This window comes from Mauremys mutica, chromosome 3 (genome assembly GCF_020497125.1).
Source record: "Mauremys mutica isolate MM-2020 ecotype Southern chromosome 3, ASM2049712v1, whole genome shotgun sequence".
NCBI classification, from domain to species: domain Eukaryota; kingdom Metazoa; phylum Chordata; order Testudines; family Geoemydidae; genus Mauremys; species Mauremys mutica.
Window position 1 is genome coordinate 111,383,687 of NC_059074.1, and position 144,179 is coordinate 111,527,865.

At 41.0% G+C, this 144,179-nt stretch overlaps 1 protein-coding gene across 3 annotated transcripts; it reads left to right on the forward strand.

Annotated features, from left to right (window-relative positions):
• The first annotated feature begins 6,258 nt into the window (after positions 1–6,258).
• On the forward strand, positions 6,259–91,494 carry SAMD5 (sterile alpha motif domain containing 5). Of its 3 annotated transcripts, none has more exons than XM_045009694.1 (3): positions 6,259–6,345; positions 9,451–9,947; positions 91,056–91,494. In XM_045009694.1, exons 1-3 carry the CDS (start codon positions 6,297–6,299, stop codon positions 91,065–91,067), a joined length of 558 nt encoding a protein of 185 aa, XP_044865629.1. In that variant the 5' UTR covers positions 6,259–6,296; the 3' UTR covers positions 91,068–91,494. The 3 variants fall into 3 exon arrangements, with proteins under 3 accessions (XP_044865629.1, XP_044865630.1, XP_044865628.1); XM_045009695.1 differs by lacking the exon at positions 91,056–91,494 and adding an exon at positions 58,508–58,676; XM_045009693.1 differs by lacking the exon at positions 91,056–91,494 and adding an exon at positions 13,290–13,390.
• Positions 91,495–144,179: the final 52,685 nt, after the last annotated feature.

Genomic DNA, 144,179 nt, shown 5'->3' on the forward strand with positions numbered 1-144,179 from the left:
GGGAGCTTGAAATATGGATTTGAATCCAAACATTCAGAAAGCTCAAGGTGTTCAGATTCAGATCATTATCAAAACAGGTTCTCATTGCCATGTCTAACCCAAACCTTGATCCAGACTTGGATTAATGAGTTTGGTTCTGGAGCATCTCATTTATATACAGTAACTTTGCAAATGTAAAACAGCTAACTCCTTCCCCCTACTCTGAGCCTCAGTGACTGGAAAAAGATCACATGAAAGGCAAGAGCTGACATGAAGCACTGTCTTTTGGGAGATCTAGCTGGAAGGCTGACAAACTATTGTAGAGCTGGAAAAGGGTAGAGCATGACAGTAAGGTCATGGATGATTTATTTCTCATTCCTTCTCTGAAATGGGAACTTCTGGGGATTTTGGGAAATATTTGATTCTTTAAAATGTTGATTATTTGGAGAGGAGCTTTCAGAAAAACACAACATGCTTTAAAATACCTTTGTTTTGACCTGGTCTGGTGATAGTTCAAGGTCAGAAGCCAGTTCCTAATCTGGTATAAATGGGCCAAACTCCACTGATATGGCACCCTTTCACAGCAGCTGCCCAATATCTTTTGCTTCCAAGGCTAACAGATGCATTGTGCTCAGTCCTGTGGGCAACTGATTAGTAGGACTGACTGCTCTGAAGGAAGTTTTATCTCCTTTGGAGAATCACCTTGACTCATTCTTGCAAAGAGGATGCCTAAACTTTTGACAGACATAAAGACACAGAATGTACATTCTCGACCTTCTTCCTGTTGGTTGCTACTATATGTGGTTCATGCTAGCATTTCCTCTCTCTCTGTTGGGGGGACAAGAAACATTAGATATAGTGTATAGCAGGTGAGCTATGGAAGATAGAAAGATGGTGCTCATCCCATTCACTACTGAATGCTTTTGTGTATGGGAATTCAGAAATGGGGGTTAGAGGAAAATCAGTGACAGCAGAGAGGGAATAAAGTGGAGGTGGTGTCATGGAACAGCAAGGGGAGGATGATCAGCAGGGAGGTGAAGCTGTAGGGCTAGAGAGGGGAAAAAAGCAAAAGGGAAAGGGATGAAGGGACAGACAGGAGGTGATGAACAGGGTAAGTAATGAGGCACAGCAGTTAAGGTAAAGATGGGTGGGAGACAGAGCAATGGAGACAGAGCAGACTGCGGGTGGAGTGGAGCAAGGAGAGTTAGGGGAGATAGATGAGGGGAGTACAGTGTATGTTCAGGGGGAACTGAGAAGGGCCTCTCTTTGGCAGTAGCTGCAGTTGTATCTAGTACCCAAGTGTAGGAGGGGCAGAAGTTAAGGGCCAAATTTTTAAAGGTATTTAGGTGCCTAAAGATGCAAACAGGCACCTCGTGAGATATTCAAAAGCCCCTAGGTGCCTAACTCCTAATTGAAATCAATGAAGAGTTTTCCATTGACTTCATTGGACCAGGATTTCACCCTTTGATTTTACAGAGGTTCTGTCATATTCCAATAAGCTAATTTCTGTAGGTCTGAAGAGCCAGAAAGGGACATCTCGCTAGAAGAGGCAGCTTCTCTACTATCCCCACCCTCCATTAAGGGAGTTGGGATTTAGCACCACAATTGTTAGATCAGGCAGCATAACCTAATGAAGGAAACCATACCTCCAGTTTTACCAGGACAGCCTTTTTTCCCCCATATAATGTCTTAAACTTGTTTTATGTTTACAATAAACTAACTCAGTGCTCTGCTTGAATGGAATTTACTCCAATTAAGTTAAGAAATTTACTCCAGGGGGAATTCTGCACCATTGCACAATGCAGAAATTAATGGTTTTTGTGCATAATTTCCTTTCTCTGATTGAAATGAGCTGCAGTGCTGCTGGCTACCACTAGGGGTCACTGGAGCTGGCAGAGCCCAGCTCACACACAGAAGACACTGGAGGCTGGGGTGGGTGGGTGAGTGGGGAGGAAGAGGGGAGTAGAGAGTTCATGGCAGCTGCAGTTCCCAGCACACCCTGAGGGAAGGAAATGGCAGGATGTAGGAAACTCCATGCAAGCCTGGCTGGGACCTAGCAACAGGCTGTTTCTCCTTCTGGATCCTGGGCAGGAAAGGGGGCTGGTGTCTGGGCTGAGGGACCATGGGAGAGGAGGCTGGCCTGGTGGGAGGCACGGCTGGGCCTGGGGTGGGGAAGGGGGTGGGTGTCTGGCCTGGTGGGACCACGGCTGCGAGGGGGAGGGAGGCAGGTGTCTGGCCTGAGGGGACCAGGGCTGGGCTCTGGTGGGAGGAGGAGGGCAGTGTCTGAACTCAGAGGGTGGGTGTCTGGGCTGGGGGGGCACAGCTGGGCTTTGGGGGTGGGGGGCTGGTGTCTGGGCTGAGGGGTCCCTGCGGCTAGACTCAGGGGGAGGGACTGTGGGTGTCTGGCCCCCTGGCTGGGCTCTGGGAGGAGCTGGGTTGTCATAGGGGTTTCTTTAACACTCTGCTCTTGGAGGAATTTTTGTGTATGTGTCTAGATTGTTACAGACACATACTGTGTGCAGAATTTTTATTTCTTTGGCACAGAATTTTTAATTATTTGGCACAGAATTCCCCCAGGAGTAGAAATTGTAATGTGTTTTTGTCTCTTTAAAGGAGCAAACAAACCTCATTATACTTCTCTGAGCGTTCCAGGAGAGGGCTGGACCCTTCAGGGCAGATAGTTTTGAGGAAATTCAAGACTGGGAGTGTGTTGAGGTCACTTGGCTAATGATAACCAAGGCTGGTGGAGACCAGAGCAGGGCTGCAGTGTAACAAGCAAGCTGCTGGAGTCAGAGCTGCTGAAATCAGTGAATGGTTGTATGCTAGCTGGGAGCATCCAGATAAGGAGCTGCAGCAGCAGAGCATTTTAAGGCATTCAGAGTTACAGGCTGAGTTGAACCCCAGAACATGACAACCCCATCCTGCATCACGGAAAAGGACATTTCCAGTCACGTAATATGTTCCCTGCACCATCCATACTGAATGAGAGCCAACAGACATTACATGCCTCTCTCACGGCAATAAGGATTGTATCCGCACTCTTATAAGGAGCAACAGCAGGCATAACATTATGTCGAGATTGAGGTAAATATGTGACAATACAGAAAAATCCTTGAGATTAAAAATATCTTTTAAAATGTGTTAAGTCATGTCTCTCAAACAGCACCATAAACAAACTCCCTTATGCCTTATAAAACAATCTGAAATAATGTACTTTAACAGAAATAAATTGACTGATATGCTGTTTGGAAATTTCCCCCAGGGTCCAGCCAGGATGAATCCTTGGCCACTTATTGGTATACCGAGACAGTGAACTTCTGTTTAAAGTATATATAAATAAATGCTTTACATCCTTTACATTTTCTGAGCCAACCTGTCATTGCTGTGAAACATCCTTTCTGACAACATCAATCATAGTAGATTGCATTATATCAATAACAGAGCCTGACATGGTGAGACCGGCCAACTCCACTCTGGCAGTTTTCAAAAAAAGCACAGCTTACAGAAAAAAATAGTAAGAAAATAATTTAAGAAGTTGCATTTTCTTTTCCGTCTACTCCTAATTTTGGGGCCTGATTCTCCTGGCACAGAATATTAATAACTTCCATTGACTCCTCTATGCTTCACATATCTTGCAGTGGAGAATCTGGACCCTACTGTTTGGTACCAACTTGTTTATAGGTTAAAAACTCAGTTATTGCTTTAACGGTGAATATTAAGTACTTGCTATGTACAACAGGCCTAAACAGACGTGTGCAGGCTTTGGAACTTAGTACATCACCTAAAAGATTACTAGAATTTCCAGCACAAATTCCAATTAATTTTCCCACTTTTGTGACCTAATGAAGATTTGGAGAATAAAGTTGAAATTTTCCTACAAACTTAAAAAATAAATGTAATAAGCTATCAACCAACCTACAAACATTCAGTAGAATAATCTCTCTTTTTATTCAATTATAGATAAAATGTAAGCTTTATGGTCCTGATAGTGTTAACACTTACACACATACTTAAGTACTGTGAGTAGCTCTATTGATTTTAGGCTATTCACAGTATAAACACATGTATTAATGTTTGCAGAATCAGTTCCTATGTAAGTATTAAAGTATGTATACAATTCTGGATTGTGAGCTCTCTGTCCTCGGGCTGGATTCTAGTTTTATGCCCTCAAACATGAAAACGCCTGTCAAAATCACTGAGCTGTCTGTAATATAGGAGTGAAAGTTTGTTCCCACAATCTGCACACATGAAGGACCCACTAGAAGACTTCAAATATGCAATTTTCCTCTGTCTACCTGGTTCTGGTGGGGTTCATATCAAACTGCAGCTTCAGTCACCCTCTGAACAAAGAGAAATGGTCTCAATTCCCTTTCTGAAATTCCTGTTGAGCACCATAAGGGGAGAGGCCCCTTTGTTCTCTTTTATTTATAAAAACTAGGTATTATTGTTTTCTTTCTATCTCCCTTCCAGGATAAGCCATCTCTAGCACTCTCATAGATGTTCAGCTTCTGGTTCCTGCCTCCATTGGCAATGTCAGAAACAAAGGCACCCATTCCACATGTTGTACACTGGCACAATCCTTTTTACTGGACTACGTTATCTGCAGGCCATGCATAGTTTTTATATTGGGTTGAGGGAGCCAGGATGGAAAGAGTGTAGCTTGAACCTATCAGCCTTTTGACTCATTGTGCCTTCTTTCTGTTGTGCATCCTGGGAATTGTATAAAACATGCAGATGTGCCTGCTCTTAAATTTCAACTCATTTCTAATTTGTTATTTGGAAAGGCCCTAGATGTGAGGCCAAAATCTGCGCTTGTGGTATATGCAGAGCTGAAGTAATATAGATACCGGTAGGTGAAAATACTTAAAAGTAAAATTTGACCCATAGTGCATAGCAGTGATAGATATTGAAATTAATGTGAAAAATTTGTATTTAATTCCTAAAAATTGCATCTAGCCTATGGCTATATTAGTCCTGTGAGTACTACACTAAAGCCCTGATCCTGAAAACACTTATACATTTGCTTAATTTTACTACTATGCAAGTAGTGAAGTTAAGCATGTGCTCAAGAGTTTGCAGGATCAAGATCTCAGGCTACATCAGAATCTGCTCTGATCTCAGGAAGTGAGATGTCTTTGGGATGTGAGGTTATATAGCACACAACAGCAGGGGCGTACAAGTGCCATTTCTATCATATTTGCTAAACATCCATATAGCCTCAAATGGCTCAAAGTAAATTTAAGGTTTGGACTTAAACTGGCAAAAGCAATTAGGGGGTAGGATTTTCAGATGTGCTTATTGACCTAACTCTGCTCCCAAATGACTTCAATGGGAGCCTTTAAGCCAAGCTGCGTGCATTTGAAAAATCCCATCTGTATAGCATATACTGCATTGCACAGGTGGAAACATGTACCATCTTTTTCTCCACAGACAGTTCTCCAAAATGCCATCTTGTCTGGGAGGTTCCTTTGAAACTGAGGGGTTTTTTTTTTAAATGAGCACCCTAATGAATATGTATTGTTAATGTGACAATCTTAACTATTATGGCTTCTGAAGGTTGGAGATTCAGATAAGCAGGCAGAATTTTAAATCTATGGAAGCCCCTGGGCCTGCCTTCCCCAGTCTCCTGCATTCTACTGACGGCACCCTCAAAAGATTCGCACTACCTGTAGTTGTCTTTGTTTGAAGGAAGCTAACAGACTTGTTTTCTTTTCCTTCCTTCTTCTCTCACACTCTAGAATCTTCAGTGGTTATTTGTTTTCTCAGAGAATGGGGACAGCACAAGCCTATGGAATATCTACTTCATTCTCTTTCTAGGGGAATGGTGGGCAGGGGGAAGTAAGGGAGATCTTTTTCTTCTCATGTGGCTTGAGCATACCTGCTGGGAGCGGAAAATTGAACAGTCTGTGACTTTTACATTCTGGCTACTCCCTACACTCTTGTCCGTACTGCCATATAACAAAAACAAAACCAAAAACGCTCTTGAGGAAGGGCAGACAAACAGAAATGCTGAACATACCATTAGACAACCTGGTCCCTTTGCACATGGAAGAGTTGGTGTTCTGCTCCTTCCTGCTCCAGGGCTGGAGTGCTACAGCTAGCTGAGAAGAACCCTGCTGGTTCTGCAACTGCTCTGGCTCTTCCAGTTCACCCCACCCCACCCCCCTTGTCTGGGAAGAGAAGATCATGCTGCTGCAACCCCTTTCCCTGGCCTGGGCAGGAGCTTTAAAATCTTCTGTGTGCTTCCCTTTCCCCTGCTTCTGAAAGGTAAGGGAAACCTAACATGCTAGGAGACGGCACAGGGAGCTAAATCAGAAATGCTGTGGGAAGGAATGAATGCTGGCCTCTCTCCAGTCATCTTTTGCTGTAAGTAAATTTGTGATATGCTGCTTTGTGCCGTCTGTACCTTGGTAGGTTTGCAATTGTTTGTACAACATAGCTCTGTAAAGTTTTCTGACATGTAATACCTCTCATAAAAAATAGGCTACCTTGAATTACCTTGCACTGGAAATGTTGTGTGCTGCCATCAGCTCAGCCTTGGAATAAAGGCATTGCAGAAAACTTGTGTTACACTTTCTAGAATGAAACATGTCTCTTTTGAAGAACAAGCATCATTAAACTCAGTTGTGACTTAAAAAAAAACAGGCTGAGTTTTCTGTACTCTAGCTCCAGGCTACACCCCTACTCTTTTACACAGGGCTCAGTGTGACAGAGGGCCCTGACCCTTTGTTAAAGGGACAGCTCCCATTTCTATGCTTACATAACCAAACAGCTGTTCCCAAAAGCTCAGCAGAAACAGAACTATTCGGACACCATTCAGAATTACTACTAGACACCTACTATAAATAATCTATTGCTTGATTCATGCTGGGGTCCTCCCACGTGTGAGTTCTACCTGAGCCCCTCAAGTACAGAAGATTTTCTCAAGACTTAGTACATTTTTGCCACTAGGGAAAGCCTTCACTGCCGATCCGCAGCTGCACGTCCTTTCTCTGCAAGGGGAGTAGCCAAGTGCAAATAGCCGGTGCCTGGCTGCGCCCTAGACAAATCTGGAAACCACTATGCGCGGGTCCTCCCAGCTCTAAACCGCTCCCCCCACGAAGAGCCCTTAAACGCACTGCTGGCTTGGTCTATCTAAGGGCAGAATCTAGCCCTAGGCAGGGGAGACTTGCTGAAAGCCCCAGCAGGGGGCTGCGAGAGTGACTGGCTAGAGGGGTACTAGGTGTCAGCACGGGGGGAGGTGGTGGAAGGGAGGTAGCTTGAGTGGTTTGCGGACAGCTCTGGGCTGCATTTACACCAGAGGGCTTGAGAGGGCGCTGCCGGTCCAGAGTTGGAGAGAGCTGGGGAAGATCCTGAGAGAAACAGACTGAAGCAGCAGCTCGGCTTCCCGGCGCCCATAGCCGCTGACACAGACACACCCGCCGGCCGGGGAGAGCGCGAGAGGCGGCTGAAGCCTGGGGACTTTGCTCTCCCCTACCCCCAAATTCCTAGAGGAAAGTTTAGAGACTCCTCCAAACCCCCCCCCCGCGAGCATCCCCCCCCGCAGCTGCTTCCCGGGTGCAAAGAGAACCAACCCCACCAGCAGACAGTGATAGTGTCACGGTCACGGCTGCACCTCGGCTTCTAATTCGTAGCCGCTGCTCTCCGGAGAAGGGGGGAACAGGAAAGAGAGGGGAGCAGCAGCAAGACCACCCGGGGCCCCTAGCGCTGCCGCTTCTCTGCCTCGTGTTTCTTCTTCCAAGCCTGGGGTCAAGTTTGGGGCTCCCCTGGGGGCTGCAACAGACGCCCAAACTCCTGCGAGCCAGAGAGACAGACCAGGGGAGACATTTTCCCAGCTGCAGCCTGTTAACCCCTTAGCGCTCTGCTCCCTTCCCCGCCCGCAGCAGCACCCAGAGCCCACGCAGGGCGCTGCACGTGTCCCGCTGGGGCTGTTGCTGCTACCATGCAAACGCGTGGATGACCTACCCCGAAGTCCCTCTCCGGCCCCGCCTCTGCTCCGGCAGTCCCGGGCCCTTGGCTCCCGTCGCCGGAGGAGCCCGGCGGCGCAGCTGACTGGGTCACTGCCTCAGGCGGGTTTGCTCCAGGGCGTGGAAGTTGGGGCTGGTTTGGAGCGAGGGGGGCTGCGAGTGAGCGCAGGAGGCAGGTGTGGGCAGTGGGCACAGACAGACGGAGAAGGGGGGCGGGAACAGCCAGAGGTAGGAGGGGGAGAAAACCCCTGTGAGTGCCCGGGGTAGAGGGGAAAGCTGCTCCCGTTGCTTCAGAGAGCTCCGGGCTGGGGAGGGAGACGAGCCCGAAGGGCGGGATCCGAGGAGCCCAGCGGGTGTCTCTCACACGCAGGAAACACACAACCCGTTAGAAACAAGAAGACAGCGGGGTGAGGCGAGTAACCTGCTGCAGCTCAGCTCAGCTCATCCACCGCGAAGCCAAATTGTAGCGGCCGCCGCTTGTGAATGCACCGGGCTGGCGGGCCGCCTTCGCCACCCAAACAAACCCTCAGCAGCCCCGCGTGCGGCTCCCGCGCCGACTCCTGCCTGCCTGGCGCCCGGCAACCTCGCCTCCTCGGCGGCTCCCCAGGCCACCCGGCGTCACGGTGCCACCCCGGGCACGAGAAAGTTGGGAGCGGGGTGGGGGCTGGAGGCTGAAGAAGAGACTCCCCCTATCCTACCCCTTCCCCTCCCCTCCCCTCCCCTCCCCAGGACTGCGCGGGGAAGGTGGGATTAAAGGCGGAAAAGGAGGAGAGGGAGGGTGGAAAACTGTTGAATTTCTGAGCTTGCGCTAGCGACGCGTCTTGGCCATCCTCGCAGAGGTGAAGGAGAAGAGGGAAAGTAACTCGGGGAAGTGACCGGGATTATTTTTTCAATCCGAGAGGAGTCTTTTGAAAAAGAAAAGCAACGATTTGCACGCCCTGAAGAGCGAGCTAGTAGGAAGCCTTGCACAGACACATGCTGCTGGGCGAGCGTGCAGGATCGTACTCTTCCTCAAGTCAACAGGGTACTACGTTAAAAAAAAAGCACATAGTAAACAGAGACGCGTCATGCAACAGAAAAAAAAGATGGGAATGAAGGAAAAAAGAAACTAAAATCAGGCGGAGGCGGAGAAAACACAGTGACAGCAAATACACTCTGTTTTGGAGGTAATGTCTGCCGTGACCTGGGATTTTAGGGGGTGCCCCCTTAAGAATCACCCCTTTCTCCAACCCAAGTCTCTCTTCTCCTCTGACACAGACTCCTCTGCTTGGTTGTAGGAGAGAAGAAGGAATAAGAGGATTCGTTCAGCAACGCCTGCGATCTGCGTCTGCTGCTTCTTTGGAGATTTGTTTTGTTCCTGGGGGATGTTGGTTTCCAGAACTCGACTTGTGCATGTTGCTCTTTTAATTTGATCGCAGATTTTGGTCTGCTGGTTGCTTGTTTTGCAAGAGAAGGAAAGGGGAGCCTGGCTTCGGTGTTAAAAGTTGCAATTATTATTTTGCAGCTAACATGTGCACCAACATAGTCTATGAGTGGCTGAAGACCCTGCAGCTTTCCCAGTATGCGGAGTCCTTCGTAGATAATGGCTATGATGACCTGGAGGTTTGCAAGCAAATAGGGGACCCGGACCTGGATGCCATTGGGGTGTTGGTGCCCCACCACAGGCGCCGAATCCTTGAAGCAGTGATGAGGTTGAAAGAGGAGGACGAGACCGCTGCTGGTCTCTATTTCACCTTGGAGCCTCAGCAGCAGCAGCAGGGCTCGCCCTCTCCGTCCCCGGAGATCTACACTAGCCACCTGGTGGAGCAGTATGAGACTAAGGGATGGCGAGGGCTAGGCTCCCTCCAAGGTCAAGGGAACCCGGGGACCCCCAGGAGCCAGAAACTTGGGCCCCGCAGCAGGGAGCTGGTGATTTACCCAAAACTGAAACTGAAAATCATGATTAGGGATAAACTTATCCGGGATGGGATCAACCTGAGCAAGCCCCCTTACTCCAACAAGGTAAGGGAATCATGTATCTTTCCCTTCTCCCTACCCCTTGCACCAGTAATTCGTCTCAGCTTGGATGCATCGGGGTCAGGAGTCTTAAACTGTTGTAGGAGCTAAACGTATTCCCGTATTTAGGCAGTGGAATTGGACAGTTAGGTGCCAATATTGATTGACTCTGTTTGGATCCAGGTACCAAATCTGCTTGAGTTACCTTCGTTTGTGGTTGGGATTTCTGGGTACAATAGGAGTGGATAAACCTGATCACTGCTTAAATACGGGAACTTAAAGGGAGTGGGACCAAAAATTGGCTGGTTCTAACAGGATCCAAATGCTTAGTTTAGGTTTCTGTGGTGCTGTTGTGGTGGGATGTGTTGAGATCTTGGTTTGGTTTATTTATTTATTCTCTGTGGTAAAAGTGGCTAGACTAGTTCTCTAGTAAAGACTGGGGCTTGAGTTCAAAATAGGCATAATCCAGTTTTATCCTCTTCTTTTTTTTTCATTATATATGGGAATTATAGGGATCATCCATATTGGTGAAGGTAACTTTTTGGTGTCCGTTTCTGTTGGTTAATATTTTATGAAATGCCATGTAAGGATGCTAGAAAATAATTCCTTCTGTTAACTTTCTTGCTAACTAGAGAGTGGTATGATTATTCATCAACCATTCCAGGAGTAATTTAGTCTGTGCACAGGGAGCGAACTCCTATTTGAAAGGATAGAAAAGTACGGGTCTTGGAAAAGTACGTTCCAATTTGGTGAAATTGCATTCCGTGAAAACTGTGGCTGTAACCCACTGAAGTTCCTTGAAAAAGTTAAAATATTAAAGGAAGGTGAGTTGGCAGATATAAATTACTTGGATTGCATAAAGGCTTTGATAGTCTGTACTGAAAATATGATAAGAAAAATAAATACTCATGTAGTTAAGTGAAAAGGTCATTCCATTGTTTTCTTTCACTGAACCAGTTTTTTAATCTAAGTGTTGTAGTGTATGTTTACTTCACAGTTAAGAGAAAGGTCAGTGGTGAATGCCTCAGGGAATGTATTAGGACCAGTGCTAGTAAATATCTTATTTAGTGATTTTGGTTCTGATTTTCAGAAATACTGAGCACTTGCAATTCACATTTACTTCTGTTAGAGTTGTGGGTGCTCAGTGTTCTGAAAAGCCTTTATTGGGGGGAAAAACTGGCAGCTAGTTGTTGAAGCTTGTTGAAGAGGCTAAATCGGTTTGGGTCACCTCATACTAAAATTTAGTTGAAATTGAAAGGCTCCAACTCGCCTCCCATTAATATTTTAACTTTTTCAAGGAACTTGAGCAGGTTCACGCTGATCAGAGATGTGTCACAATTGACAGATTAATGGAGATTGCTAAAACTAGACTGGAAAGAAGAGTTACTAGAAAGGAAACTGTTTTCTGAAGTGTAAAAGGATGACTTTATGACCATTAAGTTGCAGTTATACATGCAAAGACTGAAAGGACTTAAATCGATCACTTGCTGGGGTCTGGAAGGAAGGCCTCTCCTTGTTTTTCCCATGTATAATATTGAATAGTTGGCTAGCTCTATTGCGGTGTTGGCTTATTTTTATTCACCTTCTTCTGAAACATCAGGTATTGTCTGCTCCTTGAGGCAGCATACCAAATTTGATGGACCAATGGTATGATCTGATATGGCAAAGCCTATATGAATTCTTGTATCATGTGTAAATACATCATCTTCTGAAAACTTATTAACTGTGATTTTTCTCTCATAAATTATGATTTGCCTGACTCTTCTTGTTTTCTAAACTGCCATCAAAGGTCGGTGTCTCTCTCTCTCTCTCTCTCTCTCTCTCTCTCTCTCTCTCTCTCTCAATCCTTCACTTGAATCTGGAACTTTTAAATAGTTGTCACAGAAAGTGTCACTGGAGCTGCATGCTGTCCATTTCCGCGATTATATTTGATTTGTTCTTTACAAGCAGACAACTTTTTTCCCAATGTTCTAGCTTCATATTCATGTGGCTCATTTCTTATCAAACAGAGCTTTTACTATATATCTGTGTTGTTGGAACATTAAAACACTAAGATACAAACACACACACACAGCATCAAGGAAGTTCAAATCAATGGTTGCTGTTTCTTCTTTCACTCTCCTTATTTATGTGTGATGGCTTGCAGGTTAACTACTTGAGACCAAACCCTGCTCACCTTGTGCAAGTAGCATCATTGCCTTTAATGGGAATACTTGTATAGTTGTATGATTAAGTTGGTAGGGTTTTAGCCTCAAATGCAACACACTGAAGTATAAAGGGGTAGGTGATGAACGGAGTGACAGCTTTAAGTTTAAATTTCCTAGGTTTATGTCAGGTTGTCTCCCAGCTTATTTACTCTTGAATGATATTTTTAGACTAGAAACCTCTTGGTTTTATAAATCCTCTTAATGAACCAGTTCATATCATATAATGTTAAAAGAAAGTCTAGAGTTGGCATGATTTCAGTGTATATTATTCAACATGTTCCGAGTGTCACCCTTTGCTACAATCAGTCTTCAGTATTCCCTTTGAGCCATTTGAAAAAAATCGCGTGGTGGTGTATTACTGTGAACAACACCCATTGAATGTCAGAAAATAACATGCTGCATCATACGTAATGTGGAAAATGGATTTATTATGACAGCAGTAATTTTTTTGGAAGTTTATTACTTTAGAAGAAGAAAATCTGATATGCCTTTAGCAAAATTTGTGCTATTTTTTGTAGATGATGTATACAGTCTGCATTTCAGAAGAAATTGCAAGTATCATCTTCTAAGCTAAGCATGCAATTTGCTGAATGAGTAATAAAACACAACTTTTCAAGGTTTACTGCTTATTTATTGCATATATTCATCAAAAGGTGTGTCAATCTGAGAGTAAATATGACCTGGTGGGTAGGGCACTGGCCATCAGGCAATTTGAGGTCTGTTCACAGCTCTGCCATGTGACGCTGTGTGAGTCACTTCCTCTTGGTTTACCCAATTGTAAATGGAGGATAAAATATACTTACCTTTCCTAAGTGTTTTGTCATCTGTGGATGAAAAATGCTATCTAAGAATATATTTATTTTTGGATTTCTATTTGTTTCCTGAGAGTACCTACTGCTTCCATTAAAATGTTTTAGGAAGACCTCAGACATCAAATTTTATGCAGGCTGTTTTATAGGATTTTATTTTTAAATGTCTCTGGGAACTGGAAACACTACCACCACTTCTAGTTTGTGTCCTTTAGCTTTTTTTGTGAACTGTGGACTTGGAAGACCCAAATTGAATATATATCTTGTATGGCAATGTAGGGATGCGGGACTGTAGAGCTGTCACTTGTGATATTTTTGTTTTTGTGTTTCAGGTGAAGTATGTATCTGCACATCAATAGAGATAAAGAATCTGGATGGTATTTCTTTTGAATCTGAACAAACAAAATTAGCCTCAAATTAAAAGTAGCAGTCATGACTACTTGACATAATTTAATATGACTTGCTTTAAGAAGAATGAATTTTGAATTCAAGCCATCTGCCTAGGGTGATTTCAGACATGCAGGTCTATCACTAACCATATTGTGGATTTACGTGGGAGTTAGAGCAAGGAAGCACTTTTTCTAATTATTTCTTTATTTTTCAGAGATTAACTAACTAAGGAAAACTTCATAGAAGTAAAATTTTTGCTCTTGAATTTTGAAGGCTACCTATTTTATTTTCAAGTCCCCTGTATCTGACTGACCACATTCAGAAGTCACAATTAAAAGTGAGATTCTTAAAAAGGTGGTGGATTTCTAGTTTACAGTTGGGGCCCAATCCTGCAGCTGTTTTATACATGGAGCACACATTGATCTCAGTGAGGCTTCCATGTATGGAGTAGCTGTCAAGTAGGGTAGTTGATTCGTATGAAAACATGTTATTGGTTTAAAAAAAAATTCTGAGAAATCTTTCTGTTCACAGAATTCACATCTGCAGTTTTTAAATTTTTTTTTCTGATTGATGAGGGAATTACATGTGATGCAAAGCAACTATTGGGAGATGGCTCTAATAATGAAAAGGAGCCATAATGAATTGAAGCCCTGGAATCCATTACAGATTCATGGAATGAAGCTTGTTCCTGACTTAACTTGCCTACCTTACAGGACTCAAAGAACCAGAAGCAGACTCTGAAAGGAATCTGCCTTATGAAAGACAGGAAGGAAAATTACAAAGTCATTTTTTGAGGAATAAGTGAGATGAAGGGGAGACAAATATCTTCTCTGGGGAGAGGGAAGAGTGCTAGCAACAACCAAATCAGATTAAATAAAGAAGATAGCACCTTTGCTTCATTAAAACCTTTTGGTGATGTCAGTGCAAAGTGGACTATTTCAACACTGTGTTTGAGGAGTAGTGCTAGAGCAGATTTGTTAGTCTATATCTAATCTCCTAAAGTTTGTGAACAATTCTGCTTAATTGCTACTAAAATGTTACTTTGGTATGGGACAGAGGACTCACCACTTTTGTCAATATAAAGACAAGTGGGGACATATAACTGTGGAACATGTCAAGAGCAATTAAGTAGTCTATTTATCTTTTATATAGCCTAAGTGACATCTAATAGTATAGTGAAATTTCATTATTGCTTCTAATTGAAATGAATGACCTGACTTGTTCTTGAGGAACTTTATTCAATTTTTCTTCCACTGAGAATTGCAAATACATAAAAAATAAATTCATTAAAACATACATACATTATTAAAAAATAACCCAAGCAATTAAGATGATTTGCTTAGCAGCAATAAACTTGTACTGATGTAGATTTCAATATTTATTAGAGTTCTCATAAAACCATGTACTGTGACATAGGCCTATGTGACCTCATCTTGATTCACAATATTATTCCTGAATGGTGATTATCAGCATGCTTGGAAAGTGTATACTAAAAATAATAAAACATTTGAGGTCATAACATTTTGGAGTGCATACAAATGTTCAAAATCAATAAACTAGATTCAAATGATCATCTATGCAGACATCTACCCACATTTCCCACCGAAGTTTAAGATCTATGCTAGTAAGACTCAACTTTTCAATTATGCTATCCTATAATTAGAATTGTGAGCTAACCACTGTGATATTGGTTTCAGTATGTTTAAGTCCTTGGTATTATAGAATATTTTTAGATATATAATATCTAAAATGTAAGGTTACTAACTATGCACCTTTAAATTAAACTGTACTGTACTGGGTTCCGAAACTGAAAATTTGGTCAGGGCTTTATAAAGAAGCAAATGCAATATTGTGCTTTGCAGAAGTGGGAACACTCACCCATGCTAGATTTAAACATGAATCTTCCTCTAAAGATCTGGTTGCTTTGGAATAGCTGTATCAACTATGAGTAGTGGAATGTTCTGAAATATACCTTAGGGAAAGCTGACCATTGACAAATGTAGTAGTGCATTAAGTAGTAACAGTGTTTTCATGGCAATAAATTAACAAAGCTGTAGGCAATGTTTATGAAATGAAAAGAAACCTCTGACTTCCCTTTGACTTCTTGTTCACTCCGAGTGTGTATGTGTAAGAATGTCAAATATATCACCTCATATGTATGGTATTAGATTCAGAACCATAATTCATAAAATTACAGCAAACATACTGGAAAAATGTTGACTTCCGCATCTTCCTAAAGCATAAAGATAACAAGTTACAGTATATGAGTATGTAGTACTATGCTGTACTTGAATTTAGCCTGTTTCTCAATATTGATCAGCATAATCAGGCCTTTAGTATCCTTTGAAGATGTTTAACATACCGTAAAACTTAATGGCTCTGATTATTCTGTCTGCTTCAGGGGCAGGGACCAGGATAGGGTACATCAAGGTTAGGTGAGGCATGAAAGAGAGGAAGTACTAATTCTGCAATGCTGCCTCCTTTACTTCAATCCTGTTGTAGTCCCAGTCCCCGTAGTACATCCATAGTGGGTTCTCTGAAGCCGGAGAGGAAGAGAGAAGACATATGGGTAGTTCTATACTATATAGCATCATCCCCACTTCCCTGTGTCCCAGGGGTTTACCAAATTAAAAAAAAAACGCTAATCCCATCAGTGGGAAAGAATGGAGGGCATGGAAGTAGTGTGGAGACACTGAGGGTGAAATACTGGCTCTATTGAAGTCAATGGGAGTTTTGCCATTGATTTCAGTGGAGCCAGGAATTTACCCTCAAACTCCATATGTGTTCACAGATCTGTGTGAATCCCAGGACATGTACATATTTAGGGGATACAAATCTCCTGCCTGTTCTGTAAGAGGAGGTATGGTGCAAATCTCTGTATCTGATAAAATAATTCAGAGGAGTAGACTTCACAACTATCATACTAGTCAAGCCCTAATGAATTCAACAAAAATTCATTCTTTGGGTATCCATCAACATCCAGTTCTTAGGAACACTGACAGTCTCAAGGCATAGTAATCATGTCTCCTTTATGGAGAACTGTTAGACAGCCCCATCGCCATCAATACATAAGTTCACCAAATTTTGCCTATTGGTCATCCAATCTTAGCTAATGCCATTTCCTTTCTTTTGGCAGAAATTTCTCCAGATCTTAGTGCCCAGGGGAAGATAGAGAAGCTATTTATGTAAAATTTATCTCATTTTGGATTTCCCCATTTAAAGGGTGAACCTGCTTCCCACCCTGGAGCCACAATGCTATGAAAATCCTATTGTAATGGATCTGAGGAGCTTAGTACAAAAGAATAGGAAAAAATTTCTATATTTACTTGAAATTTTCCTTTTTTTTTTTTGAGTAATAAGGTCCACAGATCCAGCCCATTGTGGAGAAAAGTGGATCATCCAGAGTAAAGATGGAAATTACCATTCAAGGGTTTGGATTTGTTGTCGGTAGCTGGAATTTACTAAGACATGGTTGTGCTTTTTTCTCAAAATATATTTAACATGTTATTTAGAAGAGTAGATTTGAATTATTTTGGCAGTGCAAGTTATCTCATTTAGAGGGAACTTCAAGAGGCAAAGAATTTCCCTGCTGCCAGTGACTGACAATTCTGGTCCTGCCCCCAAGCTGCAAGCTGGCAAGTACCCATTATAATGGATCTGTGGACCTTATTACTTGAAGAAGGAAAATTTTCAGATAGGCACAGATCCCTTTTCCTATTTCTCTTTCCTGTGAGTTTTTTCTCCCACATATAGGAGAATTTAGGACATTACTATTACTACTATCATATATAGTCTGAAAAAATTAAAGAGGAAAGCTTCCATTAAACAATTTGTGATTTAACAATTATAAAGCTTTAACTTTTAGAATCTCAGCTTATACTGTTATTAAATAATTGCCCACACCCCCATTGTCTGACATCAACTCTATAATTTCATGCAACTGTGACAAATGCTTAAAAACAAACCATCTTATCCATCAAAACTATAAAAAAAAATAGTTCTGCCAAGCCTATGTATGTGGGAACTGAAGGAGATTACAGGCTCAGTTCTAATCTGAGGCGCATCCACATGCATCACTGCACTACTTGAAATGTGCAGTGGGAGATTGTTCAGTAGACAGGAATATCATTTATCACACATTAGAAATGAATATGTAATATCCCTTACATAAGATTTACTTACTGTTTTGAGAGCCCTACTATACATATGGAGAATGGAGTGAGCTAAGAATAGATTGGTAGCTTTAACTTTTGAAATTCCTTGTGTTGTCAGTTTAAATTAGACCCTTTACTCTGTTTTTAACATTGCTATCTGGGTCAATTTCTTTGTCTAGGATAATATGACATTTTACACTGATACACTTATCTTGACAAATGTGGTGTACTATATACTCTGCAGGGATCTCCATTTATTAAAATAGTGTGGCTGCTTGATGTTTAGCATTGCCATGTTATTTTAAAAACTGCTTTGCAATGGGAAGTGGTGCATGGGTGAGTCATCCCCAACACTGCCACTCTGCTGGTGTGCAATCTGAACTAACCTGAAATAATGCTGACGGTGAAGGTTTTTAATATAGTATATTAACATGTTACCTGCAGTCACTAAAATGTTTGTATTATTATTCAAATAAATTGCAGATTTCTCTCTGGTATCTCGTCTGCAAATCCTCCACTTTTGACAGTTTCAGTGGGAATTGGGGGCAGCAGAAACTCAGTCATTTGGGTGCTGAGTAATTATGATTGTTCCTCTTATGCTCATTCTGAAAATAGTCAAAATTCCAGATGATTGGTGTTTGTTGTGTGTTTTAATCAAATGCCAATAAATGTGTTTTCTTCCTTACCATGTTGGACACTAGACTCTGGCTCTGACAGGCTATCAATGTTCCAAGGATGGGGGCCTCTCAACTGAGTCCTGCTGTCAGATTTGGAGGGCCAAATTCGATGAGTTTGAGACCAGAAGTCCATGGGAGTTTTTCCAATGATTTCAGTGGGAACCAAGGTTTGGTCTGGAGAGTTCAAACTCAAATCTAACAACAAGCGTATCCCAACCAACTGTAGCTGCTGTGGTGGGGCACAGGGAGAGAAGTGAGATGATGGTGATGAGGCCTATGATGAAGAGATGCTTTTTATATAGCTGTGACTGTTTGGATGTCCAGAAGCAATGACGAGTCCAGGTGAACATCAGGGCTGCAAACTGTTTTGATGATCTCAGGGCAAATACCCTCTGTGAAGGGTATAGAGGAGTCAAAGTGCTTCCTTCTCCCTTTCAGCATCACCTTTGTCTGTCCAGGATTCAACTTCTGTTAGCTGCTCTTCATCCAGTTGTTTATCTCAGCCAAGATGGGAGATTATGCTGTTGTGTCTAATGTGAAGGCAGCATTGGGTGTCATCTGCATTTTGCTGGCATGTAGCCTTTCCTTCACTAATGCTATGGAAGATGGGGAAGAGATAGTGCTGGAGGATTCGGAATAGGATATTCCAGCAGTTAGAGACATCAGTTGTGACAAGTAATTATTTAAAATCTGGTTGGGTTATGCCATGTTCTGTGTGTTTGTGTGCATGGGGGTGGGGCATTAAATTTCCCTCTTCAAAAGAGATGTGACCTCAGCTAATGATAAATGTCTATCAGGGATGGTCTAGACAGTATTTGGTCCTGCCATGAGGGCAGGGGACTGGACTCGATGACCTCTCGAGGTCCCTTCTAGTCCTAGAATCTCTGAATCTATGATAATCGCAGCAACAAAAAACACTGCCAACCAACTCAGAAACGTCTGAAACCCATAAACAACACCTCAAGTTGAACCAAGAAGAAAACTGTTGAATCGAAACTGGTTAAATAAACTGAAATAAAGAAAATATTGTCTCTGTACCTGCAGAAGAGGCTACTGCTGTCAAAAGTTGGTTTAGCCACTCGACAAACTCTGGTTCCAGGTGCTTATAGGTGACTTCCCCCCAGTTGAGTGGTTTGAACTTTCTTTAAAACTTGGCAGCAAATGTCTATTACTCAAAATTATTTAAATTAAATACAAAAAAAATTAAATAGTTTATAACAAGTTTAGGTTTTAACATATGTTGTCGATTTCAAATTCTATTTTAAATAGATTTGTTTTTAAGAAAACATGCATTTAATTTAAATAAAAAACTGATTTAAATAAATCTGATTTTTTTTTATCCACCTTGGATCCACTTTAATAAACACATGAATAAGTTTCTGCAAAGTTTGCATTAGAGAGTTATGATTGCAGTCTCCTAACTAGCTGTTGACAGTGGATGTGCGCTAATGATATCTGAAAATCTAGAAGCAGTGAGACATTTGATAGAATCCAGTACCTGTGAGCCAGTTTAAATTGCACAGTCCTTCAAATGCTTCCCTTTAGTGACAAGGATTGTTTTTGGTTTATTCGTTGTTGAGTCACAGGCTGAAGTAAGGAGGTTGGATTACCACTGTATGTGGCATTAGGGAGATCATTACTGGAATACAGTGTCCTCTTCTGGTGACCGTGTTTTAAAAAGGTTGTTGTTAAATTGGAAAAAATGTTCAGAAAACAGCTACAAGTATAAATCAAGATCTGAAAAGAAATTTTCATGAAAATTTGTTAGGTTTTTTAAATTGGAATTCAAAGAAATTTCACAGAAGTTGTAGAGTTGCAAAAGTTAGGAAATTTTCAACCATCTCCAGTGAAAAATGCTTGCTTTGTACCAGGAAATCCTAGTAGCAATGGATCTCCCTTCTGACTCTATGGAGATGCTACAGGGCATGGATAAGTCTCCCTGGGGTCCCTTCCAGTTCTATGAGATAGGTATATTTCCATGTATTTATTTATTTAATTTAGTCCAGCTAAGTCTCTTCCATACTGACCAGAAAATGTCAGAACACAGTGCCGTAGGACAGGCAATACCTGTCCTTGAGAAGATCTATTAAAGAGGCCCATGTATCTGTTCTAGTAACTGTTCTAAAATAAATTTGAGAGGCATTAGGGGAGTCAGTGCCCTTAATGTAATGCAATGGTTGCTCTTTAATTCCAGCCTCTGTGGTTCAAATTCCATCTCTTGCCTCAGGCCAAACTTCACCAAGCAGCTCATTTTAAAACTCTTCCTCTTGGAGGAACCATAGGTTTAATAAAAAGAAAACCCAGAAGTGGCTATGGTTCCTCAAAAACGAGTCAAGAAAGATCAGAAAAGCATCATATTTAGGTATTAACATTCTGCAAAAGGGAAAACAGTAAAGAAGCTTAGGAAATATGACTGAAATGATTTATATTGAAGAATCAAGAAAATAGAGACAATTCTTTCCATTGTTTGTCCTGTTCAATGGAAATTGTCAGACTCTCCCTAGGAAGATCGGGGGGAGATGGGGAGAGGCTGTTTTGAAATGGAGGATTTTTTTATTTCTTTTTGTACAATGGTAAAAAGAATGATTTATACCTCAGGGATTAAAGTGGAACAGGAAGAAGTTGAAAAGGATACAGTTAAATATTTTCCATCCAGTTCTAACATATAAACCTGCTTCATGCAGCCAGTGACAAGAAATTATGAAAAGTGAATGGGATGTTTCCAGGAACAAGAGGCCTTTACATAGACCAAAAGGACAAGACAGATGTAGCCTCTCTCTAAAATGAAAGTGGCTCTAGTGTTTCCAGTATGGTGAAATCCTTAAAAGGATTATTTTTCCCCTGTTTGTGATTTAAAAACAAACAAAAACCAGAGAATCAAAGTAATATTCCATAGCATATTTTAACTTCACAGATACCTTGTGTGCTAGTCTGATCACTCTCTTGGAACAGTTATCAATACCTTTCCCCCCTCCCCCGCCCTATAAAAAACCTAATCCCTCCTGTCCCCCCTCACCCTCCAAAACTTGTATCTTAATTGGCTGCACAGTTAAAGGAAATTGACCAATTTCACTGCTGATGTGAAAGGTTGCAACTCAGAAGAAATTAGTGGAATTTCATCCATTTATACCTGTGATGAATTGGGGTCCAAGGATTTATCTCTCTCTCTCGTGCATCAGGGGCACTCAATAAATCATGATGGGTTTAGAAGGTTTTCCATTTGAATTTATTTAATTTGTGATACCATGATAATATGCTGTTTTATTGCCTTTGGAAAAGCTCATGCTGGGTTGAGTGGAAAAAAGATGATCATAATAATAGGTTGTCCAGCTCCCTCACTGAAAGTTTGGCCCTTAACATTGCTAGAAGTCCTCAAATAGTATATGATAGCAGGTGTATTACACTGGTGTAACTTGTAATAAAATCAGGTTCTTTGTGCCACAGTTTCAAACTGTGGGGCTTATGTATCACCATGGGAATTTTTCAGGTACCAGAATTTAGCCCTAAGTAACTATAGTGTCTGAACTATGCAAAGTGTCAGAAGTATGTACAAAAGAGAATTTACATTACAAGGTTATTCATACGGTATGTTCCTTTAATTTGTTATCCTATGTAACGGGTAATAGGCCACCACAGTATTCTCTCCCTGTGTGTGTGGAGGGGTGGGGTGGGGTGGGGCAGGGGGCTTTATGTTGGCTTAAGGAAGAAGCAGCAGACCTTCACTAGAGAACAAATTAATTTGATTGAACTTGCTTTATAAATCTTTAAAGTGACTACAGATGATGCAGCTATTAATAGTATTGACTAGTGTTTTGAAAACCATGAAAAGGATATAGTGCTATGACCCTTCTTACTGCTTTGATAAGAAAAAAAAGCGGTCTTTTAATACATAATGCTGGTGTATTAATGGAACCTTAAGTTTAATATAGTATTGAAATACAAGGCAAAACTAGGTTTCAGAGTAGCAGCCGTAATATTCTGTATCCACAAAAAGAACAGGAGTACTTGTGGCACCTTAGAGACTAACAAATTTATTTGAGCATAAGCTTTTGTGGGCTGCAGCCTACTTCATCAGATGCATAGAATGAAACATATAGTAAGAAGATGTATATACATACAGAGAACATGAAAAAGTGGAAGTAGCCACACCAACTGTAAGAGGCTAATTCATTAAGATGAGCTAGTGAAGGAATTTCAAGAGCCTTTTTCCACCAAGTTTTAATTTAATCATGGAAGAATTTTTCTCACTAATGTGACATATGCCATAAAATTTCTAAAATGTCACAAAGTTGGATTGAAACAACCAAATCTTTTAAATTAGCATTGCTTGCTACAGCAATCATATACTGTTTGTGACCCAGGCACCCCCTTCTGCCAGCTGGCAGAATGTATAGGGTTTTACTGGGATCCTTTGGTCAGAGAGATGCGTATCATATCATTGAATGGTGTCATGTAAGGTCTCTTCTACCGAGAGCCAGTAGCCCACTGGTCATCAGTGTAATTGCAAAATATATCCATGGATAATTTTTAGAGTTATGTTTCTTTTCTATACTAAAATTTATATTTTTAAGGTCCTGAAATTAAGGCTGGTCACCAGGAGGTGACGTACCTTGGAAATGTTCCTTTCAGGAGGAGGTAGCAGACACCTATCTCCCTGTCTAGCCGTTTGTGTATTGACTGCCTCACACAGTGTGACTATTTGCATACTGAGCCATAGGCAAAAGAAAAGTTGCTTCAAATCTACAAGAAAGGAAATCTACAAGATGAAACAAACAGCAGGGGATGTCCTGTTTATGAATAAAGACAAAGGATGGGAGTGTTTTACCTGCGGGGAGGGAAAGAAACACGCAATACCATTCACCTAGGGGGCAAGCAGATCACATGGCTGTGATCCTCTTTTCATGAGACAGACAACATATCTGTAAACCAATGCAAGGATTTTGTGTGAGCATTATTCTACAAGAGACTCATATCTTGTTAATTAAATTTAGGCTCTAGAATGTGTTATGATTTTATTTCATATGTGACCATTTGTTTCCAATACTTGCTGCTACTTGAATCTCTATGCTTTAAGTAAATAACTATTTGATTTCATTATGTACATGTGTCTGAAGCAGAGCAGTGATCTGAGGTGGATTTAGCAGGCTGGGGTGTACTGTTTTTTTGGAAGCAGTGAATTTGGGATAGCTTAGTGGGTTGAGCATTGGCCTGCTAAATCCAGGGTTGTGAGTTCAATCCTTGATGGGGCCACTTAGGGATCTGGGGCAAAATCAGTACTTGGTCACTGCTAGTGAAGGCAAGGGGCTGGACTCAATGACCTTTCAGGTCCCTTCCAGTTCTATGAGATAGGTGTATCTCCATATTCAATTTGTGACTATTGCAAGTGCCCAGTGGAACAGGGGCTGGAACACTCCAGGGAGAGGCTTTGAGGGTTGTAGTGTGCCTATTGCTAACTGAGAGAATGGGGCTTGTGGGGCATAAAAGCGGGGAGGGCTTGTGATGCTGGTGGAGTCAAGGAGCTGACCCCCAACAGGTAGGCAGGTGACACATGAAAGGCCGGTGGTAGCAAGGTGTCTCACAGTACTGGATACTCCTGGGAAGTGTGTCACTCTTCTAAATTTTTAATTGTTTTAATTTTAAATGTTTTCAGTTGTATCTATATTTCCTATCCATGATTAAATTACAATACACATAAAATAAAATAAAAATTCTTCACTTTAGTGTTGGATTTTTTCCCCTTTAATTACTTTGTAGTGCTGTTGGTAAATGCCATACCAATATTCAGAGACTGAGGTAATCTATTCATATACAGGCATGGTACAGATACTAACAGTGCAAGTCTCTCTACTCCATCCCACCTAGACACCAGAAAAGATGACCAAATGCCTAGGTGATATATAAGATTTAAATAGACAGCTAACCTGCAGGCAAACCTCTATGTACTTGAGAGGATAGTTCATACCTCGTTGTGCCCTTTTAACCCTTGGCATTTCTGCTTAGACTACCAGAAAAGATACTGATAAATGTATGTATGTGGAAAGAGCTGCATGTAGCATGCCCTTTGTGATTGCTGCAATTGTATAGAAGTATAGATGATATATAATAATGTTATCCATACTGAGACATAATCATTTTGTGAACACTGTGACCAGGTCAGTGAGGGGAAAATGCTAGGGAATTCTTCACCAAAATGTATATTGAGTTAGTCTTGATCTAACTTGTATTTGGGGGCTGTGGGAAGAACAAACAGGGAAGAAACACAATGGTTTCCCCAGATAAGAACATCCCAGCACACACTTGAAAGACAGTGGGCAAAACTGTCAGATTCAAGGACCTTACCTCCTGTCTCCAAGGAAGGTGCAAGCTTGTTTTGCCAGTCTGTGAACTTAGAGATCAAAAGGATGCTAAACAATTAACATGCCTCTGAGCAGTGAAAGGAGGTCACTGGTCAGAAGCTGTCTAAGGGGATAGGCTTAGGCAGAGAGAGAGACTGTGGAGGGAATCTAAAGAAATTGGTTCTTCCCAGATCCAGGGAATGGTAAGATTTAGGGAAAAGGTAGGTATGAGTACAGCCTGGTTTAATGTTTTTAAAATATATTTTCCTTGAAATGCTTTTTGTTCTAATAAATGATCCTTCACTTTAAGGAGGCTGTTTGATTGGTGGTTCCCACTGTCATTTGCCCCAGAGTGAACAGAACTACAGGGTCAGAGCCTAAGTCAGTCCTGCTCAGGCAATCCCTGTTAGTACAAGGGGACTGCAATCAGGGGCCTGATCTGAGAGCGGGAGGATTATGTACTTCCCCCCAGAGCCAGTTGACAGCCTGAGACCTGGAAAGGGGGTGCACTGAATGAGACCAGAGGGGGTCAGAGGTGCAGTTCACCCAGTAACTGCGATAACTTAGCAACTGGAAATCAAAAAGTTTAAACCTGAAAAAATACTTTATTTTTTTCATTTATTTCCTCTGCTTGTAAGACATTCATTTACTATTAGAGTAATAAAAATCACACTGTGAAATAGTCCTTTTTTGGATTTTAATGAGTCTATTTCTTGTGAGTGGACTTCGAAGCATTTCTCTTTTAGTACTTTTCTATCTATCTATCTATCTATATATTCCTATCTATCTATATATTCCACCTGAGACTAACCAAATTGGTGATAGATGGAGCTTGCCTTCCCTCTACTAGTTTAGAGTAATATGTTTGTGTTTTAAGGATTGTCCTGCACTCAGCTATAACTGTCTTGGATGATTCAGTTATAACCCAGCTGTCAGCTAGCACAACTAAAAAGTTCTTTTGTAGTGTAGACAGGACTTTAAACTGGGACTGTCCAAAATTTTAGCATAGTTTGGAGGAAACTGGTAAGATCCTGCCTTTACAACAAACTAAAACTGTACTTTACCTGTGTCTGAGAATAGCAATTTTGCCCTTAGCAATTGTTACAGTGTAAGTGTTGCATATTTCGAGACACAACACTTTTGTTTTCAGTATATTGCAACTGACTTTCAGTTTTGTTTTGTTTTTTATTTTACAAGAATAGATAACTCAAACGAAAACTTGCATGCTTTCACCTGTAGCGTTACTGGTTCAACTCTATTTTAGATTGGAAGGAACTGAAAGTCATTGCCATCAGACATAAATTTTGGGGAAATGGAAGGAGCATGTGTCTCCTGGTTCCTAACGTAAGTGCCCACATTACAAAACCCAATAGCACAGCTGGCACCTTTGTTGATAATTTCAGCACAGAAGCTAGGAATGGAAATAAACTCAATTATTTGATTTCTTCTAATTAGGTCCTTTCATGTCAAGGTTACAGTGCTTTTTCAGGTCAATGAGAGGAAGTTTACAGTGCAATTTCTTCTGTTTCTGTCCTATAGGTAAAGCTTTCAGACTCCAGGGCTATTAATTAGTATTAAATTCACCTAATACTGCAGTGTAGAACAGTGGTTCTCAACCAGGGGTTTGGGGCCTTTTGGGGGGCTGTGAGCATGTTTCAGGGGGTCTGCAAAGCATGGCTGTCATTTAGACTCACTAGGGATCAGGGCAGAAAGCCAAAGTCCTGCCATGTGGGACTGAGCCCAGGGCTCTGAGTCCCACCACCTGGGGATGAAGCTGAAGCCTGAGCAACTTAGTTTCATGGTGTCTCTCTCCTATACCATGGGGCCCTGAGCAATTGCCTTCCTTGCTACCTAACACGGGCCCTGGATTTTATATACAGAAAAACAGTTGTTATGGCACAGCTGGCCGTGGTGTTTTTGTAGCACATTGGGGGGTGGGAGGGGGAGTGCCCAGAAAGAAAAAGATTGAAAACTCCTGGTGTAGAAAATGCAACCTCTGACTTACTGGGGAAAAATAAAGGCAGGTTGCTTCCACAGGCCTGATTGGGAATGATGTAAATTTATGTGTGTCCAAAATGTGAATTTGGAAGCCATTATCTTGATTTCTGTACATGCATAAATGTCAATATCTAAATAGTGCTTTTATGTCTATGTTGAAATTTCTATGCATTACTGTTTGTGCCTTTTATTGTTTTATCTATTATGATAGCTTTGTATTTAAATGCATCAACAGTTGTGTGTTTATCTTCAAATACAGACAATAATTTGATTCTGTTTTCACATTGTTAGGGATAATATTATGGGGGTGCCTGTCGGAAGATTTGCATAAAGAAGCACATAAACTGAAAAAATTCTAAATTTGCTGAATAAATCCCATTAATTTTCTTGGACCTTTTGTAATATGAAACTGACAGATGTTTAGAGTACCAAACTTAGCTTATTAAAAAACTTACTGTTCTGTTTACATTGAAAGATTGTGAGGGGAGAAGGGAATGCCTTCCTGGAAGAATGTATTGCTATTGTCTAAACGAGGAGTCTCAAACTCAAATGACCACGAGGGCCACGTGAGGACTAGTGCATTGACCTGAGGGCTGCATCACTGACACACACCCCTTGCTGCCTCTGGCCCTGCCCCCCACTCCACCCCTTCCATGAGGCCCCGCCACTTCGCACCCTTTCCCTTCCCTGAAGTCCTCACCCCAACGCTGCCCCAGGGGGTGCAGGGTGCGGCGGGGGCTCAGGGCAGGGAGTTGAGGGACAGGAGGGGTGCAGGATGCGGCAGGGGGCTCAGGGCAGGGAGTTCGTGTGTGGGGTGCAAGAGGGTGAGGGGTGCGGCACAGGGTCGGGGTGCAGGGTGCAGCAGGTGGCTCAGGGCAGGGAGTGCAGGAGGGGTGCGGGATGCGGCAGGGGGCTCAGGGCAGGGAGTTGGGTGCAGGAGGGGTGTGGGGTGTGGCAGGGAGTTGGGGTGCAGGAGGGGTTCAGGATGTGAGCTCCAGCCCGGTGCCGCTTACCTAGAGTGGCTCTGGGGGTGGGGGGAGCGGTGCACACCGGGGACAGGGCATGCTCCCTGCCTGCCCCGCAGGGGCGGCTCTAGACATTTCGCCGCCCCAAGCATGGCGTCATGCCGCGGGGGGCGCTCTGCTGGTCGCCGGTCCCATGGCTCCGGTGGACTGTCCGCAGGCACGCCTGCGGGAGGTCCACGGGACCAGCGGACCCTCCGCAGGCATGCCGCCGAAGGCAACCTGCCTGCCGCCCTCCTGGCGACCGGCAGAGCACCCCCCGCGGCATGCCACCTGAAGCACGCACTTGGCGTGCTGGGGCCTGGAGCTGCCCCCGGCCCCGCCCCCAGCCCTGCCCTGCTCCGTTCCAAGAAGCAGCAGGAACCGTGTCCCTGCAGCCCCTGGGGGAGGGGCTCAGGGTTCCATGTGTCTGCTGCTCTTGCTGCTTCTCCAGGTACCTCCCACGAAGCTTCCATTGGCTGCGGTTTCCTGTTCCTGGCCAATGGGAGCTGCGGGGGGCGGTGCCTGGAAGGAGGCAATGCAGGAGCCCTCTGCCTCCTTCCCCCTCCCCTCCGGAACGAAGGGGCATGCTGCCAGCTGCTTCAGAGAGGGGCACGGGGAGCTTGGCGGGCCACACGCCATGCGGCCTGTGGGCCGCGTGTTTGAGACCCCTTGGCTAAACTGTTTAATTTATTGCAGGGATGTCTTATTAATTAGAAAATCACTTTTCTGAAACTTTTTTTCTTTTAAATGATTATTTGAATTATAAATAGCATGTTTACGGTGAGCAGTACACTGTAAGACCAGTGTCACAGGTTCACATGTTGTACATTACCAGGTTTTAGGGATGCAGTGCTAGTGGCAGAGAATTTTGAATACTGTGGTTTATTTGTCTGTATTTCTGTAGCAATATAAAATGTATCTTAACACTGATCTTGTTAACATGTGACTTCTGCATTACACATACATAGTCAGAGTTGATGAAATAAAGAACACTGTGCAAACCACAGATGTGCCTCAGATGGTTCCCCACCCTCTGTCATCAACTAAATTTCCATTTATAAGATGATGTCCATATGCTTAATCGTTGATAGACCTTGGTGTTTCATTAATTACCATGGTTAGAAAATATGATAGTGTTGTATTACAGAAATGTGTACTGATGCTTGCAACAGGAGAAATTCATGTTTTCTTTGTTTTTTATCCTTTTTTAATGTATTTCATAAGCATATTATAGAATTTTTTATTTTTTTTAAATCTATTTCCAAGAAGTTTGAAAATGATACTGTCAGAATATACGGTATGATTGATTGAAATGCTTCTCTGTCAGAGTGGGCTGCTCCTGAAACACCTGGTTGATGAATCAGCAAAGACTACTGTGACTTCAGAGTTAAGTGCTACCTGTTTAGCTTGCCTCCCTCCTGTGGTAGGATTTTTAAAACCAGGAGAGAAACTGCTCTAATCTATTTTGGGTATTTGGAACCTGACCCTGTATCACTGAAGTCAATACAGGTTTTGCCATTGATTTCAGTGGGAACAGACGAGGAAACTGACTGGTGCTGTGCAGTCTATCTAATGCCACTGAGCTAAATGCAATAATTTAGGATTGCATAATGCTGTCCAAAGACGACATTGTTGTGGATGCTGCTCTTTGCCTCCCCCTGGTTCTAAGAGGCTTTGCTTAGTATTTTAAAAATGTATGAATGCGAAGTATTAGTCCCTGGTTATATGAGTTTATATCTGGAAGAGGGCTTGAGTCTTCTCACATTTCTTTGAAAAATGAGTTCTCTTCAGGGTGCCAGAACAAAGGATGTTCTGCAGACTGAGGAGCTGTAGCTCCTCTTGCATTACAAGATTAGCAAGGCCCTCTCCTCTCCCCACTTTTTTTTTTTTTTTTTCAAAAAGATCACTTCACAGAATTGTTGAGCAGCATGCTGACAAACAACGTGCCATGGCTGTGGCTGCTTTTGTATTTTCGTTTGTGAGGTAAGGGAGACAGAGTGAAAACATTACATGCGAGAAATCTTTAAGGGAATAAAGTTTGAGTGTCTCAAAAGACTATATGTAACAAGGCTGGCAGCTGTACCCTGGTTATTTACTGTCACTGGGCAATTTTTCCTCATGGCAAGTCTAAAATAGCATAAAACATAGCAGAACTCCCATGTCCTAGCAGCTGCTTTCTAATTGTCAGGCCTCTGTTTAGGATGTTGTTCATACAGAATATAGTATGTACTGTGGTCAGCCAGATTGCTCCCAGGTGAAGACCTTTTAAATCAGACAGACAAGCAAGCTAGGATGAGACACTTCAACCTGTCTTTTGAAAATAAACATCACAGATCACTAGACCAAAAATAGCTGATGATGCAAAAAGCTCTACAGGTGATTTTGACAGTGATGGACTGTTCAAAGAACAGTCACTGGTAGGTTCATTTAATTGTCCTCTTATGACAATGTCTCATCATTTAAAAATAAATTGTAATAAATCAGATTTAAAAAAAAAATGATTTGATTTTTTTAAAATATTTTTTTCTAATATGCACAGCTTTTAAAAACTAAACACAGCATCTTTTTCTGTTTGCACCAATTTATTTCCCATATGCAAGCCAGTATTTGAGGACTGGAAGCGGAGGTGCAGGAAGGAGGGGTTGATTTTGTTTTCCATTATGAGCTGCAGAAGTGTGCTGTCACACTAATCTAATGTTTCGGTAACAGGGTGTAAGGATTTTCCTGTTGCCCCATCCTGTTAAGAGGTGTTGGAACCCTACGGGTTAATTACTGCTATCTTACTGGGGCAGGCATGAGTCATTGGACCTCCCTCTAAATTGCCCTCTGGTAGAGGGAGCCAGAGCCTGAGGGATGCAATAGTAGTAGATGCCAAGCTTGAAGAAAAGGCATAGGTTAAGATAAAGGAACTATCAGAGCAGCCAGGCTTGAGGAGAAGGTTTAGGCTGGGAGTTAACGCTGTATTATTTTGGAGTTATATACTTCCAGAAGAGGTGACTTTTTGACTCTAAAATGTGATGGTAGATTTTGTTTGGAGATGTGCGATAGTTCAGGCTCATTGACTTGTCCTTTCAGTGCCAAATGGGAAATTCGTCAGACATTAGAGCTAAAACATTCACATTTCCTCTTTATTAGTAGTATGATGACAGGAGTTAAATGGTCTCCTGCCAAAGAATCCGTTTTCTCTCCAGAGTTTCTGGTTTATTGCAAGAACGGCAGATGTAATTGTAACTTTGAGACCCTATGAGCTTAATTCTTATTTACACTAATGCCACCTTACATCACGCTAGAAGTGTAAAAGCATCTTAGTGGAGCAGCAAGTAACATTTACATTTACTTGAAGGCCCCTTTTTTGCTTCCAGAGCAGTGTAAAGTAGTATTAATGTAAATGAGAATTGGACCCCTAGTTTCCCAGGTATTGTCAGTGGTTTTCAAATGCTGGAAAAATTTGAACAGACTTGTGTTTCCTTATATTAGCTTTGCATTTAAATCATAGAGCTGGATGTTGTTGGCAGGTAGCATCTGAAGGAGATGTCGGGGGCGGGGGGTTGGAGGGGGAGACTTGTACAGTTTTATGGAGCCTCCTTGTCCATGGTATGGTACTATATGAAATGATATTGTTTACCCTAGCATTGGCAGTGCAAGTTTCCCACACTTCCCCCTCAGTATGCCTAAACTGTGACCAAGAGGGTATCACCTCAAGGCATTTGAGAGCATGTTTCTATGACACTAAATTATTGGCCTCTCTGCTGAGACAATCAACAAACGTATCAACTGTTTCAATAGCTTTTTGTGCCAGGGACGCTACTCCAAGGAATGTGACCACCAAGTTGTTTCACGTAGGCCACCAAACACAGGACCGGCTCTAGGCACCAGCGCTCTAAGCTAGGCACTTCGCCGCACCCCTTCCCCTTGTACTCTCCCTTCACCCGCTCCTCTCCCCTTGCACTCTCCCCCAGCCCTCTCCTCCCACACCTCCCCTTCCCCTGCACCTCTTCTCCTGCAACCCTCCTGATACCCCCTCTCCTCCTCCCGCCCTTTTTTTTCGCTTGGGGCAGCAAAAAGCCGGGAGCCGGCCCTGGCCAGAGCCCTGCTGCTGGAGAGCCACAGCATTGTCCCCTGGAGCTGAGCCTGGGCTGCGGCAGTGAGACGGGCTCCCGGAGTGTGAGAGGAGCCGGGGAAGGAGGGAAGCAGGGCCCGGGATGTAGGGAGGGAGGGAGGAGGGGTCCTGCTGCCGCCACCGCTACTGCTCTGAGTCTCCCCAGGGTGGCGCGGTGTTTCCCCGCTCGAGTGGGCTGTGCAGGGCGCTGCTGGGCTGGGCAGGGGGCGTGGATCCCGGCTCGTGTGCTGATGGGGCGAGTGGCTGGGCAGCCCGAGCTGCCAGGGAGCTGCCTCCATCCCCTCCTGCCCCCGGACCCAGCCTGCCGCACACCTCCCCTGCCTCTGCCCTGCGCTGCCTGCCCTGGGCCCCCACAGTGCTAGGGGCGGGGAGAGGCAGAACCTGGCTCCAAGCGGGGCAGCGGGGGATACTGCCCCGCCGGGGAACCCCTGCAGCTTGGGCACCTGGGGGTCAGTGTCCGTCCTCTCGGTTCTGCCTGCACGGGGCTGGGGAAGCAGCTGTCAGCGCCTGCCCCTCTCAGCCCTTGCACCCCCCATCCCGCTCGCAGCATCTTCACTTGTACCTCCCCCCATCGCTCCTTCGCCGCAACCCTTCCCCTTGTACTCTCCCTTCACCCGCTCCTCTCCCCTTGCACCCTCCCCCAGCCCTCTCCTCCCGCACCTCCCCTTCCCCTGCACCTCTTCTCCTGCAACCCTCCTGATACCCCCTCTCCTCCTCCTCCACCCTCCTCTGCCAGTACATCACACCCCGCTGCTCTGCCAGTGTAGAGCCCCCAAGCACCCCCTGCACCTGCTCCTCTGCCTGAACCCTCTTTATTAGATCCCCATCCCTTTCCGGGTACAAGGTTTGAGGGTTAGTCCCTATGCCTTTCCTGTGCATTTGGAGCATTAAGGATGGGGTTGCGGGAGACGTGGGGTGTGTGTGTGAGATTTATGCTAAAGTGAAATAAAAATAGGAGAAACGGTTTGATCCCCACTGCAAGTGTAAACGGGGAGGAGGTCACGTTTGGCGAGGGGAGCCCAGGGCTCGGGCAGCAGGGGGTGTGGGTGGGGGAGGGCACTGGTGGGGAGGGGAGAGCCCAGGGCTGGGGTGGGGGCAGCCAAAAATTTTTTTTTGCTTGGGGCGGCAAAAAACCTAATGCCGGCCCTGACCAAACAGCTCCAAGATGGTAACGATTTTCAGTCACTTTCACCTCAAATCTGAGCTGGATTTTGAATGTCTCACTTGATAGGTTGGGCTCTTGCTTATTGTAATGATTCATGCAATGAGTTGTGCAAGAGGAAGGGGTAGATTCCTTCCAACATTTTCATTCTGACAACTTTAGGTATTGAGAAACTCTGTTGCCAGTTTTGTGCCTCTGATGATCTGATTTGAATGGTGCTGGTAAAGTGCTGATCTTTACCATTATGATAAAAACACCAGTGCCAAATGAGAGTACAGTGCACAGTGGGCCGCTTCCTCAGAAGCAGTGTGACTGCTCTGTGATCACCAATATAATATGGCCATAAACCTATTTTCAGCTGTCCAGGTAGGTTTACCTCTGTGTAAGGCTGATCCTGCACTGATGTAGAGCAGACAAAGTAGCTTGCGCCTCACACACCCTTCTGGCTGCTAATTTTGTAGTGAAAAAAGAGCAGGGGTAGGGAAAAGAGGATCATGCTATGCTGCACTTTCAGCACCCTAAACTTGTTAAAAGCTAGTGTAAGATAGCACTGGAAGACGGCATGCACAGAAAACCACCAAAAGGAGGGCAATGTAAAGGAGGGCTTTAAGCAACTCATACGAACTATCTCCTGATTTGTGCTATAGGCATTTTGACATTCCCGAGGATCTGACCTAACATGTATTGAATATAGTAGACTGCACCACATCAGCTCCAACTGTGCCAGCAATGCTAGAACGGAAGAAAACAGAAATTCTCCTGGGTCACAGACAAATCACAATTAAGTCTCTTAACATTCAGACATACCCTCATTTGATATTAGTCAGACACAAACGTGTAAACCTTTGAAAATTTTTCCCCTACTAGGCATGTCCCTATAAAAACAAATATCTGTGTTGCATCTCCCTTTAGATACATTGACCTAATACGGGGTCATTGGGAATAAGACTATCACATATTTTAATCATAGCTTTGTGGGTTTTTTTCTGTGCATGTATGAATTCTGTGTTTTTTGTTCTCTTCGCTCACTGGATGTATAACTTGATGGGACAACTGCTTCCAGGCAATTGAAATACTTTACTAAATAATAATAGTTTGCACTTCTATGGCCTTCTTTATCCCAGGATTGCAAGATGTTAAGACCTGGTTCACACTAGAAAATTAGGTTGGTTTAACTGTGTCAGTCAAGAGTATGAAAATTCCACCTCCCCGCAAGCTGTAGTTAAGCTCACCGAAACAGGTGATCAGTCAGACCTTCGCACTTTTTCTTTAAACACTATTCAGTGGTGTTCAAGTCCAGTGAGTCTTTCTAACCTTTCACAAGTTTTGAGCTGAGAATAATCATGAACAATATCTGCCCTAAAAGTAATGTAGGAAGTTAGTAAGCCAGTGAAAATGGAGACTGTGACCGTGGTCGCTGGTGTAGCTGTACTGAGATTGCTCAATCAGTGCAAACTGCAAAGAATAGGGCAGACGATCCCCAAAATTGGTGGTCTAATCTAATACATTTACCAAGCTAATAACAAAACCACTTCTATAATACCTTACAGGTTACCAAGAAGCTAAAATACAGTTCCCTTCAAGCAAGCCAGCCTTGGCTCCCACTCAGACAGCCAAGTCTATATACTAGTCGGCAACCTTTTGGAAGTGGTGTGCCAAGTCTTCATTTATTCACTCTAATTTAAGGTTTTGCATACCAGTAATACATTTAAACATTTTTAGAAGGTCTCTTTCTATAAGTCTATAATATATAACTAAACTATTGTTGTATGTAAAGTAAATAAGGTTTTAAAAATGTTTAAGAAGATTCATTTAAAACTAAATTAAAATACAAAGCCCCCCCGGACTGGTGGCCTGGCCAGGATCCGGGCAATGTGAGTGCTACTGAAAATCAGCTCGCGTGCCGCCTTCAGCACCCGTGCCATAGGTTGCCTACCCCTGCTATATAGTGAGGGTTATTTAAAACCTTATTCACCATATGTAAAGTTCTACTGATCCCAAGACATCGCACACATTACCTATCAGCTCAGTTAATATATCACCCCACTCAAATACACACTTGCAGCCAATTCTTATTAACTAAATCTAAAATTTATTTTAAAAGAAAAGAATGAATCACCGTGGTTAAAAGATCATTAGACATACAGATATGAATAAAATTCTCAAGTCAGCTTCATAGCATGGCGAGGATGTTAAATCCTTCCTGAATCATTTGAATAGATCATAATCCAGTAAGCAGTCCATGTGTAGTTTGTTCAGTTCTTCCATGAGAATTTGCAGGGATAATCCAGTATACACCTGGAGCCTCAGTCTTGCGACTTGAACTTCCCCTAATAAAGTTTAACCAGATTTGAGATAAAACAGGATCAAGCCTGAAGTTTCCATTACAGCAGAAGCTCAGCTGATAAACCCCATGGCCCTGAGTGATCACAGGAGGCATTCCTTGGACGAAGAATAGGTAATACATATTGTTGCTTTGAAGTAAATCTCTATTTCCTAGGCATACACAGATAACTAGTTGCATTGATTAGCATAAGGCAATTAACCATTCAAACATTCACAGGTAGTTTACTACAAACATCAAACAGAAATAGAGACAATGGTATTACAAGTTTCATCTAAAAGTTAATATCCTCTTCTGATGTCTAAATAGAATATAGTAATTAAACATTACAGATAGGAACCAAAGTTTAGCATCTACAAGCTAATTAGATCACATTGTTGAACTTCTAATAAGATATAGGTAAACACAGACAAATACAATTAGTATCTACTTCTCATTCTCTGATAAAATACAGGCTTACAGTTTCAAGAACTCTAGACTATATATCATGGCTTTCCTAACTGTCTCCAAGGAATGGACCTGTTTACCATTTCAGTACTTTTCTAACACATCCTTAAAGGTTGATTTTGGGTCACTTAGCCTGCTGATTGCTTAACCCTCGCTGGCTCAGGATCATAGAGGCTTAGCATAAAAAATTCTTCTCAACTTTAACTAAGGTATCACTAACATGTCATTTGTAATCTCTAACCTGTCTGTGATAATCATTCATGTGGAATTTCTATTTCATACTATAAAATAATAGACAAGGCATAATTTTAACTGACATTGTTCATATTCTATTTCCAAAGGCCTTTAGAGTAAACCTGCAAATCACAATTTACTTATCAGACAGTCTCTCTTGGAAGTTATGCTCCATAAAAAACATACATGGAATGAAAAATAGATTTCTTACAGACGTTAAAATAAACTTAAGGAGACAATGGAAACAAAGAATGACATCTAATTAATTTACATGTACATGTATCTAGAGAGCTGGAAATGGTTATCTAATAGGTCTTTTTTTCTTCTCGAACATGTTTCCTCTTCCAGTAATTTGTACAAAACAGTAATTAATAAATGTGTATCTTACCAATATTTATGGCCCTCTTAATATCAACTGTCCAACACTCTCATATATGATAAAACTCTTGTTTATTACCAGTGGAACACAGTAGGTCAGCCAAAAATAAGTTGTGTTTTTTAAATATATTTTGTCATTTGGCCAGAGGATTTTGCTAGATCCATTTGTCTAAAAAATTTACATTTTCCCTATCAAATAGGCTGTCCTACTAATATTCAAAATCTCCTTTTGAAGATATTTTGAGTGGTAATTACTAGCAGGTATTAGTCCTTACACATGGGTCCAAGTTGCATGTATATTGTTGTTGGCTTTTTGAAATTGTCAGTTGTTGTAGATTTTTTAATTGTAATTTGGAAACCCAGATGCATTAAATAAACAAGCAAGAATGCCAAGGCTACTCCTGAACCTGGCTTTTCTAAACCACAAGGCAAAGTGCGGCTGCTGCCACAACCACTCTGGCAGATAAAGTAAATGTTTTTAAAGTCATTTTGCTGGGCTGCAATTCTTGGCAACAAAGTAGTTTTGAATACTAGTAAGAAAATTTATGGATTTCAATTATAGCTCGTAGTGTGTCATAATTTCAATTTTATACCCTGTGCAGTTCAGTGTTTTGGATTTTTAATGGATCTAGAGCTGTAATCATAAAAGTGATTCAAAATGCACCCAGTAATTACAGAGATTTGCTTTTGCTGTTGCTTTTGCATTAAAAATGATGATGATTTACAATCAACAAAATTGCAGTCTGTGGATGTAGTTAGGATACTCTTGCCATTACACTGCTTATTAGTTATGGTCAGTGATTTAAGGCTTAAGAGCTGCACATTAGAAAGCTGTAAAATTATTTATTCTTTAATAGATAACAGTAAATTTGAAACAGACGTTATATTAATTATAATCTTGTACATTAAAGAATACATATGTATCCTTTTGTCTCCTCTTTCAGTGTTTTAAATTTAATTTCAAGTTAAAATGAAGTGATTGCATTATAACAAGCAATGCAATATAAATTTCATTGTCTTTTGATTTCTACTACTTTCTACAAATTTTAAGATTAGCCACAAGTCACAGCAGTCTCAGAAAATAGAGTAGTAAGTCAAGTCCTTGCTCCTTTTCTCTTCCCCAAAATATATATTTCTAGTCTTTATATTAGTTAGTTAATATGCTTTAAGCACGTGCATTTAAAAGTCATACACAATTAACTTAAAGGTAGCATGTTAGATTTGTAAGCATAAGTTGGTGTGATACTTTTTGGACCTCTTCTGGAGATCTTTACACTTAGTCAGGGAGAAACAGAAATATTTAAACATCAAATTTTCTTTCAGTGGGTTTGGAATAAGTCACAGAATATATAGGTTTTCTTCACCCTTCTCCTGCCTTGCTTTCTAAATATTCCTCTGCTCTGTTTTGTTCTCATTTCCCTCTGATATAACAAACTAAGGCCACCTTTTAAGAACTGTTATTTCTATACTGGTACATTTTTGAATCCTAAATTGTTAAGTGAATCAATGTTGTTCTAACAAATTATTTTCCCAGACATTTTAAAATTTCAGCAAATGCACCTTTCTCTTCTTGTTGAACTTGGTAAGATTAGGTAGTGACCTGATCGCTAACAGTCAAGTCACAAAATAAATCACACTGGTATAGTCATTGTTTAGACAACTATTCAGTAGAGACATTGACCAAAAAAATACCATAACAGGAAAAATTCACAATTGTTGAATGACAGCAGCTTGTTTCTACAAAATTCTCTTATTAGGAATGTCCTTTTTACTTTGGCCAATAAAATCAAATACAACAAAATTTACGGCACTTTCTTTTAGCCTATATTTTATTTGTGTAAAATCCAGAATATATGAATAGTTTAAAAATTTATGATTGTCCTAGTGGGACATTTCTGTACTTATATCTTACTGTGAAAGCTTCCAAAATAAAGTCTGTTTTCCTTCTAAAGTTCCGAACACAGGGATTCTCCATCCAAGATGACAGAAAGGACACTTTAGAAACACACTTAGATCAGTCATATCTTCATTTAAATCTCTTTGGGAGTTTTGCACGAACACAAAGGGCCTGATTTTCCAGTGTTTGCACCTTATCTAGTAAGTTACACCAATGCAAAGTGTAGCAAAACATTACTAAATTAGAATACAGCATTTTACACCCATTTTGCATGGGGGGGAAGTGACTTGACAAGGTGCAAGGCGGGAGAGAATCGGGCCTCAACCCCTCACTTAGCCTCTCCCAACTATGTTTTCTGTATGGTAAGAAAGGTGTGTTGGCTACACAGTGTTCAGGAGTATAATATCTGTCCAAAACATGCAAATGTGCACTGTGTATCTGAACATGAATTTCAATACAGACACAAGGATTTCTTCCTTTTTGACCATGAATTAGAATTGTGTAAGGAAGTGAAGTTCTGGAACAGCCTTCCAAGGGGAGTAGTGGGGGAAAAGACATATTTGACTTTAAGACTAAGCTTGATAAGTTTATGGTATGATGGGATAGCCTAATTTTGACAATTCATTTGGCAATTGATATTTGATTATCAGCAGGTAAGTATGCCCAGTGGTCTGTGATGGGATGTTAGATGGGATGGGATCTGAGTTACTACAGAGAATTCGTTCCTGGGTGTCTGGCTGGTGAGTCTTGCCAACATGCTCAGGGTTTAACTGATCGCCATATTTGGGGTCGGGAAGGAATTTTCTTCCAGGGAAGATTGACAGAGGCCCTGGAGGTTTTTCGCCTTCCTCTGCCGCATGGGGCACGGGTCACTTGCTGGAGGATTCTCTGCAGCTTGAGGTCTTCAAACAACAATTTGAGGTCTTCAATAACTCAGACATAGGCTAAGGGTTTGCTACAGGAGTGGATGGGTGAGATTGTGTGGCCTGCATTGTGCAGGAGGTCAGACTAGATGATCATAATGGTCCCTTCTGACCTTAAAGTCTATGAGTCTATGAGAGGAACTCCTATAACAGCAAAGATTAAATAAAGATTCAGGATATAGCTAACCACTTGTTGCCTGGATTTAGGATGAAATTTTCATCATAGGCTTGGTATTGCATCATTGTTAGTGTCCATTATGGCTGTTTAAATACTTTGGAAACGTTTGGCCACTGAGTGTACAAAATGGCAACTGTTGGAGACAGAATACTAGATTAGACAGACAGGTCACTAGTCTGAGTTATTGTAAGTCTTCAGTTACTTAAATCTATGGAACTTCTATTGAAGAAAGATACATAAGCAAAATTAGTGAAGAAGAGTTCATTTCTAAAATAAACACTGTTTTATAGGTCTGGTTTTTGCTTGACCACCTGAGGATGGGTTGTTTTGTTTAGTTGTTGAATTAGTGCTACTTATTTTTTGAGGCTCCATCCTCCTCATACCAAACAAAGATGATTGAACACCAATTCTTCAGCAAGTGTGATGTCAGAACATAACTCTCTCATATTTTTTACTCTGATATTTTTTAACACTTTATTTTCTGGTCCCAGTAACAGTACGTGCTGTCTGATTATAGAGATGGCTTACTTGTTACTGTCACAGGGCAACTACACTTGTAATTCCCCCTTATGGCGCACTAAGGGCATCCACTCTTAGGCTTTCGGCTCCTCAGTTATCACCTCTCTTGGGTGGAGACACATCCCTCTCCCTTCTGACCAGGGATTTTCCAGGCTGCACAGTTCCTTGCCTACAGTGAGTTCCCCAGCAAGTCAGACCACCTAAGTAGGCCTGCTTTGCTTTCTCCTCAGAGGCTTGAAACAGTGTATAAGGTATCACACAGCTCTTCCTAAGCAAGCACGTTTATTCTTAAGATAAAAGCATTATAGAGAAAACATATTGAAAACCAATAAAAAAAAATTACACACATGCTATTAAGCTTACCAGAGATCACTCCTAACTCGAACAAGGCCTCTGGCAGGTGATCAGTCCTTCAAACCTCACACAGACATTTTTCTATGATTACAAGTTCATAACACCTTTTGCTCAGAACAAGCACTCCATGAATCTGTGAGTCCCTCCTTTTTACAGTTTGGGTGTCCTGTCTTTTCCTCATATAACAGGTGATTTGTAGACAAAGGTCCCCTCCTCAGGGCGAAGCTTCAAAAGGCTGAGTTCTTGTATAAGCGGAGGGGGTACATTTGCATACACCTCCCTTCCCATAGTTATTTTCCTGACAAGTTAATTCTTGTCTGGAATGTTGTTTCAGATAGTCCTTTGAAGCTCATACCATTTCCCAGAATCATATCTCCAATCCTAGGGATGCTGCATACAATTCCACAATAATACATAAACTTGCACCTTGAATACAGTGAACTCCCAAGATATATAAGGTTTAACTTAATTCAATAAGGTTAGTCCAGGATGTTGCAGGAAATTCTGTCACCTTAAGCTTACAGTATAATAAACTTGAATCAGAAAGGATTAATAATGATGCTAGAACTGTAGGCAGACTTATGAATCTAATTAGTTTCTGACATGTGTCAAACAAGTACTGTCAGGACAAATTTCAGGTCCATGAACATAGTGCTTCTGTCTTGTGCTTTATGTTTTATGCATGGCCTTTGAATATTGCCATTCTGTTGACTTGGGTTTCATTATATCATATTGTTACCCTGTTTCTGGCTGGATATTAGTAGCTGATAGATGGAAAAGATGCACTACATCATAAAGCTCATTCCTGTGTAAGTGAAAAATATACATACCTGTATGATGGGGTGTTTAAACCAGACACTGGAACTGATGGGGTTAAGGAGCAATTCTGGGCCCAGATGACTCTGCCCCTCTGAACCTGCACAGCCGGACAGTTTAGAAGGGGGTAGACAAAGTAGGAGGACAGACCTATCCTGAGAGCTCTGACTGCAGAGCTCTTTGCTGCTTGGAAGGGGCTGCCAGTTAAGCTGAAGGTGCAGGTATTGTCTTTTTACTACCTTATGTTAGGCTTTGAGACTTTGGAGAGAGGTGAATGATAGGAAGTAGCCCATGGAGGCAGCCTTGATGCACTCCAGGTTGCTTGATATTATTGCCTCTCATGGAGCCCTGGGTCAGAGCACAGTGGAGTGGAAGGGCCTGGGCTGCCCTACCAACCACTCTTGTGGCAGACAGGGCATAAACCTGCCTTCCACGCAACGCTCTCAGAAGTAAGGGGAGAGTAGAGCTGCTGAAAGTCCTGAGCCGAGGGTGAGCCACCTAGAGAAGTCAGGAAATGAATTAAGGCCACAGGCGCTGGCTTTCTCCTTGCCCCAGAGGTGCTCAACCCATGCCCCGTCCCAGGCACAAAGGCCCCAACTCCATCCCTGGTGTCACTAAGGATGAATTTGACCAAATCTGTTTTTAATTATCACAGACAGTCCTTTGAATTTGAATTGGTGTATCAAACGCACAGGATGTCATTCATAAATAGTATACTTTGAGATACTGAAAGACAACTAAATTATTGATCGTTATACAGTATTAAGATAATTTGTCAGCAGGATAATTTCAGCTCTGGAAAGGAAAGTGAATGCAGAAAGAAGAGTAGTTAACAATATTGGCAAAATTCTCCTGCTCAGAAACTTGCTGTTGCTAATACTTGTCTAGAGAGAGCACAAACTTTTTAGTTATGAAATAATTATGGAGATACAGCAGTTTGGTTGTTGGTTGGTTTGCACAGCAGATTGTGCTGGATGAGTCAATACTACTAATATTGTGTTGATTTCTCTGTTCACACTACACTTCTTATGTAGTACAGGAAGGACGGAAAACAAACAAACAAACCCTTAAAGTTCCTACTGCTCTGTACAGCAGGAACATCTGTTGGAGTCATGAACTGCTTACTGACTGCATTTTGTAGCAGGGCAAAGGCAGATGATCATCCTCTTCTTAATTAGCTTGTCAAGTGTCACTGCAGTTTCAGTTAAGAAAAAGAGGTAGGGATGATTTTACTTTCAAAACAGCAAAAATAGCTGCTCAGATGTTCTTTTCACAGTTTAAGTAGGGTGACCTGTTTATTTGGTCTAACTTAATTTTATCCTGCTTAGTGCTTTCTAGTTAAGTTTTATATTAACAGCAGTTTCATGCCAGTCTGTTCAGCAATCACGTCTTACGTTTAATGACTGTTGTTTTTATCCCGCTGGTAATAATGGATGTGAGTAAGGGCACAACATTTCACTCTGGATAGAATGTCGTAATATTTGAGTTTTTCAAATTTTTTCCTGTATGTCTCCTACCTGAATTTCATCCATCTGACAGATTTTTGTCTAAATTTAGACTGTATCCAGGCTGCATGTCCTCAGTGGCCATTCTAATGCAAGTTATGCAACTAGATGAATCATAATTAATATTTTTTTAATTTGTGACTCTTTTTATCCAAATGTGAAATGATCAAATGTTGTCTGAATCTGTTATCTGAAATTCAGCTCGCTGTAGAAGTTACCCTTTGTAACTCTGGTCTTCAGAGTTTGTGATTAGGCTGGGAAGCTCCAAGGTGCATAAATAATTTTCACTTTTGTGTTTAACACAGGTGTTTACAGCATTCAACTACCAAGTGGATTAAAACAGGAAGCGTAGGAGCATAATGTATTATAATGATTCTAAGCTGCTCATGGGGTTTGTAGAGCTAACAATATAAAACACTAATGATCTGAAAGGCAAGACAAAGTGTCTCTATAGTAGCACTGCTTCTCTACTGTAGTTGGAAGTTTCACTGAATCCTTCTGATCTGCTGAATGTTGGTAAATTTGCAGTATGCAAACTGCTCTCTCCTTTTACCACCAAGTCTCTCAATTCCCCCATCTCCCTCTCCTCTAAGTGACAGATTGTGAGATAGCAACAATTTGATGTTTTTATAGAAAATAAGTCAGACATTTGTAATGATCACTACCACTGTTCGCTAACATTTAAATTAGAGCTGTCAATTAATGGCAGTTAACTCGTGCGATTAACTCAAAAAAAGTAATCATGATTAAAAAAATTAATCGTGAATTAATCGCAGTTTTAATTACACTGTTAATAGAATATCAATTAAAATTTGTTAAATATTTTGGATGTTTTTCTACATTTTCATATATATTGTATTGTGTTGTAATTGAAATCAAAGTGCATATTATTTTTATTACAAATATTTGCATTTGTAAAAATGATAAAAGAAATAGTATTTTTCAATTCACCTCATACAAATACTGTAATGCAATCTTTTTGTTGTGAAAGTGCAACTTACGAATGTAGATTATTCTTTTTTGTTATATAACTGCATTCAAAAACAAAACAATGTAAAACTTCAGAGTCTACAGGTTCACTCAGTCCTACTTCTTGTTCAACCACTCACTCAGACAACCAAGTTTGCTTACATTTACAGGAGATAATGCTGCCCTCTTCTTATTTACAATGCCACCAGAAAGTGAGAACAGGCATTTGCATGGCACTGTAGCTGGCGTTGTAAGGTATTTAGGTGCCAGATATGCCAAACATTGGTATGCTCCTTCATGCTTTGGCCACCATTCCAGAGGACATGTTTCCATGCTGATGACGTACGTTAAAAAAAATGTGTTAATTAAATTTGTGACTGAACTCCTTGGGGGAGAATTGTATGTCCCCTGCTCTGTTTTACCTGCATTCTGATGCAGTTCTGTCACCTTCTCTAGCATTGCATTTGGCTCATTTTATCCCTCTTTATTTCTTTTAAATTAATAGCAACAGCAACACCTTGATCACTTTTCAAAACAAAGTTGTTTCTTTTGGTTGTATGGATCCTATTATAAATTGTAATGTATAATAAATACTTTTTTATAAGAGGAAATGTCGCAAAATGGAATTACTAGGGCCCATAAGGAATTCCAGTAACACATTATTTACATTAGGATTCTTTCTTTAATTATTGTTCATCTAGTCATATTAATATCCCCTCCTCTGTTTTCTGTCTAATCAAATTTTTCATTTTTCTGCCCTAAAACGTGTCCTATAATATAGCCATTAGTCCTGTATGTATATGTGCATAGACTTGCAAAAATAGTCCAAGCCACATCCCAGCATGTGTGTAGAAAGATGATTGCATGCAAGAATGAAGGTGCTTCCCGAGTTATTTTTTCTCAGTTTACTGGTTACAACTCTATTGCTTTCAACAGGGTTTGTGAGTAATTTGTCTATTTTTACTTATTTCCTAAATTTGTTGCATCAGTAGCACACTGATGTTAAAACAAAAGATGAGATTATATATAAAAAGTTACAAAATTGGGGCTTGGAGTTATGGCAAGAATAAATTTTTGTGCCCATTTAAAAGTCTTCAAAATTTATTAAAAGGGAATTCACACAATAAAGACCATATATGTGAAATAATTGCAACTGGCATGAATTGTCTTGTAATTGTAGCTAAAAATAAAGGTCTACCTTATTAGTGTGGTATATTAATTGTACATGAGTAGGAATGTAACTTGTCTGTAAGGCATGGTATTAGGTACAACTTCAGTGATTGGCCTAAAAAAACCCCCCAAAAAACAACAAAAAAAACCTGCATGCAAATTTATGGGGTCTTCTGTAAGTACTTTGATCAGCCCCAGGCCCTCATGGTCAATTAGTTCTAGGACGAGTTCAGTACTGAAGGTTTTAACTTGTACATTTATTATTAGTTTAGTTTCACCACTCGTTGAAAAGTGGAAACATTATTTTACTGTATGAGCAATAAGCTTCACCAGCACATCTTCCATCAGAGGAACCTGGTGGATAAGTGATGAGTGTAGACCAGGAGTGATAAGGGTGGAAAAGTGATGAAAGGCAGAGTAATTTATTACAATCAATTAAATTTGTTCCTTTGGTTCTGGGAACAGGTGTAATAAATCATTAGTTGCTGAGAACATACCACAAATGAGGACAAAGACAATATATTAAGTGGAGAAAAGCAGGGCAAACTTTAACACAGTCCCAAATATAAACAAACAGGACATAGGCAGATAGTCATTCTATAAACAAAATATTACCTGCTCTGTGAAGACTGGAAAAAAATCTCTGGGTTCCTAAAGTCCCATGACACGGCAAGTACAGATTGCTATGAGTAACTAAGTACATTTTTGTGTCTAGAAATTTTGTTGACACACAGGTAGATTCTTCAGCATCTGTACTTGATGAATGAACTTCTCTTTTGCTCTCCAGATGTTATCTTCATCTGTTAGGTTCCTTGCATAGGATTAAGCCTATAACCTGCAAGTCCGAATTATCTGACAAATTTTTACTGCATGCTAACTGAATATTCCCTTGCTAAGCTCAGTTTGGGTTAGCTACTATCAGAGGTGACAGGAGTCCCACTTACTCTAGTATGGTTAACAGAAATGCTCCAAAACTCATTGGCTCACCCAGATGACAGATGTCTGTTCCTAAATCTGAGTTGCACTTCACCATGCCAGGAAAAACCTAGGCCATCACATGGAATGTCTCCATACCCTAAACTCTCTTCAAACTTCGTACTCTCCTTTTGATCCTGATCTACTGCACTATGACGGCTAGTGGAACCTCTTCAGCCTTGTGTGTTGAAGTGTGAGCCTTGGTTCATGAGTACCTGCATGTCCTAGTCCCTTCCTTCACCAATGCATCTGTCCTCATATTTGAAACTAAATCTCTGCAGCTTACAGGTGAAATTTACCTTGGAGTGGAAAGCCTGCTCAGAGCCTTTTACCCTACCTAAGCTCCATTCAAATGTGTAACACAGAGTTTAACTGGTGCATAGGACCTTCTGTGTGTGCTCTCCACTGGGGTGAATTTCATCTGAAAGAAAAAAAATTACAGCAGCAAAAAGAGCATTTTAAGTAGCACATCAGAAGCAGGAGCTGTTTCCTTTGATAGTTTTCTTTCCAAGCTACAAGATGTTCAAATTGACTGCCTTTCTGGACAGTACAGAATTTTTTTTCCAGATATTACACCCTTTAAATCATTTCCCTAAGGTCTTTATCAAAAGAGGCTCCAGTCCTACATGTGCCAGTTTTGCAATTTGTTGGCATCAGGCTTTTTGTTTGTTAGAGATATTTTTTGTCCCCTGAAGGAGAATGATCTGTCTGAGAAGCAGGACCCCTTTCTTCAACCTGTTCTGCTGGAGTCAGATTTTCATACATACCACCAGTCTGATGGAGAAACCCTTTCCTGCGCAGGTGGCTCTGGCTGAGGACAGCTCAGACTTAGGCCTTCCAGCCTTCGATCTGTTTACATAGACTGGTATATCTGGAGATGGTGCCCACCACCGGATCCTCAAGTCTCACTGAGTAGGCGTGGGGAAGATGACAGATAATAGCCCCATATGAATTCTCCAGTCATTGTTACACCTATCTGCATAGCATGTTATGCTCTCTCCCCATAGTAGCAACCTGAACAACTCTTATCTTTCCTTGAAGCCCCCTTTGTATTACGCTCATTCTCTTTTACCTCATCTTCGATTGTCTCATAAGACATCAGTGTAAACTAATACATAACCCACTTATATCTCCTTCTTACTCTATGTAATCATCCTGTTTCTTGAAACCCAGATATCCAGAAGCCAGCCACGTTTGGCTGTCTCTTCTGGGCCATTTGGCTCTCCTCTGAGCTGCTCAGCCAGTGCTTGTCTGCTGCAGCATAAGATAGGAAATGTAATCTCTCATTAGTAACCTGTCAAGTAGATACAGAATCCTGAGGGTTCTCTCATTAGTCTCCCTCTGTGCCCTGAAATAAGATGATTTTCTTCATAGTGGAAAAATATCAGCTATGAAGACCTAACACATGAAATAGGTCACCTCTTGATGATGAATTCAAGACATATGATATGTCACATGGTCGAAGGAATGTAATAGTGATAAATGGATGGTGGTAAATTTCTGTATTAAATATATGAAATCTTCAGAATGGGAGACCCTAACATTAACTCCTCAAAGCCACATATGTGAAAATGCAAAGCATTTTTTGGGGAAAGGGTTAAAATAAAACCTTGAAAACATCAAAAATAGACATTGGTATTTATTTTTACTATATCCTAAATGTGCCTTACAATAAATACCAATTCAGTTTTTATTAGAGAAATTACAACCCCAACAACTAGGAGCACTTAAAGAACTGAATAGACAAAAATGATAATTCTAGCGATGGGGGAAGCAGCAAAAATAGCAAATATAAGTGCAGGAATAGTGGCTAACATATAATTTGTGTGTGACTTTTTAAAAAATTGGACATCCTGTAAAACTTTTAAGTGCCGCGTGTTTAGAGCAGGAAAATAGGAGTTGTATATCTACCAAATGAAATACAAGTCCCATGCACTGCGTAAGTCCTCACTTGCACCCACGTGCATAGTAGGACTTAAGGGTGCATGGGACTCGTGCTGGCTCTCTAAATAAGACTGGCTTTCATCCACTGCATACACCCGGCGTGTTTTCTGCCCACCCACTCCCTGCCTGGCAATAGCGGTCTTTACAAGCCGGTTGTGCCTCAGACATAAAGGTAACAGGGAGGATGGAAGGAAGAAACTGAGGAGGACAGTGAAAAGTAGCTAAGCAGGGGAAGGTTGTGAAAGCCCTAAGGAAAAGCGTGTGCTACATTTTAGCTTTGCTCTAATTAGCTGTTAAGTGAGAGAAATTAATGCAGGTTTGGTCTTTTTTTATTGGTAACTAAAAATAACTAAGTTTAAAGCCATATTGTTCCACTTATATAGAAAATCTGACTTAGTAAATGGAATTGTGGTGCTTGATGATGACTGTATTATGTATGTGCCTGGAGGCCCCAGCTGAGACCATGGCCCATTTTGCTAGGCACCATACAAATGCATAGTAAGAACTTTGTCTTGCCTATTTAGACTATGTGTCATAGGTGCTGGAACTAGCACCCCGTGGCTTGAAGTGGTTTCCATCAGATACAGGGTTAACAGTTTGGTTCAATGGCTCTCAGCACCCCCACTATACAAATTATTCCAGCCCCCCTGCAAAGTGTGGGAGAGGCACAAAAGTGAAAAGTGATTGAGCTGGGAATAGAACCCAAACCTCCTTCCTGCCTTCTAGTCACGTAGCTTATGTGCCAGATTGTGCTGCCTCTCTATGAAGCTTATAGAGCTAATTCATATGCGCTGTTAACCCCTCTCCCATTTGAACAGTGCTGCAATTCCTTTCTGATAATTTTGTTTTATTTTTTGGCCTTTCCTAATGGGCCAGTCTCCTGGATAGGTTGCCAGGATGTACAGCCAGCATTTGGGGTCTTCTGGGGCTTGCAGCCTATCAAGTCACATAATGTTTATCTTGCTTGGATCCTATTGAAGCACTATAGGAAGAGAGAGATGTTTTCTGCCCTGGTCTGCACAAAATTAACTAGTCATATGCATTGCGTAGTGAGCTGACTGATGTTCCTTCCATTCCCATTTACTTAATATTGTAATAAATATAATAAAAAAAAATCTAATATATACAGATATCTCATAGAGCTGGAAGGGACCTTGAAAGGTCATCAAGTCTAGTCCCCTGCCTTCACCAGCAGGACCAAGTACTGTCCCTGATATTTCCCCACCACCATCTCTAAATGGCTCTCCCTCAAGTATTGAACTCACAACCCTGGGTTTAGCAGGTCAATGCTAAAACCACTGAGCTATCCCTCATATATGCTATATTTTCTCTTATCACGAACAAAGCCACTATTCTCATTTTATGTTCACAAAATTTTGGAGCAAAGCTGAATGTATTTTTAGTGATAGTGCAATATAAACATTATAAGAGCATTTATGTTAATTATGCTTTTTTATTTATGTTTTCAGGTAGGCAGAGGTTTATTAGTGCTTCCCCAGACAAAGATGGAAATGCTGTAGAACATAATTATAAGCTGTTCTGCTTGAGTTCTTGTCTGTGGTTTTGGCATTTGTTTTAGATAAACACTGTGGTTTTTTTTTAACTACTCTAGTGCCCAAAACCTGTGGTTTCAAGTTAGTATTTAGTGTTCCAGCAGTTGGATTTCATGGGATTTGAGAGAGGGCTAGTCCAGAGTTAATTAGGTTCCTGGCTTTTAAGACCAATCATATTTCTGAAGCAGAAAAATATACGCAAATTGTCCAAATTAATATTTTCTTTGGCTGAATAAAGAGGTTTTTTTCTTTTAGGGGAATTGAAGATAATTTTAGAAATAAATTGTACTCTGTAAAAAATGTGCCTTTTTCATGAGGTGGGATTTCTGTTGTTGCAAGGTTTTGGATTTTTTAAAAAAATAATTATTTCAGGAGTTATCCCCTAAAGGCTGCTAGAGTACTTTTTCACATCACACATACTCATTTCTATTCCACTGATGGAGTAGAATCTTGTAAGTCAGGGCTTTAATATTTTAGTGGCAAACAGATTGAAAGATTCTAATGTATTTAATAATACCTAACTTTTATGTAGTGCTTTTTTACCAGTAGATCTCAAAGCACTTTACAAAGGCGGTCAGCATCATTTTACAGATGGGGAAACTGGGGCACAGAGGAGAGATGTGATTTGCTCAAAGTCATCTAGCAGCCAGTGGCAGAGCTGGAAAAAGAACCCAGTCTCCTGAGTCCCAATTCAGTGCTGTATCCACTAGGCAATGCTGCCTCCAGCAGCTAGGTTTTTGATTAAAATTATACTAATAACTGGTAGTACCTGAAATGGTAATAGTTAGCACCAAGGTTGTCTCTCTTCATGTTCAGAGTGCTTTGCAAACATTAATTATTTTAATTATCTGCAAGGTTAATATAATTATCTACAAGGTTATATTTTATTATACATTATAAGTATCATTAATATGCTTAATTACCTACAATGTTAATATAACTTTCAAATTCATCCAGAGATCAAGCTGTCCTTCCCCAACCACAACAAAGACATTAATGTTATGATTTGAAAAATATGAATAAAATCATGATGGAGTGGGAAAGTAATTTCACTCGGCAGCAAATGTAGACGATTATATACATACATACACATAACATTAAGGTTTGTCAGAGCTTTGCTAACTTGTGAAAGAAATGTACTTATTCTGAGAACAACCTTAGGCCCTGCTCCTTGCAAATACTTAATGATATGTGTATCGCTGTTTAAATGCATGGTCCCCTTTGACTTCGTCTGCTCACATGAGCAAAGTTACATGTGTTTAGTTACATGTGTTTGGAGAAGGAGGCCCTCGGTTAAGTGCCTTTTGTGACACTTGCAAATAGCTGGATCATTGCCCTGGATGAGGGCTCCTGGAAGAAAGAAAGCTCAGTGAAATTCCCTGAAGCCACCTATGAGAGCTGAACCACCACGAGCTCGCAAACCACTAAAAGTATAGCTCTATCTATGCAGAGGCTGTAAGACTCTGCATCAGTTGTGGTATTGGTTATCTTAGGGCTGGTGTACTCTACCATTTAAGACAATGTAACTTAGGTCACGTAGGGGTGTGAAAAAGACACATACCCCCAGTGATGTAAGTTACATCTACCTAAGCACTGTCCACACCAGTGCTCTGTCAGTGGGCGACACTCCCCCACCAACATAGCTTCCACTTCTCGTGGAGGTGAAGTAATTATGCCAACGGAAGAGTGCTCTTTCTAGAACTTGCTTTTTTGGGGACAATTTTTTTTATTTATATAAATGTCAATTTTTTTTAATGTTGGAAACAAATGGCTTAAAGTCTACATTTAGATTTGTTTTTTACTTTCCAGCTAGTTTTGCCAAAAGCCATTTCACTGGAACATTAGGAAGGAAATAAACTTTTAAACTTAATTTAAGACCGGAAGAGTCTTTTATGAACATATTTTTGTATCACGCTTTTTGTAAAAATGACATTATTTCAAAAATGAAATGCTTTTAAAAATACATATAGGATAAAATAGTGTATTACTGGGGCCAAATGTCAGGAATTTCATTGTTCTTTATATTTGTTCTATTGGTTCTACACGTTTAATATTTTTTGTAACCAGTTTAAATACTAATGGCTTAATTCAGTAAAATCTTTTAACAGTGCTGAAATCTGCCCAAGCCCTGAAAAATCATTTCAGGGCTTGTGCAACAATGCAAGTGCTTATATAATATTGCTTCGGGTTCCACAGTTTTATTTTAATACATTCCTGAAAGTATTTCTCTGTATGAGAGTTTCTTCTGTGGAAAATAGAATAGATGGACCTATAATTGAAAAAGTGATTCATTCATGCTTTACAGGCAGTTTTTTACTGAAATGTTTAAAAATGCTATTGCTGCCCTAGGGCCAGATGGGGATACCATTATTCCTCCTAAGTATCACCTCATTCCACAATTACTTCTGTTGACTTCAGTGGGCCTTCCAGTGGAGTAAATAACTATTCAGCAAGAATGGGAGGGGCCCTCAGTGGGTAATTGAAATGTGTACAGGTGAGAAGCAGAGTCACAGTTTATTTTGAATATAGACTTAGTTTGTACTATCTTTACCCAATGTTATGGCTGAAAATTTTAATTCCTGCTCACCAAGAAATCGTTCCTGTGTCAGTGGCAATTCTAGTCCCTCCCTTCTTGGAAAGAACCTCTGTGTTGCAGACAACAGACACAACTACTATAAAAATAACATACTTGGGACAGCTGCAACTAGAACATCAGACATTCAGATTCCAAAACACACAATAGACAGTGATCATATGAACTAAAGGAAAGCTCCTTTAGCTGGAGAATTAGTGGGTCCCTTAGCCTTCTGCTGGGATATCAACTAGAGGTCAACGTCACTCACTTATACACACAAACCAAATATACTACATCCTATGAACAGAGAGGATCAGACTCAGCAAAGCTGGTAAAGAGTTACACTCCTGCTCCAGCTAAGCTAATTGTACCCCAGTACAGATTTACTCCTACAGGCCTTGTCTTCACCAAGCAAAAAGGTGTATTTTTAACACGTTAGTTAATGCATTAAAATCTTAGTGTACACAAGGAAATTTGTAGTTTTAATATGTGTTAACTAGTCAAGGTAAATCCTACACTCCTCCACAGGTGTCAATTTGACCAGCTTACCGTGTGTTAAAAGTTCCGTGCCTTGTCTACATTAGATTTTTAAAATGTGTTAGTAACATGTTCCAACACACCTTTAAATTCTAGTCTAGACAAGGCCATAGTGGAGCGACTGGATCCGCAGGATTCCTAACCACCCTGACCATGTCTACTTCTAGGTTATTGCTGCCTACTTGTTCCTTACACCATTTTCTGCCCCCTTGCCACTCTGATAATGAAGTTACATCTGTTTTGTTCCAGTGGAATACAGGGTGACTGGTCCCTTTAAGGGGAGATGGGGGCTAGCTGCACCCTGTACCATCATTATCTGCTTCCCAGCCTAAGTAGTGGGACTATGGAGAGTCAAGTGATAGCTGATAGACACCTGGCCTTATTAGAGGGCTGAGAGGGATCATTCTGGCAGTTGTAACCCCAGTGAGCGGGAAGGCTGCTGTGAAAGACCCTGGGCTAGGGGCTGAGAATGGTACTCCAGGGAAAACGGACTGAGGGGGCCCAAGTACTCTATACTGGAGCAGAGAAAACTCAGATAGCCAACAAAGGGGCTGGGTATAGGGCCCAGAGAGTGAGCTTAAGAGAAGCCCCAAAGGGCAGAGAAACCTGTTTTGCTTGTTTGGGACTTTTTTGCTACCCTGGAAGGAGTTATGTTGGTCTGTGACTAGGCTAAGCCACATCTCCAGCACAGACCAGTGTGAGGAGAACTAAGGAGACACCTCAGGGTAGGGAACTGAGGCAGTGTGTGCCTGCAGTGCCACGCTTGGCCAGCAGGGGGCACTACAGGGCAGCCATGTCCCGTGACAACCACACATTGACAATCATTTTTGCATTGCATATTTGTATACCTTACTATATATGTGCAATATAGCTGAGTTATGGTTACTGTGAAAACCATAACTTTTGTCCATATAAATTCTAAGCTTTAGGTTGCTTTAATGTTGTTTGCTATTAATTTCCTTTATCTTTCTTTTAAAAGAGAGAGAAAGAAATGTTCTTGCTTTTATTTGAATGTGTGAATCTCACTTCATGTTTTTATTTTAAGGTTTGCCTTTAAGATTATACATTGAAATAAATCCAGTAGCCTTAGACTGACCTGTGAACTTAAGCATGTTAAAAATAAGCAGATTTAAGAAGTCTCTTACAGTACAACATTTTCAAACCCTCATAACTTTCTTTGTATACCAGTATAAAAGGCACCTTTCTCCTTTGGACCTAGTCCTGGAAACAATTAGCACATTCTTATTGTTATGCACATGAGAAGTCCCATTAAAGTAAAGTTTAGAGGATTGGGGCCTAAGTGTGTTGCAAGTCTGAAGTATTAAAAATAACTCATTTGTTAATTATCCATGTGTGGGAGCAGCATCTGGAAAATATGAAGTGTGAAAAACTCCATTTTCCCCACAGTCTTATAACTCGAAACATCCCAAAAGAATTTTACTGAACTAACAGAAGAAAATGTATCTTCAACCCAAATGATAATTTTTCCAGAAAGCTGTAGGAGCCTAAAAAACAGGAGATAAGAATAAAACTGCCTCCTCAACCATAACTATAGAGTCAGTCCTATAATGATACTTGATAAAGTTGGGAAGTTAATTATGGCATGTCAAACTCCATCCCTAACTCACACTGTTGAATAAAAGGAAAAGGAATAAGTGGTAGAACATCCTGAGTTGGAGCGGGAACATCAGCCTTAATTCTAATGTCTTAGCTTCTTTATTTATTTAACATAGTGTAGTTTTCTTTGTACTTCAAAATTTGTTTTTATTGTAAAAACCTTCATAGCTGGAGCCTAAGTCTGCACAGGAATGTGGATATTTCATGTTTCCACCTTCATCCCACCATGACCCTTTCTAGCCTAAATTTTAATCATCTGTGTGGAGTGATGGTCCTGCAAAGACAGATGATGCCATGGTTACTGCTCTTGCACACACATATTTCCCCAGCAGTGTGGCCAACAGAAGCATCCTTAAGTTGAAACTAACCAGAGCTTATTTTAAAGCGTCTGGGCCTGTGAAAGAAAATGAAGAGGCATGAAAGTGTGACTAGCCGTACATTTTACTCTACATGCTGTGATCTTGGATAAGGTGAACAGAGGGAAGGAGAGCAGATGATATGCATAGTGGAGAGTTAGAACTAAAGAAATCTCAAGGGGGAGGGAGAGGAAAAACATAAACAAAATAATTTCAGCAAACCCCAAAGGACCCAAACTACATTTTGAGGGAGAGAATTGTATCTTAAAAAAGACCATATTGCTTAATTTTAATTTTATGCTGAAGAATGTTTATTTTGTGACTAGTCTAAACAGTAGCAATAGTTAATTGAATAATTAATTGAAAGGAACTTGGAAATAAAACCTCTCTTCTTCAAATGTTTGAATACTGTCTCTCTCCCCCCCACACACTGTTTGATAAATGGACAAGGGGGGAAAAAAATCTTCTCCCCACAAAAAGAGAAATTAAAACACTCCGTGGAAGACCACAGAATGTTTTATTTACCCCCGAGACTGGAATGGAATTAAACATATCAGAGGCTTATGACAGTGAATTTTGCATAATTTTTCACCAAGCTGATGATGTATCTGGAATGCATGAATTAGGGAGTGATTGATTCTGCTAAATTTGCATCTTTGCACCCTTCTGTGCCCATCTTGAACAGCTGTAAAGTTGAATGGATGCTATTATGTTAAATAACCTGTAGCAATCCTGCTTGCGGCTTACTAGCTGTATTTAGTGCATCCTCTACTAGCTAGCTGAAACTGAAGTTTTGCCAGTAAATCATATTCTGATGGCCCTAAACCAAATAGCAGCTGCTATAAAGGCCATTTTGTAATCAGTGGGTAAAATGTGCTTATAATTTGGCTGGTTGGAACTTTTAAGTAGGAAATCAAATCACCCAACCCTTTTTATAGAGCTTTTCTGGGGTGGAATGCATCAGTTTCTTAATGGTTGGTGTTTACAGATCAGATTAGATTTTGCTTTAGTACTCCAAAAGAAAAGAACAAACTTTTAAGAGGGAGGAATAAGCTGATTTGCATTGTTGAAATAAATTATGTGCCAAAGAAACAATTTTAAGCCGGAGCTTGAATATGTAATAACAAAGTATTAAAATATTATATTGTTCTATGGGCATAAGTGTTAATTTTTTTTAATTTAAAAAGACAAACCCTGAACAATTTTAAATGTGATCATAGATTTTCCCTTCAGAATGCCCTACAGGCAGTGTGCATTTGTGTAATTAAGGGAGAGCCTATAACTAAGGCATTAAAAAACAACAGAGCCCATAATATCAGATCTGAGACCACCTTTGTTTCTGACATGAATTATGAATGCCAAAATGTAAAGTTATTGCATAAAAATCTCAAATCATTTCTACTCCAGTATTTTAATTTCACTTGCATTGTTTTTATAAATGAGTTTTCACTGTGGGAGTGCAAGCAAACACCTGAACTGTGTTACACAAAGATATTTGTGCACAATACTGCTCAAAAATATCAGGAAAAACATGATAGTCCTTAAAGAACAGTTCTCAGGAAGTGTTCAGGAGCAGGGCCTTGACTTTGGAGAAAGAGAAAATGTGCTTTACAACTTGGTAGTTGGAGGACAAAAGAGAGCATTACATATTTTCAACTGTGTTTTTTCTTGGAAAACCTCCACCTTTTCCTTTAGATTGCTATGCCGCCTCGTATGGTAGCTTTGAATATCCAGACATAGCCCCCATTCCCTGTAAATTAATGGGAGCTGTGTGTTTCTGCATCCAAAGCTGGAATTTGGCCCATAAACCACTTCAGTAACAAAACAGGACAATCCACTGGCTTTCACCTTGCTTAAGACCTTATCTTTTTCTTTAAAGTGAGGAAATTTTACATTCTCTGGACAACTTAGTTGCAATGGCATTGAATGCTTTTTTTATTTTAGTGATGTCATGAAAGAGTACTGTATGTTCCAAATCCTCCCAAGTAAGTGTGATAGTATGTCCTGTGCCATTAGATCTTTTCTTGGGGTCCTCTGGTAAGCTGATACAAGTTAGATTGGAGTGTCTGCTTCTGTTTTTATAGATCACCATCTTGGTGTTTTAACTGATCAAGTTTTATAGCATTATTATAAAGGAGCTTTTCCTTTTGGTTGTTCTAATTTGGTTTTTCAACTCTTCATTCTTTATATTTAATAGATTAATTATAATTTTCTTAATGAAGTGGAGATTATTATATTGGTTCATATAGGTGTCTGTCCTTTATTTGCTGTCTCTGAAGACTTTCTTCAGGATCATAGGTTTAATAATGCATAGCTTAGCAAGCCAGATCTCTGCTTCAGTGGATATACTAAACAGCCCTTTAGCAAAATGCTGTCAATGAGCTGATATAATCCTTATATGCAAATGTATTCAGAAATCTTGAAATGCTTGTTCTTACCATTATATTGGCCAAAATTAATTCAGGAGATCTATTTATTTACTTTTTAAAAAAAAATAATTTTAGTGTGAAAACAAAAAATGTGGTTGAAATTGAAACCATCACTAAAAAGAACAGTGCACTTTTGAACATGATGTTGCAGTTGCATATGCTGCTCTTAAAATGCTAAAAATATATAAAGCCTTCACTACTCTAATCCCCCTCTTTCACATGCATACAAAAATATCTCTAGCCAAGAAAAGCTAGTTGAGCTTTCAGTAACATATATTTTCCTGCTTTTGTGAAGTACACACTGTACTAAAAATTCTAAGCCACAACTTTGATATAAAGGGCCATTTCATGTAAAAGGAAAGTAATTTGAATGTCTGGCCAAGCCGTAGTAAAAGGAGTATGTAACATGTACTTGTGTACTTAAAACTGTATGTATTTAAAAAATAATTCAAAACTCTATTGTAAGTTGCACAAATAGCCCAGAACAGAGATACTCATGAGAGCTACACACACCTATTAAATAAATTATTACAAAAGGCAAATTCATCAAACTAATAGACCTATTAAATGGATGGAATTTCAGGAGAGAATCTATGTATTTGACAGCTCTTTACTGCGTAGAGCATTTTGAAATAGTTACTTACACAACACTCTACATGGTGTGTTATACATTAAAGTATTTAAAAAAAAACAAACTATAAAATGTTATGCTCTTAGTTTACTGCTTGTCAAAATGTGCTGCTTTGCACATAGCTTCCTTTAAGATTTCTGAACCTTGCCAGGTTACTTTAAGATTTTGTTGATACTAATTAATAGGGAGACTTACAATTTAATTAGTATTACATTTCATTTCATGTTGCATTACAATGGTTTGCACACTGTGTTGTTAAATAGATCATTCTGGACTTTCTTTTTTTAAATATACCCTTTAGTTTGTTTCAGAGAAGATAAAGAATGCTAATTAAGGAGATGAAAAGCAGAGTTAACTGATTAATATGATAATCCCATGATTTGATTGAGGTCAGCAGTCACTTGGGAATAAACCAAGTGCTGCTAAATCCTGCATTATTTTAATAAGGGCTGACACATTAATATTGAGGTCCAGGTCAGATGGACTGACAATTTTTGTTTATTTTTGTATAAATTGACGTTTAAAACTAACAAAGCTGTCCCTTCCTTTGCTCCAGTATCAATTTAATGAAAATTAATTTACCTGCTTACCAGAAAGTATCCCTTTGTAAGAGAGTGCTGGCATCTCAAAATGAGTGGCATTGGGAAGATTTGGCAATAAAGGTGAACATGCATACATTTCGCCAAGAAAAAAGAGAAATGCAGTGTCCTACATTTACCAATAGCTTTTCCTGTTGACAATATCTTGTTCCCACCGAATTCATGTCAAAAGTCGCTTTATTTTCAGGAGGAGAAAGAGTGGGCCCTTGGGTTGGTGGAGCAGCAGGCTTCTTGGCTATTTTAAAAGCCAAGGTCTTGAGCAAACCATGTTGCTCTGCTTTCCTTGCTGGTGGAAGCTATTATGCAGAAGTGGCCTTCATCTTGATAGGATGTGGCGGGGAGGGGTGTCACCTTGCACAACATTGCATTGTACTACTTCCTGATAGCCACATAATCCATAGGGTAATGTTCCTGGGAGAGGATGGTTGTCCTGACCAGAGCTGGTCAACATTTGTAAGCTAAAACTTTTTTTCCCACCAAATTTGGGTCAAGGAAAAGATTTTGTTAATTTTTGTTGATATTACCAAATTGTTTCAGTCTGGGAAAAACCCTGAAAAAGTTGAAATGTTTCCTTTTGACATTTTCAAAACAAAACATCTCAACTTTTTCCTTTCAAAATGACTTCATTTCAAAATTTCCTTCAATTTCATTTTTAAAAGAACAGTTAAAGCTCAAAATTGAAGTGAAACGTTTTGTTTTGGCTAGAACTATGGTAAATGTTTCATTTGCACTGAAACACATTTTTTTACCTTATTGCCAGTGAACCAACAAATCAATTATTCACACAGCTCTAGTCCTAACCTCCACATGGAGGATAGCGATTGCAATGGTGGCCAGCTAGAGTGGGAATGATGGCATGAAAAAGAGGAAATGTGGAAAAAACATGACTGACTGCAAATCAGAGAGAGCCATAAAAATGTTAAATGTTATTTAATGTGGTGACAATTTTACTACAGTGTTACACGTAGTCTGCTGAGATCATCTCTGAGGTACTCTGCATGTGTCTTGGGTTCCCAGATTGTTTGCCTCTGATTATGTCTCTCTGTCTTAAAGATATTTTGAAGACCAATATGTTGTGTGTTTTATTTTTAAACCTCTTCCCAATAAACGTTCTCAGGTTTGTTGAGGAGCATGTTCTTTTATGTGCACACTCTATATCAGACATTTATTGCACTCCCTGTATTCGCTTCATTCACACGTTTGAGGAAAGGGAACGTGGAGATAATGAGATGTGGAGCTCTTGACCGCTATGTCACCAGTTCAACTTTGGCCCATGTTGATAGTGAGAGGAAAGTCATTACCGTTAGAGGATTGTTTGATGAACTGTGTGAAAGGAGTATGTGATCTCAGTTTAGTTTTTAGTAGACAAGTCCCACAAAATAGGGGAAATTGCACATGTCCCTTTAAACTAAAAGGATATAACAAACAGAATAATTGATTTGGTCTCCTCTCTGGTGGAGCAGAGTATAGCAAGCTACATCTCTTTAATGAAAAATCTATGAATCCTTGTCCTTTGCACATCTAAAATGCACAGGGATGAGGGCAGGCAGGGAATCAAGTTAAGATGAAACAGGCAGTGTTCTATTACCCTTGATGATGTTTGGCTTGGCAGAGAGTTGCTCGTGTAGACTGATACTGAGGTTTGTTCTGTCCCGTTGTACTCTGTAACTAAGATGTTTTCTTTGGAGGTGATGGAAAAGGGGTCGCCATAGGGCATGTTTGGCGTATTGGGTTTGTACCAACCTTTCCCCATAAGGCCTGATAATGCAAAGTGAAAATAGATTTTAAAATCTTTTAAAAAATAATATGCCCTCTTGTTAAATTTTTTAAAAGTGCAACATTTATAATTCTTAACATGAGTATAGCATTTATACTCTATGTATTATAGACTAGGAAATGGAACAGATGTTGCAACAGATGTCACATTAGGGCTCTGGGGGGGGGAACAGTTACTCAGTTCAGTTCTACCATGAGCTATTGAAGGGAAAAAAATCCTACAAAATGTACGTCGTCTAGGGCCCAGTTAACTAAAAACTTAAATATGGTAGGCTTTGATTTTTGCAGTCACCCAGAGAGCAACAAGTTCCAGATTTATTCCAGCATCAGAGTTCAAACCCATAATCCCTCATCACAGAAGGCCTGCCCCACATCTTCAGCTTGCTTCAACAGCTCCCAGATGGCCCACGAGGACTCCGCTTTTCCTCTGCATGTGTCTGCAAAATGCTCCTCTGCAGCATCTCTAACAGGGAACTATCAAGGGATAAAGCCTCTGCTTTGTGGGACAAGAAATCCTTATCAGAGGCACAGCAGAGAGATGCTCTGTTCGTGAGCTGGCAGAGGGTGGACAGGTGGACCTAGGTGCAACAATGCTCTTCAGGCTGAAGGGTGAATGCAATAGAGAGAAAAGGTCAGGGGATAATGGAAATTAAAAGGGTATAAAAGAAAGGTGGTAGGAGCCCCCAGAATTTACAATTTCCTGCCACACATTCAGCAGTGCGGGTAACAGAATTCTTTCAGCTCTAATTAGAGGGTAATTTGCTTACTTACTAGCGAAGAATTACATTGACCTCCATCTTTAGTTTTGTGTTCAGGTAATTTCCTTCCCATTTTTGTTTTACTGTATTTTTCTTGGTTCTTATTTGCATGACATGAGTAAAACACTTTGGGGTAAAAACTGAAATTAGCTACACTTACATCCCTTCTATTTTATACTGAAGTGTATGCATACAGTATAAATACTTACATTGGCTCCAGCAGTCCTGGAAAGCCATGGGCTTTCATGACTCATAATATGCACTGGGTTATGCATGCTAGTTCTGGGGGGAAAGGCATTTTATGGCTAAACTTTCAGAAATAAAACATACCTTTGCATTTTTAATTGGCCATCAGAAGGGCATTGGCGTTGGAGATGGTGAGGGTTAAGGGAAGCTGTGAGTATTCTCACATAGAGCTGAACATGCCTGATTCTGGAGGAGCAGGAAGCATGCAGCATTCTGATTAATTAAAAGCAGCTAGCTGTCAATTAGATGGTTATGAGCCAACTCTGTTGAGAAAGGACACATGATTTGGTTGTTTACATAGAGATCATATGATTGCAACCAGCGCACTTTCACAGCTGCTATTGGCAGCACTGAGCACAGTGGCACGTATTTCCAATTTTGGGCAAATGACCCATTTTCCATATCATCTCAAATCAGCTAGGAAGGAGATGGGGGAATCTATGATACTTAAATTTTGCATCTAAAATACTTAGTTAAAATGCACTCTTCTAAATAAAACTGTGGTATAAATTATACACTCTGACAAGATGAATTTGTGAGTTTTCTGCCATGTATTGGTGAGAGCTATTGGGCAAAATGACGAGTAGTGAAATATCTCTACATAACAGCTGAAAACTGTTTGCAGTGTTTGCATTTTTTTCATAACTCAGATATCACAAGAAGTATGATATTGCCATAACCTTCTGTATTAGATCCTTAAACTCATTCCTTGCAAAGGCAGTATATGACACTCAGAATAGGGGACGCGTCTGATGCTTGTTATTGATCACTTGTTAAGTACAGTTTAATTACATAAGCTAATTAGCTCTCAAGCCTTCCTTTATAATATAAAAAATATGCTTTTATATTTGTTTTAGTGGCCAGCACCAGCCATTCAGTTCCACTGCCCTATAGATTTTTGTGCTTTGTGCCCCAGTACAGTGAGGATGCAGCAACTACTGGGGTAGCAGTAGCTCTGAGGCTCTGCTGGCACTCGTTGGCCTTTGAGGGGGACTCCTTTCAGCACCTATATAGCATCCCTGCTCTCAGCACATTTGCTGTCTTTCCATAGAGAGTAGGATTTGCCCCCTTGGGCTTTCCGACCAGATAAATGTAAGAGACTCTTTACTGTCACCAGGCCCTCTTGAAGAATGTTGATTCAAGTGAGTAGCTTTTGGACATAGATTCTCCCCCCTGCCCCCCGCCATTTTTTTTTTCATAGAGAGTTGGAGATGGACACAGCACTCTAATTGCTACAGTCAAGTGCATCATCCTTCAGAAACATGGGATGCAGATCTTTCTCACCTGGTTCTGCTGAGATATGAGGAGAGGAGTATTTGAGGAGGCACTGTGAGTGCATTTTAAGAACCGTATTCTGCCTTCAGAAACGTGGGTGGCTCTCATTGACAACGTGAATTCAATAGGAAATGTGTTCATGTGCATTTGAGGGCAGAATTTAGACCTGACTTTGATTCTCTTTTAAGAGTTCAGCTAGCAGTGGGTCAAATGTGATCTCTGGTGTAGAAGTAACTTTTTATTTAGTATGCATAGTAAGAACATTCATTTTTGCATACTGAAATTCCTGGAAGTGTATCATAGGATGCTTTGCAGCTGATTGCAGCCTGCATATGCAAATCCACATAGCCTATGTAGAGCATTGTTTTGTAAAGTACATTACATACCACTGTCCTGAAGGCTTCTGAGACCACAAACCACTATTGCATTACATATGCTTTTGAAGAAATGCTGTGTATTGTATTAGCTTTCCACAGACTTTGGAAACTGGAGTTTATCCTTTAGCCATTACTACTTCTGAGCAGTCACAGCTGCTAAAAAGTGCCTTCCTGCTTCAAAAAATAAAATGTAGTCATATTCTGTATCCCTTTATGCTTCTTCACTGCTCAACTGTATGCCCAGGAAATCTCTTCACTAGATTGCTGCTGCAAATGATTGTAATTAATAATATAATTGCGTGAATGTGTAATACAAAAATAAGTCAGTGAGGGTATTTTCTCTCTTGGACATTGAGACACTGATTATTATTATTATTATTATTAATAACCTTAGCTTGGGGAGGAGCCTTGGGGGTGGGAGGAGGAAGATACAAGTAATGAAAGAGAAAGTTAGAAGAAAAGCAGATATACTGAAAGGATAATTCCTGCCCCGTGCCTCCTCAAAAAAAGAGAAATACTAAATAAAGTGAATAGAATTAGAATGAAATAGGTGGCCAGAGTGGGAGGGGAGCATGGAAACATTAAGCTATAAAAATAACTTCTGATTTCATTAAAAATATTTTTGCTGCATTTGTAATATGGACAGCATCATCTGTGTGGAAGAAAAAAATTCTGCAATTGCTTAAAATACTTAGCTATACATATTTAACATGTTGGAAGTGTTCTCAGAAGGATGTTTCCCATGGGTCCTTTTTTGGCTGTCTTTTTCAGCAGCATCTGATATGGAGAAAATGATTTCCTCTTTTCCAATATAAGATAAATCTCATTACTTGTAACTTCAAGCAGCAAGCTGACTTGCAGAAATACAGGCTGAAATCTGTGGCAGATGGTAGATAAATACAGTGGGCCTAATTCTGTTCTTAGTTGCATTGCAATAAATGCAGACTAACTCTATTTAAATACAACAGTTATTCCATGATTACACCAATGCATCTGAGAGCATAATTCTGCCCAGTATGTTTTTCTTTTATCAAGAACTAAAATAAATAATATAGCTAAGATAGTCCATTAATTATTGGGTGATTGTGGCCCTCACTTGAGCCTAATCTTTCCTTCTTGAAAGATATCTTTTTGGTTTAAGTTACACATCCTTCAAAAATACATAGGGCCAAATCCTTCAGTGGTGTAAATTGACATCTCTTCATTTAAGTTAATGGAGTTACACTGATGTATGCCACCTTAGAATTTGGCCATAAAGTCCAGTACAAGGAAACCCCATAACAATGAATCCTTCTATACCATAAAATGTTGAACTTGCATGGAAGAGCAGATGCATTCTGCACTAAATAAATGATATATGCACATATTTAAATAATGTAAATGTTAAATTTTATGACACAATTGTGCATTCTTCTTACTTTTGTAATTTGAAGGTAGAACAGATGGTGAAAGTTTAGTTATACATGATGTGTTCATTAAAGTAACCTGGTCTGCTAAAAAAATTATTCTGCAAAGCAAGAGACTTTAGTCATTTATGACACAAGTGTTTTTTCCCTTCCACTGAAATGAACTGGGAAGAAGCTGAACCAGTGCATTGCAGCCAAGTTCTTAATTTAGCTTTACATATAGATTATATGAGCTGAATGTTTAAGTGACTATGATACAGCACATATGGCCTGATGGAGATGTTGAAAATTTTGATTACTTTTCATTAAATGTCAAACCCTTTCTCTCCTGTGTCCTTATTAGAATCTGAACTTGGGTCTCCAGAGATGAAATGCACTAACTAGTTTCAAAGAGTCCTGTAGCACCTTATAGACTAACAGACGTATTGGAGCATGAGCTTTCGTGGGTGAATACCCACTTCGTAACAGACGTATTGGAGCATGAGCTTTCGTGGGTGAATACCCACTTCGTCGGACGAAGTGGGTATTCACCCATGAAAGCTCATGCTCCAATACGTCTGTTAGTCTATAAGGTGCCACAGGACTCTCTGCTGCTTTTACAGATCCAGACTAACACGGCTACCCCTCTGATACTTAACTAGTTTCACTAATTAACTGCTTAAAATAGTGTCTTACTATAGTAGCTTTACTAGTCTTGTTTGAGGATAAAGATCATAATTATGATGATGCTCTTTCTTGGTCCCATTCATTGAGGATATTAATTTAGAAGTAGTGAATCAAATTAGTATCCCTTTCTAGCATGTACTTACCATGGCAAGCCCCATGTGGGATGAAAGTTCGGTGTTTGTATGGCAGCATGGTATATGCAGGTTGCACACTTACTGCATTACTGACCTCACAACAACAGCACATGCCCCCTTGATAATGAGGCTTGATTTCTTACTATAACTCCCTTGTAGCTGAGATTACAGTAGTGCCACAAAGGGTATGTCTGTACAGCAATTAAATACCCACAGCTGGCTCAGGCTCCAGGGCTAAAAACTGTTGCATAGACTTTCAGGCTCTGGGACTGCGGGAAGGGGGAGAATCCCAGAGCCTAGGCTCTGTCCAAGCTGAACATCTACACAGCAATTTTTAGCCCTGCAGTGTGAGCCCTGAGAGCCTGAGTCAGCTGACCTGGGCCAGCCACAGCTGCCACTGGTCTTTTATTCCAGTGTAGACATACCCAAAGTTACCTACAGCTTCTTCAGAATGCAGCAGGGCTTTATTCACTAGTTTGTGCAAATGCAGTTGTATTACACCAGTGTTGCCAACCTGAAGAATTCTAAAACCACTGATAACACCCCAAGAAATCATGAAATCGGCTTTAAAATCACAAGATTAAAGTAAATAAATAGAGTTCCGGTTCTTTTTGTCCTTCTGGGTTTTGTTTTTCTTTTAGTTTTTAAGTTTTTGGGAGTACTCAGGTCAAATTTTCACATTTCTCTTTTCAACCGTGAAAATAAACATTTTTTTAATTAAAGCTGAGAATCTCACCTAACCCAGGAGGTGGTGCTTCAAGAAAGAAACCCAAATATTTCAAGACTTGTGATAAAATTGCAAGAGTTGGCACTATTATTAACACACCATGTGTTCTTTACATGGGCCAGCTGTAAAGAGGCAGACACAGTTGGTTTTCAAAACCCTAAATCATTTGATCAATGACTATATTAAAAAATCTCCTCCTTGAATTTCTCCTCATTGGTATCTAAACACAAAGGTGAGCAGAGATCATTCCTTTATGAACTGCGAGCAGGTTTTGCTCTGGTTGACCCCAGGGAGTGGGAATTGACATCTGTCTCAGATGTCTCTCGTCACTTTTTAAAAAACAAAAACAAAACTAGGGATGTTGATTAATCTCATACGATTAACTAAAAAAAAATTTGCAATAAAAAATGTATTGCAGTTTTAATCGCACTGTTAAACACTAGAATACCAATTGAAATTTATGGAGCAAGAAGAGTCAGCACAGCCAGAAGGGAAGAGGTGGGGCCAGAGTCTCTCTGCTTCTGGCCACACTGCTCTCCCCCAAGTCTTGGACGCAGCTTCAGCTCCCGGGGCTGGCAGGCTGCAGCTGTGCCGCTCGGCCCTGCCCCCCAGAGCAGGCTGTGGCCACGCTGCCGGAGCAGGCTGTGGCCGTGCCACCCAGCCCAGCCCACTGGACCATGCTGCGGCCACACCGCCAGGTCTGGCCTGCTGGAGGAGGCTGCGGCCATGCTGCCCAGCCTGCCGGAGTAGCTCCAGCCAGGTCAGAGACATCCTCCCCTGGCCCTTCCCAGATAAGGTGGGAAGGGACGGGATGGGGAGAGTGTGGGGATCCTGGGCTAGGGGTGGAGTCATGTCGGGGGGTGGTCACAGGGGTTACACCCCTGACTCCCAGCTTCTCCTGCCCAAAAAATTTCCCTGCCAGTTGCTGTCCCGGCCTGTCAGGGTAAGCAGCTGGCGCGCCGGGGCACTTCGTTTACTTAGGTTTACCTCTGTGCCTGCGGACGCTCGAGGTAAACAAACCATCTCGGCCCACCAGCGGCTTATCCTGATGGCCCGGGAGCCAAAGTTTGCTGACCCCTGAATTATAGGGTCGGTTTATGAACGGGTTATAAAAATTTTCCATTTTTACTTATCCATCTTGGGGGGGTCGGCTTATAAACGAACCAGCTTATGATTGAGTATATACGGTATATTGTATTCTGTGTTGTAATTGAAATCAAAGTGTATGTTGTTTTTTATTACAAATATTTGCACTGTAAAAATGATAAAAGAAATTTTCAGTTCACCTCATACAAGTACTATAGCGCAATCTCATTATCGTGCAATTTACAAATGTAGATTTTGTTTTGGTTACATAACTGCACTCAAAAACAAAACAATGCAAAACTTTAGTGTACAAGACCACTCCTTCCTACTTCTCATTCAGCCAATAGCTAAGACAAACAAGTTTGTTTATATTTACGGATGATAATGCTGCCCATTGTAGCTGACATTGCAAAGTATTTACGTGCCACATATGCTAAACATTCGTATGCCTCTTCATGCATTGGCCACTATTCAGAGGATATACTTCCAAGCTGATGACATTAGTTAAAAAAAAATGTGTTAATTAAGTTTGTGACTCAACTCCTTGGGGGAGAATTGTATGTCTCTGGCTCTATTTTACCCTCATTCTGCCATATATTTCATGTTATAGCAGTCTTGGATGATGACCCAGTACATGTTGTGCATTTTAAGAACACTTTCACTGCAGATTTGACAAAACAGAAAGAAGGTACCAATGTGACATTTCTAAAGATAGCTACCGTACTCGACCCAAGGTTTAAGAATCTGAAGTGCCTTCCAAAATCTGAGAGGGACAAGGTGTGGAGCATGCTTTCAGAAGTCTTAAAAGAGCAACACTCCAATGTGGAGACTATAGAACCCGAACCACCAAAAAAGAAAATCAACCTTCTGCTGGTGGCATCTGACTCAGATAATGAAAATGAATATGCGTCAGTGCACACTGCTTTGGATTGTTATCGAGCAGAATCCATCATCAGCATGGACGCATGTCTTCTGGAATGGTGGTTGAAGCATGAAGGGACATATGAATCTTTAGCGCGTCTGACACACAAATATCTTGCTACAAAATAATAGCTACAATAGTGCCATGTGAACACCTGTTCTTGCTTTCAGGTGACATTGTAAACAAGAAATGGGCAGCATTATCTCCTGCAAATGTAAACAAACTTGTTTCTCTGAGTGATTGGCTGAACAAGAAGTAGGACTGAGTAGACATGTAGGCTCTAAAATTTTACATTGTTTCATTTTTGCATGCAGGTTTTTTTTACATTATTCTATATTGGTAAGTTCAACTTTCATGACAAAGAGATTGCACTACAGTACTTGTATTAGGTGAATTTAAAAATACTATTTCTTTTGTTTTTTTACAGTGCAAATACTTGTAATCAAAAATAAATATAAAGTGAGCACTGTGCACTTTATATTTTGTGTTGTAATTGGAATCAATATATTTCGAAATGTAAAAAAATCCACAAATATTTTAATAAATGGTATTTTACTATTGTTTAACAGTGAAATTAATCGCACGCTTAATCATGATTAATTTTTTTAATTGCTTGGCAGCCCTAAAAAAACCCAAAAAACCCTCAAGCCTTTTTTCTTCATATAAACCAAAAAAAAATTGGATCACTATTTTCCCCTTTTAAATCATCCTCCCTCCATGTATGTAATGTCCTTTCAAAATATAATCTTTGAATTATAATATATGAAAGTTGGGGAACATTTTAGTTTTTACTAACAAATTTTAGTTGTACTTTGTGTGTGTGAGTGTGTTGTGCACAAATTATCCAAGCACTTTAGGGAGGGAGTGCTTTATAAATAGTAATGATTATTATTATCTCTATTACAGGACTACTGGAATAAGACTTCTCAATTATTTCAACTGTAATGGTACCAGTATTCTCCATACGCATTGTTATTACAGTAATTAACTTGTTTGATGCAGCATCCAGGGCCCTTGACTTTGCCTTAGGCTGCTGACTGACAGATCAGTTATCACCAGCTGATACTGACCAACTACTGAAGATTTAATGCATTACATTTTAATGTGCTCTACAGTTCAAGGTTTTCCCCTTGAGATTATCAAATACATCAACAGATTAAAAAATGGCCTTCCTATTCAAAACCACTTTGCACTAACTCAAAAATCTCTGACTTTATGTAATTACTTAGTTTGAATAGTATATATTTTTTAAATTAAATTGACTAGAGGGGGACATAATGTAAATCAGAAAACTAATGAATAACAGAAGGGAATTTTACATTCTTAGGTCACCAGTGGTGCTAGCCCTTGGCAATAGTGGTAATAATGATTAACTTAAATAGCCCTGATCCTGCACTCGTTCAAACTAAAACTCCCCATTGACATCAGTGGTTTGAGTGCCAGATCAGGCCAAAAATATTCTTTTACATAATTTTATAACTTTGTTGTCCACATTTAAAATATGCTCTTCCATATTCTGAAATTAATCTATTTTTTTTACTTTTCATTTTAAAATTAATATTTCAATTTTGTAGCTTTCAGGGTACTACTTTTTATGTAAAATAAACAAAATTGTTGACAGTGCAAGTTACTTTCTTACATAAGCAGAAAAACTGGGTGTCACGTATAGAAGGTAAGGGGATACAGAAGAGTCAAACAATGTAAGTTATGGTCAAAGGTATTACAACAAATGTTATATCAATGATTTATTTTTAACCTGTTCATCCCACTTGGTCCATCTTTCCTCATACACTTCAGTTGTTAATCTAATACAGGCAGTAAGTCATTCAGTTTCTCTTAATTCTGTTGATGCTTGTCAAACACATTTCTGTGCTGGGCATTTGTTTTGAGAACAGTAGTAATAAAATACATTTATTGGCTGAAGTTACAAGAATCTAAATAGGTATCTTTCTGTAACACCATGTAATAGAAAAATTGATGTAAGGGTTATTTCAGGGATATATCCCACAAATTCATAACATCTGAAATTTTTCATTTTGGAATATTTTTTGCAGGAGATATATAGTTAGTTCCCCTTACCACAGTGTTCCCTTACACATATGACAATGCATTGAGCAAAAATATCTAGTCACAATTTTCTACTGGTATTTTCTCCACTAGATTTTACTTTCCTTTGCATTTGTGTTAGAACTGAAATATGTCCAAAACTTGTAATAATGTATTTCTCCTTAAAGACAAACCTCAGGACAGTAGATACTGGATGTGGTTTAAATTGTATTCCTAAATGTCTGGAAGTATTTGGCAGTCAGTGCTGGTAATTCAACAGTAATTTACATATACCTGCCAGCAGCCCCCCTGCCATCCCGATCCTGAATGAGTGGGAACCAGATTCATGTGCACAGATAGTTTCTTGATACCTTAAATCTGGAGTCCCCAACGTGGTGCCGCGGGCGCCATGGCAGAAATTTGGCGGCGACGTCTCCTGATGACGCCACTTGCCACCGACAAACGACGTCATCGAGAGGCGTCACCACCAAAATGCTGCAGAAATTCGGCGGCATTTTGGCGGATGCTCCACCGCTGCCACGGTCCTTTGTCTGGTGCCTGCCAGACGAAAAGGTTGGGGACCACTGCCTTAAATGGCTGCTTCTTGGAGCAGCTAGTCCTGGAACCCACAAGAGGAGAGGCAATTCTTGATTTAGTTCTAAGTGGAGCAGAGGATCAGGTCCAAGAGATGAATATAGCTAGACTAATAGTGACCATAATATAATTAAATTTAACATCCCTGTGGTGGGGAAAACACAGCAGTCCAACATTGTAGCATTTAATTTCAGAAAGGGGGACTACACAAAAATGAGGAGGTTAGTTAAACAGAAATTAAAAGATTCAGCACCAAACGTAAGATCCTTGCAAGCTGCATTGAAATTTTTTAAAGACACCATAATAGAGGCTCAACTTAAATGTATACCCCAAATTAAAAAACCTAGTAAGAGAACCAAAGAAGAGCCACCATGGTTAAACAACGAAGTAAAAGAAGCAGCAAAAGGCAAAAAGGCATCCCTTAAATGTGGAAGTTAAATCCTAGTGAGGAAAATAGAAAGGAGCATCAACTCTAGCAAATGAAGTGTAAAAATATAATTAGGAAGGCCACAAAAGAATTTGAAGACCAGCTAGCCAAAAAGAAATAGCAAAACATTTTTTTAAGTACATCAGAAGCAGGAAGTCTGCTATACAACCAGTTGGGCCACTGGACAATCAAGATGCTGAAGGAGCACTCAAGGACAATAAGACCATTGCGGAGAAACGAAATAAATTCTTTGCATCAGTCTTCATGGGTGATGATGTGAAGGAGATTCCCAAACCTGAACCATTCTTTTTAAGTGACAAATCTGAGGAACTGTCACAGATTGAGGTGTCACTAGTGGAGGTTTCGGAACAAATTGATAAACTAAACAGTAATAAGTCACCAGGACCAGATGGTATTCACTCAAGAGTTCTGAAGGAACTCAAATGTGAAATTGCAGAACTACTAACTGTAGTCTGTAACCTATCATTTAAATCAGCTTCTGTACCAAATGACTGGAGGATAGCTAATGTGACGCCAATTTTTTAAAAAGGCTCTAGAGTTTATCCCGGCTATTACAGGCCAGTAAGTTTGACTTCAGTACCAGGCAAATTGGTTAAAACTATAGTAAAGAACAAAATTGTCAGACACGTAGATGAACATAACTTGTTGGGGAAGAGTCAACATGGTTTTTGTAATGGGAAATCATACCTCACTAATCTACTAGAATTCTTTAAGGGGGTCAACAAGCATGTGGACCAAGGGGATCCAGTGGATATAGTGTACTTAGATTTTCAGAAAGCCTTTGACAAGGTCCCTCACCAAAGGCTCTTAAGCAAAGTAAGCTGTCATGGGATAAGAAAGAAGGTCCTCTCATGGATTGGTAACTGGTTAAAAGATAGGAAACAAAGAGTAGGAATAAAGGGGCAGTTTTCAGAATGGAGAGAAGTAAATAGTAGTGTCCCCCAGGGATCTGAACTGGGACCAGTGCTATTCAACAGATTAATAAATGATCTGGAAAAAGACGTAAACAGTGAGGTGGCAAAATTTGCAGACGATACAAAACTACCCAAGATGTTTAAGTCCCAAGCAGACTGTGAAGAGCTACAAAAGGAGCTCTTGAAACTGAGTGACTGTGCAACAAAATAGCAGATGAAATTCTATGTTGATAAATGCAAAGTGATGCGCACTGGAAATCATAAGCCAAACTATACATATAAAATGATGGTGTCTAAATTAGCTTTTACCACTCAAGAAAGATCTTGGAGTCGTGCATAGTTCTCTGAAAATATCCACTCAATGTGCAGCGGTAGTCAAAAAAGCGAACAGAATGTTGGATATCATTAAGAAAGGGATAAATAATAAGACAAAAAATATAATATTGCCTGTATATAAATCCAAGGCACACCCATACCTTGAGTACTGCATGCAGATGTGGTCACCCCATCTCAAAAAAGATATATTGGCATTGGAAAAGGTTCAGGAAAGGGCAACAAAAATGATCAGGGGTATGGAACAGCTTCTGTATGAGGAGAGATTAATAAGACTGGGACTTTTCATCTTGGAAAAGAGACAAATAATGGGGGATATGATTGAGGTCTATAAAATCATGACTGATGTGGAGAAAGTAAATAAGGAAGTGTTATCTACTCCTCTCATAACACAAGAACTAGGGGTCACCAAATGATATTAATAGGCAGCAGGTTTAAATCAAACAAAAGGAAGTATTTCTTCACAGAACTCACAGTCAACCTGTGGAACTCCTTGCCAGAGGATATTGTGAAGGCCAAGACTATAACAGGGTTCAAAGAAGAACTAGATAAATTCATGGAGGATAGGTCCATCAATGGCTATTAGCCAGGATGGGCATGTATGGTATCCCTAGCTTTTGTTTGTGAGAAGCTGGGAATGGGCAACAGAGAATGGATCACTTGATGATTACCTGTTCTGTTAATTCCCTCTGGGGCACCTGGCGTTGGCCACTGTCAAAAGACAGGATATTGGGCTAGATGGACCTTTGGTCTGACCCGGTATAGCCGCCATTATGTTCTTATGACAGAAGCACTGGGCAGCCTGAACAGTGTTACTGAGACAACGCCATTTCGGTCTTCAGCACTTAATAACACTGGGCACTATTGAGGTCTGCTAAACACAATAACACTATTGAGGTTTGCTAAACCAGCTGTCTATGTGATGCAGGACAGCACAATGAAAGAACACGTAGACACACAAGCCAACATCAGTGACAGGCCCTGCAGCTCCAGTCATTATAACTACTCTCATAGTCAATATATTTATAAAGACGGAGAAAACTGTAAGTCTACCACATCCATATCCTTCCACTCTTTGATGAATAGGAACCTTGTTTTCTGTAGGGATGTCCAAATGTCATACTGAATATTAAGTAAGCATTCTTAGCAAAATTCCCATTGGCTTCAATGGGGACAGGACTTCACCATAAATTTTTGAATGAAATTATTGGTGTTAGATTTTTAAGTCTGGTTAGGCATCTAAATGGCCATTAGCAGTCACATATACTCTTGGTATGCAGAGTCATAATGGTGCATAAATTTTTGTTCATGAACCTAGGGTCTCTACTTTTGAAAATATGGGTTTAGGGGAGATTTTAAAAGGTAAAGGTGCCTAATGGGATTTTCTAGGTGCCTAACTCCCATTGAAATACTTTTCGACACCTGTGTCGGAGAAAAACTCAGTTCTCTCTTTCTGTTTGGGTGCAGCAAAATCAAATACTTTATTCTTTCTCTAGTAATTACAATAGAGGGAGGGAGTGTCCTAGGAAACAGGGTTGCCCCTTGTCCCGGACAGGTCTCTCTCAATTGGTAAACAATTACAACAAGCATTTATACCTTTGTTACAGACAATAGCTAGCAATCATGGAGACAGTAAAGAGAAAACAATTGCATTTGTTTATACATAAGCCTTTCTGCTATCTCTTATTTGTCTCACTACTAGAAAAAGCAAGACTGCATATTTGGTTATCTGAATTGCAAGTCGTAATAACTTTTCACACAGTTCACTCTGTCTCACATTATCTTGCTTCTACAAATCTCACGTCATTAGGGTTACAGCTAGCCTAACTCATGCTAACTAACTGACATGCATTAAGATCCCTTCAAATCCTTGTTAATTATTTCCTGGCTTCCACACTCCCCCCTTTTGTACTTCTAGTACAACAAATATTTCAAATCTCAATTTGCATTAAACCATGGATTTCAGATTCTACAGCAGATATGTCAACCTTAGGGGTTTTCATGGGATGTAATGACAATGCATGATTAGCATGAACATGAAAGGTATTATTACTATCATTACGTCTTTTACAACAACAACAACAATAACATAATCCTAAACTAACTAACAACACTACAAACAATAGCATTCCCATAGGAATAAAATAATGGGGTTGTTGTACAGTTTTGGTTACAAAGCACAATACATCATACGTAGTACATAAAGTAGACACTCTATAAGCTGTATAAAAGGCATTCTGTTCAGCATGATATATATTCTGAAGCATATGAATTTGCCCTTGCAATTCAGAAATTCTTTGAACCTCTGGTAACAATGAAAGCAAATTTTGAAACCGATCAGGCACTACTCTAATCCAATTAAAATATACCTGAAATCTAAGAGCTACTTGCAACATTCTATCTGCAGGCCAGTAAATGATATGATTGCCTGCAGCAGTGGTAAGATTAATATGTATATCTTGTAATGTGGTGGCATTAACGTACACACAGCTATCATTAGCTTGAAAAAGTGGGTGTCCTGTCAGGGTAGTTCCTTGACCTCTACCCTCCCAGCAAATATTGTCATAAACAGCGACAACTTCCCCTGGCTTCAGTTTCCGTACACACTGAAGCTGTGGTGGTTCTAACGGCCAAAATGTCCATAGATTTCCTAACCCCATCCAAATATCAGCTGTAATCCCAGGAGCACTAACTAAAAATCGATTAGGAGAATCAGGCGGTCTCACTTCCCAGATATCTCGGTGAATTACCCAATCCCATATGCATCCTCCCCATGGACCCGGTAGGATTCGGTATGTGGGAGCCCACACCCCCTTAACCGGTCCATATGCTTGGAAGGAGCACTGTGAACATCCAGACTTCCATCCAGAAAGTCTCCAAGTATGTCTCCATAGCCACAGATCAGATGGTACTCCTGACGTGTCTGTAAGGGCAGTGGGCCAAGCTTGGTGCTCTAGATCATTCTGAATGGCCATCAGCTGGTCATTCAGGAAATCCTGAATTTCTGAACATGCTAGATCCCACTGCAATGCCTTCCCAGCCTCAGTGATATTCAGTACCATCTCTCTCAATAACTTCTGAGTCATAGAACTAAGGGCGGAAATGACATGTAACTCACCCACTCCGGTTTGCACTTGAGTTACCTGTGCCCCAGAAATTAGGCCGGTGGCCTTCTCTAGTTGGCCCAATTTCTCATCATGTTCCTGGTTCTTAAAAATATTCCAAAGTGCTGCGGCAGTATTGGCCCCATCCCATAAGGATCCGGTCAGGTCCCTCTTCTTTCTAGAGGACATAACCCAGGCCCTCTGTTGTGCTAATCTAATGGCAGCCCCTTGTGAACAATTTGAATATGTATTAGTTTTAGTTGATGTATTTACCAATTGGGTTGAAGCTTTTCCCTGCAGGAAAGCAGATGCCAGGACTGTTGTGAAACTTCTGCTTAAAGATTTTGTACCATTTTGTAAAATATGGCCTCTGATGGTGTCTGGGAGAATTGTGCATAGTACTAATGTGAAGTATGTGCAAAGACTTCATTAATAATTTTATTACAAACAAAAACCTAAATTCAAAGACAAATAAGGTTGCAAAGTCAAGCAATCAAAAGTTTAGGAAATGTCAAAATTAAGGTTATCTGTGCAGCTGTAATTCATTCCCTTTGGGCATATGCATTGCAAAAAAGTCTTTAATTACATGATCACATATTACTTTTTCTGTAGGACCCATCCCTCAATCAGTGCACAGGTTGAGTGATGGTCAAAATTTTGTTTTATCTTTATTCTATATATGCCCAATGTCTTGTTTTCTGCACACTATTCAAACTCTGCTCTGAATAAAGAATTACTTATTTCCTCATGCGCTTTTTTTGTGCTCATCACTATAGTCTCTTATTGCTTCACAAAAATTATGAATGTATTTTCGTAACATTCCCATGAGGTAGTAGTATTTCTGTTTCATGAATGAAGAACTGAGGCACCAAGAGATTAAGGGCAAAATCATCCACTAATTTTGGGTGCTCAATTTGGCATACCTAGGACTTGATTTTTCAGTATATGTTGCATTATATAGCATCTTATGTTCAAACCACAGTTCCCATTGCATTCAGCTGCAGCTCTGAGTGCTCAGCACTTCTGCAAATTAGACCCCTGAGTCTCAAGTTGGGCACACAGAAAATGAGGAATATACAATTAGTGGCCACATGTGGAAAGTTTAGCATCACAAAGGAGCTCTGGCAGAGGCAGCATTTAGAATTCAGGTATCCAGATCAATATTCAGCTGTCTTAACAATGAGACCTCTCTTCCTGCAGTTCCCTACTTCATTCACTACATTACTTCTAGCTCATACAACAAATGAAGCAGCTGTCCAACAGAGAACAGTCTCCTTCACTACACCATCCCGATTAATTCCCGGAGCAGATCGATCCTGTGTACCAAATGAGGCAGGGATTCTGTGGAAAAGATGGTATGTGATCATGTAATTCAAAAGGATGTATCATAATGCATCTGTACAAGGGGGCAGAATTAAAATTGCACAGGCAGCCTTCATTCTGGAATGTCCTAGATTGTGAGTGCTTGACTTTGCTTCCTTAATACTCCTTTAACACAGTTTTTGTGTGTAATTTCCACCATGTAGCATCATATTGAGAGCCACAGGTTCATCAACAGGGTTGAAACCTTTAGGTCTATCTCACCGACTGCTGCCACTTGAGTTAACGGAGTAACTGATTCCAGTAGTAGGTTGTCATCCTCTGTGTGGACTAGTGCTAGACGGGGATGAGACATGTTGCCAGTGGGTTTCACAGATATTTGCAAACAAATGTTGAGACTCAGAACTCTTGGGTTCCATTCCAGGTTCTGGAGGGGAGTGTTTGCTAGTGATCATGGACCCTTTTGTCCCTCCCCCCATGCCTGACCCCTCTCAAGCCTGTTCTTATCCCAGTCCTATCTCTCTCTATCTCTCATCACAATCTCCTTATCTAGCCAGTTCCTGACATCTCTCCCTAGGCTTCTTATCCCAGTCTCTTTGCCCAGCCGTTCTCAGTCTCCCTTCTTTGGACTCCCAGCCTGTCTCCCCATCCCAATTCAGTTCCAGTCCCCTCTCTGAGCTCCTCATCCCATTTCCCCCCATAGGCTTCTTGACCCAGTCTTCTTGCCCAGTCTTTCCCTCTGCCTCCCTGGCTCATGATCCAGTCTCTGTCTCCCCACTCTTAGACTCATTGGCTCTGCATACTCCCTTGGCCCTGCCTTGGTGCAGTTCTTGTTTCTTCTGCATTTCAGTGTGATGACTCCTTCACAGTGCCTGGGATCCAGAAGTGGGAGCATTGAGAGCACAGGAGCGAGACTCTCTCTGCTGTTCTGATGCTGGGCACCACAACAGCTCGAAATAGCAATTGCAGAGATAGTCCTGCTCAGCACCTTCAGCCTTGGGACAGAGCATGGTCAGTGTAGACAGAATTTTCAGATCATTCAGTTACCATACTGTCTCTACTACACATGTGGGAGTTGTGACCACATTTAGGCAGTTGACCACTTGACCACATTTACGCATTTTTTCCTGGGATTAGTAAAAGGCACATTCGTGACACCAAACAACCCCTCTGACAAATTTTAAGTCCTTGCTCCAAATCATGGAAGGACTAGAGCCTCTCAACTATAAGGTTGTAAGCATCTTTTTAACATGGGCAAAACGACGTGTTTTTTTACTAGCTCTTGTTCTCAAAAATGACTGAACCATTTTTGCTGAAACTTTCCAGCAAAAAGAAGCCTGGAGCAGACATCCAGTATGGAAATTTTCAGCCTTCACATTTAAAGGTATACACAACAGAAAAAAGGATCTTCTAATGATCAGTGCTGGCAACTTTAACTGCAAGAATTGCTAACAACTCCATCTGTAAGAGAGGAAAGTCCCATAATGGGGTTTTGGACTTGCTGTTGAACAGCAGGGACACTCCACCCAAGAGTTGGCTGCCCTTCTGATGACCTTCAATCATTTGTCACTTCAGTGGTAGGTGAAGTGATTCTTGAATTTATATAGTTTGTATGAAATCCTCTATATAATTAAAAAAATATTATTTTCTGAAAAATGGAAGCAAGCTACATTCTTGATCAGACAAGGCTATTAAATAAGGTTACATATGAATATTTTGGCCCAACTCTAAACATACTCATAGAAGATAGTTTCTTTTTCGCATGTGTGTTTTTTGCCTATCTTGGTGATTTTAACTTAAGAAATGGGTTGTCACATGATTGTATATTTCCACAGATGTTTGTTGTCTGCCATTGTTATTCTCAGATCCCCTCATCAATGCCATAGCAGAAAATCAAGAAATACCTGGATAATTGTGATATTGCACAGTTCGTGTATGTGTAGAAGAGACTTGAGACATGACTCATTTTAGAATTGTTCTGTAACAATAAAGTACATCCTTGCTAAAATACCTTTCATAATAACGAACCTTTGGCTATAATGAACCTGATCCCTGGATCCCACCTTGAGCCCTGCCACAGTGACGTGGCTGGAGGAGTTGTCAGCTGCCCCCATCCCTATGGTGAGGCTCTTTCACTATAACAAACCCCTGGCTATAACGAAAAATGGCCTGGATCCCAATGGGTTTGTTATAGCAAGGGTGTCCTGTCTTCCCACGGCACATATGGTACTGTAAGTCAGTCTGTAGCTAGCTACCATATTTTAGAATGGGGATCTTAATCACACAGCTGGACATTTAGGAAGTCAGCGTTTTCTCAATTATAAGGTTGATAATTTTCTTTAGTATTAATTAGTAGGGTTATTAATCCAAACAATTAAATTATCTTCTAACAGTACAGCTGTCTAATTAATGAATCTATTAATTAATCAGTACATTCTCCAGATGTCTATTGAGATACTATCCCTTGAGTAGGAATATTAGTTGTTGGGTGTTTTAATCATGACTTACTCTTCCATTTATTTAACTGTACAGTAAAAAGGGGTTAGATTTATTAAAGAGGTAGAGCTGTAGCTTTCCTGTGAGTAAAAATCTATTTTTAATTATTCTCTGTTACCTTTCCCATTCAAGCACCTGACATGCTTGCGAATGGATAATGCATGATAAAATCTAAGGAGTTGTTACTCAAATGTGCTCCTTTTTCCTTATCCTAGAAAAAGCTCTTGCACAAATTAATGTTAACATATAAAAACATAATGGCTTAATTATTTTCAGTTTCTAAAAGCTACTTAACTGGTACCTGTAAATTGTGATCTTACCAGAATATTGCTACTACCAGACTATTTTTACCTACTTGAATTTGTATTTTTCCCACTCATGTCTTTGATGCTTTGCCAAAGGTCACTCTCTCGTATAAAAGCACATTTAGTCAATAAACCATGATCCAGGGAGCAGCTGGATCAAGCCACCTGCCCTCTCTATTTGAATATGTGTGAGCATGGGGAGGGCAACAGGGTGTTGGGCTGTAAATCTGTCCTCATCCACAGATTAAAGCCTTGCCCTTTGCAATTGTTAGGAGAGGACAACACACCTGCATGACAGCAGAATGAACTGTACCATGCTGAGAAAATGTCAGGTAATGGTAATTACTCTCAAGGTGTGTCCAAATTTGTGTGCTTCCTGCAGAGGTGTGGGTTATAAGCATGCTGGATCTTGGTAAAGTCTGGCAAAGACTTCCTGTCTGGTGTAGGTTGATTAATATTGTTTATTTAATAACAGTGGCTGGTATTTTGGCCATTCACTGTCTCTTTATTGCATTTGCAAAGCATTTTTTTGTGATTTGGTTTGACAAAAAGAGTTGATTTATGCAGCCTAAAGTGCAGGTTGGAGAATTGATGAGTGTCTGAAGTAAGGTGACCAGATAGCAAGTATGAAAAATTGGGGCAGTTTCTGTTTTGGGTAGGAGTGTTATAGTTGCCTATGTAAGACAAAGCCTCTAATAGTGGGATAATACTGAGATGTCTGGTCACCCTAGTCTGAAGTGCCAATCTGTTTCACTTGCAATTTCTTTTAAAATATGAGAGTTCTCAGAATTAAATAGTACACACATGTGTTTTGAGCAGTGGTTCTCAAACTTCTGTACTGGTGACCCTTTTCACATAGCAAGCCTCTGTGTGTGACCCCCTTTTAAATTAAAAATACTTCTTTACATATTTAACACCATTATAAATGCTGGAGGCAAAGTGGGGTTTGGGGTGGAGGCTGAAAGCTCACAACCCCCCATCTAATAACTTCATGACCCCCTGAGGGGTCCTGACCCCAGTTTGAGAACCCCGGTTTAGAATATTATGTTCACTTACTAAAATAGTTCAGTTTATTTAGTAGTGAAGACTTAGTTGTCTAAAAGTAATGAAATTACTTTTGATCATTTTCTCTCTCTCTCCTGTGAGAGCTGAAAGGTAGTTCTCTTATTCAATTCTAATTGCTCTACAGGTTCAAATGTAAATTCTAATGCAATGTGCTTTGATGCTTGCTCCTTCACTATTTCCGCCCCCCATCTCTTCCTCCAAAAACTCCATCATAATTTAACAAGTAAGAAACTTGAGAAATTTAAACTAAATTGTCGTTAGTCTTATTTTAAATCCTAGAATTCAGTCTAAAGCAGTTGTTGCTTCTAAGCTGCCAATGTACAGTAAGTGAAAATGGCTTTACTCAAGATACACTTCATCAAGGTTCCATACACTTCTGCTCACCTACATTATTGGAGAAAGTTTCAGAATTACTTTGACCAGCAGGTTTGGTTTCTGGGAATGAACACAGGGAGGAAAGGGTTGTGTGATAACTATGGGCAAAGCCTATAGCATAGTACAGAAACGATTGCTATGTACATCGTATTGGCAGGTCTCTATTATGCAGCAACCTGCATTTACATTACATCTGCTATCAATAGTTGTGTCACTGTGAATAACAAAGCAAAGAGACTTAACTGGAGTAGGAGAAAGGATTCTGAGCAACTCGGGAGTGGGGAGAGGAGGGAATATATCTGGTCTATTAAAGGAAGAAAATAGAAATCACAACACTATATAACTCCTTTGAACAGGCAAGAAGTGTTATCCATGTCAGGGGCAGAAGCTTGATTATTTTTTTATCATCTTTAGAAATCATACCGGTAATTCTTTTATTATTATTTAGAAAAACAAAATCTGATCAGTCCATTTAGTGAAACATTTGAACTATTTTTTTCTGTAATCCTGTACTTAAACCACATTCTGATTTTTCATAGTAGGTTTAGCATCCTATCTTTTGTGTAACCTGTTGCTACTTTTAGACATTGGAAGTCATACCATAATTTATTTGCATACTCAAAAAAACTAAAGGATTGCATACTACTCACTGGAAAACATTAATTTTCCCAAATGCAAATTGAAATGCTGCTAGAGAACTCCTTAGCTTGCTCCCTCTCTCTCTTGTTTAGGGGAGTATTTTCTTAGTTAATCAGCTCTTCACAGGGGAAAACAATTTGTGTTATACTGTTTTTCTTATCCTGACTAACTTCATCTCAGTAAGTAGTTTTAGCAGTCTGCACAGTTGCCTGTTGTGTTAACTCCATATGTTCTGTGGTTTTAGGAAAATATTGCTAAATAACACTTCAGTAATTAAGTGACTAATTAAGTAAATTAATTGCTATGAAGTAAACAAACCTGGTAAATGATAGTCAAGGCACAGAAATGAGTTTTCCTAATTCTATCTCAACTACATATTGTATTGCAGAAGTCCTCAAGCTGTGGTCTCGTGACCATTGGTCTAGTAAATATTTGCTGATGGTCCTTAGAGAGAGGAATCACATGGTTCTGGCTCTTCTCCTTGTTTCCAGCTGCTATATTGTATTACAAGACTGCTAAAGCCACATTGCCAGCATTACTCTTCCATGTAAGCATTTGCTGTAGTTGCCAAAGGGATGCTATGTAATTGTGACTGAAGAGGGAAGGGTAGGCTATGTGATTATGAATGGAAGGAAATTGGCCCAGGAGACAGTCCCCCTATTAAGATCTGGTCAATGATAAGAAAAAGATTGAGATGTGCTCAGATCAGAACTCAGTATTACATTTTCTCAAAATCTAGGGATCAGAGCCAGTTCCAGGCACCAGCTCAGCAAGCAGGTGCTTGGGGCGGCACATCTGGATCTTCAGCGGCAATTTGGCGGCGGGTCCCTCTTGAAGGGAAGGACCTGCTGCCGAACTGCCGCCGAAGAAGAAAGTGATGCGGTGGAGCTGCCGCTGATCGCTATCACAGCCTTTTTTTTTTTTTTTTGCTCTATGATCTTGACGTGACCTCATTGTGCCCCTGCTGTATTTGTATGTGTAAAATGAGACTATTTCCCCCCAACCTTTGTAAAGTACTTTGTTGTCAATGTTGTCGTTGTTTTATTATTACTCTCCTTACTATAGTTATTATTAGGAAAGGGGTGTTTTCTGTTTCCTATTGTATAATGCAGAACATGTTTCAGAGTAGCAGCCGTGTTAGTCTGTATCTGCAAAAAGAACAGGAGTACTTGTGGCACTTTAGAGACTAACAAATTTATTTGAGCATAAGCTTTGGTGGGCTACAGCCCAGCCCACGAAAGCTTATGCTCAAATAAATTTGTTAGTCTCTAATGGAGAACATGTTCTCCAGAATTTTGGTGATATCCAGGCTCTTCCATAGCTTTCATGCAATCTACCGGAGACCTGTGGTTTTTTTTTTGTCTTCCTAGCTAATAAAGAATACATTAATATATTTGCCTCATACAGTACACAAAAGCGATTATGATTTCTTTTAGCACCTGTTGTGGGTTTTATAACCAGCTGAGAGCATAGATTGAAATATACCTGAAAGGGAAGATTGTTTCAAGACATGACAGTCTTTGCCATCCCTTCTAATCTCTTTCAAGCAGTTGAGTTTCCTACCACTCAGTTGGCTTCAGAAAAAATAAGTTAAAGCAATTGGTGGTTGCAAGTAAAACTCTTATCTTATTTCAGCAGCAAAGAGGAAGAATGATACCAGTTATGAAAGTGGCTGCCAAAATGTGTTCTTGATGCCTGAATAGCAAGATCCCTTTGAAAACAGAGACACTGTGATATGCTAGCAAACTGTCTGGATAGGTATGAGTAAGTTCAGAGCTAGGTCTCACTGAAATGGGGCCATCCAAACAACGCCTTTGTTTGCTGCGTTTCACAGAAGGATGTTGTGAAAGTTCCTATCACACCTGGCAAATGACACAGAGAGGTTAGATAATTTGAACTATATGGCTTTTGCCATGCACACTGATAGTCCTTTTAATTTGAGCTGATTTTTCCTTCTTGAAGCCTAGCTAGTTGTATTTATGTAAAGTATTCACAGATTATCATATTAACTTTGAGCTAAGGGTAAAAAGGCCCCATATGCTAAAAGATATAAAACTGATTCAGACATACTGCTTCAGAATCAGCTGTAGACACTTCAGCTTTGAGAATGGGCATGCTCTGTCAGGCAAATTCAGGCAAAGAAAGCATCACACTTCTATCAACAATTCTGACTGGGTGTGGGTGGCAGGTTTTATGGCCTGATTTCTCGGAGCCGAGTACCCACAAAACTCATTTAAATCATTGGGAGCTGTAGGTGCTCATTATCTTTAAAAATAAGGCCACTAGTGACTACTAAAGTCAGGCACACAGTTACATGGTCTCATGACAATTTCAGATGAACTGAAAATACTAGTGTAATTTCATACTGGGCGCTTAGGGCCAGATTTTTAAGGTATGTAGGTGCCTAAGGATGCAGACATGTACCTAGTGGGATATTCAGACGTGCCTAGGCACCTAACTTCCATTGTTTTCCATGGAACTCAGGACCTTGGGTATTTTGTGGGCTTTTCAAAAGCACCTAGGGGTACGAGTTCCGTGGAAATCAAGGAAAGTTAGATGCCTAGGCACGTCTGAATATCCTACTAGGCACATATCTGCATCCTTTGGCACCTACATACCTTAAAAATCTGGTCCTTAGTAAAAAAAAAAAAAATGTTACTTTTTATTTTATGTGGATAGCATCCATTATGTTTTGGGAATGTTATAGGCATGTAAGAAGGCTGAGTTTTTGCGGGACCTAGGAGACTTAGATGCACAACTCCCAATGAAAGTCAATGGGAAGATCTATAGCTAACTCTTCTAGGCCCCTTTGAAAATCACAGTCTATATTCTTCACTCTGAAAAACTGAGAATCTGATGGTAGCAAAGAACAACCTAGCACACGGCTCTAATAAAGTGCAACAGCAGTTTTTCATGTCCACCGTAATACCATCTCTGTATACTGATGTATTAACATACTTCTCGAATCATTCTGAGCCAGATTCTGCCTGCAGTTATGTGTATGCACCTCTCACAAACGTAAATGGATGTGCTAGGTAAACATCTGAAAGCAAACTGTTTGGAAAAGTTTAATGAAATGTTGTTGTAGCTGTGTCGGTCCCAAGATGCTAGAGAGAGAAAATGGGTGAGGGTAATATCTTTTACTGGATCAACTTCTGTTGTTGAGACGGACAAGTTTTCTCTGCACAGATTGCCAGCGATGATGATGATGACCATTTTAATACTGACATGTTTCAGTAGTTTTATATTTTTTCTTTATACTTCAACCCATCTTGCATTATCTTTGTGGAATAAGTAGTTGTCCTTCAAGGCAAAGATTTATAGCTCCAATTTGAAAGGACTCATAATCTCTCTTTATCCTGAAGGAGATTTTATCAGCAGGTAACTACCTTGCTCTTGTGTCAGTCATCTATTTCATTTGTTTGTTGAGACAATAGAGAAAGAAGGAAGACATGTTAAGGTGCAGGTTATACTTAATCTTAAAGCTTGAGTGGTAGCATTAGTGAGAAAATGAGTACTGTATGTAGTATATGTATCAGACGAGAGAGAGAGAGAGAGAAGCTCACAAATTTACAAAAATGTTATAGGAGGATTTTCTATACCGTGTGTCCTTGCATGAGTACACCTGTGCTAACAAGTTTTCCTTTTTTTATTTTTTTATTTTTTTAAAAAACATATCAGGAAATCAGTGCACTGAAACTACCCTTTGACCATCAGTTCCCTGGTGATCTTTTTCAAATGCCATCAACTGTGAGTGTCCAGACAGTTTGTTCCTTACAATGTTAGCAGAACAGTCAAATTATGCTGGAGTGTACTTGTAGCATTTCAAGTCCAATGACATTTGAGAGCTGCTGTCATTGTGGAGGGAGAGTAGTGGACATCACTTTTTGTTTTGTTAGGAAGCCAAATAATTAGATTCTTGAATTAAAGCAAAAGTGAGAGTTCAGCTGTTATTAGTAGAGTCTCAATTTCTGTACATGAATCAGAGGCTAGCATGATGTGAAATGCAGTGAAAATTGCATTGGTTTCCTTAAATTTTTTTATACTGTCTTGCCTCGCTCTGAGTGTTTTTATTTATTTTAACTTTTATTTAAAAAAGTAATACTAAAAGAGGATTTTAAAATGTTACGGTACAGATAAGTGTTGAAGCTTTGTGGTGAAGTCAGTCAAGTCTATGTATACATAAATGAAAAATAATTTGCTCAGTTAAAATAAAATAAGGAAATGCAAAAGTTAAAATTCCAGCAACAATTTTGTATTTTCTGTATTATATTTGTAGTCTCAAGGTGTCATGAACTGTAATCAGAGCTACAAATTTAGCCTGTACAGTACAGACCTGTTTACGCGCGGATGTCGGGTGTCAAGCCGTAATGACCGCGTGTTAACAGACCATGGGTTAAGAGGGCCATGCTGACATTTCTTAAGATATCTACATATACATGTATAATTATCTAGGATTACTTACGTATTCACAGGGTCCCAAATATGGCAGGCCTATCTGTTAACAGCTCTTTGCAAGAATATAAATTCAAATGTGTAATCTAATAAAAAGATTATTATTACTACACAGGGGTGAAAGTAACTCAGGATACTTACTGGTACGGGGTGGGGGTGGCTCTGGCCCCCAGAAGGGGCGGGGCCTGGGGTGGAAGGGCTAGGGCTAGGGGTCAGCATCCCCCAGCCAGCCCTTCCAGGCCGCCTGGTCCATGCCACCCGGGGTTCCCGTGGTAATTTAAAGGGCCCGAGGCTCCGGATGCCGCTGCTGCGGTAGCAGCGTCCGGAGCCCCGGGCCCTTTTAAATAGCCGACCTCTTTTCCCGCTGCTCCCTTTTCCTGCCCCCCACATCAGCGGCCGAGATGGGGGCAAAAGGGGCAGGGACCTTAAAGCGCTGCAGGGTCCTTTGCCGTGGCAGCGCTTTAACATTGCTACGCCCCGCCCTCCCCGCCTCCCATCAGTGGCCCAGTGCTGACGCAGCAAAGGACCATCCTTAAAGCACAGCCACGGCAGCGCTTTAATGTCCCTGCCCTTTTTGCCTCCCCCGTTAGCTTGTCTGGCTTGAGATGTTTTCTATTGGTTTTCATTTTGATGGCTTCCCCTAAAGGAGTGGAGGAGAGATATTATAGGTGGGGCTGGTAGCACAGCCAGTTATTAATTATTGTTGCCCAACATTTCCCATTATAAGATTCTGTTTTCATTTGCTTAAACTTTGCCAAACTTAAAGCCCTTGGTTTGAAACTTTCCATAGTGGGTGTCTGCCTCAGGCTGAAGATTTTTGGAAAGTTTGAAACAAAACAGTTCTGCCATTTCTTAGAACAAGGCTAGGGAAAAATACATAGTTCTGCTAATTAAAAAAAATTCTGGAAACTATTCCATGGTTTGGGACTTGAAATTTAGCAGGAAGGATAGTGGCCTATGTGATAGGGATGTGCCTTTTGCTGTTCCTGTGGAAAACTGCACAAATTTGGCCAAATTATAAGCTTTTATAAATCTCAGTTTTCACATGCTAGTAGAGACGACTTAGAGGTTAGCAGCTAAAATATCTGAATATTCCAACCTCATTGAGTGTGACTGGGCTTCTCACAGCTCCTGGTGGTAACCAGACTGGGCATGTGCCATCCCTACAGGGTGACTGAGCATGCTTCAGGTGACAGAGGTGAAGGTGCTGCTCCTGGGCCAGGATGTGATCAGGCACCAAAACTGAAAGCAGGGAGCCTGTCTCTCCTATGACCTCAGTGACTCCACAGCTGGTGCCCTGGCAGCATTGAGGAGGAAGCCCCCTGACATGAATGCAGAAGGGACAAGAGCTGGGCTGGGGGAGAGGAAAGGAGTATATTTGAACAAGAAGCCTGGTGAGATTGGAATTTGGGGAAGCGGGGAAGAGGGGGAAGACCTTGCTTGTGAGTTTAGGAGGAATGGGACTGGAAGCTGGGTGTGAAGGAGATTGGGACTTAGCTGGGCAGTGAGATTGGGAGCTGGGGAGAGATGGGGTTGAAAATGGAACCCATTGAAATTGCGCCAACTTTACACCGTTACAAATGATAGCAAAAGTGGTCCACTGCCTCTTCAGCATTCCCACAGTCCCTATCAGCATGAGAAGCAGGAGAGGACCAGGATTGAAAAAAGAATGTGGCTTTTCCTCCGGCAATGTAAAACACTTCTTTTGTATCTTTTCTTTTTTTCCTTTTCTCTCTTAGTTGCTTTCTTTAAATTTCAGCTTTCCATAAATGAACCCATTTGTACTCAGATGTGCTGTATTAGAATGCTACTTTTGCATGTTGAATGATATATGCTTTGACATAATATATCAAGAGCTTGACAGGCATGTCATCCTTGATGATTAAAAAAGCATCAGTGAGGTGGGTACTTGTCATGATTGGATCGCAGCAGACTCCATCTTTTGTCAAATGGTAATGGAATGGCTTCAAGAGAAATACATGAACCACAATGTGTTGGAACAAATTACTGATCCTTGCTGACGGAGAAAATAAAAAATCAAAATCTCGTTGGGTAATAAAATACAAATATGATAGCACTCCTTGATATTTTTTAATCCAGGAAATTAGCAAGTAATCAATGTGAAATGAAAAGCTACGTATGACATAGAGTGGTTGTTTCTTTTTAAGTGAGGATTACCCAGTGGAGTTGTGACTGAGGCAGAAAAAGGAATGTAGGGTGAAGTGTTTATTTTGTATTTATGCAGTAATGTGACAGGAATAAGCTAGCCAGATTTTCTCCTTGTGCATTGTCAGGGTATCACCTCAGTATCAAAGGCCTGGTCTACATGGGCGGGGGGGAGGGATCGATCTAAGATACGCAATTTCAGCTACAAGAACTGCGAAGCTGAAGTTGACGTATCTTAGATCGACTTAGAATCACTTACTTCATGTCCTCGCGACGCGGGGGCCAAAGGCCGCCGCTCCCCCGTCGACTTTGCTTCTGTCTCTTGCCAAGCTGGATTTCAGCAGTCGACAGGAGAGCGATCGGAGATCAATTTATAGCGTCTACACTACACGCAATAAATTGATCCGCAGTAGATCGATGGCTACCCGCCGATCCGGCAGGTAGTGTACGTACCCAAAATTATTGGCCTGATAGTATTAAAGCCCCCAATTCAGCAATGTATCTAAACACACACTCAACTGTAAGCACATGATTAATCCCATTGAAGCCAGTTGCACTACCCATGTACTTAAAATCAGGAATGTGCATCCTAAATATTAGGTATTTAGAAATTTGGTCACCCTTTTTAGCATACTCAGAGGAGGAGGGCTCCCCACTCGGACAACCAGAATCTTTAGCCAGGTGGTCTGAATATTAACATGATCCTGAATAACTAATGTATAGTGTACTATGTTATCATTTTATTGTATCTTTGCCTTAATAAAAAATTTTCAACAAATTAGGCATGTGCTTTAAATACCTTGCTGACCAAGGGCCTCGATTTTCATGCTCTTTCAATTAAATGCTTTATTTTTGTTTCAGTTGATCAACTCAGATAGGTGATATCTCAGGGCTTTAAGCCAAAATTCATAAGGGATAGAGTTTTAAGGTCTTTATAAAATGTTTCACAAATAAGCTAGTTTTCTCAGTGAAGTCTTTTACATAGATTTAATTTTATAAAGGCAAAACAGTTTAGACAAAGGTTTTTAAAAGTTGCGCGTTATGGGCTGTAAGTGTGTTAATTAGTTCATCTCTCTCTGGAATTCTTTATATGTACATCTGGGGAGAAGTGCATTGTAGCATCACTGCTGCCTTGGGGTCGGCAAGGCTTTAAGACAATCTTAGCCCTGTGAAGTGTTGCTTTATTCCTCAAACAGGTATGTGAATTGCAAAATATGTGTTTAAGGGCAAATTTTTCCTTTCAAGACTTCTCAGCAGGCCATGCCTCTAAAATTCGTCTTTCCCCAAATTTGTTTCTCTGTATATAAACAACAGCATTTGGCATATGATGAGGGCTTGTTGTACCTTCAGCGTCCACCACTTTGCCAATAGCATGAGGTGATCTGCCACCTCTTAAATGGTGCTAAGGGAACTAACTTGGCCAGACAGCATTATTGGCTCAGAGATCAGCTTTGCTTCACTTGTAACGTGATTGTGCACTTCAGAGTTTTCAGGCAAAAACAGCTGCCAGAAAGGAAGGGCTGTGTTTGTGATAAACATCATTTCACGAAGACAAGAGTTTGTACCTTGCTGAATTAGCCCTCAATTATGCTAAAGAGTGGAGGCTTTAAAGAACAGCCAGGTCAAACCATAAAATGGATATTGGCAGCACAATAGCAAAGCGCAAATCTCATTCTGGCCTGCCTGTGTTCTGCCAAGATGTGCACAGCTACTTTCTAGACAGACTATGTGGAATTCCACCCATTCAGCTGATCATAGGGTGACCAGATATCAAGTGTGGAATAATCGGGACAGCAGATGGGGGGATAGTTGCCTGCATAAGACAAAGCCCCTAATATTGGGACATCTGGTCACCCTAGCTGATCATCAACTTGTCTTGTGCTAAATTATTAATTAAAATATATTGGAAACAGTTTTAGAGCATAATAAAACATGATCAATGCCAATCAAGACTGACTTTAAGAAGAAACTTTCTAGGTTAGAACTCCCATGTCCTTTATGGGAGTTCTACACTTTCCCTTCAATTTTCTAGTAGTGGGCCACTTCTGGAAACAGGATACTGGTAGAAATGGATGGATCACTGGTTTTATCTGTCATGGCAATTCCTGTTTTTAATATAAATTTGTAATAAATTGCATGTAAATAAGTTACCTTCTTTTCATTTTCTTCTCTGCACTTCGCAAGACAAAACACATCCTTCCAAAGGGACTAATTCACTAATGGGCAGCATGAAAAATCCTAGCTGTTAATAAAAGATGATTGAAGGAAGAAAACTTTTTATATATAGTTTTTAAAAGTGTCTGAAATTACTTAAATTCTGTTTTGTTTGCACTTTTTTAAACCGTAGGGACTTATAAGTTCAAGTAACATTCTTTCACAGCGGGTATAGATCTCTAGGAAAGTTTTCATAATGGAAATTTTGAGATAATTTTAACTATAGAGAAACAAACTGTGCATATATAACTTTTAAATGTATAATAAGTAGACTGGAAGGATTAATCTAGTAACATCAAGGATAAAAATATTGTCTATCTTAAAAAGACTTATAGATTCATAGACTTAAGGTCAGAAGGGACCATTATGGTCATCTAGTCTGACCTCCTGCACAACGCAGGCCACAGATCTCACCCACCCACTCCTGTAACAGACCCCTAACTTATGTCTGAGTTATTGGAGTCCGCAAATCGTGGTTTAAAGACCTCAAGGTGCAGCGAACCCTCCAGCAAGAGACCCGTGCCACACGCTGCAGAGGAAGGCGAAAAACCTACAGGGCCTCTGCCAATCTTCCCTGGAGGAAAATTCCTTCCCGACCCCAAAATATGGCGATCAGTTAAACCCTGAGCATGTGGGCAAGACTCACCAGTCAGCACCCAGGAAAGAATTCTCTGTAGTAACTCAGATCCCACCCCATCTAACATCCCATCACAGACCATTGGGCCTTGTGTGTAATCACTGGTGAAAAATGATCTTATCGTGTTTTCAGGAGATTATATTGGACTTTCTTGAAGGGAGGTATCTCACTGGTACTGGGTAAGCAACATATCAAAACTGCTATTCCACAAAAACCCTTTTATTTGAAATTCTATTCTTTTTGGTGGTAAATTATTACTATTTAGTAGGAAATGTGAATGTGATTCCATGCCTTAAGTACTCTATAGAGAATGCAAACGTTTACTTTTTCTAGGATAGGTGCCTTCTTTTTATTTATTTATTTAGTTTTATTTATATCCTTTTTTTGTTACAGTATTTCCAGTCTTTGTTTTTTACTATTTCTTAAGTGCATGTTAGTTTTTCCACTGTAACTTCTTACATTTATGGGTCTATCTCAGACTTTTTTGCAAACATTTGCTCTAGCTTAACAACATGAAGTTTAAAAAAAATTGAGCTCCTTTTTCAATTCTAAGTGTACAAAGATACAAATATACAGTTTTGTGAAATAAGATGTTCAGGTTTTTTAGGAAAAAAAATCTACTATCATTTTTTTTAATAAAAAATTTAAACTTCTCTTTTAAATTGAATGTAGTTATAAAATACTCTTTTATTGAACTAAGTGCAAAATATAATTGACTTTAGTGGGAGCAGGAGCAGGCCCATAGTGGGTAGGAATATTACAGGAGAAGGGAGGAAAATGGACCGGGCAGCATGTCACACTGAACTGGTTCCCCTTTTCTCCAGAGGCCGCACTAGTTGCTCAGCAGGAGAGCCGCAGAGAGACTGCTTAGGCTTTTCCAAAAATGAAGCAGCCTGTTACCATGGTTTCATGAACCTCAGAAGTAAGGACCTGAAAGGAATGAAAAACCCACGATCTTCAGATTAAGCTGCAACAACAATTTTTCCTTGTGATAGTTATCTGGCCTCCAGTGGAAGTTATAATCCAGAGGAGAGTACCATCTCATAACTACAAATGCTGTACACCAGTGTCATAAAGATACCCTCATTGAGAATTTAGCATATGTAACAAGTCAGATGTTTTTATGTCATGATTTTTGAGAAATGATTCAGCATATTAAACATTAGGTTAACTTTCAAATTGAAAAACCATCAGTTTTTCAAAGTCATGTCTCAAGCAGCTTGTCTGACATAACCTTAATTTTTTTAAATTGTCCTTTTGAGAGACTACACATAAATTGTTATGCTGACAAGAACTTTTCTTTCACAAAGCTACAAGTGCAGTTAAAATTGAGCTTACGGTGCAGAGATCGGCACCCTTTGGCATGCGGCCCGTCAGGGAAATCCACTGATGGGCCGGGATGATTAGTTTACCTGCAGCGTCCGCAGGTTCGGCCGATCACAGATCCCACTGGATGCGGTTCACCATTCCAGGCCAATGGGGGCTGCGGGAAGTGGCGGCCAGCACATCCCTTGGTCCGCGCCACTTCTTGCAGCCCCCATTGGCCTGGAATGGCAAACCGCGGCCAGTGGGAACTGCGATCAGTCAAACCTGCGGACGCTGCAGATAAACAAGCTGTCCTGTCCTGCCAGCGGATTTCCCTGATGGGCCGCGTGCCAAAAGTTTCCGATCCCTGTTACAGTGGAAACTCTTACAATTTGAATTACAGTGACTCCTTTATCACAAATAGATTAGAAGATGGGCTCATATTTAGATGGAGAAAATATTGTGAGACATGCAGAGAGGAGAGGGATGTGGGAAAGAGGAGGTTTTGCTTCTGACAGCTTTAAAACAAACTTTATATTAAATTATATGTACATGCTATCATATATGGATTTTTTTACAGTTCTGTAACATGTTTTATCTGAGAATATAAAAACTTCATGAAAGTTATGTTTTGTGTTTTGCTTTGTTTATGTGTATGTGCTGGAGTTTTCATAGACTTACATGGCACAGAATATAGGCAGATTTATTTTTACTGAACTGTAACTGGAGCCCTGTTAACTGATTTTACTGTTTGTTTATTTATTTATTTATTTATTTATTTTCCTGACTTGGGTTCTATACATTTTCTTATTGATTTTTCACAAGGAGTTCTACTATGCAAATATGTAAGTCCACAATTGACTGGAATGGCTCTGAAGAGTTCATTGTGGTTTCTTGTGTGAGTAATACATCTTTGGAAAACAGAATTAGGTCATTGGTACACACATTTAAAACTGATTTGATTCAAGCAGAGAAACTGAAACAGTTTCTTTACCCCCTCAGGGTGGGAAGAGTGTTCTGAGCCCTGGGAACTCTCTCTTGACTTTTCATTTTAGGTCATGTGTCATGACTAGTGTCAGAGTCTACCCTCACTTGAAACTGGGCGGTTTCAAAGTGAGGACCCGCATGCCACCATGTCCTATGGGATCTCACCCCCACTTTGAGCTTGTGGGTTCAAAGATGGGGACCCGCAGGTATTCTGCCACCATGTCAAAGGTCTCACCCCCACTTGGAACTGTTGGGCTCCAATGTGGGGACCTGACTTGGTTTCCCTTTAAACTACCATGTCCTGGTCTGCACCCTCACTTGAAACTGGGGGGTTTCAAAGTGAGGACCAGCATGTATTCCCCCACCCTAAAATCCTAGGGTAGGTCTCCTTGTCGCTGCCACCACTCAATCATGAAATGTGGATTGAGACACAGTCCTTCCCCAAAATCCTAGGGGATTCCAAGAGCCCCAAATCCATGGAGTTCTCACACCCAGGAGAAACAAACCATTCCCCCTGCTTCCTCCCCCCCTCCCTTTTCCTAGGAGAGATACCGGGATCCAACTACAGAGGGATACCTCCCCCTCCCCTTTCCCTGAGAATCCACCCAAGGAAAGACCAACAAGTCCTTAATAGAAAAGAATTTATTAAAGAATAAAAAGAAAATACAGAATCTCTATGAGTCCAAGCTGGACACTCATAGGGTATAACCTTATCAATCTCTGGAGAGAATTCCCCCTCCCCCCTTTCTCAGTAAAAGCAATATCAGCAAACCGGAATAAAGCATTTCCTTTAGCAAACACACAATTGCAAATATAGAAATCAAATCATAAGACTAATTCGCCTTTCTAATTAATACTCACTATTAATTAGTAGAAACTACTCCAGGAGAACTTGGAGACATGACTGTCCTCTGTTAGATCCAAAAACAGTTCTCACACAGACAAAGGCTTCCCTCCACAGAGATTTGAAAAAATCTTGTCTCTGATTGGTCCTCTGGTCAGGTGGTCACCAGGTACTACATGTTAACCCTTTACAGGTAAAACAGACCTTAACCCTTAACTATCTGTTTATGACAACTAGTGTCCTTCCTAGTGTCCTTCCAGTTGAAGATGATTAGACCTAGCTCCCTACAGAGCTCCCCAGCTTCTCCAGGGAGCCCCACTTTCAGTTCCATCTATGAGTGAGCATAGGGCTGAAAATGAATTTTCAACTGGCATCTCCTTATTGTAATTTTTTAAATATACATCTGAAATTAAACACAAGCTATGCAATATATTTCTCTCATTGTGCTTGGAAATTAACTAATTTTAATAATGTTAGAATTTACACTTCTTTAGCACCTTTCATCAAGGGTGTTAAAGTGCTCTATGAACATTAATTAAAGCCTCTCCGTAGCCCTGTGAGTTAGGAAAAGTGTTTTACCCATTTTTACAGATAACTGAAACATCAGGAAAGTTGAAAACAAATTGCCAAGAGTCAGTATTAATATTAACCCCCCCTTGCTTTTGTCTAGATGAGACCCTTAAAGACTAGGTTCTTATTTATCCTGAGGCCCCTTTATAGCACACTGGCATTATAAAGGGGTCTTAAAATGGCGTAAATATAATCTCACACACTTTAAGGCCCCTCTACACTACCAGAGTGGGGTGACGGGAGTCTTGGTGTAAATGAGAATCAAGACCTTAGTGTTAAAATCTCAGATACACTGGTATAAATTCAAAATAGTTCCATTAAAGCCAATGTAGTTACTCTGGATTTACACTGGGGTACTAGAGTAGAATTAGATCATTAGTCTTGTTTGAATATAATGTTTCATACTTAATACAAAGATTCTGAAGGAAAAATGTCTCAATATACACAAAACTTTACGACAGTGAGTCACATAAGAATTTCACCACACTTTTAAAATAAATGTATGAAGTAATGCCATATGTAGTAAATGTCATGTTGTTTAACCATATTTTAATACAGTGAGGTTCAGCCTGAGTCCAGGAGATAGTAATCCTATTAAAGTCCTGTGTGATTACAAAACTATTTTCAGGAAGGGGAAAAAGGACTTGATAACATTTGGCAATGTTGAAGCATTGGACCCTGTTCCATAAACTTTTATTTCTTTGGATCCAATTATACAGGAAGGGAACCAGTCTTGGCATGTCTTCTGAGAGGTTACGAAAGATCTCTTGGTCACTTTGATTGGAAGAATTTTTTGACTGAGACATCTTGCTTGAATTAAACAGTTCCATGGAATTTGTGAATTATGACTGGAGCATTCACAGAAGTGACTTCATCTTATGTTTCATCATTTCAATAATGAGCTTAAATTCACTGTTCTCTCCACTCACACTGATGTCACTGTACTTAAGTAAACATATAAAACATACAGGGAATGGGAGGGTGAAGGCAGACACTGGTCTGTGAATATTAGTGGGAAAACTAGAAGTTACTGACCATTATGGTTAAAAGTGATTGAAGAAATAAACAGTAAGGAAGTTTAGGAAGTGTGATATTTCTCTGTCTATGATATTTATAAGGATTCTCTTACTACAGAATCTTCTGTACACCTCTCTGAGTGAGGAACGTACTATTATTCCCCTTTTATTGATGGGAAACTGAAGTTCAGAGAGGCTTAGGGCCAGATTTTAAAAAGTATTTAGGTGCCTAAAGATACGCATGGGTATGTATAGGTACATGTGGGATTTTAAAAAGTGCCTAGGCACCTAGCCCTTGCTTATCTAGTCTGCTTAGCAGCTTCTGTGAACCCTTCTAGACATCCCTTTAGGCACCTAAGTATATTTGAAAATCAGGTCCCAAGTGACTTGCCCAAGGCCATATAGGAAGTTTGTAGTGGAGCAGGGAATTGAACCAAGGCCTCCCCAGTCCTGGGTAGTACTCTAACCACCAGATTATCTTTCTTCTCTACAGCTAGTGCCCTATTTATAACACGAGCTCTTCATAAACTTCTTTGGTGAAGCCAGTGAAATGGCTTGGTTAGTCAGTCTCATCTAATTGGAGGTAGTCACTGCTAAATTGCAGTGCTTTAAAAAGGTTCTCTGGCTCTACCCAAAGCCTGAGAATCGATGATTGTTTTACCACTGAGCGGCTGGATGCCTGAGGCCAGGATTTTGGTCATTGAGCTACATAGGATTGCAACTTTTACTGCATTTGGATAAGAGAGGTTTTTCATTTAACACACAGTCACCTAAATAGAAAATGCAATTAAGTTTTTATGGTATTGTACCAAATGTAGAAGTTAGCCAACTGCTTTATATAAAGTTTATAAAATCTTCCATTTAAAAAAAACTGGAGAGTTAATTAAAACCATAGTAATATTTATGTTTCAAAATATATTTCTCACTGTACTGAAAACCACATTTTCTCCATTTATAGTCTTCAAACCAAGAGACAGCATATTAAATCAATTACACCCTTTTGACCAGTTCTGCCATAATCAGTATCAGTGGCTATGTAAACTTTCCTAATGTAGAAATATAGGAATTGCTGTGCTGGCTCAGACCTGAGGTCCATCTAGTCCAATAGTCTTCCTTTGACTGTGGCCAGTACCAGATGCTTTTGAGGAAAATGTAGGATCCCCACAGTAGGCAGATGTGAGATAATCTTCCCTCCACATTAGGTTGTATTCTGATCTCTAATAGTTAGAGATTGGTTTAAGTCCTGAAGCACGAGGTTTAATTTCCTTCAAAAACGTTATTTATAATTGTGTTAAACATGGATATTCTTGATATGCAATCCCCTTTTTGAGTTTTAAGTTCTTGGTCTCAACAAATCTGTGGCAGAGAGTTCCACAGCTTAATTACATGCTACATGGAAAAAATATTTCCTTCTATTGCTTTTGAATTTCCCACTATTTAATTTCATTGAATGTCCCCTTGTTCTTATGTTATTGGACAGGGAAAACAGGAGTTCCCAATATACCTTTTCCATTCCACTCATTACTTTATTTTTACCATGGCTCTTTTTACTCATTTTGAAGGCAAACAATCCCAGTCTATTCAATCTCTTCTCACATGAGAGTTTTACCATGCCCTTGATCATTCTCATTGAGGAACTTCAGAGGGTGTTCAGAGAAGAGCACTTTATATGATTTTACCTCTTTATAGTGCACTAATTATGATACTACCCTTTGGAAGTAGGTGCAGTGGATTTGGAGTTGCTCCATAATAATTTATGAATATTGTATTTTGACTTGATTATTGGAATGTTTACTGGCTGAATACATTGGCTGAATTTAACAGGGAGCTGTTGGGAGCAACAAGGAGGAAGAAAAAAAATGGCTCAGGGTAAGGCACTTCTGCACAACTACTGGAGAGCTGTTCCGGGACAATGCCAGGACAGAAAAAGGTCCACAAAGACAGGAGATCAAAAGAACACTGGCAGGTTAAAAGAACGCACCTGCAGGAGGAGCAGAGGGATTGCTTAACCAGACTGAGACATATGACATCCCACTGTGGGTGTCTGTAGAAGCTAGACACCCTCAGGGTTAGAGAGAGGTTACTATCAGGAGACAATAAGCCTTCAGGAAGGATAGATATGTGAGTAGACTGTGTTTTGTTTTAAAATCCTTTTTTTAAAAATGCTTTTGTTCCTACTGTTAAAATAAAAAGTATTTTGGTTTTAAGAAGGCTGTCTGGTCACTGTATACTGGTCACAAACTCCTGAAAAGAACCACCACTGGTGCTTGAACCTGCTGGATAAGGATGGTTGGTACACAGGGTTTGGTCTAGAAATGGGAGAATTGTGAAATTCTGCCCTGGGATAGGTAAAGGTACAAGGTCTGACCTCTTAAGGAGTGCATTCAGAGAAACCTGGATGGAGACAGAGGTGCAGCTAGACCTGCCACTATGACAGTAGGTAGATTCTGTCACATGATGGTACAATTCTAAAATGCTTAGTTTTCAGTTGGAAATTTCAAACTGAAGGTAGCGGAGGTGTTACCTGAGCCTGAGTAAGGATGTCAGGACTGGGCCATATATAAATAAAGCAAAGAGAAAAGCCATTGTTGAAGGATTCTAAAACTATCAACCCTCAGATACTTGATATCCGCAAGAGGTGCACAACTTGAGGGTTACCTGTGTCATATTAGAACCAAGTTATTTTTTGAAAATTATGAAAGTATATAGCAAAGAGTTGGTTGCCTTTAATGAGGTTAGAATGGGATCCTGTATTATAGTAAGCTAATGATTCTACTCTAAGATCTCATATGTATGGAATTCCATATTTCAGATCTTTCCCAAATATCACACTGTTAGCTAATCCTTAATAACTAACTAACTATTTTAGTAATACAAGAAGAGAGTTATTGAATAGTTAAGGAATCATATTCCCCACACAGTACTTGTTAGGCATGTCTTCCCTCAGCTGATGAGCGCAGATATTCTGACAAACCCCAGGGACTTCTTAAATACACTGGTCTTGGAATCTTCTATATCAGCCCCTTGAAGGATTGTGTAGTTTGTTTTTGAGATTTGTTATCCTCTACATTCAGTCAGTATTTGCATCTTTCCCCCATAATTCAGTTCTAATCATTTGAGGAAAACCATTTATTATACATGTTATGTTGTTATGATATGACCATTTGACTTCATTTTCTCGCAGGGCTGTAACATATACTGCTGTAAGTATTCTGTGTAATAAAGAATTTTGTAAAAGATTTAGTCTGATGAGGTGAGTGTCATTTTTCAAATGCCTTGCCTAGATTAGTTTTTCCAGTGAGTCCAGTAACAGGTATCACTTACAACTTATTTTCAAGCACCTTAATAATAATAATAATAATAAATAAATAAATAACTAGTATCTGTACTGTAGAAAATGATACATATATTATATTATGCTGAAAATTTTGCACTGTGAAGTATGAACATAATTTTCTCACTTATGAGATGCTTTCCATGCACTGCACAAATCTCTTATGTGTCTGATGTTGTGGTTGGCCCTATTTTTATTTACATTTATTATGGTGCTTTGTCTCAGGAAAATATTTTGCCTGGATGGTAAACATGCCATGGGAGTAGATAATCAACATGAACCACACAATTCAGCTGAAATTGCTGTTCAGAACTTTAAACTATCTACTTCATCTCACTGCAATACAAGAAGGAGGAAAAGTCCCCCACATTGAGACCCAGGACAAAAGCAGTATGTCCGCTCCAGGGACATTGTTTTTGTAAGATAATCACCCCTTAAGGGTATAGTAGCATTTGACTGCATTATATTCTTTTTAAACATCCAGGGGATATGTTTCTACTACAGTAACCTCCCTTACCACCACCACTGCTTCTGCTATACTGCTATAAAATTAGATGAGAGTGAAATTAATATCATTACCAGGCACTGAGCTGTGACCGGGTGCCTGGAATGGATCACACTGAGAATGCTACACTCAGGGCAGACCACAAGAAGCAGGGCAGGCACCCCTCCCACCCCCCAAACTGGTGGTTTATTCTATAATTAGATTCACCGAACCAGTAGCAAAGAAGCTTCTGTAGCACCGCACTGGTTAACAAGAAGCCAAACACTGGCCCCTTTAGGCATTCCTGCCATTGGCTCCCATCCAAACATGTCTAATATAGTGAGAGGTTACTGAAAACCAATTCACCATATCTGTGGGTCTACCAATGTTCATAGACCAGGAAAATAGCAGTGATAGAATAGACTGCTGGCTTGCAGAAGTCCCACTGGTAACTTCCAAAAGACTGGAAGGTCCTCAGTCCATAATTCAAAATACTCCTTTTAGTTGTAAATCCACAGTCCAGAGAATTGAAGCAGGAATGAGGCAAAATGGAGATGTCTCAGGTGTCTTTTATATCCTCTGCAATGTACATGGAAACTTACTGTCCCAAACAAAGCCCACAGTCCTTGTGTATGGAAAGTTACTGACAAAGATTTAGTCCAAGGTCACATGTCCACATCATACACCCTTACATGCTTTGCTGAATCACAGCTACTGGCTCCTTGCTGTCTGAGGCATCTGTAAGAAGACTCATTGAAGAGGTGATTTCCCTTGATGGACCATCACCACCTGAATGGCCCCTCCACAATTGAATAGTTCATCAATGGGCTGGCTAGATGGGGATGTAAAACTACCTTGTGGGTGTCCCCAAGAACAAACATATTATTCATAATTTTAGATACAGATGTGATACATGGATTTAAACTAGGATAATCATACTTGATAGATTGTAACTTTTTCATTTACTCCTTACATGATACACTTTGTACAAGATTTGTTGCAGTTGTATAACGGTGGTAGCAATAATGATTTAAATGGTCACTTTCCTTCTCATACAACAATAGAACAGCTAAAACTTCTTTTCAGGTTCTTGAAAATAGCACTAGAAATGCTTGTACAATAACATATTCACTTAGCAGTCATTGCTTACTATGGTACATCTAATGGAGTTAAGTCTGTAGGATAGTTTGAGATCAAATGTGTCAGAGCCATCAGGCTCAAGATTAAGGATGCTCTAAAATGTGAAGTTTTTCACATGGCTGTAGTTTGCTTTTGCTCAGTCTATGAGTGTGTGGGTAATTACTCCATCAGTCACTGAATAAGTAAGATATTGTGAATTCCATGATTTTACATAAAGGATGGTCTTGTGGTTAAGGAGCTGGATGGGGAGTCAAGAGATGTGGGTTTGGTTCCTACCTCTGCCACAGGTTTCTTAAGGGATTTCTGCATCTCATGTCATCTCTCTGATCTTCAATGTCCTGTCTGTAAAAAGGGGATATTAATACTTCCTTACCTTTATAGTAGGTTGTGGAGAAGAGCATTCATGTCTGGGAGAGATTCAAGTACTATAGTGAAGGTGGACATATAATTACCTAGGTAACTAAACAATATAATTCTCCTTATTGCATGCTGTAATGGAAAATCCCCTCAAAGCCACAAAAATCAATTATTTCAGGACATTTGGCAGCCATTTTATCTCTTTGTACAGTAACTCCTCACTTAAAGTTGTCCCAATTAACATTGTTTTGTTGTTATGTTGCTGATCAATTAGGGAACATGCTTGTTTAAAGTTGTGAAATGCTCCCTTCTAACATTGTTTGGCAGCCACCTGCTTTGTCCATTGCTTGCAGGAAGAGCAGCCCATTGCAGCTGAGCTTGGAACCAGGACGGACCGGCAGCCCTCCATCAGCTCCCTGCTCCCCTAAGTTCCCTGTGCTGCAGCCGCCCAGGAGGCTACCAATTACCAGGCAGTTCAGCTGTCCCTCCCCCCACTGCCATGTGCTGGTCCTGCCCTCTGCCTCCTACCTCTTTGCTCCCAGAGACTCCTGCTTGCTGTGCAGAGGAGAAGAGGGGGCTAATGTCAGGCTGTCCCCATGCTCCTGCTCCTGCAGCCCGCTTACCCCTTCTCCATATAGCACAGGGATGGAGAGAGACAGAGAGCGCCTGGGGCAGCAGCTGCTCTCTCAACTTCCTGATCCACTTAAAAAGACAATGCACTTAAGAGTGGGTCAGCTTACTTAAAGGGGCAGTGTGCATCTCTCTCTCTCTCTCCCCCCCCCCACCAAGGTGCGTGTCTGTCTCTGTCTGCTATGCTGTCTCCCTGCCCTCATTTTCATGCTGCCTTGTGTGAGAGGCTACATTAACAACAGGGGGGACAGCTAGCTCAGTGGTTTGAGCATTGGCCTGCTAAACCCAGAGTTGTGAGTTCAATCCTTCAGGGGGCCACTTAGGGATCAGGGGCAAAAATCAGTAGTTGGTCCTGCTAGTGAAGGCAGGGGGCTGGACTTGATGACCTTTCAAAGTCCTTTCCAGTTCTAGGAGATTGGTATATCTCCAATTATTTCTTTCTTAACAATGTTAACCCTTGAGGGCTCAGCCAAGTGCTAGTACATTCCCTGGGAAATATCCCACCCTCTAACTTCTCCACCTCAACAAATCTTCACAATCATCATAGCTGTGAACAGTATTAAATTGTTTAAAACATATACTGTGTGTATATCTATATAATATATAGTTTTTTGTCTGGTGAAAAAAAAATTTCCCTGGAACCTAACACCTCCATTTACATTAATTCTTATGGGGAAATTGGATTAACTTAACATCATTTCACTTAAAGTCGCATTTTTCAGGAGCATAACTACAACGTTAAGTGAGGAGTTACTGTACTTTGTTTGAGTAGGGTTCACTGAAAAGTTATCTTCAGCCTCTCTCTCTCTGTCTCTCATTTGGGGGAAATCTGACTGTTTTTTAAATGAGCATGCTCCAGTCTCCAGGAGAAGGTATTCTAACCCAGCATTCTCTAGCCAAGAGAATACAAGCTGGAGGCCCCCATCCTTTCAAGGTGAGAAAGCTGCAGCTTTTTAAACCTCTCTATCCCTCTATGTACCTAGTTCTCCTTCCTACTCATAGCCGTGGCTGCCTCCTAACATTTCCCATTGTACTTCTCAGTACTGTTCTCTATCCAGTCCCTTCCCACTCAACCCACTTTTGCCTTTAAAGGTGTTTCCTGTTCTTTTTCCTCTTGCTCCTAATCACTTCTGCTCTCTTACACACTGGCCCTTAGCAGTGAGTAAGGAAGGAAGGGGATATGCACTAATGCTACGTACTGAAGCAAGACCCCCTGATTTTTACCATACCCAAGTACTTGGACCTGGTGCCAGTTAGAAAGTAAGCAGCTGCCTGGAATATGCAGAAAAACATTCAAACTAGACCTTTTATATTACATTGAACTAATACCACAATTAGTGCTTTTGTACACGTTGCAATTTAAAAAATTATTTATTATGAATGAATGTTGTTCTCTGTATCTCATGTTTTGTACAAATTCCATTCTGACTCCCAAGTCACTCAAAAATCCAACCAACCAAACAGCTTGAACAGCTTCACCTTCCTCAAACCCTAACCTTTCAAATAGATCCATGCAGGCTCATTGAGGTCTAAATGTATGCAAAAATAGCACTTTAACAATAATTAACTTTATCTTACCAAAGTGAGTCTAAAGATCAATTTATCAAATTCATATTTAATGGTAGTGAAGTGTATGTAATGCAGCCATCTCGTATTTTTTTGAAGGTGTAAATGTGTCTACAAATAGACCTCTCTCATATCACTCGGTGGTTGTCTCTTTTCTAAATTGTAGTTCCAATCTTTTTAATCTCTCCTCACATGGAAGCTGTTCCATACCCCCAGTATTTTTTGTTGCCCTAATTTTTCCAGTTCTAATATCTTTATTGAGACCAGACCAGAACTGTATGCAGTATTCAAGGTATAGGCACACCATAGATTGACATAGTGGCATTATGATATTTTCTATCTTATTTTCTATCCCTTTCCTAATGGTTCCTAACATTGTTAGCTTTTTTGACTGCCGCTGCATTAAGATTGCATTAACCTAGATTTTATATTAAAATATTTTGTATGCAGAAAGTTAGATTATGTTAATACATGAAATGTCTCTGTTGTTATATTGGTCTATTTGCAGTGTTCTTTATTTTATTTTATTTTATTTTATTTGCATTATGGCTTTAATTAAATATTTGTTTATAGTTGGTTAGCAAGGAGATTGTTTAGTTAAATTTTTTTGCAAATACAAAAATGTTTTTCCATTGGTTTCATAAGGACTTTATTTCTGGTTTTTATTGTTCTTTCATAATAAAAACATTGTACAAAGCATCGTTTGTGAGTCATCATTACATTTAACTCAGAAATTTCTTTTAAATAAAGCTGAAATAATTCATAGGGTTTCACAAAAGTACACAGGCAACGTTCCACTTCCACCACCCATTCACAGTGCCCAGCTGCTCACAATGTATCTATCCCAACTCTCCCCTCCATGGGCTGACATGTTCCGGCATTGGACTCAAAATATTAATAACAGACATCCCTGACAGCATTATCCCAGGTATTAGCATTTTCTATGCTGCTTGCACTGCCAAGCAAGTCTCTGCACCTCTGCCTCCCACCCAGGGCTGCCGAGAGCGGGTTTGGGCCCCGGTAAAAAAAAAATTTCAGGTGCCCCAGCAAGGGCGGACCAGTTAAACAGGGCCGGGAAAGCCGGGGCCTCAGGCCCCATTCCGGACCGCCGGGCACCAGTAATTTGTACCAGCTTCCTGCCCCCCCGCCTCGTCGGCCCTGCTCCCACCCATTGTTAAGACTTTCTTCCTAGCTCTCACAAATATTGTGAAGAACATAACATGCAGTTATAATTATCATAAGGTTTCTTCCTGCGGCTTCCAACATATTTCATAAACAGCTCCATCTGCCTTTCAGATGCCCCAGTGCACAGTCAACCACCATTCTGCAACTACTGAGGCGAGAGTTAAAATGTTCCTTCCTTCTGTCAAAGTGGCCTTCGGTGTGACGCCAGTAGTTGATCTCCACGTGCTGAATTGGTTGTCTACAGACTAGTAATGTTCTGCAGTGGCTATCACTGTCTGATCACCTGATGCATATACACTGTATTGGTATGAGTTGCATACTGTGAGTTACCTGATATGCATCAAAAAGTTTTCGATTACACATACCTTAAATCTCCCTAGCTGCAGTTTAAGCTCATTATTTCTTGTCCTACCATTAGTGGACATGGAGAACAATTGATCCATCCTCTTTATAACAGCACTTGCAGTATATGTAGACTGTTAGCAGTCGTCTTTTCTCGAGACTAAACATGCCCAGTTTTTTTATCCTTTCCTCATAGGTCAGATTTTCTAAATCTTTTATCATTCTTGTTGCACTCCTGTGGACTCTCTCCAATATGCCCACATCTTTCCTAATGTGTGGACCCTAGAACTCAACAGGGGACTCACCAATATCAAGTAGAATGGCACAATTTCTCCCATGTCTTACTTACAACACTCCTGTAAATACCCCCCAGAACATTAACGTTTTTTCACAACTATGTCACATTTCTGTCTTATATTCAATTTGTGACCCATCATCATCACCTCCAGATCCTTTTGTCAGTAGTACTACTGCCTAGCCAGCTATTCCTCGTTTTATGTTTGTGCATCTGATTTTTCCTTAAGTGTAGTATTTTGCACTTGTCTTTATTGAATTTCATCTTGTTGATTTCAGACCAATTCTCCAATTTGTCTAAGTTTTAAATTCTAATCCTGTCCTCCAAAGTGCTTTCAACTCCTCCCATCTTGAGGTCATCTGCAGATTTTATAAGCATACTCCATTATTGAAGTCGTTAATGAAAATGTTGAATAGTACCAGACCCAGAGCAGACTTCGCATGAACCCCATTATTTGCGTCCTCCCAGTTTGACAGTGAACTATTGATAACTGCTCTTTCAGTAGAGTTTTTCAACCAGTTGTGCAGCCATCTTATAGTAATTTAATCTAGACCATGTTTCCCTAGTTTGCTTATGAGAATGTCATGTGGGACTGTGTTAAAAGCCTTACTAAATTCAAGATAAATCATGTCTACTGCTTCCCCCCATCCACCAGGCCAGTAAACCTGTCAAAGAAGGAAATTAGGTTGTTTTTAGCATGATTTGTTTTTGACAAATCAATGCTGGCTGTTATTTATTACCCTATTATCCACTGGGGCTTACAAATTGATTGGTTAATACATTATTCCAGCGCCTTTCCAAAATTTACCAAAATTAGACTGCCCAGCTATAATTCCCCGCGTCATCTTTGTTCCCCTTTTTAGACATTGGTACTGTGTTTGCCTTGCTCCAGTCCTCTGAGTCCTCACCTCATGAGTTCTCAAAGATAGTCACTAACAGTTCCAAGATTACTTGAGCTAGTTCCTTAAGTATCCTAGGTTGAGTTTCATCAGGCCCTTTTCCCCTATAAGTAGTGGGCCTACACTTTCTTTCACCTTTCTCTGGCTCCTAATGTATTTATAGAATCTCATCTTATTGCGTCTTAAATCCATTGCTAGGTGTAATTCATTTGTGCTTTAGCCCAATATGAATGTATTTGGACGTACTTTAGTCTTATAATATTTTACAAACAGCAACCGGTCTACCCTAGAATTCTAGAATAGCTTTGAAAAGGTGTTAATCTTTTTTTTTTCCTCAACAATCCCCCATACTGAAAAGAAGTAGGCTGGATATTTGGGCCATTGAATCAGTTCCTGCTGCACTAAAATGTGCAGAACTCATAGTCAGTAACTGATGAATATACAGAATAATAATAGCAGTCACAGTGTAGAAGACTAATTTATGACTGCACCTGAACTCTCATGTGATGCACTTATTGCCTGTTGCCTCTGATATTCTTTTTCCTTCCACATTACCAAATTAGGGCTAAATTGAGGATTGGTAGAGAAGGCATTGACAGCTCCTCTTGTAAATTCTTTCCAACCTTTGTGAAAAATCGAATCACATTTAACCTTTCACAGTTGGGATGATTTCTGTCACCTGCACATTTTTGCAAAGATGGATTTGAACAGTGTGGTTTGGAAGAAAAATTGGCTCTGTTGATCCTGTGTGCCATATAGCTCTCTTGAAATTACATATGAATTCTGGTTATGTGTATATTTTTCTGTGAGACAGCATATATCAGTGCAAAAGTTAATTGCACCAATACAGTTAAAGTTGCAAAACAGTTTCTGTTAACCTATTTTCACCATACATTAATATGTTTATTGAAGCAAGTACCTTTGGAGTAAAACTTCGCCTGAAAGACAAATAGATGTATTTCTGGATAGCTGGAGCAAAAGCATTTCAGCTCTCTGTGTGTGTGTGTGTGGGGAGGGGGTTTAATATATCTATAAACATTCTTTTGGACTCTGCTACAGCAAACATAACAAAAATTTGAAACTTGACATAGTGTAAGTATAATCCTTATAAGTATAATGACTATGGCCATTGAGCATTTTGCAAAGGAAACAAAATTAAGTTATAAGCCATTTAAAAAAATCTCTTCTGATCATTCCAAGTAGGACAAGAGCAGCTGCCTCCTTTTGTCACTGTTGCACATTCTCCTTGCTTGCCTAGAAGGCAGAGAGGCTTCTGCTGGGTAAATTTTCATCAGGGGACTGCATGTATCTAGATGAAACATTTTACAATAAATACTGCCTTAAAGATTACACTTCTTGGTGAGGATGTTTTACCTCTTTGTGTTATAACATCCAAAATTACTATAATGGGCAGAGGAGAAAGACGATAGGATCTGTATGGGCAGACACTTGTGCGCATGTGGAGGTTCATGATAAGAAATTAAGTGTAAAGAAACTCTTAATGGAGTTATTGTTTAAATATGCTGCTTCCAGCAGATATTTGATTTTTAAGGTTCAGTAGCAACATGTAGAATTTTCTGTTTCGGTTTTCCTGGATTAAATGTGTATCAATATATTACTCAAAAAAGTATCCTCTAAAACATATAGGATGTATACTTTTACAGAGTTACTATTAGTAGTGTGTGTTCCTACTTTTTGTGATTTCCACATTAACCCTGTGGTGATACAGATTTTTTTGCATTTAATATTTATGTATGTCCATATTATCTATAACTTTGTCTCCACATGCTCCCAGAAATATGTCACAGGTAGAAGAATGCTCTCTTAACAGTGCTGATTCATGCTATTAGGTTTCCAATGAATCCACAGATGTTTAATACTTTGGGGACTTGCCAGTTGTGGAACCACTAAATGAAGTTGTGGATGGTTTCTGGCCTTTAGACAGTGGGCCTTGGCCAGAACTCTTGAGGGGGCAAAAAATCCATTTCTGCTCTTCACTGGCCCTACTCCCCAGGTTTCCTGACCTTTTCTTGATATAATGCTTCCCACTGCTTGCTACTTCCTGACTTTGAGCCAGGAACCAGCAGGACAGAGGCAGAGGGTGTGTCTACACTATGGGATTATTCCGATTTTACATAAACCGGTTTTGTAAAACAGATTGTATAAAGTCGAGTGCATGCAGCCACACTAAGCACATTAATTCGGCGGTGTGCATCCATGTACCGAGGCTAGTGTCGATTTCCAGAGCGTTGCACTGTGGGTAGCTATCCCATAGTTCCCGCAGTCTCCCCTGCCCATTGGAATTCTGGGTTGAGATCCCAATGCAAAAACAGTGTCGCGGGTGATTCTGGGTAAATGTCGTCACTCAATCCTTCCTCCGGGAAAGCAACGGCAGACAATCATTTCGCGCCCTTTTTCCCTGGATTGCCCTGGCAGATGCCATAGCATGGCAATCATGGAGCCCGTTTTGCCTTTTGTCACTGTCACCATATGTGTACTGGATGCTGCTGACAGACTCGGTACTGCACTGCTATTCAGCAGCATTCATTTGCCTTTGCAAGATAGCAGAGACGGTTACCAGTCATATTGCACCGTCTGCCATTGTAAATTGGCAATGAGATGACGGTTATCAGTCGTTCTGTACCGTCTGCTGCTATCATGGGTGCTCCTGGCTGGCCTCGCTGAGGTCGGCCGGGGGCGCATAGGCAAAAATGGGAATGACTCCCTGGATCATTCCCTTCCTATGTTTTGTCTAAAAATAGAGTCAGTCCAGCCTAGAATATGGGGCAAGTGTACTAGAGAACCAGAGAGCACAGCCGCTCCGTGTCAGAGCCCCAGAGATCCCGCAGAAATGATGAGCTGCATGCCATTCTAGGGGGTGCCCCTGCAACAACCCCACCCATTGCTTCCCTCCTCCCCCAACCCTCCTGGGCTACCATGGCAGTGTCCCCCCCATTTGTGTGATGAAGTAATAAAGAATGCAGGAATAAGAAACACAGACTTTTTAGTGAGATAAAATGAGGGGGAGGAAGCCTCCAGCTGCTATGATAGTCCAGGCAGGACATTTAAGGGTAGGGGGGGAGAGGAGACCAGCCTTCCACTGGTATGATAGTCCAGGCAGTACAGAATCTTTTCTTTAGACATGACATGGGGCGGGGGGGCTGATAGAGCTCAGCCCCCAGTTGCTATGATGAGGACGGTTACCAGCCATTCTGTACCATCTGCTGGGAATGACCAGGAGTCATTCCTATTTTTACCCAGGTGCCCCCGGCCGACCTCACCGAGGCCAGCCAGGAGCACTCACGGGCTGACGAGGACGGATACCAGTCCTTCTGCACTGTACCGTCTGCCACCAGGGAGGGGAGAGGATAGGATGCTGCTGTTCATCTCTCCAGCACCCCGTCTACCAGCAGCATGCAGTAGACATAGGGTGACATTGAAAAAAGGCGAAAAACTATTTTTTCCCTTTTCTTTCGGGGGGGCGGGGGGGAAGGGTGTAAATTGATGACATACACCCTGAAACACCCAGGAAAATGTTTTTGACTCTTCAGGCACTTGGAGCCCAGCCAAGAATGCAAATGCTTTTCGGAGACTGTGAGGACTGTAGGATAGCTGGAGTCCTCATTCCCCCCTCCCTCTCTCCATGAGCGTCCATTTGATTCTTTGGCTTTCTGTTACGCTTCTCACGCAGGACTGTGCTGAGTCCCTGCTGTGGCCTCTGTCTAGCATAGCCTGGAGATTTTTTCAAATGCTTTGTCATTTCGTTTTCTGGAACGGAGCTCTGATAGAACAGATTTGTCTCCCCGTACAGCGATCAGATCCAGTATCTCCCGTACGGTCCATGCTGGAGCTCTTTTTGGATTTGGGACTGCATCGCCACCCGTGCTGATCAGAGCTCCACGCTGGGCAAACAGGAAATAAAATTCAAAAGTTCGCGGGGCTTTTCCTGTCTACCTGGCCAGTGCATCCGAGTTCAGATGGCTTTCCAGAGCAGTCACAATGGTGCACTGTGGAATAGCTCCCGGAGGCCAATACCGTCGATTTGCGGCCACACTAACCCTAATCCGACATGGCAATACCGATTTCAGCGCTACTCCTCTCGTCAGGGAGGAGTACAGAAACCGGTTTAAAGAGCCCTTTATATCGATATAAAGGGCCTCATTGTGTGGACGGGTGCAGGGTTAAATCGGTATAACGCTGCTAAATTCGGTTTAAACGCGTATTGTAGACCAGGCCAGAGTCACACTGGAAGATCAGGCAGGCAGGAAAGAACTAGCTTGGATCTGGAAGTGTGAAGCCATATAGGACAGGCAAGTTATCTCTATAAAGATCATTTGCTGGGATGCAGGTCTTTCAGGATTCGGACAGGGACTCTAGAAACAGAAAAGAATTTCCTTCAACAAGAGAAGAGTGGCTTGGTGAGTTAAGTGTGCTCAGCACCATACAGGGACAGGCTCTAGCAGAGGTGAAGGAAGCAAAGCTCCAACTTCAGTTAGTGAGACGGGATTTAGCCACTTTATTTGTGTATAATCCAATATTACTTTTCCTGTGTCAAAAATACTATGTGATCGTGTAAGGACTGGGATTGGGGATGTGGTTGAGAAAAGCCTGTCCTGTCCTTTTTTATCCTCCACAAACCCTAGGAGGTGGGGGGAGCTCCTTCAGTATGTGGTAACTCTGGGAGATGGGGAAGGAGATGGAGGCATTGAGGCAATATTCTTAGTCTGGGGGTGGAGAAATGGGACTGAAGTGATACATAGTTCTTGCATTGGTCTTCTGCAGAGGGATGAATTCATGCATAGTACAGATAACAGGGGGATAAGAATTATATTGCTGTTCAGGATAGGTGAAATGCACTCCAACTGGATACAATCCAAGTATGTTGGTTTCATGTGGGTGAACACGAAATTCCTCTCTCCTCTCTGTGCCCCCAACTATCCCCTCTGCTGATCAGTTGCTATTCCAGGTTATGGGATAGCCTCTGTGCCAGTTACATAGTGTAGTGGGGCCACTGGGTTAATGTATACCAACTTTTTCATAATTAATATATATGCGCAATTAGACATATAAATTAATGATTGGTTTAATGTGTTGTTTTAACATGTTAAAAGTTAAATATATTTTATCATATAACTTTAGTTTGTGTCATATTCTATCACCTGAGCAGCATCTATCCTCCCTAATGCAGGAAAAAATAATTTAGTTAGTTCCCACTTCATCTTCATGTTGTTAATAATCATACCTCACTCTTCATATAGTAATTTTTCAGCTATAGATTTCAGAGTGCTTTGCAAAGGAGCAGAAATATCATTATCCCCATTTGCCAGATGGGAAAACTGAGACATAGAGTTTAACTGCAGTTAAGTTCTCTTAGCAGGCCAGTGGCAAAGCCCAGGCTTAGAACCCAGTTTTCCTAAGGGCTAGTCTAGGGACATAGCCAGTAGGACAAACTGCCTGTGTTGTGTAATCAATCTTATACACGCCTTGTGTTCGCTGATGTTTTTCTTAAAATCCCCAGCTCCTGGAGTTATGATTGTGAGAATCTCAGCTTTATTTTTTTTCAATAGAATTAAGTTTCTATCCCTTGAGATTCATGTTTTCAAGCTTTTTTTTTTCAAATGGAATCTTAAAGGCCCAGAAACCAGGAAGAAAATTAAAAGAACCCCCAAAGTATTTTTAAATCACTATTTTAAAGCCAATCGTCTGTTTTATTATTTTATTATTTTATTTTATTTGTGAGTCTGAGTCAGGATTTTTTAATGCTTGGGGTTCCACAACATTTCTTTTTCTAACTCTCTCTCCTTGTGTGTGTGCATTTGGCCCATTGTATAATATGTTCTGTTTATGTGCTAGCGGTGGCTGATGGTGATAAATGTATTGTCGGAATGTAAGTCTTTGCAGTCTGAAGAAAATTATAAAGTAGTTTAATGTGTCTGGTACAGAATGCATTTCACTGTGGAGAATCTGGGTGGTCCTGTAAAGGGAAGAAAATCATAGCCTGTCTTGAGTAGCTATGTTTAAAGGGGGCCACCTCTTTGCTGTTTCTAGAGGGGATAGAGAAAAAAAAGTGAAATAATTGATTCGTGAACAAAAGTCAAACAAGGCTGAGAGGGCTCCTTTCTCCAATCTTCACGTTTCTTCAGCCCCAAAAGTGGCCATGGGCAAAGAGATTCCTCTTGTAATTGTGTGTAGCAATAGTGATTCCTAACATTATAACAACTCCAGACTATTGTTCTGATGCCTGGTATCAGCAGCAATTTACACTGAGGTTCCCTATCTGATGATCTGGAGTAGCTAATGATATGGATTCATCCCTATACTTACATTTACAATGGAAGTCCTACTGAAGGTGGTGGGGCTACTCAGATGTTTAAAGTAAGTGCAGAGTAAGTCTGTAATATGGGGGCTTTAAACGATTGGAAATGGCAATGGAGCAATCAAGATGATTAGGTAAGAGTTAGGAGAGGAAGGGATACATTTTCAGTGCAGTGTGGAAGAAAGGATTTTGCAGCAGGGCTCTGATTAAGGTTTAATGAGCTATGAGGCTAAACCACCATTCTGAATGTTTACCATAAAGAGTGATCTTGGATCTACTGTATGTACTTACTGGCTATATGCCTAATATATTACATACTCCTTCTGTATAAAATTTAATTATTTTAGTATCATAAATATAATAAGTACAAATAAAATAAAATAAATATTCAGAATAGTGGGGTCTGGAGGAAAACATCCCATTTTTTTTTTATAGGTAAACAAGAGCTCTGTGTGTGTTCCTATGGGGAAAAAAATAGGAAGTGAAGAATTTGAAACTACTTCAGAATGTGTGTGTGTTTAAAAATATGTATGTGGATAAAATAACAAGAGTGCATATGTATGTACTATACTTTATTGACATTCAAGTAAAGTTGCCACTCACAAAAAATGTAGCAAAAAATTAATTGTTACACAATATTTAGGAAAGTATTTTAATTAAATGTTTGTCTCTAAACAATTAATTTGATTGCTAGCTTGTGCGGCTCAGGAGCCTCAATATGAAAAATAGTTTTTTTTCTATTTTTTATCAAAGAACAAATGGTTTAATACATAGTAAGCTGCTTTGGGAATTCTCCTTTCTAAAGCTTTAAAGACTGATTTAGTCTCTAAGGAAATAATTTGAGCTGCATCTCACATTTGTTCTCACTTGCTGCCAAGGTATCTAGCAAGTGAATTAAGGTGATACTGTAGATTAATTGGTTGAAGAAAACATAATATTGTATTTTCAATACAACTCCCAGATTCTTTACCCTATCTGTTTCACACATACAAACCATGTGAGTAAAAAGCAGAACTGAAGCCATCTGTCTTGGAGGCACTGTTTTGCTGTTTCTTAAGCAACATGAAGTTGTGGAGTGTTTTTTGTTTGTTTGCTTGCGTTCTTAAAAAGAAGTTATATAGGTCTGTATATTTGGAATCCTTCTTTGCCCTCAGAAAATGATGTTGTTCTCCCTCTCCCCACATTTGTATGTACACGTCTGTGTCTGTGATAAGTTCCTGAACACACAGTGTTGTAGCTCAAGCACATTGCTCCAGTGGAAAAAAAATGAGCAAAAATTTTATTATTTTAACTACAACAGGAGCATTGTTTAATTGGCAGTGTATTATACTTTCATTTGCCACATTAAATTTAACAAATCAGTGAACATTTTTTCTACTTTCTTATGTCAACTGCTAAAAGGTGTCTCAAAGCATAGTTATTCTTGGATTCTTTTTGCCTTTTATATTTCCTCCTTTTAGTAACAGTGTAGTTATTTTTCATTGCTTTTTTGCATGCAGGATAAAAATACACCAAATTTGCTTTTATCAGGTCCTTGGATTGAGTCAGTGATTTGGATTCAGGTCACATTCATTACTTCTGTCAAGTTGTATAGCAAAATCCCCAATTGACGTAAGCATGCTACAAGTTGAGCTTCCAAATTCTCTGCAGTATCGTATATTCACCGAGACACTGTGTTATCACTGAGAGGAATACTTTTCAATTTTTCAGCAAACTTCTTGTCCAGAATTGTCCGCACCATATCCACAAATGCTGGAAGAATAACTTTTTCAGCAACTGTATGGGCCATTTTCTCTTCTGCCACATGATATGCAACCAAATATGATGCCAGTTGTGCTTTATTGTTCAAGGTGGTTGACCGGCTGAGAACCTGACCTGATAAGTTAAGCTCCTGTTGCTTCCCCATTTGAAAATAGTCCAACGGTTTATCCACGAGTTCTGTATGTTTTGTTTCTAACTGTCTCCTCAACTTTGACAGCTTTAAATTCTCGTTTGCAAGCACTTTGGTGCAAATAACACATTGGGACTTTGGTTCTTGGTTTGCTTTAGTGCAATTGATGAAGCCATATTTCAAGAAATCAACACCACACTGCCTCGGCCACGTTTTTTTATTTTTAGTTGACTATTCAGATGAGGTGGAAGCAGCCTGTTTGTTTTTACTGCTAGAATTTTCTAGTGTGCATGGCGTACTTACACTTTTCTGGCAGATGTTGATGGATTTGATGGTTGTGTTTCTGAACTTTTTCTTATTACAAAATAATCCATATTGATCAGCTTTTTGGGAGTTATCAAAAATCATGCAAAAATCTTAGTCTTCACATAGCAGTGGGTGGATCGGAAAACCAATTTAGCTTACCTCTGGCAGCTCCTGGTTAGCAGTGCAGCGTAGGTGCTAAACCTCATCATAAATCTTTTTTTAAAATCTTCTCTACGAAAGAAGAGAAGAGTGGAAGCTATTTATCTGTATGCATGACTGTTGTGGGGCAGAGCCTCACCTGGTGTAATTCGAAATTGCTCCATTGAGTTAGGATAATTTATGTCAGCTAAGGGTCTTGCCCACGTATTGGGTCTACAAATAAATAAATGCCCACACAGATAGCTAATTAAGGGCATAGCTTGCATAAAGGTAGGATTTTCAAGAGTACCTAAATAACTTAGGAGCACAAGTCTCACTGATCTTCAATGGGGGCTGTGTTTCTAAGGTGCTGACAATTATAAATACCCCCATTCTAAGTCACTTTGCATGTATATCTCAATAACTGAGCGTTCAATCAGCAGGACACTTTTATTGCAGTATTTATTGAATGAATTTGAGCTTTAAAATTTGGCCCAGACAGTGTGGTGCATGGACAAGTTGATTTGATTAATGCAAGAACTATTCTGAATCTCCATGATTGGATTTCTAGTTAGCATACATGGCATGATGTGTTTTATTCATTTCTACCATGACTTTCATATTAATAATAATACTTTGCACTTACATGATACCTCTTCATCCAAGAATTCATTGCTTTACAAACTTTAATCAATTGAACCTCTTTCTTAAAACCCCTGGGACATTAACTAAGGGCTTGTCAGCTAAGTGTGATCATGAAAGAAGGTGTGGGGATGAGAGTTTAAGAGGGGGAGGATTCAGAGCTCTGTTTTAGCTCCTTTGAGTTTGAGCTGATGGCCAGACATCCTCAAGATAAGATGTCTAAGGAGATTTTAATTTGGACAGAAAGGAGACAGGTCTGGAATAGTGAGGCAGATCAGAATATGAATTATGAAAACTTCACCACCTGGTTGAAGTACAGCATTCTGACAAGGTAGTAGGTACTACACCTCTACCTCGATATAGCGCTGTCCTCAGGAGCCAAAAAATCTTACTGCGTTATAGGTGAAACCGCGTTATATCAAACTTGATTTGATCCGCCGGAGTGCGCAGCCCCCCCCCTCCGGAGCACTGATTTACCACGTTATATCCGAATTCGTGTTATATTGGGTCACGTTATATCGAGGTAGAGGTGTAGTATGAAGCAGTGTGCATTGGAATTAGATACATAGTTTACACAACAAACATAGCTTCCTTTTCTGCCACCATTCAAGTAAAACTCAGCGGCTCAAATGCTAGCAGAAAGTGAACACACAAGAGACAGAAGCCCTGCCGAGGATTGTTCATTGAAATATCTGAATGCATGTTGCTCTGCTTACCTAGCTGTCCATGCTGCTTCTCAGACTCAAACCGGCAGAGCCCAGGTTTCCTATCCTAACTCAGAATTACCAGACTCTTGAGTCAGAGCAGAGCCACAGGGCCCGATTTCCCACTCCCTTGCAACTTGTGTATTCAGTGGCACCTGTGCAAAGTGGGAACACAGACTTCGGCAGCATTTTACACTCATTTTCTGCAAGTGTAGAAACTACTCAGGATGCAAATTGCAAAGTAGCAGAAAAGCATGCTTGCACTGTTACTTTGACACCTGCAGCTAATTATTTTCACAAGCTTGCAGTTGGAAAGCATTTATGAAACAGACTGTCTCTCTTCTAATCTAGACAAGGGTATATGTGCATCTGTCTTCATGGTATCTAAGCACCAAACACAGTAATTAAGAGCTGCAAAGATGTGCACAATATGTGCCTTCCAATCTAGGCAGAGGCGCACAAGCAACTCAGTGCAGCTCTTGCCCACAGGCATTCCCCCCCCAGCTCCCATTGGCCAGAAATCGGCCAATGGGAGTGCAGAGCCGGTGCTCAGGGTGGGGGGAGTGTGCGGAGTCCCATGGCTCCCATGCCTAGAAACTGGACCCCCCGGTCGGCAGTGCTGACCAGAGCCACTAGGATCCCTGGGTGCTGAGCAAGGGGCGACCCAATGCCTTACATGCCGCGCCCCAGTACTTGGTTGCGACTCGTACTCTGAAAACCACTGGTCTAGGTAATACTTAGTCCTGCCATGGGTGCAGGGGACAGGTGACCTCTTGAGGTCCCTTCCAGTCCTATGATTCTATAAACTTAATTTTTATTAAACAAAACAACCTTAAATGTTTTTCATGTTTCACACTTACAACTAAACGATGTATTAAAGGAACAGAGGGACTAAGTCAATGAAGTAAACTGATCATTTCGGAGCAGCCTGGGACAATTTTCCAAATATGCCTAAGTGAAAGTGTCTGGAGCTCAAGTTTCTATTTGAATATGAGACAACAGTCTCCTAAATTACTTAGGCTGTCCTTCAAACTTTTAAAACTAGTATATCTCATCTCCTCCCTCTTTGTTTTTATTCATCGACTGGAGGAGCGAGACAATTGCCAGGTGTTGAAAGCAACACTAGAGGCTGCACTCTGAAGAATGTTGTTCTTTCTTTCCATCGTGTCCTGCTTTGACAGCAATATTGCTCCTTTCTAGTTGCGCACAATATTCCTTCTCCCTTGGTACATAACTCCTCCTCTGCCCCCAACCCCCAGAAAAACAAAACTAACTAATTCAAGATGTCTGTTCATGTAACCTACATGCCTTTTGCACTGCAGCATTTTATTTGTTTAGAGACAGAAGGACACAGATGAGAAATCAATGGATTTCTGTTTGTTTGTATCTCATTTTGTGTACACACGCAAGGAGACAGAGGAAGGTCATTTACTTGACGTGCCCAGAACCATCCAGAGGCAAGGGCTGTTAATTACTGGTCACAACAGTGTTTTTCCATGACCTGGAGAGTAAGTTTCTATGGTACGTGGAATCATAAATACTCATAATTTGAGAATAGAGCCAATTAGAGCTCAAGTAGGAAGAAGCTATATGGCGTTAAAAATACACCTGAAGGCTAACACAAGTCTCTGTTTTGTGTCTTTTACTCTTTCTTGTTTTTATCATACCAGATCCTTTCATAATTTTTCCTCTTCTGTCAGTTTAAAATTTAAAATGATTATATTTTATAAAGGTACATAGATTTGTATAAGTATCTTTTATGACAACACAGTCTTATTATGACTTCCACATTGGACAAGAAGAAGAATGTACATACCTGTGGATTACATGTATAATATGATTTTGTAACATATGGATACCAGTGGTAAACATATGGTTACTGTAGCTCATGCAAAAGAGGGAGCTGTAATTCACGTGACATTATTCAGACAGCATAATTGAAGGATGAAACATCACATTCCACCTACAGAGCTGTCTACAAATGTTAAATGATAATATATGCATGATATAAGACATTTAGAAACTTTGCACATAGCTTGGATTTAAATTGCTCTGAAGGCATTTGAAATACAGTTGCTCTAGCAGCATCTTGAATGGAAGCTGCTGTAGCATTTGCATCCGGGAAACAAGTTTCCTTTGGTGTCTGAGAAAAATGCTGCAACAGAGATATGAACAAGAAGAGTGATCAACGTATTCCTTTGACACTCTCAACATTTAAATACAGATACTATTATCCCTTGTGATATGATTTACTGTAGCTTTGTAATTATTCTGAGTTGTCGTGGTGGGGGAAGAGCCACAAAAATCTTAGTTTGAGTGAATCTCACAAAAATGCAAAGCTTCCCCCCCTTATCTCAACCTCTCTTTGACACTGAATGTCCTCCTCAACGAGACTCCTGACCCAACTCAACCTGGGGCTCATTCTCTCTTCCTACAGCAGTCTTTTGGATGCGTCTGTCATCCCAGGTCTTCTTGTAAACTGTGCATCCTTTGGGGAATCCATCACTTGAGTAGCAGCACACAGTGTATTAGTTTGAGACTAAAACAAATAAGTCTGAGTCATATAAGATTTTGGTGAGGGATCTGTTGTCCCCTCACCATATGCCAGAAATAAAAGGGCGGGAGGTATCTAAAAAATTCTCAACTTTTGATAAACAGAGGGTTTCTCCTGCTTGGATAACTTAAACATCCCAGTGCAATTTGATTAGATTTCTCTCTTTATTTAATTAAAAAAAAAAAAAGGAAAGAAGTCATCACATTTTGAGATAAAAACAAGCATGAGAAGGGTAGTTTTCCCAAGAAAATTATAAGTGCCTGAAACAGGGGCTTATAATATAAATGCCTTCTTAACTATAACTGCAATGTTGCCACTGTGATGCTATCATCTACATGCAAACATACCACTAGCTGTAGCAGATGAGACTGTGTTTTGTTTAGTTGTGCTGTGTTTTGTTTAGTAATGCTGCTGTTGCAGTTAGTCTTTAATGCAGTTTGCTTTATCAGCTACTCTCTTATGCAAAAGCATTAGCTTAGCTTTTAATTTAGAGTGTAGTTGTAGTTAACCTGTAATAACCTGTATTATTTTGTGCCAGTAAGCATGTGAAAATTCCCACTGTAGATGAACTCTGTCATATGCTTTGACATCAGAGTTATGTCTTCATATTTTTAAGTAATTGGTGAACTTTTACATCACATATGATTAGACATTGCCAAAGGGTTATGCTGATATTGAGCCAAATTGATTCAGTTTGTAACTCCATTGACTTTAATGGTATTACACCAGATATGAATTCAGACAATTTTCTTTCATTGCTTGATTTTTCCAGGCACAGATACAGGAAGGAATAGGGTGGATATAGAATAGTTGATATCTTCTTTGGCTTTCCCATGATTCATTTTCCTAGTAAATGACTTTCACTGAAGGAAATGATATAATTTAGCAGCTCCCTGGCACAGTTCTTCATACAAACAAAACATATGGGGGTGGGGGAAGAGAGGTGATATAACTTTTGTCCATTATATCCCTGACAGCATTGTTTTCATTAACCATGTCCGTGATCTGAAAACATAATGGGGCCACTGTGATTGAAGCTGTGGGGGAGGGGAGAGAGTAGGGAAGCTTTTTAAAAAGGATTGCAGTGACCAAATAACATTTGGGTATTTGTTTGTATTCTGTTGAATATTTTATAAAGGTCATGATAATCTTCAAATAACTCAATCAACCCCACCCCCCTGAAACAGCAAACCATCAACCCCTCCACACAATAGTTTGTGTAGTGTACTGGGGTGAATTTAGGATACTTACAATGGAGTAGGCAAGTGTTGATCTTACTGTTTTGTTTCTTTAGCTAAAATCATACATTATAGAACTGATGTCATGGTTGACTGTAATACAGATTGGTTTTTAGGGCTCCTTTTATTGAGGCCTGGTTAATACTAGAAAATTGAGTATATCTACATCACTCTCATGTGAAAAATCCATTGAATGGAGTAGTTAAGACGACCTAACACCCAGCATAGACAGTGCAAGGCTGATGAAGATGGGTTTCTTATGCTGATGGGAGAACCTCTCCTGTTGGTGTTGGCAGTGTCTATGCTTGAAAGGCTGCAGCTGTGATGCTGTAGCATTTCAAGAGAAGACAAGACTGTACTCTTTTCAGGGGTCAACATACTGTGCTGTACATAGCCAGGGGCGGCTCTAGACATTTTGCCGCCCCAAGCACGGCGGCATGCCGCGGGGGGCGCTCTGCCGGTCGCCGGGAGGGCGGCAGGCGGCTCTGGTGGACCTCCCGCAGGCGTACCTGCGGAGGGTCCGCTGGTCCCGCGGCCCGCAGGTCCTGCGGCTTTGCCTGCGGGAGGTCCACCGGAGCCGCCTGCCGCCCTCCCAGCGACCAGCAGAGCGCCCCCTGCGGCATGCCGCCCCAAGCACGCGCTTGGCGTGCTGGGGCCTGGAGCCGCCCCTGTACATAGCCATGAGAGAGCAGACTTGCTATTATAGTGTTAACATGGGTAGCCTGTAGATAGATAAATTTGTCCACCATGCATCCTCCTTGACACTGAAGGGAGGGGAATGGAAAGAAAATCTCATTGGCTTGCATTCAACCTGTAACTTGTTTGTGGCTTATAGGCACAGCTCACAGTAGATTGCGGATATGGAGTTGCGCTGTCTCCAAGGAAGCACTGGGAGACATTATGCATCAGGGTACAGCTGACTCCCTCCATTCCTGTTGGTCAGTATGGTGGGAAGAAGAGAACAGGTAGAGTCAAATCCCAGTCTCCTTTAGAGCTCTGTACACTGCTTGAGGATTTAGACTGGAACAGTCCTGAGCATAGGTACTGGAATTCTGCCTGGCCCCTTACTGGCTTGCACAAAGGCCTTTTGTGCCCTCTTTCCTCCATTGTGCAGAATCTGGCCCTATGATACCCATGGGCTGCCAAGAGTTGGTGTACTCTACTATAAATACAAGTGTTCATTCCTGAGGTTTTTATAGCCTTGATTTTTCACTGGTACTGTCAACACATCAACATAAGTGGTTACCAAAGAAAGGCGATTCTCCCCGTACTGGGCTTCAGTACCTGCTGTATTTTAGAGGCAATATGGAATAGAGTCCAGCGGCTGAAAAACCTTCTGTCTTCATTTTTAAACATGGCAATGAATCTTGGCAAGCCAGTCAAATAGAGCAAGTAAATTTGCATTATTTTACCAAGTAAAAATGTTGTATAAATTATTTAGTTAAGATCTGTATCATATATAAGGCAAACAGCATGGGCCAAATTCTGCTCTCAATTACACTGGTGTAAATTTGAAATGAAGTAATGCTGAAAGTCCAGGGAGTTGCTCTGGACTTACATCTGTATAACTGAGCAAAATTTGGCACCCTCTCTTTTCAATTTAAATTAAATTTAACGCACTAATAACAAAATACAAAACAGGAATAAAATCCCACATATTACCTTTCACATTCTTTTCTGATAAGCATGAGTAACAGTGATAGTCCTGAAACAGCTTATTGAAAATGAGGAAAGTCACATGAAAATAGCAATTAATCCAACTTTTTTGGGGTAAGTAAAAAATGTTTTCATAAGGGTCCTTCATGCTTTCAAAGCTTAAACAGACACCCCTCCTCAAGTTTCAGGTTTAACACATTGAGCCCCTCTTCTAAGGCATGGTTCAGGCCCCTCCCTGATGTTTGCTAATCAGAGAGGCTTCTCCACCCTTGGGTTGGGTCTGAGCTCTTTGTTGTAATGCTATGCCTGGTGCCTCCACCCAAGGTGACTCCTGTCTGTGCTCAGGACACAAGTGGTGCTGTCCCTTGGGAAAATAACTACTACTACTATTATTATTAAGGAGGAGGAGTATGGCCCAGTACACAAGAAACTACAATAATACAAATCCCAACAAATTAAATCCCACACCCAAAAACAACAGTGTAACAAATGGGGACTTTATTGGAAACAGGCTGAAGGGAAGCAAAGAGTTATGGTCAACTAATAAATGCAAAACCACTAATCATCCAAATTTTGCATCTCCTCACATTTACAACTGTAACACAACCATCAGCTCCCTTCCTGGTATCTTTCCAGGCAGATGCAATGCATAGAATGAGTTCAGAGATGGGTGTAGCAGCTCTGCAGGCAATGGCTGGTTTAAAGGAAAAACTGTACAGTGTTTTCACTCCTGGGTAGGGTCTTCTCCTGGCTCCCTGGCCTAGAGTCCTGTGGAGGTCTTAGCTAGCTCTTAGTAACCAGTGCCATATTGGATCTCTGCCTTTCTTGCCACTGGTCTCTGCAGGGCTGAACCTACCTGACCTATGCACTAGATTGCACAATAGTTCAGACACTACCTTGGTAAGGTGCAGGCATTAGAGACTCCTGGAACCTGTTCAGCTTCTCTCTTAGCCCCAAATTCAAACAGCATGAAACTGAAATGAGCTCTTTTATCTCTGGGTCAGGCTGCCCCCTCCTAATGAGGGTCTGAGCAATCCTGGATCCTCATTGGCCCAGTAAATGGCCTCACCCCATCCAAAGCCTCCCTATTGGCTTTTGCAGGAGTTTCCAGTCTATTTTGTCCCTTCCCAAGATTCTAAGCAGGCTGGGAAATGGTGCTTGGAGGTGCTGGAGCCACTGATGTCATCCGGAGGTTAGGTCTCCTAGAGGCTTAGTCCAGTGTTCCAGGAGCTGACAAACTCCAACGGGGCTTGCACACATTTCATATGAAAATGCACTTAATGCAATATTGTCATAGTGGAGATGAAACTAAGTGTGTACAATGCTGTGATTTATGCATAGGCTTAATTCTTACAGTGGGAAAGGTCCAGAAGGCTTACTTCCTACAGTGCCTCTGTCATGCTCAGTGACAAGGCATTTGTTTCAGTAGCAGAAGAGATGCAAGTTTCATCAGCAGCAGTGATTTCTCCCTAGTGGGTGTGCTGCTGAGAGAGGCACTGAGTTTGCTCTAGGATTGTCACAGGTGAAATGTGTTAGTTAATGAGTTTCTTCCAAGTCAATTAGCAGACAGAAGAATCTTTTCCATCTGTGCCTGACTCTGCTAGGCTTTGCTATTTCTCACATTTTAATTGTGAGAGTCCTGGGTAAATTTTAAACATTGGGTTCTGGCAATTGCCTTTTTTTTAATAGTCAGTTGCATTAATTGTATGGCCTGTTTTCACTCACCTTTTTGTTTATTTGATTTTTTATATTTATATATCCCACTAGTGCAGAGAAAAAGGTCAGCGTAGATAAAACCTGTATGTGCAGTGGAACTCCAACAAGGAGGCAGAACTAATGGATTCAGACTACTAATGTCTTGGAGTAGATAATCAACAAACAAAATTAACCTTCAATTTCTACCTACCTATTTAATCCATCAGTGATATGTATATTTGGATTGCTTGCAAGTGAAAACAGCTCCTGGCACATACTGACCTGCATGGCTGCTACAGACTCTCTCAGGGCTTGGCTACACTGGAGAGTTGCAGCGCTGGTAGTGGCTTTACAGCGCCACAACTCACTCACCGTCCACACTTGCAAGGCACATACAGCACTGTATCTCCCTGGCTACAGCGTTGTTTGTACTCCACCTCGGCCTGGGGAATAACGACTATAGCGCTGCTGATGCAGCGCTGCTCCGCCAGTGTGGCCACCAAAAGCACTGTTATTGGCCTCCAGAGGTATTCGGAGGTATCCCAGAATGCCTGTTCAGCCACTCTGCTCATCAGTTCGAACTCTACTGCCCTGGCCTCAGGTGACCAAGCGTCAGACCCGCCCTTTAAATGCCCCGGGAATTTTAAAAATCCCCTTCCTGTTTGCTCAGCCAGGTGTAGAGTGCAATCAGTGAATCTTTCCAGGTGACCATGGCTCCACGTGGCAAACGAGCCCCAGCATGGAGCAATGGCGAGTTGCTGGACCTCATCAGTGTTTGTGGGGAGGAAGCTATGCAGTCCCAGCTGCGCTCCAGCTGTAGGAATTACGATACCTATGGGCAGATATCAAGGGCCATGCTGGAAAGGGGCCATGACCGGGACGCGCTGCAGTGCAGGGTTAAAGTGAAGGAGCTGCAGAGTGCCTATTGCAAAGCCCGCAAGGGAAACCGCCGCTCCGGTGCTGCCCCCACGACCTGCTGTTTTTACAAAGAGCTGGACGCGATACTTGGGGGTGACCCCACCACCACTCCGAGGACCACGATGGACACTTCAGAGCGGGGGGAGGAGGAGGAAAGCGAGAGTGAGGGGGGGAAGACACCTCGGAGTCCCAGGAGGCATGCATCCAGGAGCTCTTCTCAAGCCAGGAGGAAGGTAGCCAGTCACAGCAGCCGGTACTTAGTGGAGGACAAACAGAGGAGCGGGTTCCCGGTAAGCAGCTTTTATTTTCAGGATTGAAATTTTTCGGGAGAGGAGGGAGGGTTAGGGCTGCATGCATGCATGCCTAGTGGAATAGCGCATTGATGTGGTCTATCACATCGTGGTAATCGGCCTTGGTAATCTCTTCAAAAGTTTCAGCCAGAGCGTGGGCAATGCGTTTGCCCAAGTTTATTGGGAGAGCCACTGTGGTCCTTGTCCCAGTCAGGCTAACACATCCGTGGCACTGTGCCGCGAGGGGTGGGGGGACCATTGCTGCACACAGGCAAGCTGCATAGGGGCCAGGGCGGAATCCGCATTGCTGTAGAAGACCCTCCAGCGCTTCCCAGATGACCCGCAGCAGCGAGATATCTTCCAGGATCAACTCCTGTGGAAAATGTTGGGATAGTGTTCAGTATAGGTGCCCCCTGCAGCTGTTTGCTTTCCCCAACACACAGAAACCCCAAGGACAGTAGAGCCCTGAAGCAATCAGTTCCCCTTACTCATCCTTTTCAGGGCTCCCGTGGGTTATGTGCACACTCTTTGGGATGGGAAAATTATGCTATTGTGAAGACTGTTACACTCCTTAACTGTGTGGGAATAACTGTCTGGTATAAACAATGCTGCCTCTGTTAAGTGTTGCCTTTTTTGCCTTTACAGAAGCAACCTTGAGATCTCGGCTGCCCGTGTTATCAACGTCTCAAAGACTACAAAACCTCCGGAAGAAGCCGCGAAAAAGCAAAGAAGACATGCTGGAAGCAGTTATGCAGCACTCTGTCACAGAGAATAAAAAAGTGCAGGACTGGCGGGAAAGGGAAAGCAGGATCCGCCAGAGAAACGCAGCGGCCAGGAAGAAAAGCACAAAGCAGCTGATAAGCATCCTGGCGCGCCAAGCGGACTCTATCCAGGCGCTCGTAGCCATAAAGGCAGAGCACTACCGCCCTCCCCCCCCGTCCCAAAGCTCTTTCCCTTGTGCCCCAATGTCAGCTCAAAACCCCCTTCCCCAGCATCCAGGTTCTTACCACCACCAGCTGCCTCCAACACCTGTACGTTCACCAACCAGCCCTGAGAACTACGACCCTTACCCTCTGCACTCAACCCCCATCACCATGCAGTATAGCCATCCTGAAGTGCAGCAGTCATTGCACAGCACTCCAGACAGGACATATTCAAACCTGTGACTGTACAGTTCCCCACCCCACCCCCCTGCCCTTTTAGGTTCCCAAAAAGTTGTGTGTCTGTCAATAAAGTAATTTTCTTTTCAATAAATGAATTCTTGGCTTTGAAAACAGTCTTTATTATTGCAGAAAGTCAAAGATACCTTAGCCCAGGAAAGAAACAGGCACTGCAAATCAGTTTAGGAAACACAGATTCCTACTAACATTGTAACCACTGCACTTCACTCCCGTGCAAGGCACCAAACATTACTGTTGGTTTTCAGCCTCAAATTCCTCCCTCAAGGCAACCCTAATCTTTGCAGCCCTGTGCTGGGCCTCTCTAGTGGCCCTGCTCTCTGGCTGTGCAAATTCAGCCTCCAGGCGTTGGACCTTGGAGAATGACCCGCACCCTCCGCCCCCTTCCCACAACCCACGGCGCCAGAATGGGAAGAGGTGTTCTGTGGGATAGCTGCCCATAATGCACCACTCCCAACACCGCTGCAAATGCTGCAAATGTGGCCACACTGCAGCGCTGGTAGCTGTCAGTGTGGCCACACTGCAGCGCTTTCCCTACACAGCTGTACGAAGACAGCTGTAACTCCCAGCGCTGCACACCTGCAAGTGTAGCCAAACCCTCAGAAAAGTAAAGTACAGTGTTATTTACCCATCAATGTGACATAAATTAATCCTTTTGAAGTCTTGTGTTACCCTTTTCCTGGGCAGTAATTGCTGCAAAGGAAAGTTTTAACCTGATACTAGAATGCTTGATACAGACTAACACGGCTGCTACTCTGAAACCTTAGAATACTTGAAAAATTCAGTTGTTCTCTAAAATATACAGACACCATCCAAGACTTTTTTTGCGTTTTCTTCCTGCAAATTTAGCACTTCGAGTTTAAACTGATTTTGTAATTTTGTATTTTGTACAGCACCAAACTCTATTAATCCTTCTGATGTGTGGTCTTTACATTTCTTCATACATCAGGTCTGCTGAAGTAGTGAAAATTAGATCTTGTTGGCATTTCACATCCTACAGAGACCTGCTGACACAGTAAATTATATTTAGCATCAGTAATGTATAGCATTTTCAAAGAGGACAGGACAAGAAGAGTTGCCATTTTATGCCAGAAGATCTTTGAAAAAAGACTAATATAAAAACCACTTTACAGACTGTACTGGAAAACAAATATTCTTGAAACTAAATTGCATTCTGGTAAAAGGCAAAATATTGGATTATATAATATAACTTAGAGAGACAAGGTGGGTGAGGTAATATCTCTTACTGGACCAACTTCTCTTGGTGAAAGAGACAGGTTTTTGAGCTTACACAGAGCTCTTCTTCATATCAACCCTGCAAACAACATATTATAACTTACTCTATTTGTCTGCTGGTACCATTGTTCCAGTTACTTTCTCTATTGGAATTTTTTTTCTACTTACAAAAGAAAAATAAAAAAGATTTTGTAAATTAATTTTTGCCTTAAAAAACACCAAGGCAATATTATTTATTTTTGTTACTTAAAAACTTTACTCAGTGAAATATAGCTAGTTTAGGGATTCCTTTGGAAAAACTTAATCATGAATGTAAGATGAGAGTGACTGGTGTGTGATTGAGTTGATTTTTCCCTTCTCTTCTTGAGCTCCGTTTGAAATTCAGCTCTCCACAGCAGAGCCACATAGGACTATTTTGAGGATTGTGCGCTTGAGTAACTGTGTAGGCTTATGGGCAACTGGCAGCAGGTTGTCATGGCTGCCTTTAGGCTAAAAAACCTTGGGGATCTTAATCCCTCTGTCTGTCAATCACCTCCCTCCCTTTAATATGTATAAAGTGGTGTTCTCTGTAGACTAGGTGCAAAACTATTGAGCAGAAAAAATATATATGATGTAGAGTTTTTACTATTTTTTCATATATATGTGTGTGTGTGTGTGTGTGTGTGTTACTAAAAAGTATTTGCTCTGTGATACTTCCATTCATACTTAAATCACCAAGCCCACTTGCCTGCTTACTTATTTTAGTTTTGATTGGTAGCTCTGATTTACTGTGAATCCCAACTGAATTTAATTCATTATAATCATATGAAACCAAATTCTGAACAACTTCCAAATGAATATTTAGTTTGCTTCAGCATTCACACAGACGGCTGCTTCTCCACCTGAGTAATGCGTGTACACACATTTTTCACTCCTGTGTGCTCAATGTGAAATGGTCTGGTTTTAGAGCTTTTCTCTGTTGGGGTGCTAACATGCTTAACTTGTAAAGGGCAGGGGCGGGGCAGGAAAATAATTCTATTTTGTTTAACATTTCTAATTTTGTTTTTGTTCCTCGTTGGGATGAAAATGAGACCTTTTGAAAATTTTAAGTGAAAGAACAACAGAGACCAGCCCACTCCAGAACAGCCAGTAGCTCAGTAGTTAGAGCACTTATCTGGAATGTGGGAGCCTCAGGTTAAAGTCCTTGGTCCGAACCAGGCACAGCAGGGACTTGAACCTGGTCCCCCTGGGTTATTGGTTATTCTAGAATGGGCCTCTTTCACTTTGACCAGAAATTCTAGCCCATACTGCAGAAAGCTTCATCAAAATTGATACATTTCTGTGAAATGTTTTGGATTTGTCAAAAAATTCCCAACCAGCTCGGTTAATTTGCTATTTTATTTAATTTTTTTCATTGCAACTTCCTACTTTGTAAGTATTAAATATTCACCTGTATTCATTTATTTAGCTTTTTTTATTTGTTCGGGACTGGCAATTTGTTCAGTGTTGCACAAGATACAAAGATAGACAGTCCCCAAAGAGCTTACAAACTAAAAGACGGTCATAAAGAAAACCAGACACACTGCAAAATCCAGAAGAATAATTTAGGGCCTAATTTAAGGTCTACTTACATTGAGGACTTTACACATGGTGGGCAAAAACCTCAGTTTGTACGGACTAAATATAAAGTCATGATATCTAAATATGAAACATCACACTAAAACAGTTACAGACTTCTAACAATATAAAGTAATTCTGAATTAGGGCTTTCACAGCATGTTTCCCTGAGCCCCTTTTTCCAGAGCATCACAGCAAATATGGTTCACAGTCTTTACAGATCACTTGTAATAGTGTAGTGCCACCTGAGCTAAATCCCACATGTAAATTAATACCATTGTTAGGAGAAAACTGGGCCTGAGAGAGGAATTTAATTAGGACATTTCTGTCTGGGTGGATAAATCACAGCCTCAGTGGAAGGCTCAGTGTGTTTGGCTTTCAAAGGCCATTGGCCCAGATCCACAAAGGTCCTTACATGCCTATATCCCAGGTTTAGGTGTGAGTGCAATCCACAAAACTCCCACTTAGCTACTGCCTTAGCTGACAGGTTCCTAAATTTACTTGGTGCCAGAGGTGATGCGTAACTGTTGATATTGAGGCCTGGGGACAATTTAAAGGTTCTGGAGGGGCACATGACTGCCTCATGCATTGCCTCTTGATCTAGAACAGAGGTTTTCAAACTTTAGGGTGCACTCTCCTATGGGGGGCACAGAGGAACATTCAGGGTGGCGAGCGTTGATGCCAGCCAGCCCGGGCTGGCAACACCACAATGCTTGGGCCAGCCCCACGTGGTAGGGCACAGGCCAGCCCTGCACAGCTGTTGCTAAATTGAAGGCAGAAATCTGGGGAGATGGGGGGACATGACCCCATATACCCTCCCCCCCATGCATCGCCTCTGCTCGGTGCCTACATTTTTGCTGTATACGTTCCTTAGATGCCTGTGTTTCTGCCTCTGGTATGGGCACTGCTGTCCTGCTATAGGTGTCTGGATGCCTAAGCTGCAGAGTGGTCTATAAACCAGGGGAAGATAGGTGGAGGAGCGCCTCTCTCCTCTATGAGACCCAATCTGGTTGGTATGCTCAGAAGCTGTGTACCAGATTGGATCCTATTCAAAATCTGGGTGGGGTAGTGGCCATAACTTTTAGCCAAAGATTAGAGCACTGATCTGGGATGTAAGAGACCCAGGTTCCACTCCTTTCTGCATGAGGGGGAGAAAGAATTTGAACAGGGGTCTGCTACTGCTCAGGTGAGTGCCTTAACCACTTGGCTATGGGATATTCTGATGTAGGCTGCGTCATTCTCTCCTGTTTGAAGCTGTATCTAAATACCTAACTATTCATAAGGGCAGAGAGAGCGAATGACTTTACAGCCTGGTAGTTAAGGCACCCATCTAAAAGGTGGGAGATGCCGAATCCAGCCCCACTGCTCCAATGACTCCTTAATTATTTATCCAAGTGGAACAGCTTCAGCAGGAGAGTCTCAGGTTGCTCACATCAGAATGTCCCATAGCTCCGTGGTTAGAGCACTCTCCTGAGCAGTGTGGGAGACCCCTGTTCAAAATCATTCTCTCTCCTTCTGGCAGCGGGGGAAATTGAACTTCGGTCTGCTGCATCCAAGGCAAGTGCTCGAACAATCAGGCTAAGAGATATGGGTACCTGCTCCAGCTGTTTTGTGTGGAGTTAGGTGTTGCCACCCTCCATCTCAAAAGAAATTGTTCAGGTGTCTAAGTTGTCTGACTCCAAGAGGTTTCCAGTTGTGGATCACTAGAAAAGATAGGCGCCTCCCGGGATCCCAGAGTTAGGGGTCTATCTCTGTGAGGGGGTGGGACTTAGAACACACCCCTCTTTTCAGCATCTCCCATTGGCTATGTTACGTGCACAATTTAGGGACCCCAGCCCCTCACCCTCTCTCATGGGTACTCAGAGTAAGAGACCCAACTTTACCCTTCCATGGTCTCGGGGCTAACACCCATTCCTGGTGGACTCAGGGCTCTATGGCTCTGTGTGGCCTTTTCCCAATGAAAGAGCCTCACACAATAATGTTCTTAACCTCTATTTATTAACAGACGCCAAAACAAAGCACACAATGCTCACCACTCCTGAGTATGCAGGTGATCTACCCATATTGGCTCGGCAAGGTTCTGGTCATCTGGAGCGCTGGTTGCTGCAAGGTCTTCTGGTAGCTTTAATCTTGAGCTGTGCCATGTCCTGGAGGTGGGTTCCAAAGAACTTCCCTTTGGGCCCCAGTTTATATAGTTAAAACTTGGGTCCTACTTAGCTATACCTTAACCAAAGTCCTACAAAACAGTGTTTTTCACCAAACCTAGCACAGTACAAAACAATCCTTTAACCAATCAGACCCCACCACCTTAGTTGATTCAAATCTTGCGAAATTAGTTACGCAGAAGACAGAAACAATTGAAGAGTCAGAGAGAGACCATACAGATAAACAATAGAGAAGTAGGGACCATAAAGACCAAACAATAGAGAAGTATGGATTTCACAGTCACAACTATTGAAAAGTGGTTTCTTGCCAGACAGAATGTATCAAACAAAGTTTTCTTTAAACCTCTTAAGATCTGTTTCTTTATCTGGTGATAGAGGGTACTATTAGGACAGGAGTACCTTCTTAACAGCTCGATATTACATTGTTTTGATGCAATAGATGGAATGTAAGGATGTGACTCTCTGTACCTTAGCTCATGGCTGCCTCAGACCTTACAGATAGCTTAAGCGTTCTCGCTTTTGTGGGTCACATTCTTAGGTACCTGCCTCTCTCAATGCATTGCGTAAGCAGCCTAGACACCTAATTAAGTGTTTGTGGCTCATATTATTGTTCCAGTGATTTTTCTAGGTGCCTACAAGTTATGCATTATGATTCTGAGTGTCAGAATGCCAAAGTCCCTTTGTGGATCTAGGCTATTGTGATCACAGGAGGAACAGAACAAAATCTTAGGGAACGTACATATCTATGCATTTGCTGAAAGCATCAGGCGGTGAAGGTTCACCTACAATGGTCTGGCAGTGGAGCTGTCCTGCGAGCCCTGCCTGTGCAAAACACTGATGTTTGAAACCATGGAAAAAGTAAAGAGCCCAAGCTGCTGGGGAACAGGGACATTTTCTCCAGCTTTGGTGCAAGATGTTATGTGGAGCAACCCTTTTTCCATCTCCTTCACATTCATCTTACAACTGATGGAACTTGCTTAGAAGGACTTGCATGGATTCCATTTACAGTGCTGCTGCAGAGGCTCAACTTTCCTTATAATTTTGTGCGTGTGCTTAGCTCATTTGGGTGAGTTTCTTCACCTCTCCATCTGCATGTGACTGATATGATTTGGTCCGATGGTTGGATCTGAATACAATGCAAATGAACTTTAAACCACCATGAATTTGCATGACATGAATATCAGCTTTAATAGAAAACAAATCTGAATCCATAGCCAATTTTCAACTAACCCAAAAATTAAATGAGGGCCATTGATAGATGAACACTGAGAAAGAAAATGAACATTGTGCGAGTTGGGGCAGTGCTTGCATCATTTTTGCCCTACCTCATTAATTGAGGTAAATCTTTGTCTCAACAGTGTTGAGTTGGGCTGTATCAAACAAACTTTTGAATACAACTTCTCCCCCCACCACTTCCTCTTTGTGAGGCTAATCAAAAAATTGCGGTACAAAATCTGTGATTGCGAGTCCACATGCTCATATTCACAAGATATGTAGCAATGCACATCTTCATTCCCTATTGCCAGAAAGAGTCCCTAAATGAAACCTTTCTTCTAATTTCCTATGCTGTAATTCTCTCTGTCATCTGTATGGTAACCTAAATGCCATGTACCCTGCAAAACTTTGACACAGACATTTGTCAGATTGTCAGACGCTCACAATAAGATTACAGAATACATAAGGGATGTTTAAAAATGATTTGGTCCCTTCATTTTTAATAATTTTACATATGATTACCTACTAATTGACTCAAAATGGTGCTGCAAGCATCATCTTTATATTGCACCAGAGAGATGTGGTACATTTATGGTGTTTGGGTGGGAGGGAGGTAAGAAAGAATCTAATACATTCTTACTCATAAACTTTCCATAAATTATTCCTACAGTTTTTATAATAAAATACCTTCTTTCAGTCAAGATATGGATGAGTGAGTTGTCTGAAAATGGCACTGTATTCCTAGCCTTTACTGAAAGAAAACAAGGTGTTTGGGATAAAATCAGAATTGATGGTAATTATTTCTCACAGGCCTTTTGGAACCCTGTCTGTAGGCAGCTTAGCACTAACGTGTTTCATTTATATTCTCGGTGCATTGCTCCATTCTAATCCATTTGGGTCCTAGACTTACTGACATTAAAGATGTGTGTTTCTATTTAAATTGCACTTTTGTGTAGCAGAACATTAAACAGAGTAGGATGTGTTGATATGTACACTTGGCAAAGGCCTTTTGATTTTTATTTCCTGAAAATTGAAGGACTGCAACCCAAGGCCTAGATCAGCATTTCTCAGACTGTGGGACAGGACCCCAAAGTGGGGTCGCCAGGGCAGGTGTTAGACTTGCTGAGGGCTGGGACCAAAGCCTGAGCCCCACTGCCTGGGGCTGGAGCCCAAGGGCTTTAGTCCTGGATGGCAGGGCTCAATTTATAGTCCTCCCGCCTGGCCCAGGGCGGTGGGGCTCGTACTTTGGCTTTGCCCCCTGCCCAGGGTGGTGGGGCTCGGGCAGGCTCCGGCTTCAGTCCCCCCTCCTGGGGTCATGTAGTAATTTTTGTTGTCAGAAGGGGATTGTGGTGCAATGAAGTTTAAGGACCCCTTTCATGGGGGAGAACTGGAGGTGAAAATCTCTGAGAGAATATCCTTCTCACTTCATGGAGGTGAGATTTGTGCTTCCTCCCAACCTTTGGATGAAGTCCCAGAAACTTGTTGGATCCCATAGGGATCTGTGGAAAGTCAGGGACATCATTAACTCTGACCTATTGACCCTCTCCACCTTGAACTGTCTTTTACATGGAAATGATAATACACTGGGTGGCTGTCTTACATTGTCCCTTGATGTTCTGTGGAGCTATTATGATGATGCCCCCTCCCCATGACATGCCCATTTCTCTCAGTGACCTACCCAGTCCCTACCACCTTCACCCACAGAGAGACTCCAAAACAGCAAGGTGTAGCACTATGGAATGGCAGAGCCTGCTTTATCCTCCTTGAAAGGTATCCCTCCAGGCACAGATCTGTGGGGGTGGAAACATCTGAGTCCAGAGAAGGTAGGATGGCTCAGGGATGAGCTGCACCTATGGTCTCTCCCCTAGTCCTTTTCCATGGGCACCCTTTCCAAGTGACAGGCCTCTCTGCCTGCGCTCTTTCCAGAGTGGAACTCCACACTTCACCCCACTTTAGGCTGGCTCACCTGGCTACAACACCTCTCATGCTCACCGTCCTGCTATCGCTGCCTCATACCCCCCAACAAACAGTGCCTCATACATGCAGTCCCTCACAAGTGCGCCCCCGTTCCAGGAGATAACTTTCACGACCTTCACTTCTCCTGGTAAGATCCCTGTGGCTGTACCTCTCATAGACTGGACCCTGAGATGTCACCCCCGCATCTTTCCAACTGTGCTAACACAAGAGTCCCATCTGCCATTGATACCTGCAACGCACTCCTCTCCAGGTGCCTGTGACCAGCAGTTGATTAAAGTGACTCCAAATAGCTTCTCCCAAAGATATAGAGCAAACAACCTTAAACCACATCAGGTTTGCAGTTCATCACCTCTCTCAAAGCTGTCTCAGAGACATCCTGCAGAGCCCCTACCTTGCATCTGCAGCCCTATCAATATTGGTCCCTAGGAACTACTGCCCACTCCCCTCATCCTTTTCCTCTAGGACAGGGGTTTTAATATCTTAGTGTTCTTTGAATGTAGTCTCTGGCTTTGGAACAATAGCCCGGTCACCTCTCTGGTGAAGGGCAGGTAGAGATTTCCCAATGACTCGCTCACCCGCTATTTCTCTAAGGGTACGTCTACACTGCAATTAGACACCTGCGCCTGGCTCATGCCAGCTGACTCAGGACTGCAGGGCTTGGGCTAAGGGGCAGTTGAATTGTGGTGTAGATATTTGGGTTCGGGCTGTAGCCTGAGCTGTGGCACCCTCCCTCCTCACAGGGTCTTAGCGCCTGGGCTCCAGCCTGAGCCTGAACACTTACACTGCAATTAAACAGCCCCTTAGCCTGGGCTCTGTGAGCCTGAGTCAGCTGGCATGGGCCAGCTGTGGGTTTTTAATTGCAGTGTAGATGTACCCTTAAAGGCCCCTGGTATTCTCTTTGGAGATACCTTGTGTCTATCATTATTTCATTATCGGCTTGCTTCTCCTGTGGTTTAATTCCATGCAGTCAGCCAGAATACTGTCATGCAAGTAAACTGAGGCACACACTGTTCATATAAAATAATGCAGATATCCCCCTCCACCGAAGGTTTTTTAGACTGAGTGAATGGTTGGTACTCACTGACTTGATCATTATTTAATTCTCAGTTTAAAAAATGAAATTATACCTAACCTGTATGTCTTCTCATTTTAGGCTGAAACCAATATTTATTGATCTGTACCTTCCAACTTACCATTTAAACATTAGTTTAACATTAACCTTACCTTCCTTGCCCAAACCCTTTTCATTGTCTCTCTACCTCAAGCTGTCAGCTTTGTCTCTTATAGTCCATTTTACATTGGGGGTGGGTGGGACGTAGCATGGGGTGAAACCTGGAGATGAGAATATTGATGGGTGGGGCGGGGGGGGGCGGTGGAGGAGCGGCTTTCTTTAACATGGTGATGTCAACTGTGAGTACTCAGAAGTCTGTACTGATGCTGCCAGTAGCCTCAAGTTGGGGAATGGAGAGACTGTAATCAATGTTGAGAAGTATTTCAATCACTACATACTTTTGTTGGCGTTCACAATTCCTGAAGGCTAGCCTTTGGCTTCAGACTTCCTCTTCTTCTCTAGGGTGTGCTGTGGAAATGCCAACTCCTACTATTTTCATTAATTAACAGATATTCAGCAAAATAAAACTAACTGATCTGTTGGTGTCTTTTCTGACAGCTACGCATTAGGGCCTGAGCCTGTGAAGCATTGAATGTCCTCCAAGTGCACTGAATGCAGTCTCTCAGGGGGCAGTCATTGCCTGGCAGGATTGTGCCCATAAACTGTAAATGCCATTTTAAGTTAAGATCATTTTAAAATGGGCAGAGTATAATTGACAAAATACACAATTTTCCAAGCATTGTATAAAGAAATACCCATTTTTTCTAATACTTGTAATTTCTAAATGTATGACTAGTCCTTCTTGTGGCTAGTAAGCCTATTTAATAGGAAGGACAAACATGTTGATGCATTTTCTTAGTTTGGTCTTTCTTTATAGGTTTTTATGCAAACAAGTTTTGCTTTTATCGTTAAAGGCTGTGGAACAGGAATATATCATTAAACATTGAGTCCCTCATTAGCTTATAGATTAACACTCTAAAAGTTGGGGGTGAGGGAGGGAGATGGGTGGGACTCTTTCTCAGTAAGAGTATTTATGTCCTTAACTTAAACAACTCATTCCATAAAGCAAAATCAAATATCGAAATTCAGTATGCACAAATGAAGGTCCTGATCTTTCAGAGCACAAAATTCTTATGGAAGTTGATAGCAGTTTTAGGTACACAAAGATAGCAGGTCTGGACAGACTTCTGAAGGTTACTTCCTAATGTTACTTAATCATAGAATCATAAAACTGTAGGTCTAAAAGGAACTCAAGGCTCATGTAGTCTAACCCCCAATAATATTTGTACTGCCTATAGCCAAAGTCCCATTGTCCTAGCCACTGTACTAAAATTTCACCAAAAAATGGTCCATTCCCTTAAGAGTTTGCAGGCTAAGCATAAGACAAGAGATCACTGCAACAGACAGAGAGGGGAGACAAGGAAACCTAACAAATATGTCACGTGCTGTGTGTGAGACTAAAATGTTTTGCAATTATTTTCCCATATTACATTTTGTTTTAAAATAATTTGATAACCATAGAAAACCACCTTGGAATTATATAATTAATGCTTTTCATTTTTAAATAAAGGGTCCCACCAATTATAAAATACAAGGATTTCTATTCAACTTTTTTTCATTATAATACAATACATATTTATAAACTCATAATGCATATTTATGGATTGCCTTCCAAGACAGCAAGCTTCCCCAGATTCTGTGCAGGGCTCAGTTATACCACTTGCAATGCTTAGGGAAAATGAACAATATCTGTACCCTGCATTAAAAGGGATGCGGTCAAATCTGGTAGGCCTGTAATTTGGGCTACTCTTTCCTTTTTAAAGTAACATTTTGAGTGCAGATTCTGTACCCTCTGTGCCCTTGCTTTTGAGGCATAAAGGGGCATTAAACTGGTCAGAAATAGACCCTCACCCCCAGAGAAAACCCCCAAAACAGGGCCAGTGAGGAAGTGGAGTAGGTGGCCCTATTGTGTCCTCCCACTTGTAACATACGGTGTAGGGGTCATGCTGAAGGAACGTCAAGGCTAGTGGCAGGAGTGTTCTGACTATTCTGGGCTGCAGAGCAGCCTCCTGGCAGCTGTGGGAAAGATGAAGTAAATTAGAGAAGACCGCACAGATGCTGTGTACTGACCCCCAAAGCAGCCTAGAAATCTAGATCAGTGGTTGTAACAGGGCGGTACTCACCCCTGCGGCGCCTCCTACTGGTTACTCCGGGAATTAGCTCTTCTTCCAGTCCGGAGCGCCCTCTGCAGGCTGGTGATCCACCTGTTTTGCTCTCGGCCCCATGTCCCTCCCTGGACCGGGTGCCCTTTTAACTATAACTGGGTCTCCTCCTCCCAGGGAAACCCCCACCCTACTATCCCCACTTTGCCTCAGTAGTGGCTACTGACAGTCATGGTCTAGCCCCACACCCTGGGGGCAGACTGCAACATCGGCCCACTCATCACAGACAAAAGGGGTTTGGACCTGCTGCTTTACCTACTCCTGGGTTGTCCCATGCAACCCCCAGTACCTCTTGCCCTTTTCTAGGCCGCAGCCTGGGGCTTTCCAGGCTGGAGCTTCCCTAGCTCCTCAGCCCTTCCCCAGCCCTGCTTCACCATAGGTACCTTCTCAGCCTCTAAGCAGCCAGGCCCATCTCTCTCTGGAAGCAGAGAGAGACTGACTGCTCCTGGCTTCCCTGCCTTCTTATAAGCCCTGTTCAGTTTGGGGCATGGCCTCCAGCTGCAGCCACTTCCCCAATCAGCCCAGCCAAAAAGCCCCTTCCCAGGGCTGTTTTAAAGCCCAAAAGGGCAGGAGCGGGTAGCCACCCCGCTACAGTGGTTTTCAACCTTTTTTCATTTGAATGGTGGTACAGACCCCTTTGGAAATCTTAGATGTAGTTTGCAGACCCTCAAGAGTCTGCTGACCACAGATTTAAAACCCTTGTTTCGTGGTAATGATAACCTTTCATGGACCCCTACGACATAGTCTGCAGACCCCCAGGGATCCATGGACCTCAGGTTGAAAACCACTGGCATAGAAGATTCAAAAGTGGTTTTGTTCCCCGTTTCTCCTGTACTGTGCCTTTTGAGCTGAGGTTCCTGAGAGACCCAGCTCGGAATCTGCTCCACTTTTTTTGTTGTCCTCTTGGTGGAATATGGCAGGCCAATCAGACTCACTAATTTTTCACATTTTTCCCCCACCTACCCCAACCTTCCTGTGTCTCGAAGGTATGACAATTTAGAAATTAAGCTGGTGACAAGATCTGGACAGAGGATGGTTGAAGAATAATGTGAAGTATTCCCTTGGCGTCTGATGCAGGAGCAACAGAGTTCACAGTTGTGCCTTTTTTTTCTTTTTAGGGAGGAGTGGTTAGAAATCGGCATTATCTAAAATGAAAATGCTCCTGCATACCCACTGATTAGCGTGTGGGTTATGTGTTCCCAATCCACAGCGGAGTCTGGTGCAGCCCTAGCTATGAATCCTGACTTTTTAGTTCAAGCTGTAAAGATTCATGCTTTTAGTATTATGGTCCTTGGTTCAGTCTTCAGCGTGTTGGCCACAATGGCAGCCCTTAAAGGTATGGGGGTTCATCCAGCACTTGAGCAGCTACGGGCTGCAGGGGCTCGGGATAGGCTGTGCCTGTCGAGGTGGAATGTGTAACCCACTGTTCAGTGTATGTTTATGCATTCACCTCAAAGGGTTTTCTTAAGATGGTCGAAAAATGCCTTGATTTAAAATGAAAAAGGAATGCAATGCCTCAGGCTGGATCTGTGTATTTGTGTTTTAATGATATGTCCCTGTTAATCATGTTGTTTTTGTGAATATTAGACAGGTGACTTGCGGGAAAGTGCAAGTCTATGCAACACTTTGAAAATGTAAAGGGTGGTAAATACGCTGCTATTGTCACCTGAAAAGGAATTTTATTGATGCTTATGCATTTAAAATTATCTCAAAGTGAGTAATTTTGGAGGGGGAGAGGATGGAATGAGACTATTTTTTCCATCTATGTGCCTAATTCTTGTTAACTGTAATAGCAATTTGTGTCAACAAAGCTGAGAGAGAAGATCATCTCAACAGTGTACAGTATGTACCCTTACATGCATGGATTGTCCTTTTAAAGAAATATAAAAATAGATCCTGAGGAGTCCAGCAGTTGTAGGATGAGTCAAATACATATTGAATTTTAGATACTTTAGGGCTTGAGTAAGCTTACTGTGACCTTCATAAAATTAGTTTAAAAATTTGAATTTTCGTTATAAGGCAGGTTAATTCTTGATGGATACATATGATTGTGATGCCCAGCTAGTACTTGTATCTGCTTGCATGCGGGGCTGGAGAGGGAAAGGATAAATTTCAGCAAAATTGCTCTGAAAATAGTAAATTAAAAGACTTTGTATAGTGGTCAGTGGTAAATTCCACAGAATCAGCCACTTTTTCACTATCCAGGATCCCCAGCATAATTTAGAGCAGCCTAAAGCCTGCTGTAAATTACAGCAGCTAGAGCACTCCCCTAGGGGATTGCTTCTCTGGCTGACAATCACTGGAGCATAGTGTGTTCTGGCTCTGTCGTCATTTCTCCCCTTTCTAACTCTGACAGATGCCTTGAAAAGGCTGACAGGAATCCCCATCTGCCTTCTCACTGCAGTTCCAGTGGCACAAAGGGAACGTAATAGGGTCCAGGATGGGTTATATTGGTTCATTTCATTACATATATTTTTGTATGATAGGATCTATTAAATGTGTCACAGCTTTAAAATGTAGCCTTTTTACAGCTGTTTTTACAGGGTTTATTGTATTCTCTGTACACTTGATTTGGAAAACAGCTTTTAGCAATTTTTTTTTGAAAGCAGAGGCATTTCAACAATAAATGTTTTTATTAGTTGTAAGGGGACTTTATTATACTATTGTAAAAGACAAATGGGTGTGTATAAAAATAATCTTAAAGGAAATGTTGGATAGCTTAGAGCAGCGGTTCTCAAACTGTGGGTCGGGTCACCAAAGTGGGTCGCAACCCCTTTTCAATGGGGTCACCAGTGCTGGCGTTAGACTTGTTGGGGCCCGGGGCCAAAGCAGAAGCCTGAGGCCCATTAGGGCAGCAGGGCTCAGGCTTCGGTCCCCCCTCCTGGGGTCATGTAGTAATTTTTGTTGTCAGAAGGGGGTCATGGTGCAATGAAGTTTGAGAACCCCTGACTTAGAGGTCTTCAGAATCTGTTTGTGATGATAATTTCTATTTAACTGTCTGAGTCCAGAGTACAGGGCTTCAGGGGTCAAAGGCCCTGTAAGATCTTCCAACTTTACAGATTTTTAGAGGCATTACAAAAGTTTGGATTTACTACAGTTATAGTAGTCTTATCATGCAATGAAAATAACATATTGAGATCATTCTGCTTTGCTAATACACTTTGACAAATTGAGGAGATGAGTGCTAATCAAAAGAGTACTTGCTTTTGTATCAGGCAAAGTGATGAGTACTCCTATAATCAGCACTCCACTCCTTTGCTCTGCCCATATGCTTCAGACAGAGCGGAGAGCAGGTCAAATTAGAGGTGCTACCAGAGCTGTCATGCACATGCCCATGCTACAGTAAAACCAGCTCATTTTAATGTTTGTCCCATACAACACCTGTAAGAGAACGTTCATTTGGGAGTGTGAATGAGGTCACCCGTATTTCTTCACACAACGCACAGTCAACCCATGGAACATGTTGTCAGAGGATGTTGTGAAGGCCAAGACTGTAGAACTAGATAAGTTCATGGAGGATAGGTCCATCAAGGGCTATTAGCCAGGATGGGCAGGGATGGTGTCCCTAGCCTCTGTTTGCCAGAAGCTGGGAATGGGCGACAGGGGATGGATCACTTGATGATTACCTGTTCTGTTCATTCCCTCTGGGGCACCTGGCATTGGCCACTGTCGGAAGACAGGATACTGTGCTAGATGGATACTGCATACTGACCAGAATACTGGGCTAGTCTGGCCCGGTATGGTCATTCTTATGTTCTTCCTTGCTGCACATTGTAGCCAATACTCAGACAACCACAGTTGCTGTCTTGTGATGGCAAACACTTTTGAATGTTAAAATGCTACATTGCATGCAAATAAAAATTCCAGTGTAACTTGGTCACTATCCTTTGTTTTAGAAAACATCACTGCAGGTAACACTTCCTCCTAAAACTTACAATGTTTTTAGACTGGTGGATGATGCTCATGGAGAAAAAGTAGTTTAACTTGATTGCTCTGACTACAGCAGCATCAATTTGATAAGCTTGTAAATAGAATTTCCTATTTCGGGGCCTGGCACACCATCTGAATGAATTGTACCTGATACTGACACCATGGCTGCTAAAAGATTAGAGGAAACTAAGATGAGATTCTGACAAAATGTTTCAGGTGTCATCGGTGAAATCTTGCAAGACATCCTTCCCCAGCTATCTAAGGGCTGGGTTCTGCCCTCAAATAAGCATGTACAGCTGCCATTGAAATCAACAGGAGGTTCATTGTATAGCAAAAGGATTGGTCTGGGGCAATAAGAAGAAATAGGAGCCAATTATTTTTTTTAATTCATGGCCCATATTATAGATTTTGATTTTAGAAAAGTTTTATATTCTTCTAAATGGGTCTCTACAAAAGTTTAAGCATTCAAGTTTTGCCATTCCTTGTAGTCAATGGTAACCAGGATTTTCAGCTCACTCTTTTTCACTCTCTATAATGTTTGGAGGAAGGGAGAACCAATATGTATTGATATAATCCAGTATGGAAAATATTTTGCAGATGTCACAATGGCTTTGTCATAGCAGTCTGACACAGGGGACTGAAATCTCTGTTTTAAATAATTGGTCTTTGCATGGCTAATGCAGCAAGGCAAATTCATTTAAACTGTTTTTGTAATAGATACCATTACATGCAAAAACAGGGTTTGCATTCACGGATCTGTGCACACTTTTATACTGGGAGCTGTATTCCTACTCTTGTGCCCTTAATATACAAATTATTATTGGGTTTGTTCCCAGAAGGCATATTATTGAATTGCATCTTTGGATATTTCTATAACTGATGAACAAATCCAAATGGAGTGATGTATTAATTTGATGGGATAAATGGGCACAGAGTCAAAGGTGATAGCCTGGCGCTATCACTGTACAACACTAAAGAGTTAAACATGGCAGAGGGTTTTGAATACAGAAACCTTGGGCTGCTTAGTCCCATGACAACAACCACCATTAAAAATATTTATAACCTTTTATTAAAGAAAAAGAAGAGAATAACAATTAAAGGATTTCACATGTAAATGATTAAGACAGACTTTTATCAATATTCCTTATTCTTTTTTCCTTTAGTTGCAGACACTTTTTTTTTTTTTTTAAGGAAAACCCCTTTCTGACAACCTTTGTAGATGGTGTTACCTGTCTTTTGTGGGAAAAAGAGAAAAACTCAGCACCTCCGTGTCGTCCTTCAGGGCACAGTTCACCCTGCTGTGTATCAACATTGGTCTCTTTTGTCTTTCAGAGAATAGGCTAGTGGTGGTTTGTTCTTCTGGCAAAAGTGCCTTTCAGTCCTACCCTTTTCAGGATGTTGAAGTTCAAAGGTAATCAGGAACAAGAACAAACACAACTCTAACCCAGTTTCATCTCACAAACATTTATTTGGGCCCAGCCTTCTAATCAGAACTTGTTTCCAAAACAGTCTATGCTTCTGCCAATTTCCCTTCCCAGGTATCAGAGAAATGTAGGACTGGAGGGGACCTTGAGAAATCAAGTCCAGTCCCCTGTGCTTAGGCAGGACCAAATAAACCTAGATCATCCCTGTGAGGTATTTGCCCAACCTGTATTTAAAAACTCCAGTGACGGGGATTCCACAACCTCTCTTGGAAGCCTATTCCAGAGCTTAGCTAACGTTATAGTTAGGAAGTTTTTTCTAATATCTAACCTAAATCTCCCATGCTGCATACAGCCTTTCACATATTTGAAGGCTGTTAACAGATCCCCCCTCAGTCTTCATTTCTCAAGACAAAACATAGCCGTTTTTTAACCTTTTCAGGTTTTCTAAACCTTTTATCGCTTTTGTTGTTCTCGTCTGGACTCTCTGCAATTAGTCTATATGTTTCTTAAACTGAACATAGTACTCCAGCTGAGGCCTCACCAGTGCAAAGTAGAGCCGGGCATACAGCATTCCTGATCATCTACCCTGAGAATGATATTAATCTTTTTTGCAACTGCACCTTGTTGACTCATATTCAATTTGTGATCCACTATAACCCACAGATGCTTGTCAGCAATAGTACCACCTAGCCAGTTATTCTCTATTTTGTAGTTATGCATTTGATTATTCCTTCCTAAATGAAGTACTTTGCCCTTGTCTTTACTGAATTTCATCTTGTTGATTTCACACCAATTCTCTAATTTGTCAAGATTATTTTGAATTCTAATGCTGTTCTCCAAAGTGCTTGCAACCCCCCTCCCTGCTTCATGTCATCCACAGATTTAATAAGCACACTGTCCAATGCATTGTCCAAATCATTAATGAAAATACCATATATACTCGTTCATTAGCTCATTCGTTTATAAGCCGACCCCCCAAAATGAATAGGTAAAAATAGCAAAAACTGTATGACCCTTTCAGAAACTGACCCTATATTTCAGGGGTTAGAAAACTTTGGCTCCCAGTCTGTCAGAGTAAGCCGCTGGCGGGTCAAGACATTTTTGTTTACTTGGAGCATCTGCAGGCATGGAGCCCCTCAGCTCCCTATGGCTGCAGTTTGCCGTTCCCAGCCAATGGGAGCTGCGGGAAGTGGCGCCACAAGAGGGAGCCTGCAGACGCTCCAGGTAAACAAAATGACAGTGTACTAGATATTCAATTCAATGATTCCATAGAGTATAAAATCATCAAATTTTGGTGTAGACCCGTTTTTAAGCCAACTCCCGCTCTTTGATGCATCACTTTTTTACCAAAAATATTCATGAGTATATACAGCAGGGGTAGGCAACCTATGGCACGGGTGCCGAAGGCGGCACGCAAGCTGATTTTCAGTGGCATTCACGCTGCCCGGGTCTTGGCCACCAGTCCAGGGGACTCTGCATTTTAATTTAATTTTAAATGAAGCTTCTTAAACATTTTAAAAACCTTATTTACTTTGCATACAACAATAGTTTAGTTATATATTATAGACTTATAGAAAGAGACCTTCTAAAAATGTTAAAATGTATTACTGGCACGCGAAACCTTAAATTAGAGTGAATAAATGAAGACTCGGCACACCACTTCTGAATGGTTGCCGACCCCTGATATACAGTATTCAATAATATAGGATTCCTTTTTTATTTTCACATAATTAAAGACAGTGTTTCTAAACCTGGACCTGCCGTTTGTGCGGGAAAATCCCCTGGCAGGCTGGGCCGGTTTGTTTTCCTGCCCCGTCCGCAGGTCCGGCCCCAGTTTGAGAAACACTGATTAAAGACCTCCTGATGGAGCCATATTGGCTTTTTCTTATCTTTCCTTTGCATTGGAAAAGTTTGCAGTTGTGTCTTTAATATTGTCTCCTCGAGAAACTGACAGCTCTCCTGAACTCCTATTTCCTTTAGATTTTTTCCCCAGGCTTCTCTCCAATGAAGAGAAACAGAGCTCTTTCCTCTTTCCTGGTCAGCCCTGAACTGAGCCCAGGCCCTCTCCTTTTACTTCCCTTCTCCACACCTGACATTGTCTGCAGGTGTAGCAGGGAGGGGCCAGTTGGGTCCACAGGCTTTCCGTAACTGTTTCATTACTACCAGGGAGCCTACCTGTCAGCCTCCTTAATCCTCTCCCCACACCTTAATGGTGTGGGCCATCACAGACAGTCTATTACTGTTCTTTTTGCTGCTGCTGTTCAAGTCCAGTCCTGTTTTCTTGAAGATAAAACAAGACAAACTCACACAAAAAGAGAGATGAAAGAACAGCAGAGATGGAAAATGCAGATTCTGTCTTTGGTGCTGACTTTGACTTGCAGCCTCACTGTCGGAGATACACAAACCCAGCACACAGCCTGATCAGCCACTCTGAGACCTGGTAAACTTGTACCAGGATCAGGCTGTTTAGGGCTTTGCTTTAAAGTGTCTCTCTAGCCATGGGATCATCGCAGTATTGAAAAAGAGAGTCTTGGCTTGCTAAGCCAGGCTTTTATTAAATAGAAGACAAAGAGAGAGAGAGAAGAAATAAGA

What these genes read in the sequence shown, in the direction of transcription:
- SAMD5 (XM_045009693.1), top strand. Translation starts at nt 6,297, where the DNA reads ATGCTGTGGGAAGGAATGAATGCTGGCCTCTCTCCAGTCATCTTTTGC. An exon ending in CTCTCCAGTCATCTTTTGCT is followed by an intron (nt 6,346 to 9,450) that starts GTAAGTAAATTT and finishes ATTATTTTGCAG; the next exon opens with CTAACATGTGCACCAACATA. An exon ending in AGCCCCCTTACTCCAACAAG is followed by an intron (nt 9,948 to 13,289) that starts GTAAGGGAATCA and finishes TTTGTGTTTCAG; the next exon opens with GTGAAGTATGTATCTGCACA.